This window comes from Leuresthes tenuis, unplaced genomic scaffold, assembly GCF_036924035.1.
Source record: "Leuresthes tenuis unplaced genomic scaffold, fLeuTen1.0.hap1 SCAF_35, whole genome shotgun sequence".
NCBI lineage: Eukaryota > Metazoa > Chordata > Actinopteri > Atheriniformes > Atherinopsidae > Leuresthes > Leuresthes tenuis.
In genome coordinates, this window is record NW_027325389.1 from 180081 (window position 1) to 324259 (window position 144179).

Sequence of the window (144179 nt, forward strand, 5' to 3'; positions counted from 1 at the left end):
TCCACGATAATATTCTGTTTCGGTTTCACGGTAATGTTCTTTCTCTGGTCCACGATAATGTTCTGTTTCGGTTTCACGGTAATGTTCTGTCTCTGGTCCACGATAATGTTCCGTTTCTGGTCCACGATAATGTTCTGTTTAGGTTTCACGGTAATGTTCTGTTTTGGTTTCAAGGTAATGTTCTGTCTCTGGTCCACGGTAATGTTCCGTTTCTTTTTCACGATAATGTTCTGTTTCCGTTTCACGGTAATGTTCTGTCTCTGGTCCACGGTAATGTTGTGTTTCTGTTTCACGGTAATGTTCCGTCTCTGGTCCACGATAATGTTCGGTTTCACGATAATGTTCCGTTTCTGGTCCACGATAATGTTCTGTTTAGGTTTCACGGTAATGTTCTGTCTCTGGTCCACGATAATGTTCCGTCTCTGGTCCACGATAATGTTGTGTTTCTGTTTCACGGTAATGTTCCGTTTCTGGTCCATGATAATGTTCTGTTTCATGGTAATGTTCTGTCTCTGGTCCATGGTAATATTCTGTCTCTGGTCCACGGTAATGTTCGGTTTCAAGGTAAAGTTCGGTCTCTGGTCCACGGTAATGTTTTGTCTCTGGTCCACGGAAATGTTCTGTCTCTGGTCCATGGTAATGTTCTGTCTCTGGTCCACGGTAATGTTGTGTTTCTGTTTCACGGTAATGTTTCGTTTCTGGTCCACAATAATGTTCTGTTTCGGTTTCATAGTAATGTTCCGTTTCTGGTCCATGATAATATTCTGTTTCTGTTTCAAAGTAATGTTCTGTTTCTGTTTCACGGTAATGTTCCGTTTCTGGTCCACGATAATGTTCCGTCTCTGGTCCACGATAATGTTCTGTCTCTGGTCCACGATAATGTTCTGTCTCTGGTCCACGATAATGTTCTGTATCTGGTCCACGATAATGTTCTGTCTCTGGTCCACGATAATGTTCTGTATCTGGTCCACGATAATGTTCTGTCTCTGGTCCACGGTAATGTTCCGTTTCTGGTCCACGATAATGTTCGGTTTCACGGTAATGTTCTGTCTGTGGTCCACGGTAATGTTCTGTCTCTGGTCCGAGATAATGTTCCGTCTTTGGTCCACGATAATGTTCTGTCTCTGGTACATGATAATGTTCCGTTTCTGGTCCACGATATTGTTCTGTTTCGGTTTCACGGTAATGTTGTGTTTCTGTTTCACGGTAATGTTCTGTCTCTGGTTCACGGTATTGTTCTGTCTCTGGTCCACGCTAATGTTCTGTTTCTGTTTCACGGTAATGTTCCGTTTCAGGTCCACAATAATGTTGTGTTTCTGTTCCACGATAATGTTCGGTTTCACGATAATGTTCCGTTTCTGGTCCACGATAATGTTCTGTTTCGGTTTCACGGTAATGTTCTTTCTCTGGTCCACGATAATGTTCTGTTTCGGTTTCACGGTAATGTTCTGTCTCTGGTCCACGATAATGTTCCGTTTCTGGTCCACGATAATGTTCTGCTTAGGTTTCACGGTAATTTTCTGTTTTGGTTTCAAGGTAATGTTCCGTCTCTGGTCCACGATAATGTTCGGTTTCACGATAATGTTCCGTTTCTGGTCCACGATAATGTTCTGTTTAGGTTTCACGGTAATGTTCTGTCTCTGGTCCGAGATAATGTTCCGTCTTTGGTCCACGATAATGTTCTGTCTCTGGTACATGATAATGTTCCGTTTCTGGTCCACGATATTGTTCTGTTTCGGTTTCACGGTAATGTTGTGTTTCTGTTTCACGGTAATGTTCTGTCTCTGGTTCACGGTATTGTTCTGTCTCTGGTCCACGCTAATGTTCTGTTTCTGTTTCACGGTAATGTTCCGTTTCAGGTCCACAATAATGTTGTGTTTCTGTTCCACGATAATGTTCGGTTTCACGATAATGTTCCGTTTCTGGTCCACGATAATGTTCTGTTTCGGTTTCACGGTAATGTTCTTTCTCTGGTCCACGATAATGTTCTGTTTCGGTTTCACGGTAATGTTCTGTCTCTGGTCCACGATAATGTTCCGTTTCTGGTCCACGATAATGTTCTGCTTAGGTTTCACGGTAATTTTCTGTTTTGGTTTCAAGGTAATGTTCCGTCTCTGGTCCACGATAATGTTCTGTTTCGGTTTCACGGTAATGTTCTGTCTCTGGTCCACGGTAATTTTCTGTTTTGGTTTCACGGTAATGTTGGGTTTCACGGTAATGTTCGGTCTCTGGTCCATGATAATGTTCGGTTTCACGATAATGTTCGGTTTCACGGTAATGTTCTGGTCCACGGTAATGTTCTGGTCCACGGTAATGTTCTGGTCCACGGCAATGTTCCGTCTCTGGTCCACAGTAATGTTCCGTATCTGGTCCATGGTAATGTTCGGTTTCACGGTAATGTTCCATTTCTGGTCCACGGTAATGTTCTGTCTCTGGTCCACGATAATGTTCGATCTCTGGTCCACAATAATGTTCGGTTTCACGGTAATGTTCTGTCTGTGGTCCACGGTAATGTTCTGTCTCTGGTCCGAGATAATGTTCCGTCTTTGGTGCACGATAATGTTCTGTCTCTGGTCCATGATAATGTTCCGTTTCTGGTCCACGATAATGTTCTGTTTCGGTTTCACGGTAATGTTGTGTTTCTGTTTCACGGTAATGTTCTGTCTCTGGTTCACGGTAATGTTCTGTCTCTGGTCCACGCTAATGTTCTGTTTCTGTTTCACGGTAATGTTCCGTTTCTGGTCCACGATAATGTTGTGTTTCTGTTTCACGGTAATGTTCCGTTTCAGGTCCACAATAATGTTGTGTTTCTGTTCCACGATAATGTTCGGTTTCACGATAATGTTCCGTTTCTGGTCCACGATAATGTTCTGTTTCGGTTTCACGGTAATGTTCTGTTTTGGTTTCAAGGTAATGTTCTGTCTCTGGTCCACGGTAATGTTCCGTTTCTTTTTCACGGTAATGTTCTGTTTCCGTTTCACGGTAATGTTCTGTCTCTGGTCCACGGTAATGTTGTGTTTCTGTTTCACGGTAATGTTCCGTCTCTGGTCCACGATAATGTTCGGTTTCACGATAATGTTCCGTTTCTGGTCCACGATAATGTTCTGTTTAGGTTTCACGGTAATGTTCTGTCTCTGGTTCACGATAATGTTCCGTCTCTGGTCCACGATAATGTTGTGTTTCTGTTTCACGGTAATGTTCCGTTTCTGGTCCATGATAATGTTCTGTTTCATGGTAATGTTCTGTCTCTGGTCCATGGTAATATTCTGTCTCTGGTCCACGGTAATGTTCGGTTTCAAGGTAAAGTTCGGTCTCTGGTCCACGGTAATGTTCCGTCTCTGGTCCATGGTAATGTTCTTTCTCTGGTCCACGGTAATGTTCGATCTCTGGTCCACAATAATGTTCGGTTTCATGGTAATGTTCCGTCTCTGGTCCACGATTATTTTGTGTTTCTTTTTCACGGTAATGTTCCGTTTCTGGTACACGATAATGTTCTGTTTCGGTTTCCCGGTAATGTTCTGTCTCTGGTCCACGGTAATGTTCTGTGTCTGGTCCATGATAATGTTCGGTTTCACAGTAATGTTCCGTTTCTGGTCCACGATAATGTTCTGTTTCGGTTTCACGGTAATGTTCTTTCTCTGGTCCACGATAATATTCCGTTTTTGGTGCACGATAATGTTCTGTTTTAGTTTCACGGTATTGTTCTGTCTCTGGTGCACGGTAATGTTCTGTTTCTGGTCCACGATAATGTTCTGTTTTGGTTTCACGGTAATGTTCTGTCTCTGGTCCACGGTAATGTTCTGTGTCTGGTCCACGATAATGTTCGGTTTCACGGTAATGTTCCGTCTCTGGTCCACGATAATGTTCCATCTTAGGTCCACGATAATGTTCTGTCTCTGGTCCATGATAATGTTCCGTTTCTGGTCCACGATAATGTTCCGTTTCTGGTCCACGATAATGTTCTGTTTCGGTTTCACGGTAATGTTCTGTCTCTGGTCCACGGTAATTTTCTGTTTTGGTTTCATGGTAATGTTGGGTTTCACGGTAATGTTCGGTCTCTGGTCCATGATAATGTTCGGTTTCACGATAATGTTCGGTTTCACGGTAATGTTCTGTTCCACGGTAATGTTCTGGTCCACGGTAATGTTCTGGTCCACGGCAATGTTCCGTCTCTGGTCCACAGTAATGTTCCGTATCTGGTCCATGGTAATGTTCGGTTTCACGGTAATGTTCCATTTCTGGTCCACGGTAATGTTCTGTCTCTGGTCCACGAGAATGTTCGATTTCTGGTCGAAGATAATGTTCGGTTTTGGTTTCACGGTAATGTTCTGTCTCTGGTCCACGGTAATGTTCTGTTTCCGTTTCACGGTAATGTTCTGTCTCTGGTCCACGATAATGTTCTGTCTCTGATCCACGATAATGTTCTGTCTCTGGTCCACGATAATGTTCCGTTTCTGGTCCACGATAATGTTCTGTTTCGGTTTCACGGTAATGTTCTGTCTCTCGTCCACGATAATGTTCCGTTTCTGGTCCACGGTAATGTTGTGTTTCTGTTTCACGGTAATGTTCCGTCTCTGGTCCACGATAATGTTCGGTTTCACGATAATGTTCCGTTTCTGGTCCACGATAATGTTCTGTTTAGGTTTCACGGTAATGTTCCGTCTCTGGTCCACGATAATGTTGTGTTTCTGTTACACGGTAATGTTCCGTTTCTGGTCCATGATAATGTTCGGTTTCAAGGTAAAGTTCGGTCTCTGGTCCACGGTAATGTTCTGTCTCTGGTCCACGGAAATGTTCTCTCTCTGGTCCACGGTAATGTTCTGTCTCTGGTACACGATAATGTTCTGTTTCGGTTTCCCGGTAATGTTCTGTCTCTGGTCCACGGTAATGTTCTGTGTCTGGTCCACGATAATGTTCGGTTTCACGGTAATGTTCCATTTTTGGTCCACGATAATGTTCTGTTTCGGTTTCACGGTAATGTTCTTTCTCTGGTCCACGATAATGTTCCGTTTCTGGTCCACGATAATGTTCTGTTTTAGTTTCACGGTATTGTTCTGTCTCTGGTCCACGGTAATGTTCCGTTTCTGGTCCATGATAATTTTCTGTTTCACGGTAATGTTCTATCTCTGGTCCACGCTAATGTTCTGTTTCTGTTTCATGGTAATGTTCCGTTTCTGGTCCACGTTAATGTTGTGTTTCTGTTTCACTGTAATGTTCTGTTTCACGGTAATTTTCTGTCTCTGGTCCACGCTAATGTTCTGTTTCTGTTTCACGGTAATGTTCCGTTTCTGGTCCACGATAATGTTGTGTCTCTGGTCCATGATAATGTTCCGTTTCTGGTCCACGATAATGTTCTGTTTCGGTTTCAAGGTAATGTTGTGTTTCTGTTTCACGGTAATGTTCTGTCTCTGGTTCACGGTAATGTTCTGTCTCTGGTCCACGCTAATGTTCTGTTTCTGTTTCACGGTAATGTTCCGTTTCTGGTCCACGATAATGTTGTGTTTCTGTTTCACGGTAATGTTCCGTTTCAGGTCCACAATAATGTTGTGTTTCTGTTCCACGATAATGTTCCGTTTCACGATAATGTTCCGTTTCTTGTCCACGATAATGTTCTGTTTCGGTTTCACGGTAATGTTCTTTCTCTGGTCCACGATAATGTTCTGTTTCGGTTTCACGGTAATGTTCTGTCTCTGGTCCACGATAATGTTCCGTTTCTGGTCCACGATAATGTTCTGTTTAGGTTTCACGGTAATGTTCTGTTTTGGTTTCAAGGTAATGTTCTGTCTCTGGTCCACGGTAATGTTCCGTTTCTTTTTCACGGTAATGTTCTGTGTCCGTTTCACGGTAATGTACTGTCTCTGGTCCACGGTAATGTTGTGTTTCTGTTTCACGGTAATGTTCCATCTCTGGTCCACGATAATGTTCGGTTTCACGATAATGTTCCGTTTCTGGTCCACGATAATGTTCTGTTTAGGTTTCACGGTAATGTTCTGTCTCTGGTCCACGATAATGTTCCGTCTCTGGTCCACGATAATGTTGTGTTTCTGTTTCACGGTAATGTTCCGTTTCTGGTCCATGATAATGTTCTGTTTCATGGTAATGTTCTGTCTCTGGTCCATGGTAATATTCTGTCTCTGGTCCACGGTAATGTTCGGTTTCAAGGTAAAGTTCGGTCTCTGGTCCACGGTAATGTTCTGTCTCTGGTCCACGGAAATGTTCTGTCTCTGGTCCATGGTAATGTTCTGTGTCTGGTCCACGGTAATGTTGTGTTTCTGTTTCACGGTAATGTTTCGTTTCTGGTCCACAATAATGTTCTGTTTCGGTTTCATAGTAATGTTCCGTTTCTGGTCCATGATAATATTCTGTTTCTGTTTCACGGTAATGTTCTGTTTCTGTTTCACGGTAATGTTCCGTTTCTGGTCCACGATAATGTTCCGTCTCTGGTCCACGATAATGTTCTCTCTCTGGTCCAAGATAATGTTCTGTCTCTGGTCCACGATAATGTTCTGTCTCTGGTCCACGATAATGTTCTGTCTCTGGTCCACGGTAATGTTCTGTTTCTGGTCCACGATATAGTTGTGTTTCTGTTTCACGGTAATGTTCCGTTTCTGGTCCACGATAATGTTCGGTTTCACGGTAATGTTCTGTCTCTGGTCCACGGTAATGTTCCGTTTCTGGTCCACGATAATGTTCGGTTTCACGGTAATGTTCTGTCTGTGGTCCACGGTAATGTTCTGTCTCTGGTCCGAGATAATGTTCCGTCTTTGGTCCACGATAATGTTCTGTCTCTGGTCCATGATAATGTTCCGTTTCTGGTCCACGATAATGTTCTGTTTCGGTTTCACGGTAATGTTGTGTTTCTGTTTCACGGTAATGTTCTGTCTCTGGTTCACGGTAATGTTCTGTCTCTGGTCCACGCTAATGTTCTGTTTCTGTTTCACGGTAATGTTCCGTTTCTGGTCCACGATAATGTTGTGTTTCTGTTTCACGGTAATGTTCCGTTTCAGGTCCACAATAATGTTGTGTTTCTGTTCCACGATAATGTTCGGTTTCACGATAATGTTCCGTTTCTGGTCCACGATAATGTTCTGTTTCGGTTTCACGGTAATGTTCTTTCTCTGGTCCACGATAATGTTCTGTTTCGGTTTAACGGTAATGTTCTGTTTTGGTTTCAAAGTAATGTTCTGTCTCTGGTCCACGGTAATGTTCCGTTTCTTTTTCACGGTAATGTTCTGTTTCCGTTTCACGGTAATGTTCTGTCTCTGGTCCACGGTAATGTTGTGTTTCTGTTTCACGGTAATGTTCCGTCTCTGGTCCACGATAATGTTCGGTTTCACGATAATGTTCCATTTCTGGTCCACGATAATGTTCTGTTTAGGTTTCACGGTAATGTTCTGTCTCTGGTCCCCGATAATGTTCCGTCTCTGGTCCACGATAATGTTGTGTTTCTGTTTCACGGTAATGTTCCGTTTCTGGTCCATGATAATGTTCTGTTTCATGGTAATGTTCTGTCTCTGGTCCATGGTAATATTCTGTCTCTGGTCCACGGTAATGTTCGGTTTCAAGGTAAAGTTCGGTCTCTGGTCCACGGTAATGTTCCGTCTCTGGTCCATGGTAATGTTCTGTCTCTGGTCCACGGTAATGTTCGATCTCTGGTCCACAATAATGTTCGTTTCATGGTAATGTTCCGTCTCTGGTCCACGATAATTTTGTGTTTCTTTTTCACGGTAATGTTCCGTTTCTGGTACACGATAATGTTCTGTTTCGGTTTCCCGGTAATGTTCTGTCTCTGGTCCACGGTAATGTTCTGTGTCTGGTCCATGATAATGTTCGGTTTCACAGTAATGTTCCGTTTCTGGTCCACGATAATGTTCTGTTTCGGTTTCACGGTAATGTTCTTTCTCTGGTCCACGATAATATTCCGTTTCTGGTGCACGATACTGTTCTGTTTTAGTTTCACGGTATTGTTCTGTCTCTGGTGCACGGTAATGTTCTGTTTCTGGTCCACGATAATGTTCTGTTTTGGTTTCACGGTAATGTTCTGTCTCTGGTCCACGGTAATGTTCTGTGTCTGGTCCACGATAATGTTCAGTTTCACGGTAATGTTCCGTCTCTGGTCCACGATAATGTTCCATCTTAGGTCCACGATAATGTTCTGTCTCTGGTCCATGATAATGTTCCGTTTCTGGTCCACGATAATGTTCCGTTTCTGGTCCACGATAATGTTCTGTTTCGGTTTCACGGTAATGTTCTGTCTCTGGTCCACGGTAATTTTCTGTTTTGGTTTCACGGTAATGTTGGGTTTCACGGTAATGTTCGGTCTCTGGTCCATGATAATGTTCGGTTTCACGATAATGTTCGGTTTCACGGTAATGTTCTGGTCCACGGTAATGTTCTGGTCCACGGTAATGTTCTGGTCCACGGCAATGTTCCGTCTCTGGTCCACAGTAATGTTCCGTATCTGGTCCATGGTAATGTTCGGTTTCACGGTAATGTTCCATTTCTGGTCCACGGTAATGTTCTGTCTCTGGTCCACGAGAATGTTCGATTTCTGGTCGAAGATAATGTTCGGTTTTGGTTTCACGGTAATGTTCTGTCTCTGGTCCACGGTAATGTTCTGTTTCCGTTTCACGGTAATGTTCTGTCTCTGGTCAACGCTAATGTTCTGTTTCTGTTTCACGGTAATGTTCCGTTTCTGGTCAACGATAATGTTGTGTTTCTATTTCACGGTAATGTTCCGTTTCTGGTCAACGATAATGTTGTGTTTCGGTTTCACGGTAATGTTCTGTCTCTGGTCCACGGTAATTTTCTGTTTTGGTTTCACGGTAATGTTGGGTTTCACGGTAATGTTCGGTCTCTGGTCCACGATAATGTTCGGTTTCACGGTAATGTTCTGTCTGTGGTCCACGGTAATGTTCTGTCTCTGATCCACGATAATGTTCCGTCTTTGGTCCACGATAATGTTCTGTCTCTGGTCCATGATAATGTTCCGTTTCTGGTCCACGATAATGTTCTATTTCGGTTTCACGGTAATGTTGTGTTTCTGTTTCACGGTAATGTTCTGTCTCTGGTTCACGGTAATGTTCTGTCTCTGGTCCACGATAATGTTCTGTTTCGGTTTCACGGTAATGTTCTGTCTCTGGTCCACGGTAATTTTCTGTTTTGGTTTCACGGTAATGTTGGGTTTCACGGTAATGTTCGGTCTCTGGTCCATGATAATGTTCGGTTTCACGATAATGTTCGGTTTCACGGTAATGTTCAGGTCCACGGTAATGTTCTGGTCCACGGCAATGTTCCGTCTCTGGTCCACAGTAATGTTCCGTATCTGGTCCATGGTAATGTTCGGTTTCACGGTAATGTTCCATTTCTGGTCCACGGTAATGTTCTGTCTCTGGTCCACGATAATGTTCGATTTCTGGTCGACGATAATGTTCGGTTTCACGGTAAAATTCCGTCTCTGGTCCACGATAATGTTCGGTTTCACGGTAATGTTCCATTTCTGGTCCACGGTAATGTTCTCTCTCTGGTCCACGATAATGTTCGATCTCTCGTCCACGATAATATTCGGTTTCACGGTAATGTTCCGTCTCTGGTCCACGATAATGTTGTGTTTCTGTTTCACGGTAATGTTCCGTCTCTGGTCCACGGTAATGTTCCGTCTCTGGTCCACGATAATGTTGTGTTTCTGTTTCACGGTAATGTTCCGTCTCTGGTCCACGGTAATGTTCCGTCTCTGGTCCACGATAATGTTCTGTTTCTGTTTCACGGTAATGTTCCGTTTCTGGTCCATGATAATTTTCTGTTTCACGGTAATGTTCTGTCTCTGGTCCACGCTAATGTTCTGTTTCTGTTTCATGGTAATGTTCCGTTTCTGGTCCACGTTAATGTTGTGTTTCTGTTTCACGGTAATGTTCTGTTTCACGGTAATTTTCTGTCTCTGGTCCACGCTAATGTTCTGTTTCTGTTTCACGGTAATGTTCCGTTTCTGGTCCACGATAATGTTGTGTTTCTGTTTCACGGTAATGTTTCGTTTCTGGTCCACAATAATGTTCTGTTTCGGTTTCATAGTAATGTTCCGTTTCTGGTCCATGATAATATTCTGTTTCTGTTTCACGGTAATGTTCTGTTTCTGTTTCACGGTAATGTTCCATTTGTGGTCCACGATAATGTTCCGTCTCTGGTCCACGATAATGTTCTGTCTCTGGTCCACGATAATGTTCTGTCTCTGGTCCACGATAATGTTCTGTCTCTGGTCCACGATAATGTTCTGTCTCTGGTCCACGGTAATGTTCTGTTTCTGGTCCACGATATAGTTGTGTTTCTGGTTCACGGTAATGTTCCGTTTCTGGTCCACGATAATGTTCGGTTTCACGGTAATGTTCTGTCTCTGGTCCACGGTAATGTTCCGTTTCTGGTCCACGATAATGTTCGGTTTCACGGTAATGTTCTGTCTGTGGTCCACGGTAATGTTCTGTCTCTGGTCCGAGATAATGTTCCGTCTTTGGTCCACGATAATGTTTTGTCTCTGGTCCATGATAATGTTCCGTTTCTGGTCCACGATAATGTTCTGTTTCGGTTTCAAGGTAATGTTGTGTTTCTGTTTCACGGTAATGTTCTGTCTCTGGTTCACGGTAATGTTCTGTCTCTGGTCCACGCTAATGTTCTGTTTCTGTTTCACGGTAATGTTCCGTTTCTGGTCCACGATAATGTTGTGTTTCTGTTTCACCGTAATGTTCCGTTTCAGGTCCACAATAATGTTGTGTTTCTGTTCCACGATAATGTTCGGTTTCACGATAATGTTCCGTTTCTGATCCACGATAATATTCTGTTTCGGTTTCACGGTAATGTTCTTTCTCTGGTCCACGATAATGTTCTGTTTCGGTTTCACGGTAATGTTCTGTCTCTGGTCCACGATAATGTTCCGTTTCTGGTCCACGATAATGTTCTGTTTAGGTTTCACGGTAATGTTCTGTTTTGGTTTCAAGGTAATGTTCTGTCTCTGGTCCACGGTAATGTTCCGTTTCTTTTTCACGATAATGTTCTGTTTCCGTTTCACGGTAATGTTCTGTCTCTGGTCCACGGTAATGTTGTGTTTCTGTTTCACGGTAATGTTCCGTCTCTGGTCCACGATAATGTTCGGTTTCACGATAATGTTCCGTTTCTGGTCCACGATAATGTTCTGTTTAGGTTTCACGGTAATGTTCTGTCTCTGGTCCACGATAATGTTCCGTCTCTGGTCCACGATAATGTTGTGTTTCTGTTTCACGGTAATGTTCCGTTTCTGGTCCATGATAATGTTCTGTTTCATGGTAATGTTCTGTCTCTGGTCCATGGTAATATTCTGTCTCTGGTCCACGGTAATGTTCGGTTTCAAGGTAAAGTTCGGTCTCTGGTCCACGGTAATGTTTTGTCTCTGGTCCACGGAAATGTTCTGTCTCTGGTCCATGGTAATGTTCTGTCTCTGGTCCACGGTAATGTTGTGTTTCTGTTTCACGGTAATGTTTCGTTTCTGGTCCACAATAATGTTCTGTTTCGGTTTCATAGTAATGTTCCGTTTCTGGTCCATGATAATATTCTGTTTCTGTTTCAAAGTAATGTTCTGTTTCTGTTTCACGGTAATGTTCCGTTTCTGGTCCACGATAATGTTCCGTCTCTGGTCCACGATAATGTTCTGTCTCTGGTCCACGATAATGTTCTGTCTCTGGTCCACGATAATGTTCTGTATCTGGTCCACGATAATGTTCTGTCTCTGGTCCACGATAATGTTCTGTATCTGGTCCACGATAATGTTCTGTCTCTGGTCCACGGTAATGTTCCGTTTCTGGTCCACGATAATGTTCGGTTTCACGGTAATGTTCTGTCTGTGGTCCACGGTAATGTTCTGTCTCTGGTCCGAGATAATGTTCCGTCTTTGGTCCACGATAATGTTCTGTCTCTGGTACATGATAATGTTCCGTTTCTGGTCCACGATATTGTTCTGTTTCGGTTTCACGGTAATGTTGTGTTTCTGTTTCACGGTAATGTTCTGTCTCTGGTTCACGGTATTGTTCTGTCTCTGGTCCACGCTAATGTTCTGTTTCTGTTTCACGGTAATGTTCCGTTTCAGGTCCACAATAATGTTGTGTTTCTGTTCCACGATAATGTTCGGTTTCACGATAATGTTCCGTTTCTGGTCCACGATAATGTTCTGTTTCGGTTTCACGGTAATGTTCTTTCTCTGGTCCACGATAATGTTCTGTTTCGGTTTCACGGTAATGTTCTGTCTCTGGTCCACGATAATGTTCCGTTTCTGGTCCACGATAATGTTCTGCTTAGGTTTCACGGTAATTTTCTGTTTTGGTTTCAAGGTAATGTTCCGTCTCTGGTCCACGATAATGTTCGGTTTCACGATAATGTTCCGTTTCTGGTCCACGATAATGTTCTGTTTAGGTTTCACGGTAATGTTCTGTCTCTGGTCCACGATAATGTTCTGTCTCTGGTCCATGGTAATGTTCTGTCTCTGGTCCACGGTAATGTTCGATCTCTGGTCCACAATAATGTTCGGTTTCACGGTAATGTTCCGTCTCTGGTCCACGATAATTTTGTGTTTCTTTTTCCCGGTAATGTTCTGTCTCTGGTCCACGGTAATGTTCTGTGTCTGGTCCATGATAATGTTCGGTTTCACGGTAATGTTCCGTTTCTGGTCCACGATAATGTTCTGTTTCGGTTTCACGGTAATGTTCTTTCTCTGGTCCACGATAATATTCCGTTTCTGGTGCACGATAATGTTCTGTTTTAGATTCACGGTATTGTTCTGTCTCTGGTCCACGGTAATGTTCTGTGTCTGGTCCACGATAATGTTCGGTTTCACGGTAATGTTCCGTCTCTGGTCCACGATAATGTTCCATCTTAGGTCCACGATAATGTTCTGTCTCTGGTCCATGATAATGTTCCGTTTCTGGTCCACGATAATGTTCTGTATCGGTTTCACGGTAATGTTCTGTCTCTGGTCCACGATAATGTTCCGTTTCTGGTCCACGATAATGTTCTGTTTAGGTTTCACGGTAAGGTTCTGTTTTGGTTTCAAGGTAAGGTTCTGTCTCTGGTCCACGGTAATGTTCCGTTTCTGTTTCACGGTAATGTTCTGTTTCCGTTTCACGGTAATGTTCTGTCTCTGGTCCACGGTAATGTTGTGTTTCTGTTTCACGGTAATGTTCCGTCTCTGGTACACGATAATGTTCGGTTTCACGATAATGTTCCGTTTCTGGTCCACGATAATGTTCTGTTTAGGTTTCACGGTAATGTTCTGTCTCTGGTCCATGATAATGTTCCGTCTCTGGTCCACGATAATGTTCTGTTTAGGTTTCACGGTAATGTTCTGTCTCTGGTCCATGATAATGTTCCGTCTCTGGTCCACGATAATGTTGTGTTTCTGTTTCACGGTAATGTTCCGTTTCTGGTCCATAATAATGTTCTGTTTCATGGTAATGTTCTGTCTCTGGTCCATGGTAATATTCAGTCTCTGGTCCACGGTAATGTTCGGTTTCAAGGTAAAGTTCGGTCTCTGGTCCACGGTAATGTTCTGTCTCTGGTCCACGGAAATGTTCTGTCTCTGGTCCACGGTAATGTTCTGTCTCTGGTCCACGGTAATGTTCGATCTCTGGTCCACGATAATGTTCGGTTTCACGGTAATGTTCCGTCTCTGGTCCACGATAATTTTGTGTTTCTTTTTCACGGTAATGTTCCGTTTCTGGTACACGATAATGTTCTGTTTCGGTTTCCCGGTAATGTTCTGTCTCTGGTCCACGGTAATGTTCTGTGTCTGGTCCACGATAATGTTCGGTTTCACGGTAATGTTCCGTTTCTGGTCCACGATAATGTTCTGTTTCGGTTTCACGGTAATGTTCTTTCTCTGGTCCACGATAATGTTCTGTTTCGGTTTCACGGTAATGTTCTGTCTCTGGTCCACGATAATGTTCCGTTTCTGGTCCACGATAATGTTCTGCTTAGGTTTCACGGTAATTTTCTGTTTTGGTTTCAAGGTAATGTTCCGTCTCTGGTCCACGATAATGTTCGGTTTCACGATAATGTTCCGTTTCTGGTCCACGATAATGTTCTGTTTAGGTTTCACGGTAATGTTCTGTCTCTGGTCCACGATAATGTTCTGTCTCTGGTCCATGGTAATGTTCTGTCTCTGGTCCACGGTAATGTTCGATCTCTGGTCCACAATAATGTTCGGTTTCACGGTAATGTTCCGTCTCTGGTCCACGATAATTTTGTGTTTCTTTTTCCCGGTAATGTTCTGTCTCTGGTCCACGGTAATGTTCTGTGTCTGGTCCATGATAATGTTCGGTTTCACGGTAATGTTCCGTTTCTGGTCCACGATAATGTTCTGTTTCGGTTTCACGGTAATGTTCTTTCTCTGGTCCACGATAATATTCCGTTTCTGGTGCACGATAATGTTCTGTTTTAGATTCACGGTATTGTTCTGTCTCTGGTCCACGGTAATGTTCTGTGTCTGGTCCACGATAATGTTCGGTTTCACGGTAATGTTCTTTCTCTGGTCCACGATAATGTTCTGTTTCGGTTTCACGGTAATGTTCTGTCTCTGGTCCACGATAATGTTCCGTTTCTGGTCCACGATAATGTTCTGCTTAGGTTTCACGGTAATTTTCTGTTTTGGTTTCAAGGTAATGTTCCGTCTCTGGTCCACGATAATGTTCGGTTTCACGATAATGTTCCGTTTCTGGTCCACGATAATGTTCTGTTTAGGTTTCACGGTAATGTTCTGTCTCTGGTCCACGATAATGTTCTGTCTCTGGTCCATGGTAATGTTCTGTCTCTGGTCCACGGTAATGTTCGATCTCTGGTCCACAATAATGTTCGGTTTCACGGTAATGTTCCGTCTCTGGTCCACGATAATTTTGTGTTTCTTTTTCCCGGTAATGTTCTGTCTCTGGTCCACGGTAATGTTCTGTGTCTGGTCCATGATAATGTTCGGTTTCACGGTAATGTTCCGTTTCTGGTCCACGATAATGTTCTGTTTCGGTTTCACGGTAATGTTCTTTCTCTGGTCCACGATAATATTCCGTTTCTGGTGCACGATAATGTTCTGTTTTAGATTCACGGTATTGTTCTGTCTCTGGTCCACGGTAATGTTCTGTGTCTGGTCCACGATAATGTTCGGTTTCTGGTCCACGATAATGTTCTGTATCGGTTTCACGGTAATGTTCTGTCTCTGGTCCACGATAATGTTCCGTTTCTGGTCCACGATAATGTTCTGTTTAGGTTTCACGGTAAGGTTCTGTTTTGGTTTCAAGGTAAGGTTCTGTCTCTGGTCCACGGTAATGTTCCGTTTCTGTTTCACGGTAATGTTCTGTTTCCGTTTCACGGTAATGTTCTGTCTCTGGTCCACGGTAATGTTGTGTTTCTGTTTCATGGTAATGTTCCGTCTCTGGTCCACGATAATGTTCGGTTTCACGATAATGTTCCGTTTCTGGTCCACGATAATGTTCTGTTTAGGTTTCACGGTAATGTTCTGTCTCTGGTCCATGATAATGTTCCGTCTCTGGTCCACGATAATGTTCTGTTTAGGTTTCACGGTAATGTTCTGTCTCTGGTCCATGATAATGTTCCGTCTCTGGTCCACGATAATGTTGTGTTTCTGTTTCACGGTAATGTTCCGTTTCTGGTCCATAATAATGTTCTGTTTCATGGTAATGTTCTGTCTCTGGTCCATGGTAATATTCAGTCTCTGGTCCACGGTAATGTTCGGTTTCAAGGTAAAGTTCGGTCTCTGGTCCACGGTAATGTTCTGTCTCTGGTCCACGGAAATGTTCTGTCTCTGGTCCACGGTAATGTTCTGTCTCTGGTCCACGGTAATGTTCGATCTCTGGTCCACGATAATGTTCGGTTTCACGGTAATGTTCCGTCTCTGGTCCACGATAATTTTGTGTTTCTTTTTCACGGTAATGTTCCGTTTCTGGTACACGATAATGTTCTGTTTCGGTTTCCCGGTAATGTTCTGTCTCTGGTCCACGGTAATGTTCTGTGTCTGGTCCACGATAATGTTCGGTTTCACGGTAATGTTCCGTTTCTGGTCCACGATAATGTTCTGTTTCGGTTTCACGGTAATGTTCTTTCTCTGGTCCACGATAATGTTCTGTTTCGGTTTCACGGTAATGTTCTGTCTCTGGTCCACGATAATGTTCCGTTTCTGGTCCACGATAATGTTCTGCTTAGGTTTCACGGTAATTTTCTGTTTTGGTTTCAAGGTAATGTTCCGTCTCTGGTCCACGATAATGTTCGGTTTCACGATAATGTTCCGTTTCTGGTCCACGATAATGTTCTGTTTAGGTTTCACGGTAATGTTCTGTCTCTGGTCCACGATAATGTTCTGTCTCTGGTCCATGGTAATGTTCTGTCTCTGGTCCACGGTAATGTTCGATCTCTGGTCCACAATAATGTTCGGTTTCACGGTAATGTTCCGTCTCTGGTCCACGATAATTTTGTGTTTCTTTTTCCCGGTAATGTTCTGTCTCTGGTCCACGGTAATGTTCTGTGTCTGGTCCATGATAATGTTCGGTTTCACGGTAATGTTCCGTTTCTGGTCCACGATAATGTTCTGTTTCGGTTTCACGGTAATGTTCTTTCTCTGGTCCACGATAATATTCCGTTTCTGGTGCACGATAATGTTCTGTTTTAGATTCACGGTATTGTTCTGTCTCTGGTCCACGGTAATGTTCTGTGTCTGGTCCACGATAATGTTCGGTTTCACGGTAATGTTCCGTCTCTGGTCCACGATAATGTTCCATCTTAGGTCCACGATAATGTTCTGTCTCTGGTCCATGATAATGTTCCGTTTCTGGTCCACGATAATGTTCTGTATCGGTTTCACGGTAATGTTCTGTCTCTGGTCCACGATAATGTTCCGTTTCTGGTCCACGATAATGTTCTGTTTAGGTTTCACGGTAAGGTTCTGTTTTGGTTTCAAGGTAAGGTTCTGTCTCTGGTCCACGGTAATGTTCCGTTTCTGTTTCACGGTAATGTTCTGTTTCCGTTTCACGGTAATGTTCTGTCTCTGGTCCACGGTAATGTTGTGTTTCTGTTTCACGGTAATGTTCCGTCTCTGGTCCACGATAATGTTCGGTTTCACGATAATGTTCCGTTTCTGGTCCACGATAATGTTCTGTTTAGGTTTCACGGTAATGTTCTGTCTCTGGTCCATGATAATGTTCCGTCTCTGGTCCACGATAATGTTCTGTTTAGGTTTCACGGTAATGTTCTGTCTCTGGTCCATGATAATGTTCCGTCTCTGGTCCACGATAATGTTGTGTTTCTGTTTCACGGTAATGTTCCGTTTCTGGTCCATAATAATGTTCTGTTTCATGGTAATGTTCTGTCTCTGGTCCATGGTAATATTCAGTCTCTGGTCCACGGTAATGTTCGGTTTCAAGGTAAAGTTCGGTCTCTGGTCCACGGTAATGTTCTGTCTCTGGTCCACGGAAATGTTCTGTCTCTGGTCCACGGTAATGTTCTGTCTCTGGTCCACGGTAATGTTCGATCTCTGGTCCACGATAATGTTCGGTTTCACGGTAATGTTCCGTCTCTGGTCCACGATAATTTTGTGTTTCTTTTTCACGGTAATGTTCCGTTTATGGTACACGATAATGTTCTGTTTCGGTTTCCCGGTAATGTTCTGTCTCTGGTCCACGGTAATGTTCTGTGTCTGGTCCACGATAATGTTCGGTTTCACGGTAATGTTCCGTTTTTGGTCCACGATAATGTTCTGTTTCGGTTTCACGGTAATGTTCTTTCTCTGGTCCACGATAATGTTCCGTTTCTGGTCCACGATAATGTTCTGTTTTAGTTTCACGGTATTGTTCTGTCTCTGGTCCACGGTAAGGTTCTGTTTCTGGTCCACGATAATGTTCTGTTTTGGTTTCACGGTAATGTTCTGTCTCTGGTCCACGGTAATGTTCTGTCTCTGGTCCACGGTAATGTTCTGTTTCCGTTTCACGGTAATGTTCTGTCTCTGGTCCACGGTAATGTTCTGTTTCTGTTTCACGGTAATGTTCTGACTCTGGTTCACGGTAATGTTCTGTCTCTGGTCAACGCTAATGTTCTGTTTCTGTTTCACGGTAATGTTCCGTTTCTGGTCAACGATAATGTTGTGTTTCTGTTTCACGGTAATGTTCCGTTTCTGGTCAACGATAATGTTGTGTTTCGGTTTCACGGTAATGTTCTGTCTCTGGTCCACGGTAATTTTCTGTTTTGGTTTCACGGTAATGTTGGGTTTCACGGTAATGTTCGGTCTCTGGTCCACGATAATGTTCGGTTTCACGGTAATGTTCTGTCTGTGGTCCACGGTAATGTTCTGTCTCTGGTCCACGATAATGTTCCGTCTTTGGTCCACGATAATGTTCTGTCTCTGGTCCACGATAATGTTCTGTTTCGGTTTCACGGTAATGTTGTGTTTCTGTTTCACGGTAATGTTCTGTCTCTGGTTCACCGTAATGTTCTGTCTCTGGTCCACGCTAATGTTCTGTTTCTGTTTCACGAAAATGTTCCGTTTCTGGTCCACGATAATGTTCTGTTTCGGTTTCACGGTAATGTTCTGTCTCTGGTCCACGGTAATTTTCTGTTTTGGTTTCACGGTAATGTTGGGTTTCACGGTAATGTTCGGTCTCTGGTCCATGATAATGTTCGGTTTCACGATAATGTTCGGTTTCACGGTAATGTTCTGGTCCACGGTAATGTTCTGGTCCACGGCAATGTTCCGTCTCTGGTCCACAGTAATGTTCCGTATCTGGTCCATGGTAATGTTCGGTTTCACGGTAATGTTCCATTTCTGGTCCACGGTAATGTTCTGTCTCTGGTCCACGATAATGTTCGATTTCTGGTCGAAGATAATGTTCGGTTTCACGGTAATGTTCCGTCTCTGGTCCACGATAATGTTCGGTTTCACGGTAATCTTCCATTTCTGGTCCACGGTAATGTTCTCTCTCTGGTCCACGATAATGTTCGATCTCTCGTCCACGATAATGTTCGGTTTCACGGTAATGTTCCGTCTCTGGTCCACGATAATGTTGTGTTTCTGTTTCACGGTAATGTTCCGTCTCTGGTCCACGGTAATGTTCCGTCTCTGGTCCACGATAATGTTCTGTTTCTGTTTCACGGTAATGTTCCGTTTCTGGTCCATGATAATTTTCTGTTTCAGGTAATGTTCTGTCTCTGGTCCACGCTAATGTTCTGTTTCTGTTTCATGGTAATGTTCCGTTTCTGGTCCACGTTAATGTTGTGTTTCTGTTTCACGGTAATGTTCTGTTTCACGGTAATGGTCTGTCTCTGGTCCACGCTAATGTTCTGTTTCTGTTTCACGGTAATGTTCCGTTTCTGGTCCACGATAATGTTGTGTTTCTGTTTCACGGTAATGTTTCGTTTCTGGTCCACAATAATGTTCTGTTTCGGTTTCATAGTAATGTTCCGTTTCTGGTCCATGATAATATTCTGTTCGTGTTTCACGGTAATGTTCTGTTTCTGTTTCACGGTAATGTTCCGTTTCTGGTCCACGATAATGTTCCGTCTCTGGTCCACGATAATGTTCTGTCTCTGGTCCACGATAATGTTCTGTCTCTGGTCCACGATAATGTTCTGTCTCTGGTCCACGATAATGTTCTGTCTCTGGTCCACGGTAATGTTCTGTTTCTGGTCCACGATATAGTTGTGTTTCTGTTTCACGGTAATGTTCCGTTTCTGGTCCACGATAATGTTCCGTTTCTGGTCCACGATAATGTTCGGTTTCACGGTAATGTTCTGTCTGTGGTCCGAGATAATGTTCCGTCTTTGGTCCACGATAATGTTCTGTCTCTGGTCCATGATAATGTTCCGTTTCTGGTCCACGATAATGTTCTGTTTCTGGTCCACGATAATGTTGTGTTTCTGTTTCACGGTAATGTGCCCGTTCTGGTCCACGATAATGTTCTGTTTCGGTTTCACGGTAATTTTCTGTCTCTGGTCCACGGTAATGTTCTGTCTCTGGTCGAGGGTAATGTTCGGTTTCACTGTAATGTTCCGTCTCTGGTCCACGGTAATGTTGTGTTTCTGTTTCACGGAAATGTTCCGTTTCAGGTCCACAATAATTTTTTGTTTCTGTTCCACGATAATGTTCGGTTTCACGATAATGTTCCGTTTCTGGTCAACGATAATGTTCTGTTTAGGTTTCACGGTAATGTTCTGTCTCTGGTCCACGATAATGTTCCGTCTCTGGTCCACGATAATGTTCTGTCTCTGATCCACGATAAAGTTCCGTTTCTGGTCCACGATAATGTTCTGTTTCGGTTTCATGGTAATGTTCTGTCTCTGGTCCACGATAATGTTCCGTTTCTGGTCCACGATAAAGTTCTGTTTAGGTTTCACGGTAATGTTCTGTTTTGGTTTCACGGTAATGTTCTGTTTCCGTTTCACGGTAATGTTCTGTCTCTGGTCCACGGTATTGTTGTGTTTCTGTTTCACGGTAATGTTCCGTCTCTGGTCCACGATAATGTTCGATTTCACGGTAATCTTCCTTTTCATGTCCACGATAATGTTCTGTTTCGGTTTCACGGTAATGTTCTGTCTCTGGTCCACGGTAATGTTCTGTCTCTGGTCCACGGTAATGTTCGGTTTCACAGTAATGTTCCATCTCTGGTCCACGATAATGTTGTGTTTCTGTTTCACGGTAATATTCCGTTTCTGGTCCACGATAATGTTGTGTTTCTGGTCCACGAAAATGTTAGGTTTCACGATAATGTTCCGTTTCTGGTCAACGATAATGTTCTGTTTAGGTTTCACGGTAATGTTCTGTCTCTGGTCCACGATAATGTTCTGTCTCTGATCCACGATAATGTTCTGTCTCTTGTCCACGATAATGTTCCGTTTCTGGTCCACGATAATGTTCTCTTTCGGTTTCACGGTAATGTTCTGTCTCTGGTCCACGATAATGTTCCGTTTCTGGTCCATGATAATGTTCTGTTTTGGTTTCAAGGTAATGTTCCATTTCTGGTCCACGATAATGTTCTGTTTCTGTTTCACGGTAATGTTCCGTTTCTGGTCCATGATAATGTTCTGTTTCACGGTAATGTTCTGTCTCTGGTCCATGGTAATGTTCTGTCTCTGGTCCACGGTAATGTTCGGTTTCAAGGTAAAGTTCGGTCTCTGGTCCACAGTAATGTTCTGTCTCTGGTCCACGGTAATGTTCTGTCTCTGGTCCACGGTAATGTTCTGTCTCTGGTCCACGGTAATGTTCTGTCTCTGGTCCACGGTAATGTTCTGTCTCTGGTCCACGGTAATGTTCGATCTCTGGTCCACGATAATGTTCGGTTTCACGGTAATGTTCCGTCTCTGGTCCACGATAATGTTCTGTTTCGGTTTCACGGTAATGTTCCGTTTCTGGTCCACGATAATGTTCTGTTTCGGTTTCACGGTAATGTTCCGTCTCTGGTCCATGGTAATGTTCCGTCTCTGGTCCACGATAATGTTCGATCTCTCGTCCACAATAATGTTCGGTTTCACGGTAATGTTCCGTCTCTGGTCCACGATAATGTTGTGTTTCTGTTTCACGGTAATGTTCCGTCTCTGGTCCACGGTAATGTTCCGTCTCTGGTCCACGATAATGTTCTGTTTCTGTTTCACGGTAATGTTCCGTTTCTGGTCCATGATAATTTTCTGTTTCAGGTAATGTTCTGTCTCTGGTCCACGCTAATGTTCTGTTTCTGTTTCATGGTAATGTTCCGTTTCTGGTCCACGTTAATGTTGTGTTTCTGTTTCACGGTAATGTTCTGTCTCTGGTCCACGCTAATGTTCTGTTTCTGTTTCACAGTAATGTTCCGTTTCTGGTCCACGATAATGTTGTGTTTCTGTTTCACGGTAATGTTTCGTTTCTGGTCCACAATAATGTTCTGTTTCGGTTTCATAGTAATGTTCCGTTTCTGGTCCATGATAATATTCTGTTCGTGTTTCACGGTAATGTTCTGTTTCTGTTTCACGGTAATGTTCCGTTTCTGGTCCACGATAATTTTCCGTCTCTGGTCCACGATAATGTTCTGTCTCTGGTCCACGATAATGTTCTGTCTCTGGTCCACGATAATGTTCTGTCTCTGGTCCACGATAATGTTCTGTCTCTGGTCCACGGTAATGTTCTGTTTCTGGTCCACGATATAGTTGTGTTTCTGTTTCATGGTAATGTTCCGTTTCTGGTCCACGATAATGTTCCGTTTCTGGTCCACGATAATGTTCGGTTTCACGGTAATGTTCTGTCTGTGGTCCGAGATAATGTTCCGTCTTTGGTCCACGATAATGTTCTGTCTCTGGTCCATGATAATGTTCCGTTTCTGGTCCACGATAATGTTCTGTTTCTGGTCCACGATAATGTTGTGTTTCTGTTTCACGGTAATGTGCCCGTTCTGGTCCACGATAATGTTCTGTTTCGGTTTCACGGTAATGTTCTGTCTCTGGTCGAGGGTAATGTTCGGTTTCACTGTAATGTTCCGTCTCTGGTCCACGGTAATGTTGTGTTTCTGTTTCACGGAAATGTTCCGTTTCAGGTCCACAATAATTTTTTGTTTCTGTTCCACGATAATGTTCGGTTTCACGATAATGTTCCGTTTCTGGTCAACGATAATGTTCTGTTTAGGTTTCACGGTAATGTTCTGTCTCTGGTCCACGATAATGTTCCGTCTCTGGTCCACGATAATGTTCTGTCTCTGATCCACGATAAAGTTCCGTTTCTGGTCCACGATAATGTTCTGTTTCGGTTTCATGGTAATGTTCTGTCTCTGGTCCACGATAATGTTCCGTTTCTGGTCCACGATAAAGTTCTGTTTAGGTTTCACGGTAATGTTCTGTTTTGGTTTCAAGGTAATGTTCTGTCTCTGGTCCACGGTAATGTTCCGTTTCTGTTTCACGGTAATGTTCTGTTTCCGTTTCACGGTAATGTTCTGTCTCTGGTCCACGGTATTGTTGTGTTTCTGTTTCACGGTAATGTTCCGTCTCTGGTCCACGATAATGTTCGATTTCACGGTAATCTTCCGTTTCATGTCCACGATAATGTTCTGTTTCGGTTTCACGGTAATGTTCTGTCTCTGGTCCACGGTAATGTTCTGTCTCTGGTCCACGGTAATGTTCGGTTTCACGGTAATGTTCCGTCTCTGGTCCACGATAATGTTGTGTTTCTGTTTCACGGTAATATTCCGTTTCTGGTCCACGATAATGTTGTGTTTCTGGTCCACGAAAATGTTAGGTTTCACGATAATGTTCCGTTTCTGGTCAACGATAATGTTCTGTTTAGGTTTCACGGTAATGTTCTGTCTCTGGTCCACGATAATGTTCTGTCTCTGATCCACGATAATGTTCTGTCTCTTGTCCACGATAATGTTCCGTTTCTGGTCCACGATAATGTTCTCTTTCGGTTTCACGGTAATGTTCTGTCTCTGGTCCACGATAATGTTCCGTTTCTGGTCCATGATAATGTTCTGTTTTGGTTTCAAGGTAATGTTCCATTTCTGGTCCACGATAATGTTCTGTTTCTGTTTCACGGTAATGTTCCGTTTCTGGTCCATGATAATGTTCTGTTTCACGGTAATGTTCTGTCTCTGGTCCATGGTAATGTTCTGTCTCTGGTCCACGGTAATGTTCGGTTTCAAGGTAAAGTTCGGTCTCTGGTCCACGGTAATGTTCTGTCTCTGGTCCACGGTAATGTTCTGTCTCTGGTCCACGGTAATGTTCTGTCTCTGGTCCACGGTAATGTTCTGTCTCTGGTCCACGGTAATGTTCTGTTTCTGGTCCACGGTAATGTTCGATCTCTGGTCCACGATAATGTTCGGTTTCACGGTAATGTTCCGTCTCTGGTCCACGATAATGTTCTGTTTCGGTTTCACGGTAATGTTCCGTTTCTGGTCCACGATAATGTTCTGTTTCGGTTTCACGGTAATGTTCCGTCTCTGGTCCATGGTAATGTTCCGTCTCTGGTCCACGATAATGTTGTGTTTCTGTTTCACGGTAATGTTCCGTTTCTGGTCCATGATAATGTTCTGTTTCACGGTAATGTTCTGTCTCTGGTCCATGGTAATGTTCTGTCTCTGGTCCACGGTAATGTTCGGTTTCAAGGTAAATTTCGGTCTCTGGTCCACAGTAATGTTCTGTCTGTGGTCCACGGTAATGTTCTGTCTCTGGTCCATGGTAATGTTCCGTTTCTGGTCCACGATAATGTTCTGTTTCGGTTTCACGGTAATGTTGTGTTTCTGTTTCACGGTAATGTTCTGTCTCTGGTTCACGGTATTGTTCTGTCTCTGGTCCACGCTAATGTTCTGTTTCTGTTTCACGGTAATGTTCCGTTTCTGGTCCACGATAATGTTGTGTTTCTGTTTCACGGTAATGTTCCGTTTCAGGTCCACAATAATGTTGTGTTTCTGTTCCACGATAATGTTCGGTTTCACGATAATGTTCCGTTTCTGGTCCACGATAATGTTCTGTTTCGGTTTCACGGTAATGTTCTTTCTCTGGTCCACGATAATGTTCTGCTTCGGTTTCACGGTAATGTTCTGTCTCTGGTCCACGATAATGTTCCGTTTCTGGTCCACGATAATGTTCTGCTTAGGTTTCACGGTAATTTTCTGTTTTGGTTTCAAGGTAATGTTCCGTCTCTGGTCCACGATAATGTTCGGTTTCACGATAATGTTCCGTTTCTGGTCCACGATAATGTTCTGTTTAGGTTTCACGGTAATGTTCTGTCTCTGGTCCACGATAATGTTCTGTCTCTGGTCCATGGTAATGTTCTGTCTCTGGTCCACGGTAATGTTCGATCTCTGGTCCACAATAATGTTCGGTTTCACGGTAATGTTCCGTTTCTGGTGCACGATAATGTTCTGTTTCGGTTTCCCGGTAATGTTCTGTCTCTGGTCCACGGTAATGTTCTGTGTCTGGTCCATGATAATGTTCGGTTTCACGGTAATGTTCCGTTTCTGGTCCACGATAATGTTCTGTTTCGGTTTCACGGTAATGTTCTTTCTCTGGTCCACGATAATATTCCGTTTCTGGTGCACGATAATGTTCTGTTTTAGATTCACGGTATTGTTCTGTCTCTGGTCCACGGTAATGTTCTGTGTCTGGTCCACGATAATGTTCGGTTTCACGGTAATGTTCCGTCTCTGGTCCACGATAATGTTCCATCTTAGGTCCACGATAATGTTCTGTCTCTGGTCCATGATAATGTTCCGTTTCTGGTCCACGATAATGTTCTGTATCGGTTTCACGGTAATGTTCTGTCTCTGGTCCACGATAATGTTCCGTTTCTGGTCCACGATAATGTTCTGTTTAGGTTTCACGGTAAGGTTCTGTTTTGGTTTCAAGGTAAGGTTCTGTCTCTGGTCCACGGTAATGTTCTGTTTCTGTTTCACGGTAATGTTCTGTTTCCGTTTCACGGTAATGTTCTGTCTCTGGTCCACGGTAATGTTGTGTTTCTGTTTCACGGTAATGTTCCGTCTCTGGTCCACGATAATGTTCGGTTTCACGATAATGTTCCGTTTCTGGTCCACGATAATGTTCTGTTTAGGTTTCACGGTAATGTTCTGTCTCTGGTCCATGATAATGTTCCGTCTCTGGTCCACGATAATGTTCTGTTTAGGTTTCACGGTAATGTTCTGTCTCTGGTCCATGATAATGTTCCGTCTCTGGTCCACGATAATGTTGTGTTTCTGTTTCACGGTAATGTTCCGTTTCTGGACCATTATAATGTTCTGTTTCATGGTAATGTTCTGTCTCTGGTCCATGGTAATATTCAGTCTCTGGTCCACGGTAATGTTCGGTTTCAAGGTAAAGTTCGGTCTCTGGTCCACGGTAATGTTCTGTCTCTGGTCCACGGAAATGTTCTGTCTCTGGTCCACGGTAATGTTCTGTCTCTGGTCCACGGTAATGTTCGATCTCTGGTCCACGATAATGTTCGGTTTCACGGTAATGTTCCGTCTCTGGTCCACGATAATTTTGTGTTTCTTTTTCACGGTAATGTTCCGTTTCTGGTACACGATAATGTTCTGTTTCGGTTTCCCGGTAATGTTCTGTCTCTGGTCCACGGTAATGTTCTGTCTCTGATCCACGATAATGTTCTGTCTCTTGTCCACGATAATGTTCCGTTTCTGGTCCACGATAATGTTCTCTTTCGGTTTCACGGTAATGTTCTGTCTCTGGTCCACGATAATGTTCCGTTTCTGGTCCATGATAATGTTCTGTTTTGGTTTCAAGGTAATGTTCCATTTCTGGTCCACGATAATGTTCTGTTTCTGTTTCACGGTAATGTTCCGTTTCTGGTCCATGATAATGTTCTGTTTCACGGTAATGTTCTGTCTCTGGTCCATGGTAATGTTCTGTCTCTGGTCCACGGTAATGTTCGGTTTCAAGGTAAAGTTCGGTCTCTGGTCCACAGTAATGTTCTGTCTCTGGTCCACGGTAATGTTCTGTCTCTGGTCCACGGTAATGTTCTGTCTCTGGTCCACGGTAATGTTCTGTCTCTGGTCCACGGTAATGTTCTGTCTCTGGTCCACGGTAATGTTCGATCTCTGGTACACGATAATGTTCGGTTTCACGGTAATGTTCCGTCTCTGGTCCACGATAATGTTCTGTTTCGGTTTCACGGTAATGTTCCGTTTCTGGTCCACGATAATGCTCTGTTTCGGTTTCACGGTAATGTTCCGTCTCTGGTCCATGGTAATGTTCCGTCTCTGGTCCACGATAATGTTGTGTTTCTGTTTCACGGTAATGTTCCGTTTCTGGTCCATGATAATGTTCTGTTTCACGGTAATGTTCTGTCTCTGGTCCATGGTAATGTTCTGTCTCTGGTCCACGGTAATGTTCGGTTTCAAGGTAAATTTCGGTCTCTGGTCCACAGTAATGTTCTGTCTGTGGTCCACGGTAATGTTCCGTCTCTGGTCCATGGTAATGTTCCGTTTCTGGTCCACGATAATGTTCTGTTTCGGTTTCACGGTAATGTTGTGTTTCTGTTTCACGGTAATGTTCTGTCTCTGGTTCACGGTATTGTTCTGTCTCTGGTCCACGCTAATGTTCTGTTTCTGTTTCACGGTAATGTTCCGTTTCTGGTCCACGATAATGTTGTGTTTCTGTTTCACGGTAATGTTCCGTTTCAGGTCCACAATAATGTTGTGTTTCTGTTCCACGATAATGTTCGGTTTCACGATAATGTTCCGTTTCTGGTGCACGATAATGTTCTGTTTCGGTTTCCCGGTAATGTTCTGTCTCTGGTCCACGGTAATGTTCTGTGTCTGGTCCATGATAATGTTCGGTTTCACGGTAATGTTCCGTTTCTGGTCCACGATAATGTTCTGTTTCGGTTTCACGGTAATGTTCTTTCTCTGGTCCACGATAATATTCCGTTTCTGGTGCACGATAATGTTCTGTTTTAGATTCACGGTATTGTTCTGTCTCTGGTCCACGGTAATGTTCTGTGTCTGGTCCACGATAATGTTCGGTTTCACGGTAATGTTCCGTCTCTGGTCCATGGTAATGTTCCGTTTCTGGTCCACGATAATGTTCTGTTTCGGTTTCACGGTAATGTTGTGTTTCTGTTTCACGGTAATGTTCTGTCTCTGGTTCACGGTATTGTTCTGTCTCTGGTCCACGCTAATGTTCTGTTTCTGTTTCACGGTAATGTTCCGTTTCTGGTCCACGATAATGTTGTGTTTCTGTTTCACGGTAATGTTCCGTTTCAGGTCCACAATAATGTTGTGTTTCTGTTCCACGATAATGTTCGGTTTCACGATAATGTTCCGTTTCTGGTCCACGATAATGTTCTGTTTCGGTTTCACGGTAATGTTGTGTTTCTGTTTCACGGTAATGTTCTGTCTCTGGTTCACGGTATTGTTCTGTCTCTGGTCCACGCTAATGTTCTGTTTCTGTTTCACGGTAATGTTCCGTTTCTGGTCCACGATAATGTTGTGTTTCTGTTTCACGGTAATGTTCCGTTTCAGGTCCACAATAATGTTGTGTTTCTGTTCCACGATAATGTTCGGTTTCACGATAATGTTCCGTTTCTGGTCCACGATAATGTTCTGTTTCGGTTTCACGGTAATGTTCTTTCTCTGGTCCACGATAATGTTCTGTTTCGGTTTCACGGTAATGTTCTGTCTCTGATCCACGATAATGTTCTGTCTCTTGTCCACGATAATGTTCCGTTTCTGGTCCACGATAATGTTCTCTTTCGGTTTCACGGTAATGTTCTGTCTCTGGTCCACGATAATGTTCCGTTTCTGGTCCATGATAATGTTCTGTTTTGGTTTCAAGGTAATGTTCCATTTCTGGTCCACGATAATGTTCTGTTTCTGTTTCACGGTAATGTTCCGTTTCTGGTCCATGATAATGTTCTGTTTCACGGTAATGTTCTGTCTCTGGTCCATGGTAATGTTCTGTCTCTGGTCCACGGTAATGTTCGGTTTCAAGGTAAAGTTCGGTCTCTGGTCCACAGTAATGTTCTGTCTCTGGTCCACGGTAATGTTCTGTCTCTGGTCCACGGTAATGTTCTGTCTCTGGTCCACGGTAATGTTCTGTCTCTGGTCCACGGTAATGTTCTGTCTCTGGTCCACGGTAATGTTCGATCTCTGGTACACGATAATGTTCGGTTTCACGGTAATGTTCCGTCTCTGGTCCACGATAATGTTCTGTTTCGGTTTCACGGTAATGTTCCGTTTCTGGTCCACGATAATGCTCTGTTTCGGTTTCACGGTAATGTTCCGTCTCTGGTCCATGGTAATGTTCCGTCTCTGGTCCACGATAATGTTGTGTTTCTGTTTCACGGTAATGTTCCGTTTCTGGTCCATGATAATGTTCTGTTTCACGGTAATGTTCTGTCTCTGGTCCATGGTAATGTTCTGTCTCTGGTCCACGGTAATGTTCGGTTTCAAGGTAAATTTCGGTCTCTGGTCCACAGTAATGTTCTGTCTGTGGTCCACGGTAATGTTCTGTCTCTGGTCCATGGTAATGTTCCGTTTCTGGTCCACGATAATGTTCTGTTTCGGTTTCACGGTAATGTTGTGTTTCTGTTTCACGGTAATGTTCTGTCTCTGGTTCACGGTATTGTTCTGTCTCTGGTCCACGCTAATGTTCTGTTTCTGTTTCACGGTAATGTTCCGTTTCTGGTCCACGATAATGTTGTGTTTCTGTTTCACGGTAATGTTCCGTTTCAGGTCCACAATAATGTTGTGTTTCTGTTCCACGATAATGTTCGGTTTCACGATAATGTTCCGTTTCTGGTCCACGATAATGTTCTGTTTCGGTTTCACGGTAATGTTCTTTCTCTGGTCCACGATAATGTTCTGTTTCGGTTTCACGGTAATGTTCTGTCTCTGGTCCACGATAATGTTCCGTTTCTGGTCCACGATAATGTTCTGCTTAGGTTTCACGGTAATTTTCTGTTTTGGTTTCAAGGTAATGTTCCGTCTCTGGTCCACGATAATGTTCGGTTTCACGATAATGTTCCGTTTCTGGTCCACGATAATGTTCTGTTTAGGTTTCACGGTAATGTTCTGTCTCTGGTCCACGATAATGTTCTGTCTCTGGTCCATGGTAATGTTTTGTCTCTGGTCCACGGTAATGTTCGATCTCTGGTCCACAATAATGTTCGGTTTCACGGTAATGTTCCGTCTCTGGTCCACGATAATTTTGTGTTTCTTTTTCACGGTAATGTTCCGTTTCTGGTGCACGATAATGTTCTGTTTCGGTTTCCCGGTAATGTTCTGTCTCTGGTCCACGGTAATGTTCTGTGTCTGGTCCATGATAATGTTCGGTTTCACGGTAATGTTCCGTTTCTGGTCCACGATAATGTTCTGTTTCGGTTTCACGGTAATGTTCTTTCTCTGGTCCACGATAATATTCCGTTTCTGGTGCACGATAATGTTCTGTTTTAGATTCACGGTATTGTTCTGTCTCTGGTCCACGGTAATGTTCTGTGTCTGGTCCACGATAATGTTCGGTTTCACGGTAATGTTCCGTCTCTGGTCCATGGTAATGTTCCGTTTCTGGTCCACGATAATGTTCTGTTTCGGTTTCACGGTAATGTTGTGTTTCTGTTTCACGGTAATGTTCTGTCTCTGGTTCACGGTATTGTTCTGTCTCTGGTCCACGCTAATGTTCTGTTTCTGTTTCACGGTAATGTTCCGTTTCTGGTCCACGATAATGTTGTGTTTCTGTTTCACGGTAATGTTCCGTTTCAGGTCCACAATAATGTTGTGTTTCTGTTCCACGATAATGTTCGGTTTCACGATAATGTTCCGTTTCTGGTCCACGATAATGTTCTGTTTCGGTTTCACGGTAATGTTCTTTCTCTGGTCCACGATAATGTTCTGTTTCGGTTTCACGGTAATGTTCTGTCTCTGGTCCACGATAATGTTCCGTTTCTGGTCCACGATAATGTTCTGCTTAGGTTTCACGGTAATTTTCTGTTTTGGTTTCAAGGTAATGTTCCGTCTCTGGTCCACGATAATGTTCGGTTTCACGATAATGTTCCGTTTCTGGTCCACGATAATGTTCTGTTTAGGTTTCACGGTAATGTTCTGTCTCTGGTCCACGATAATGTTCTGTCTCTGGTCCATGGTAATGTTTTGTCTCTGGTCCACGGTAATGTTCGATCTCTGGTCCACAATAATGTTCGGTTTCACGGTAATGTTCCGTCTCTGGTCCACGATAATTTTGTGTTTCTTTTTCACGGTAATGTTCCGTTTCTGGTGCACGATAATGTTCTGTTTCGGTTTCCCGGTAATGTTCTGTCTCTGGTCCACGGTAATGTTCTGTGTCTGGTCCATGATAATGTTCGGTTTCACGGTAATGTTCCGTTTCTGGTCCACGATAATGTTCTGTTTCGGTTTCACGGTAATGTTCTTTCTCTGGTCCACGATAATATTCCGTTTCTGGTGCACGATAATGTTCTGTTTTAGATTCACGGTATTGTTCTGTCTCTGGTCCACGGTAATGTTCTGTGTCTGGTCCACGATAATGTTCGGTTTCACGGTAATGTTCCGTCTCTGGTCCACGATAATGTTCCATCTTAGGTCCACGATAATGTTCTGTCTCTGGTCCATGATAATGTTCCGTTTCTGGTCCACGATAATGTTCTGTATCGGTTTCACGGTAATGTTCTGTCTCTGGTCCACGATAATGTTCCGTTTCTGGTCCACGATAATGTTCTGTTTAGGTTTCACGGTAAGGTTCTGTTTTGGTTTCAAGGTAAGGTTCTGTCTCTGGTCCACGGTAATGTTCCGTTTCTGTTTCACGGTAATGTTCTGTTTCCGTTTCACGGTAATGTTCTGTCTCTGGTCCACGGTAATTATGTGTTTCTGTTTCACGGTAATGTTCCGTCTCTGGTCCACGATAATGTTCGGTTTCACGATAATGTTCCGTTTCTGGTCCACGATAATGTTCTGTTTAGGTTTCACGGTAATGTTCTGTCTCTGGTCCATGATAATGTTCCGTCTCTGGTCCACGATAATGTTCTGTTTAGGTTTCACGGTAATGTTCTGTCTCTGGTCCATGATAATGTTCCGTCTCTGGTCCACGATAATGTTGTGTTTCTGTTTCACGGTAATGTTCCGTTTCTGGTCCATAATAATGTTCTGTTTCATGGTAATGTTCTGTCTCTGGTCCATGGTAATATTCAGTCTCTGGTCCACGGTAATGTTCGGTTTCAAGGTAAAGTTCGGTCTCTGGTCCACGGTAATGTTCTGTCTCTGGTCCACGGAAATGTTCTGTCTCTGGTCCACGGTAATGTTCTGTCTCTGGTCCACGGTAATGTTCGATCTCTGGTCCACGATAATGTTCGGTTTCACGGTAATGTTCCGTCTCTGGTCCACGATAATTTTGTGTTTCTTTTTCACGGTAATGTTCCGTTTCTGGTACACGATAATGTTCTGTTTCGGTTTCCCGGTAATGTTCTGTCTCTGGTCCACGGTAATGTTCTGTGTCTGGTCCACGATAATGTTCGGTTTCACGGTAATGTTCCGTTTTTGGTCCACGATAATGTTCTGTTTCGGTTTCACGGTAATGTTCTTTCTCTGGTCAACGATAATGTTCCGTTTCTGGTCCACGATAATGTTCTGTTTTAGTTTCACGGTATTGTTCTGTCTCTGGTCCACGGTAAGGTTCTGTTTCTGGTCCACGATAATGTTCTGTTTTGGTTTCACGTCAATGTTCTGTCTCTGGTCCACGGTAATGTTCTGTTTCCGTTTCACGGTAATGTTCTGTCTCTGGTCCACGGTAATGTTCTGTTTCTGTTTCACGGTAATGTTCTGACTCTGGTTCACGGTAATGTTCTGTCTCTGGTCAACGCTAATGTTCTGTTTCTGTTTCACGGTAATGTTCCGTTTCTGGTCAACGATAATGTTGTGTTTCTGTTTCACGGTAATGTTCCGTTTCTGGTCAACGATAATGTTGTGTTTCGGTTTCACGGTAATGTTCTGTCTCTGGTCCACGGTAATTTTCTGTTTTGGTTTCACGGTAATGTTGGGTTTCACGGTAATGTTCGGTCTCTGGTCCACGATAATGTTCGGTTTCACGGTAATGTTCTGTCTGTGGTCCACGGTAATGTTCTGTCTCTGGTCAACGATAATGTTCCGTCTTTGGTCCACGATAATGTTCTGTCTCTGGTCCACGATAATGTTCTGTTTCGGTTTCACGGTAATGTTGTGTTTCTGTTTCACGGTAATGTTCTGTCTCTGGTTCACCGTAATGTTCTGTCTCTGGTCCACGCTAATGTTCTGTTTCTGTTTCACGGTAATGTTCCGTTTCTGGTCCACGATAATGTTCTGTTTCGGTTTCACGGTAATGTTCTGTCTCTGGTCCACGGTAATTTTCTGTTTTGGTTTCACGGTAATGTTGGGTTTCACGGTAATGTTCGGTCTCTGGTCCATGATAATGTTCGGTTTCACGATAATGTTCGGTTTCACGGTAATGTTCTGGTCCACGGTAATGTTCTGGTCCACGGCAATGTTCCGTCTCTGGTCCACAGTAATGTTCCGTATCTGGTCCATGGTAATGTTCGGTTTCACGGTAATGTTCCATTTCTGGTCCACGGTAATGTTCTGTCTCTGGTTCACGATAATGTTCGATTTCTGGTCGAAGATAATGTTCGGTTTCACGGTAATGTTCCGTCTCTGGTCCACGATAATGTTCGGTTTCACGGTAATCTTCCATTTCTGGTCCACGGTAATGTTCTCTCTCTGGTCCACGATAATGTTCGATCTCTCGTCCACGATAATGTTCGGTTTCACGGTAATGTTCCGTCTCTGGTCCACGATAATGTTGTGTTTCTGTTTCACGGTAATGTTCCGTCTCTGGTCCACGGTAATGTTCCGTCTCTGGTCCACGATAATGTTCTGTTTCTGTTTCACGGTAATGTTCCGTTTCTGGTCCATGATAATTTTCTGTTTCAGGTAATGTTCTGTCTCTGGTCCACGCTAATGTTCTGTTTCTGTTTCATGGTAATGTTCCGTTTCTGGTCCACGTTAATGTTGTGTTTCTGTTTCACGGTAATGTTCTGTTTCACGGTAATGTTCTGTCTCTGGTCCACGCTAATGTTCTGTTTCTGTTTCACGGTAATGTTCCGTTTCTGGTCCACGATAATGTTGTGTTTCTGTTTCACGGTAGTGTTTCGTTTCTGGTCCACAATAATGTTCTGTTTCGGTTTCATAGTAATGTTCCGTTTCTGGTCCATGATAATATTCTGTTCGTGTTTCACGGTAATGTTCTGTTTCTGTTTCACGGTAATGTTCCGTTTCTGGTCCACGATAATGTTCCGTCTCTGGTCCACGATAATGTTCTGTCTCTGGTCCACGATAATGTTCTGTCTCTGGTCCACGATAATGTTCTGTCTCTGGTCCACGATAATGTTCTGTCTCTGGTCCACGGTAATGTTCTGTTTCTGGTCCACGATATAGTTGTGTTTCTGTTTCACGGTAATGTTCCGTTTCTGGTCCACGATAATGTTCCGTTTCTGGTCCACGATAATGTTCGGTTTCACGGTAATGTTCTGTCTGTGGTCCGAGATAATGTTCCGTCTTTGGTCCACGATAATGTTCTGTCTCTGGTCCATGATAATGTTCCGTTTCTGGTCCACGATAATGTTCTGTTTCTGGTCCACGATAATGTTGTGTTTCTGTTTCACGGTAATGTGCCCGTTCTGGTCCACGATAATGTTCTGTTTCGGTTTCACGGTAATGTTCTGTCTCTGGTCCACGGTAATGTTCTGTCTCTGGTCGAGGGTAATGTTCGGTTTCACTGTAATGTTCCGTCTCTGGTCCACGGTAATGTTGTGTTTCTGTTTCACGGAAATGTTCCGTTTCAGGTCCACAATAATGTTTTGTTTCTGTTCCACGATAATGTTCGGTTTCACGATAATGTTCCGTTTCTGGTCAACGATAATGTTCTGTTTAGGTTTCACGGTAATGTTCTTTCTCTGGTCCACGATAATGTTCCGTCTCTGGTCCACGATAATGTTCTGTCTCTGATCCACGATAAAGTTCCGTTTCTGGTCCACGATAATGTTCTGTTTCGGTTTCATGGTAATGTTCTGTCTCTGGTCCACGATAATGTTCCGTTTCTGGTCCACGATAAAGTTCTGTTTAGGTTTCACGGTAATGTTCTGTTTTGGTTTCAAGGTAATGTTCTGTCTCTGGTCCACGGTAATGTTCCGTTTCTGTTTCACGGTAATGTTCTGTTTCCGTTTCACGGTAATGTTGTGTCTCTGGTCCACGGTATTGTTGTGTTTCTGTTTCACGGTAATGTTCCGTCTCTGGTCCACGATAATGTTCGATTTCACGGTAATCTTCCGTTTCATGTCCACGATAATGTTCTGTTTCGGTTTCACGGTAATGTTCTGTCTCTGGTCCACGGTAATGTTCTGTCTCTGGTCCACGGTAATGTTCGGTTTCACGGTAATGTTCCGTCTCTGGTCCACGATAATGTTGTGTTTCTGTTTCACGGTAATATTCCGTTTCTGGTCCACGATAATGTTGTGTTTCTGGTCCACGAAAATGTTAGGTTTCACGATAATGTTCCGTTTCTGGTCAACGATAATGTTCTGTTTAGGTTTCACGGTAATGTTCTGTCTCTGGTCCACGATAATGTTCTGTCTCTGATCCACGATAATGTTCTGTCTCTTGTCCACGATAATGTTCCGTTTCTGGTCCACGATAATGTTCTCTTTCGGTTTCACGGTAATGTTCTGTCTCTGGTCCACGATAATGTTCCGTTTCTGGTCCATGATAATGTTCTGTTTTGGTTTCAAGGTAATGTTCCATTTCTGGTCCACGATAATGTTCTGTTTCTGTTTCACGGTAATGTTCCGTTTCTGGTCCATGATAATGTTCTGTTTCACGGTAATGTTCTGTCTCTGGTCCATGGTAATGTTCTGTCTCTGGTCCACGGTAATGTTCGGTTTCAAGGTAAAGTTCGGTCTCTGGTCCACAGTAATGTTCTGTCTCTGGTCCACGGTAATGTTCTGTCTCTGGTCCATGGTAATGTTCTGTCTCTGGTCCACGGTAATGTTCTGTCTCTGGTCCACGGTAATGTTCTGTCTCTGGTCCACGGTAATGTTCGATCTCTGGTCCACGATAATGTTCGGTTTCACGGTAATGTTCCGTCTCTGGTCCACGATAATGTTCTGTTTCGGTTTCACGGTAATGTTCCGTTTCTGGTCCACGATAATGTTCTGTTTCGGTTTCACGGTAATGTTCCGTCTCTGGTCCATGGTAATGTTCCGTCTCTGGTCCACGATAATGTTGTGTTTCTGTTTCACGGTAATCTTCCATTTCTGGTCCACGGTAATGTTCTCTCTCTGGTCCACGATAATGTTCGATCTCTCGTCCACGATAATGTTCGGTTTCACGGTAATGTTCCGTCTCTGGTCCACGATAATGTTGTGTTTCTGTTTCACGGTAATGTTCCGTCTCTGGTCCACGGTAATGTTCCGTCTCTGGTCCACGATAATGTTCTGTTTCTGTTTCACGGTAATGTTCCGTTTCTGGTCCATGATAATTTTCTGTTTCAGGTAATGTTCTGTCTCTGGTCCACGCTAATGTTCTGTTTCTGTTTCATGGTAATGTTCCGTTTCTGGTCCACGTTAATGTTGTGTTTCTGTTTCACGGTAATGTTCTGTTTCACGGTAATGTTCTGTCTCTGGTCCACGCTAATGTTCTGTTTCTGTTTCACGGTAATGTTCCGTTTCTGGTCCACGATAATGTTGTGTTTCTGTTTCACGGTAATGTTTCGTTTCTGGTCCACAATAATGTTCTGTTTCGGTTTCATAGTAATGTTCCGTTTCTGGTCCATGATAATATTCTGTTCGTGTTTCACGGTAATGTTCTGTTTCTGTTTCACGGTAATGTTCCGTTTCTGGTCCACGATAATGTTCCGTCTCTGGTCCACGATAATGTTCTGTCTCTGGTCCACGATAATGTTCTGTTTCTGTTTCACGGTAATGTTCCGTTTCTGGTCCACGATAATGTTCCGTCTCTGGTCCACGATAATGTTCTGTCTCTGGTCCACGATAATGTTCTGTCTCTGGTCCACGATAATGTTCTGTCTCTGGTCCACGATAATGTTCTGTCTCTGGTCCACGGTAATGTTCTGTTTCTGGTCCACGATAATGTTCCGTTTCTGGTCCACGATAATGTTCGGTTTCACGGTAATGTTCTGTCTGTGGTCCGAGATAATGTTCCGTCTTTGGTCCACGATAATGTTCTGTCTCTGGTCCATGATAATGTTCCGTTTCTGGTCCACGATAATGTTCTGTTTCTGGTCCACGATAATGTTGTGTTTCTGTTTCACGGTAATGTGCCCGTTCTGGTCCACGATAATGTTCTGTTTCGGTTTCACGGTAATGTTCTGTCTCTGGTCCACGGTAATGTTCTGTCTCTGGTCGAGGGTAATGTTCGGTTTCACTGTAATGTTCCGTCTCTGGTCCACGGTAATGTTGTGTTTCTGTTTCACGGAAATGTTCCGTTTCAGGTCCACAATAATGTTTTGTTTCTGTTCCACGATAATGTTCGGTTTCACGATAATGTTCCGTTTCTGGTCAACGATAATGTTCTGTTTAGGTTTCACGGTAATGTTCTGTCTCTGGTCCACGATAATGTTCCGTCTCTGGTCCACGATAATGTTCTGTCTCTGATCCACGATAAAGTTCCGTTTCTGGTCCACGATAATGTTCTGTTTCGGTTTCATGGTAATGTTCTGTCTCTGGTCCACGATAATGTTCCGTTTCTGGTCCACGATAAAGTTCTGTTTAGGTTTCACGGTAATGTTCTGTTTTGGTTTCAAGGTAATGTTCTGTCTCTGGTCCACGGTAATGTTCCGTTTCTGTTTCACGGTAATGTTCTGTTTCCGTTTCACGGTAATGTTCTGTCTCTGGTCCACGGTATTGTTGTGTTTCTGTTTCACGGTAATGTTCCGTCTCTGGTCCACGATAATGTTCGATTTCACGGTAATCTTCCGTTTCATGTCCACGATAATGTTCTGTTTCGGTTTCACGGTAATGTTCTGTCTCTGGTCCACGGTAATGTTCTGTCTCTGGTCCACGGTAATGTTCGGTTTCACGGTAATGTTCCGTCTCTGGTCCACGATAATGTTGTGTTTCTGTTTCACGGTAATATTCCGTTTCTGGTCCACGATAATGTTGTGTTTCTGGTCCACGAAAATGTTAGGTTTCACGATAATGTTCCGTTTCTGGTCAACGATAATGTTCTGTTTAGGTTTCACGGTAATGTTCTGTCTCTGGTCCACGATAATGTTCTGTCTCTGATCCACAATAATGTTCTGTCTCTTGTCCACGATAATGTTCCGTTTCTGGTCCACGATAATGTTCTCTTTCGGTTTCACGGTAATGTTCTGTCTCTGGTCCACGATAATGTTCCGTTTCTGGTCCATGATAATGTTCTGTTTTGGTTTCAAGGTAATGTTCCATTTCTGGTCCACGATAATGTTCTGTTTCTGTTTCACGGTAATGTTCCGTTTCTGGTCCATGATAATGTTCTGTTTCACGGTAATGTTCTGTCTCTGGTCCATGGTAATGTTCTGTCTCTGGTCCACGGTAATGTTCGGTTTCAAGGCAAAGTTCGGTCTCTGGTCCACAGTAATGTTCTGTCTCTGGTCCACGGTAATGTTCTATCTCTGGTCCACGGTAATGTTCTGTCTCTGGTCCACGGTAATGTTCTGTCTCTGGTCCACGGTAATGTTCTGTCTCTGGTCCACGGTAATGTTCGATCTCTGGTCCACGATAATGTTCGGTTTCACGGTAATGTTCCGTCTCTGGTCCACGATAATGTTCTGTTTCGGTTTCACGGTAATGTTCCGTTTCTGGTCCACGATAATGTTCTGTTTCGGTTTCACGGTAATGTTCCGTCTCTGGTCCATGGTAATGTTCCGTCTCTGGTCCACGATAATGTTGTGTTTCTGTTTCACGGTAATGTTCCGTTTCTGGTCCATGATAATGTTCTGTTTCACGGTAATGTTCTGTCTCTGGTCCATGGTAATGTTCTGTCTCTGGTCCACGGTAATGTTCGGTTTCAAGGTAAATTTCGGTCTCTTTCCACAGTAATGTTCGGTCTGTGGTCCACGGTAATGTTCTGTCTCTGGTCCATGGTAATGTTCCGTCTCTGGTCCACGATAATGTTGTGTTTCTGTTTCACGGTAATGTTCCGTTTCTGGTCCATGATAATGTTCTGTTTCACGGTAATGTTCTGTCTCTGGTCCATGGTAATGTTCTGTCTCTGGTCCACGGTAATGTTCGGTTTCAAGGTAAATTTCGGTCTCTGGTCCACAGTAATGTTCTGTCTGTGGTCCACGGTAATGTTCTGTCTCTGGTCCACGGTAATGTTCTGTCTCTGGTCCACGGTAATGTTCTGTCTCTGGTGCACGGTAATGTTCTGTCTCTGGTCCACGGTAATGTTGTGTGTCTGGTCCACGGTAATGTTCGATCTCTGGTCCACGATAATGTTCTGTTTCTGGTCCACGATAATGTTCCGTCTCTGGTCCACGATAATGTTCTGTCTCTGATCCACGATAAAGTTCCGTTTCTGGTCCACGATAATGTTCTGTTTCGGTTTCATGGTAATGTTCTGTCTCTGGTCCACGATAATGTTCCGTTTCTGGTCCACGATAAAGTTCTGTTTAGGTTTCACGGTAATGTTCTGTTTTGGTTTCAAGGTAATGTTCTGTCTCTGGTCCACGGTAATGTTCCGTTTCTGTTTCACGGTAATGTTCTGTTTCCGTTTCACGGTAATGTTCTGTCTCTGGTCCACGGTATTGTTGTGTTTCTGTTTCACGGTAATGTTCCGTCTCTGGTCCACGATAATGTTAGATTTCACGGTAATCTTCCGTTTCATGTCCACGATAATGTTCTGTTTCGGTTTCACGGTAATGTTCTGTCTCTGGTCCACGGTAATGTTCTGTCTCTGGTCCACGGTAATGTTCGGTTTCACAGTAATGTTCCGTCTCTGGTCCACGATAATGTTGTGTTTCTGTTTCACGGTAATGTTCTGTCTCTGGTCCACGATAATGTTCCGTTTCTGGTCCATGATAATGTTCTGTTTTGGTTTCAAGGTAATGTTCCATTTCTGGTCCACGATAATGTTCTGTTTCTGTTTCACGGTAATGTTCCGTTTCTGGTCCATGATAATGTTCTGTTTCACGGTAATGTTCTGTCTCTGGTCCATGGTAATTTTCTGTCTCTGGTCCACGGTAATGTTCGGTTTCAAGGTAAAGTTCGGTCTCTGGTCCACAGTAATGTTCTGTCTCTGGTCCACGGTAATGTTCTGTCTCTGGTCCACGGTAATGTTCTGTCTCTGGTCCACGGTAATGTTCTGTCTCTGGTCCACGGTAATGTTCTGTCTCTGGTCCACGGTAATGTTCGATCTCTGGTCCACGATAATGTTCGGTTTCACGGTAATGTTCCGTCTCTGGTCCACGATAATGTTCTGTTTCGGTTTCACGGTAATGTTCCGTTTCTGGTCCACGATAATGTTCGGTTTCACGGTAATGTTCTGTCTCTGGTCCATGGTAATGTTCTGTCTCTGGTCCACGGTAATGTTCGGTTTCAAGGTAAATTTCGGTCTCTGGTCCACAGTAATGTTCTGTCTGTGGTCCACGGTAATGTTCTGTCTCTGGTCCACGGTAATGTTCTGTCTCTGGTCCACGGTAATGTTCTGTCTCTGGTGCACGGTAATGTTCTGTCTCTGGTCCACGGTAATGTTGTGTGTCTGGTCCACGGTAATGTTCGATCTCTGGTCCACGATAATGTTCTGTTTCTGTATCACGGTAATGTTCCGTTTCTGGTCCACCATAATTTTGTGTTTCTGTTTCACGGTAATGTTCCGTTTCTAGTCCACGATAATGTTCGGTTTCACGGTAATGTTCTGTCTCTGGTCCACGGTAATGTTCTGTGTCTTGTCCACGATAATGTTCGGTTTCACGATAATGTTCCGTTTCTGGTCCACGATAATGTTCTGTTTAGGTTTCACGGTAATGTTCTGTCTCTGGTCCACGATAATGTTCCGTCTCTGGTCCACGATAATGTTGTGTTTCTGTTTCACGGTAATGTTCCGTTTCTGGTCCATGATAATGTTCTGTTTCATGGTAATGTTCTGTCTCTGGTCCATGGTAATATTCTGTCTCTGGTCCACGGTAATGTTCTGTTTCAAGGTAAAGTTCGGTCTCTGGTCCACGGTAATGTTCTGTCTCTGGTCCACGAAAATGTTCTGTCTCTGGTCCATGGTAATGTTCTGTCTCTGGTCCACGGTAATGTTCGATCTCTGGTCCACGATAATGTTCGGTTTCACGGTAATGCTCCGTCTCTGGTCCACGATAATTTTGTGTTTCTTTTTCACGGTAATGTTCCGTTTCTGGTACACGATAATGTTCTGTTTCGGTTTCCCGGTAATGTTCTGTCTCTGGTCCACGGTAATGTTCTGTGTCTGGTCCATGATAATGTTCGGTTTCACGGTAATGTTCCGTTTCTGGTCCACGATAATGTTCTGTTTCGGTTTCACGGTAATGTTCTTTCTCTGGTCCACGATAATGTTCCGTTTCTGGTACACGATAATGTTCTGTTTCGGTTTCCCGGTAATGTTCTGTCTCTGGTCCACGGTAATGTTCTGTGTCTGGTCCACGATAATGTTCGGTTTCACGGTAATGTTCTGTCTCTGGTCCACGATAATGTTCCATCTTAGGTCCACGATAATGTTCTGTCTCTGGTCCATGATAATGTTCCGTTTCTGGTCCACGATAATGTTCTGTTTCGGTTTCACGGTAATGTTCTGTTTCCGTTTCACGGTAATGTTCTGTCTCTGGTCCACGGTAATGTTGTGTTTCTGTTTCACGGTAATGTTCTGACTCTGGTTCACGGTAATGTTCTGTCTCTGGTCCACGCTAATGTTCTGTTTCTGTTTCACGGTAATGTTCCGTTTCTGGTCAACGATAATGTTGGGTTTCTGTTTCACGGTAATGTTCCGTTTCTGGTCCACGGTAATTTTCCGTCTCTGGTCCACGATAATGTTCTGTCTCTGATCCACGATAAAGTTCCGTTTCTGGTCCACGATAATGTTCTGTTTCGGTTTCATGGTAATGTTCTGTCTCTGGTCCACGATAATGTTCCGTTTCTGGTCCACGATAAAGTTCTGTTTAGGTTTCACGGTAATGTTCTGTTTTGGTTTCAAGGTAATGTTCTGTCTCTGGTCCACGGTAATGTTCCGTTTCTGTTTCACGGTAATGTTCTGTTTCCGTTTCACGGTAATGTTCTGTCTCTGGTCCACGGTATTGTTGTGTTTCTGTTTCACGGTAATGTTCCGTCTCTGGTCCACGATAATGTTCGATTTCACGGTAATCTTCCGTTTCATGTCCACGATAATGTTCTGTTTCGGTTTCACGGTAATGTTCTGTCTCTGGTCCACGGTAATGTTCTGTCTCTGGTCCACGGTAATGTTCGGTTTCACGGTAATGTTCCGTCTCTGGTCCACGATAATGTTGTGTTTCTGTTTCACGGTAATATTCCGTTTCTGGTCCACGATAATGTTGTGTTTCTGGTCCACGAAAATGTTAGGTTTCACGATAATGTTCCGTTTCTGGTCAACGATAATGTTCTGTTTAGGTTTCACGGTAATGTTCTGTCTCTGGTCCACGATAATGTTCTGTCTCTGATCCACGATAATGTTCTGTCTCTTGTCCACGATAATGTTCCGTTTCTGGTCCACGATAATGTTCTCTTTCGGTTTCACGGTAATGTTCTGTCTCTGGTCCACGATAATGTTCCGTTTCTGGTCCATGATAATGTTCTGTTTTGGTTTCAAGGTAATGTTCCATTTCTGGTCCACGATAATGTTCTGTTTCTGTTTCACGGTAATGTTCCGTTTCTGGTCCATGATAATGTTCTGTTTCACGGTAATGTTCTGTCTCTGGTCCATGGTAATGTTCTGTCTCTGGTCCACGGTAATGTTCGGTTTCAAGGCAAAGTTCGGTCTCTGGTCCACAGTAATGTTCTGTCTCTGGTCCACGGTAATGTTCTATCTCTGGTCCACGGTAATGTTCTGTCTCTGGTCCACGGTAATGTTCTGTCTCTGGTCCACGGTAATGTTCTGTCTCTGGTCCACGGTAATGTTCGATCTCTGGTCCACGATAATGTTCGGTTTCACGGTAATGTTCCGTCTCTGGTCCACGATAATGTTCTGTTTCGGTTTCACGGTAATGTTCCGTTTCTGGTCCACGATAATGTTCTGTTTCGGTTTCACGGTAATGTTCCGTCTCTGGTCCACGATAATGTTGTGTTTCTGTTTCACGGTAATGTTCCGTTTCTGGTCCACGATAATGTTGTGTTTCTGTTTCACGGTAATGTTTCGTTTCTGGTCCACAATAATGTTCTGTTTCGGTTTCATAGTAATGTTCCGTTTCTGGTCCATGATAATATTCTGTTCGTGTTTCACGGTAATGTTCTGTTTCTGTTTCACGGTAATGTTCCGTTTCTGGTCCACGATAATGTTCCGTCTCTGGTCCACGATAATGTTCTGTCTCTGGTCCACGATAATGTTCTGTTTCTGTTTCACGGTAATGTTCCGTTTCTGGTCCACGATAATGTTCCGTCTCTGGTCCACGATAATGTTCTGTCTCTGGTCCACGATAATGTTCTGTCTCTGGTCCACGATAATGTTCTGTCTCTGGTCCACGATAATGTTCTGTCTCTGGTCCACGGTAATGTTCTGTTTCTGGTCCACGATAATGTTCCGTTTCTGGTCCACGATAATGTTCGGTTTCACGGTAATGTTCTGTCTGTGGTCCGAGATAATGTTCCGTCTTTGGTCCACGATAATGTTCTGTCTCTGGTCCATGATAATGTTCCGTTTCTGGTCCACGATAATGTTCTGTTTCTGGTCCACGATAATGTTGTGTTTCTGTTTCACGGTAATGTGCCCGTTCTGGTCCACGATAATGTTCTGTTTCGGTTTCACGGTAATGTTCTGTCTCTGGTCTACGGTAATGTTCTGTCTCTGGTCGAGGGTAATGTTCGGTTTCACTGTAATGTTCCGTCTCTGGTCCACGGTAATGTTGTGTTTCTGTTTCACGGAAATGTTCCGTTTCAGGTCCACAATAATGTTTTGTTTCTGTTCCACGATAATGTTCGGTTTCACGATAATGTTCCGTTTCTGGTCAACGATAATGTTCTGTTTAGTTTTCACGGTAATGTTCTGTCTCTGGTCCATGATAATGTTCCGTCTCTGGTCCACGATAATGTTCTGTTTTGGTTTCAAGGTAATGTTCCGTTTCTGGTCCACGATAATGTTCTGTTTCGGTTTCACGGTAATGTTCCGTCTCTGGTCCATGGTAATGTTCCGTCTCTGGTCCACGATAATGTTGTGTTTCTGTTTCACGGTAATGTTCCGTTTCTGGTCCATGATAATGTTCTGTTTCACGGTAATGTTCTGTCTCTGGTCCATGGTAATGTTCTGTCTCTGGTCCACGGTAATGTTCGGTTTCAAGGTAAATTTCGGTCTCTTTCCACAGTAATGTTCTGTCTGTGGTCCACGGTAATGTTCTGTCTCTGGTCCATGGTAATGTTCCGTCTCTGGTCCACGATAATGTTGTGTTTCTGTTTCACGGTAATGTTCCGTTTCTGGTCCATGATAATGTTCTGTTTCACGGTAATGTTCTGTCTCTGGTCCATGGTAATGTTCTGTCTCTGGTCCACGGTAATGTTCGGTTTCAAGGTAAATTTCGGTCTCTGGTCCACAGTAATGTTCTGTCTGTGGTCCACGGTAATGTTCTGTCTCTGGTCCACGGTAATGTTCTGTCTCTGGTGCACGGTAATGTTCTGTCTCTGGTCCACGGTAATGTTGTGTGTCTGGTCCACGGTAATGTTCGATCTCTGGTCCACGATAATGTTCTGTTTCTGGTCCACGATAATGTTCCGTCTCTGGTCCACGATAATGTTCTGTCTCTGATCCACGATAAAGTTCCGTTTCTGGTCCACGATAATGTTCTGTTTCGGTTTCATGGTAATGTTCTGTCTCTGGTCCACGATAATGTTCCGTTTCTGGTCCACGATAAAGTTCTGTTTAGGTTTCACGGTAATGTTCTGTTTTGGTTTCAAGGTAATGTTCTGTCTCTGGTCCACGGTAATGTTCCGTTTCTGTTTCACGGTAATGTTCTGTTTCCGTTTCACGGTAATGTTCTGTCTCTGGTCCACGGTATTGTTGTGTTTCTGTTTCACGGTAATGTTCCGTCTCTGGTCCACGATAATGTTCGATTTCACGGTAATCTTCCGTTTCATGTCCACGATAATGTTCTGTTTCGGTTTCACGGTAATGTTCTGTCTCTGGTCCACGGTAATGTTCTGTCTCTGGTCCACGGTAATGTTCGGTTTCACAGTAATGTTCCGTCTCTGGTCCACGATAATGTTGTGTTTCTGTTTCACGGTAATGTTCTGTCTCTGGTCCACGATAATGTTCCGTTTCTGGTCCATGATAATGTTCTGTTTTGGTTTCAAGGTAATGTTCCATTTCTGGTCCACGATAATGTTCTGTTTCTGTTTCACGGTAATGTTCCGTTTCTGGTCCATGATAATGTTCTGTTTCACGGTAATGTTCTGTCTCTGGTCCATGGTAATGTTCTGTCTCTGGTCCACGGTAATGTTCGGTTTCAAGGTAAAGTTCGGTCTCTGGTCCACAGTAATGTTCTGTCTCTGGTCCACGGTAATGTTCTGTCTCTGGTCCACGGTAATGTTCTGTCTCTGGTCCACGGTAATGTTCTGTCTCTGGTCCACGGTAATGTTCTGTCTCTGGTCCACGGTAATGTTCGATCTCTGGTCCACGATAATGTTCGGTTTCACGGTAATGTTCCGTCTCTGGTCCACGATAATGTTCTGTTTCGGTTTCACGGTAATGTTCCGTTTCTGGTCCACGATAATGTTCGGTTTCACGGTAATGTTCTGTCTCTGGTCCATGGTAATGTTCTGTCTCTGGTCCACGGTAATGTTCGGTATCAAGGTAAATTTCGGTCTCTGGTCCACAGTAATGTTCTGTCTGTGGTCCACGGTAATGTTCTGTCTCTGGTCCACGGTAATGTTCTGTCTCTGGTCCACGGTAATGTTCTGTCTCTGGTGCACGGTAATGTTCTGTCTCTGGTCCACGGTAATGTTGTGTGTCTGGTCCACGGTAATGTTCGATCTCTGGTCCACGATAATGTTCTGTTTCTGTATCACGGTAATGTTCCGTTTCTGGTCCACCATAATTTTGTGTTTCTGTTTCACGGTAATGTTCCGTTTCTGGTCCACGATAATGTTCGGTTTCACGGTAATGTTCTGTCTCTGGTCCACGGTAATGTTCTGTGTCTTGTCCACGATAATGTTCGGTTTCACGATAATGTTCCGTTTCTGGTCCACGATAATGTTCTGTTTAGGTTTCACGGTAATGTTCTGTCTCTGGTCCACGATAATGTTCCGTCTCTGGTCCACGATAATGTTGTGTTTCTGTTTCACGGTAATGTTCCGTTTCTGGTCCATGATAATGTTCTGTTTCATGGTAATGTTCTGTCTCTGGTCCATGGTAATATTCTGTCTCTGGTCCACGGTAATGTTCTGTTTCAAGGTAAAGTTCGGTCTCTGGTCCACGGTAATGTTCTGTCTCTGGTCCACGAAAATGTTCTGTCTCTGGTCCATGGTAATGTTCTGTCTCTGGTCCACGGTAATGTTCGATCTCTGGTCCACGATAATGTTCGGTTTCACGGTAATGCTCCGTCTCTGGTCCACGATAATTTTGTGTTTCTTTTTCACGGTAATGTTCCGTTTCTGGTACACGATAATGTTCTGTCTCTGGTCCACGGTAATGTTCTGTGTCTGGTCCATGATAATGTTCGGTTTCACGGTAATGTTCCGTTTCTGGTCCACGATAATGTTCTGTTTCGGTTTCACGGTAATGTTCTTTCTCTGGTCCACGATAATGTTCCGTTTCTGGTACACGATAATGTTCTGTTTCGGTTTCCCGGTAATGTTCTGTCTCTGGTCCACGGTAATGTTCTGTGTCTGGTCCACGATAATGTTCGGTTTCACGGTAATGTTCTGTCTCTGGTCCACGATAATGTTCCATCTTAGGTCCACGATAATGTTCTGTCTCTGGTCCATGATAATGTTCCGTTTCTGGTCCACGATAATGTTCTGTTTCGGTTTCACGGTAATGTTCTGTTTCCGTTTCACGGTAATGTTCTGTCTCTGGTCCACGGTAATGTTGTGTTTCTGTTTCACGGTAATGTTCTGACTCTGGTTCACGGTAATGTTCTGTCTCTGGTCCACGCTAATGTTCTGTTTCTGTTTCACGGTAATGTTCCGTTTCTGGTCAACGATAATGTTGGGTTTCTGTTTCACGGTAATGTTCCGTTTCTGGTCAACGATAATGTTGTGTTTCGGTTTCACGGTAATGTTCTGTCTCTGGTCCACGGTAATTTTCTGTTTTGGTTTCACGGTAATGTTGGGTTTCACGGTAATGTTCGGTCTCTGGTCCACGATAATGTTCGGTTTCACGGTAATGTTCGGTCTCTGGTCCACGATAATGTTCTGTCTCTGGTCCACGATAATGTTCGATCTCTGGTCCATGGTAATGTTCGGTTTCACGGTAATGTTCCATTTCTAGTACACGGTAATGTTCTGTCTCTAGTCCACGATAATGTTCAATTTCTGGTCGACGATAATGTTCGGTTTCACGGTAATGTTCCGTCTCTGGTCCACGATAATGTTCTGTCTCTGGTCCACGATAATGTTCGATCTCTGGTCCACGATAATGTTGTGTTTCTGTTTAACGGTAATTTTCCGTTTCTGGTCCACGATAATGTTCTGTTTCGGTTTCACGGTAATGTTCTGTCTCTGGTCCACGGTAATGTTCTGTCTCTGGTCCACGGTAATGATCGGTTTCATGGTAATGTTCCGTCTCTGGTCCACGGTAATGTTGTGTTTCTGTTTCACGGTAATGTTCCGTTTCTGGTCCACGATAATGTTGTGTTTCTGGTCCACGATAATGTTCGGTTTCACGATAATGTTACGTTTCTGGTCAACGATAATGTTCTGTTTAGGTTTCACGGTAATGTTCTGTCTCTGGTCCACGATAATGTTCCGTCTCTGGTCCACGATAATGTTCTGTCTCTGATCCACGATAATGTTCTTTCTCTGGTCCACGATAATGTTCCGTTTCTGGTCCACGATAATGTTCTGTTTCGGTTTCACGGTAATGTTCTGTCTCTGGTCCACGATAATGTTCCGTTTCTGGTCCACGATAATGTTCTGTTTTGGTTTCAAGGTAATGTTCTGTCTCTGGTCCACGGTAATGTTCCGTTTCTGGTCCACGATAATGTTCTGTTTCGGTTTCACGGTAATGGACCGTTTCTAGTCCACTATGATGTTCTGTGTCTGGTCCATGATAATGTTCGGTTTCACAGTAATGTTCTGTCCCTGGTCCATGGTAATGTTCTGTCTCTGGTCCACGGTAATGTTCGGTTTCAAGGTAAAGTTCGGTCTCTGGTCCACGGTAATGTTCTGTCTCTGGTCCACGGTAATGTTTTGTCTCTGGTCCACGGTACTGTTCTGTCTCTGGTCCACGGTAATGTTTTGTTTCTGTTTCACGCTAATGTTCCGTCTCTGGTCCACGATAATGTTTGATTTCAGGGTAATGTTCCGTCTCTGGTTAACGATAATGTTCCGTCTTTGGTCCACGATAATGTTATGTTTCGGTTTCACGGTAATGTTCCGTTTCTGGTCCACGATAATGTTCCGTTTCAAGGTAAAGTTCGGTCTCTGGTCCACAGTAAATTTCTGTCTCTGGTCGACGGTAATGTTCTGTCTCTGGTCCGCGGTAATGTTCTGTTTCTGGTCCACGGTAATTTTCTGTCTCTGGTCCACGGTAATGTTCTGTCTCTGGTCCACGGTAATGTTCGATCTCTGGTCCACGATAATGTTCGGTTTCACGGTAATGTTCCGTCTCTGGTCCACAATAATGTTTTGTTTCTGTATCACGGTAATGTTCCGTTTCTGGTCCACGATAATTTTGTGTTTCTGTTTCACGGTAATGTTCCGTTTCTGGTCCACGATAATGTTCGGTTTCACGGTAATGTTCTGTCTCTGGTCCACGGTAATGTTCTGTGTCTGGTCCAAGATAATGTTCTGTTTTGGTTTCAAGGTAATGTTCTGTCTCTGGTCCACGGTAATGTTCCGTTTCTGGTCCACGATAATGTTCTGTTTCGGTTTCACGGTAATGTTCCGTTTCTGGTCCATGATAATGTTCTGTTTCACGGTAATGGTCTGTCTCTGGTCCATGGTAATGTTCTGTCTCTGGTCCACGGTAATGTTCGGTTTCAAGGTAAAGTTCCATTTCTGGTCCACGGTAATGTTCTGTCTCTGGTCCATGGTAATGTTCTGTCTCTGGTCCACGGTAATGTTCGATCTCTGGTCCACGATAATGTTCGGTTTCACGGTAATGCTCCGTCTCTGGTCCACGATAATTTTGTGTTTCTTTTTCACGGTAATGTTCCGTTTCTGGTACACGATAATGTTCTGTTTCGGTTTCCCGGTAATGTTCTGTCTCTGGTCCACGGTAATGTTCTGTGTCTGGTCCATGATAATGTTCGGTTTCACGGTAATGTTCCGTTTCTGGTCCACGATAATGTTCTGTTTCGGTTTCACGGTAATGTTCTTTCTCTGGTCCACGATAATGTTCCGTTTCTGGTCCACGATAATGTTCTGTTTTAGTTTCACTGTATTGTTCTGTCTCTGGTCCACGGTAATGTTCTGTTTCTGGTCCACGATAATGTTCTGTTTTGGTTTCACGGTAATGTTCTGTCTCTGGTCCACGGTAATGTTCTGTGTCTGGTCCACGATAATGTTCGGTTTCACGGTAATGTTCTGTCTCTGGTCCACGATAATGTTCCATCTTAGGTCCACGATAATGTTCTGTCTCTGGTCCATGATAATGTTCCGTTTCTGGTCCACGATAATGTTCTGTTTCGGTTTCACGGTAATGTTCTGTTTCTGGTCAACGATAATGTTGTGTTTCTGTTTCACGGTAATGTTCTGACTCTGGTTCACGGTAATGTTCTGTCTCTGGTCCACGCTAATGTTTTGTTTCTGTTTCACGGTAATGTTCCGTTTCTGGTCAACGATAATGTTGTGTTTCGGTTTCACGGTAATGTTCTGTCTCTGGTCCACGGTAATTTTCTGTTTTGGTTTCACGGTAATGTTGGGTTTCACGGTAATGTTCGGTCTCTGGTCCACGATAATGTTCGGTTTCACGGTAATGTTCGGTCTCTGGTCCACGATAATGTTCTGTCTATGGTCCACGATAATGTTCGATCTCTGGTCCATGGTAATGTTCGGTTTCACGGTAATGTTCCATTTCTGGTACACGGTAATGTTCTGTCTCTAGTCCACGATAATGTTCAATTTCTGGTCGACGATAATGTTCGGTTTCACGGTAATGTTCCGTCTCTGGTCCACGATAATGTTCTGTCTCTGGTCCACGATAATGTTCGATCTCTGGTCCACGATAATGTTGTGTTTCTGTTTAACGGTAATTTTCCGTTTCTGGTCCACGATAATGTTCTGTTTCGGTTTCACGGTAATGTTCTGTCTCTGGTCCACGGTAATGTTCTGTCTCTGGTCCACGGTAATGATCGGTTTCACGGTAATGTTCCGTCTCTGGTCCACGGTAATGTTGTGTTTCTGTTTCACGGTAATGTTCCGTTTCTGGTCCACGATAATGTTGTGTTTCTGGTCCACGATAATGTTCGGTTTCACGATAATGTTCCGTTTCTGGTCAACGATAATGTTCTGTTTAGGTTTCAAGGTAATGTTCTGTCTCTGGTCCACGATAATTTTCCGTCTCTGGTCCACGATAATGTTCTGTCTATGATCCACGATAATGTTCTGTCTCTGGTCCACGATAATGTTCCGTTTCTGGTCCACGATAATGTTCTGTTTCGGTTTCACGGTAGTGTTCTGTCTCTGGTCCACGATAATGTTCCGTTTCTGGTCCACGATAATGTTCTGTTTTGGTTTCAAGGTAATGATCTGTCTCTGGTCCACGGTAATGTTCCGTTTCTGGTCCACGATAATGTTCTGTTTCGGTTTCACGGTAATGGACCGTTTCTAGTCCACTATGATGTTCTGTGTCTGGTCCATGATAATGTTCTGTTTCACAGTAATGTTCTGTCCCTGGTCCACGGTAATGTTCGGTTTCAAGGTAAAGTTCGGTCTCTGGTCCACGGTAATGTTCTGTCTCTGGTCCACGGTAATGTTCTGTCTCTGGTCCACGGTACTGTTCTGTCTCTGGTCCACGGTAATGTTCGGTCTCTGGTCCACGATAATGTTCGGTTTCACGGTAATGTTCCGTCTCTGGTCCACGATAATGTTCTGTTTCGGTTTCACGGTAATGTTCCGTCTCTGGTCCACGATAATGTTCTGTTTCGGTTTCACGGTAATGTTCCGTTTCTGGTCCACGATAATGTTCTGTTTCGGTTTCACGGTAATGTTCCGTCTCTGGTCCATGGTAATGTTCCGTCTCTGGTCCACGATAATGTTGTGTTTCTGTTTCACGGTAATGTTCCGTTTCTGGTCCATGATAATGTTCTGTTTCACGGTAATGTTCTGTCTCTGGTCCATGGTAATGTTCTGTCTCTGGTCCACGGTAATGTTCGGTTTCAAGGTAAATTTCGGTCTCTGGTCCACAGTAATGTTCTGTCTGTGGTCCACGGTAATGTTCTGTCTCTGGTCCACGGTAATGTTCTGTCTCTTGTCCACGGTAATGTTCTGTCTCTGGTCCACGGTAATGTTCTGTCTCTGGTCCACGGTAATGTTGTGTCTCTGGTCCACGGTAATGTTCGATCTCTGGTCCACGATAATGTTCGGTTTCACGGTAATGTTCCGTCTCTGGTCCACGATAATGTTCTGTTTCTGTATCACGGTAATGTTCCGTTTCTGGTCCACGATAATTTTGTGTTTCTGTTTCACGGTAATGTTCCGTTTCTGGTCCACGATAATGTTCGGTTTCACGGTAATGTTCTGTCTCTGGTCCACGGTAATGTTCTGTATCTGGTCCACGATAATGTTCGGTTTCACGGTAATGTTCCGTCTCTGGTCCACGATAATGTTCCGTCTTTTGTCCACGATAATGTTCTGTGTCTGTTTGACGGTAATGTTCCGTTTCTGGTCCACGATAATTTTGTGTTTCTGTTTCACGGTAATGTTCCGTTTCTGGTCCACGATAATGTTCTGTTTCGGTTTCACGGTAATGTTCTGTCTCTGGTCCATGATAATGTTCCGTTTCTGGTCCACGATAATGTTCTGTTTCAGTTTCACGGTAATGTTCTGTTTCCGTTTCACGGTAATGTTCTGTCTCTGGTCCACGGTAATGTTTTGTTTCTGTTTCACGGTAATGTTCCGTCTCTGGTCCACGATAATGTTTGATTTCAGGGTAATGTTCCGTCTCTGGTTAACGATAATGTTCCGTCTTTGGTCCACGATAATGTTATGTTTCGGTTTCACGGTAATGTTCCGTTTCTGGTCCACGATAATGTTGTGTTTCTGTTTCAGGGTAATGTTCTGTTTCTGGTCCATGATAATGTTCGGTTTCAAGGTAAAGTTCGGTCTCTGGTTCACAGTAAATTTCTGTCTCTGGTCTACGGTAATGTTTTGTCTCTGGTCCGCGGTAATGTTCTGTTTCTGGTCCACGGTAATGTTCTGTCTCTGGTCCACGGTAATGTTCTGTCTCTGGTCCACGGTAATGTTCAATCTCTGGTCCACGATAATGTTCGGTTTCACGGTAATGTTCCGTCTCTGGTCCACAATAATGTTTTGTTTCTGTATCACGGTAATGTTCCGTTTCTGGTCCACGATAATTTTGTGTTTCTGTTTCACGGTAATGTTCCGTTTCTGGTCCACGATAATGTTCGGTTTCACGGTAATGTTCTGTCTCTGGTCCACGGTAATGTTCTGTGTCTGGTCCATGATAATGTTCTGTTTTGGTTTCAAGGTAATGTTCTGTCTCTGGTCCACGGTAATGTTCTGTGTCTGGTCCATGATAATGTTCTGTTTTGGTTTCAAGGTAATGTTCTGTCTCTGGTCCACGGTAATGTTCCGTTTCTGGTCCACGATAATGTTCTGTTTCGGTTTCACGGTAATGTTCCGTTTCTGGTCCATGATAATGTTCGGTTTCACGGTAATGGTCTGTCTCTGGTCCATGGTAATGTTCTGTCTCTGGTCCACGGTAATGTTCGGTTTCAAGGTAAAGTTCCATTTCTGGTCCACGGTAATGTTCTGTCTCTGGTCAACGATAATGTTCTATTTCTGGTCGACGATAATGTTCGGTTTCACGGTAATGTTCCGTCTCTGGTCCACGATAATGTTCGGTTTCACGGTAATGTTCTGGTCCACGGTAATGTTCTGGTCCACGGTAATGTTCTGGTCCACGGTAATGTTCCGTCTCTGGTCCACAGTAATGTTCCGTATCTGGTCCATGGTAATGTTCTGGTCCACGGTAATGTTCTGGTCCACGGTAATGTTCTGGTCCACGGTAATGTTCCGTCTCTGGTCCACAGTAATGTTCAGTATCTGGTCCATGGTAATTTTTGATCTCTGGTCCAGGATAATGTTCGGTTTCACGGTAATGTGCCGTCTCTGGTCCACGATAATGCGTTGTTTCTGTTTCACGGTAATGTTCCGTTTCATGTCAACGATAATGTTCTGTTTCGGTTTCACGGTAATGTTCTGTCTCTGGTCCACGGTAATGTTCTGTCTCTGGTCCACGGTAATGTTCGGTTTCACGGTAATGTTCCGTCTCTGGTCCACGATAATGTTGTGTTTCTGGTCCACGAAAATGTTAGGTTTCACGATAATGTTCCGTTTCTGGTCAACGATAATGTTCTGTTTAGGTTTCACGGTAATGTTCCGTCTCTGGTCCACGATAATGTTCTGTCTCTGATCCACGATAATGTTCTGTCTCTTGTCCACGATAATGTTCCGTTTCTGGTCCACGATAATGTTCTGTTTCGGTTTCACGGTAATGTTCTGTCTCTGGTCCACGATAATGTTCCGTTTCTGGTCCATGATAATGTTCTGTTTTGGTTTCAAGGTAATGTTCCATTTCTGGTCCACGATAATGTTCTGTTTCTGTTTCACGGTAATGTTCCGTTTCTGGTCCATGATAATGTTCTGTTTCACGGTAATGTTCTGTCTCTGGTCCATGGTAATGTTCTGTCTCTGGTCCACGGTAATGTTCGGTTTCAAGGTAAAGTTCGGTCTCTGGTCCACAGTAATGTTCTGTCTCTGGTCCACGGTAATGTTCTGTCTCTGGTCCACGGTAATGTTCTGTCTCTGGTCCACGGTAATGTTCTGTCTCTGGTCCACGGTAATGTTCTGTCTCTGGTCCACGGTAATGTTCGATCTCTGGTCCACGATAATGTTCGGTTTCACGGTAATGTTCCGTCTCTGGTCCACGATAATGTTCTGTTTCGGTTTCACGGTAATGTTCCGTCTCTGGTCCATGGTAATGTTCCGTCTCTGGTCCACGATAATGTAGTGTTTCTGTTTCATGGTAATGTTCCGTTTCTGGTCCATGATAATGTTCTGTTTCACGGTAATGTTCTGTCTCTGGTCCATGGTAATGTTCTGTCTCTGGTCCACGGTAATGTTCGGTTTCAAGGTAAATTTCGGTCTCTGGTCCACAGTAATGTTCTGTCTGTGGTCCACGGTAATGTTCTGTCTCTGGTCCACGGTAATGTTCTGTCTCTGGTCCACGGTAATGTTCTGTCTCTGGTGCACGGTAATGTTCTGTCTCTGGTCCACGGTAATGTTGTGTGTCTGGTCCACGGTAATGTTCGATCTCTGGTCCAAGATAATGTTCGGTTTCACGGTAATGTTCCGTCTCTGGTCCACGATAATGTTCTGTTTCTGTATCACGGTAATGTTCCGTTTCTGGTCCACGATAATTTTGTGTTTCTGTTTCACGGTAATGTTCCGTTTCTGGTCCACGATAATGTTCGGTTTCACGGTAATGTTCTGTCTCTGGTCCACGGTAATGTTCTGTGTCTGGTCCACGATAATGTTCGGTTTCACGGTAATGTTCCGTCTCTGGTCCACGATAATGTTCCGTCTTTTGTCCACGATAATGTTCTGTGTCTGTTTGACGGTAATGTTCCGTTTCTGGTCCACGATAATGTTCTGTTTCGGTTTCACGGTAATGTTCTGTCTCTGGTCCATGATAATTTTCCGTTTCTGGTCCACGATGATGTTCTGTTTCAGTTTCACGGTAATGTTCTGTTTCCGTTTCACGGTAATGTTCTGTCTCTGGTCCACGGTAATGTTTTGTTTCTGTTTCACGGTAATGTTCCGTCTCTGGTCCACGATAATGTTTTATTTCAGGGTAATTTTCCGTCTCTGGTTAACGATAATGTTCCGTCTTTGGTCCACGATAATGTTATGTTTCGGTTTCACGGTAATGTTCCGTTTCTGGTCCACGATAATGTTGTGTTTCTGTTTCAGGGTAATGTTCCGTTTCTGGTCCATGATAATGTTCGGTTTCAAGGTAAAGTTCGGTCTCTGGTCCACAGTAAATTTCTGTCTCTGGTCGACGGTAATGTTCTGTCTCTGGTCCGCGGTAATGTTCTGTTTCTGGTCCACGGTAATGTTCTGTCTCTGGTCCACGGTAATGTTCTGTCTCTGGTCCACGGTAATGTTCGATCTCTGGTCCACGATAATGTTCGGTTTCACGGTAATGTTCCGTCTCTGGTCCACAATAATGTTTTGTTTCTGTATCACGGTAATGTTCCGTTTCTGGTCCACGATAATTTTGTGTTTCTGTTTCACGGTAATGTTCCGTTTCTGGTCCACGATAATGTTCGGTTTCACGGTAATGTTCTGTTTCTGGTCCACGGTAATGTTCTGTGTCTGGTCCATGATAATGTTCTGTTTTGGTTTCAAGGTAATGTTCTGTCTCTGGTCCACGGTAATGTTCCGTTTCTGGTCCACGATAATTTTCTGTTTCGGTTTCACGGTAATGTTCCGTTTCTGGTCCATGATAATGTTCTGTTTCACGGTAATGTTCCGTCTCTGGTCCATGGTAATGTTCCGTCTCTGGTCCACGATAATGTAGTGTTTCTGTTTCACGGTAATGTTCCGTTTCTGGTCCATGATAATGTTCTGTTTCACGGTAATGTTCTGTCTCTGGTCCATGGTAATGTTCTGTCTCTGGTCCACGGTAATGTTCGGTTTCAAGGTAAATTTCGGTCTCTGGTCCACAGTAATGTTCTGTCTGTGGTCCACGGTAATGTTCTGTCTCTGGTCCACGGTAATGTTCTGTCTCTGGTCCACGGTAATGTTCTGTCTCTGGTGCACGGTAATGTTCTGTCTCTGGTCCACGGTAATGTTGTGTGTCTGGTCCACGGTAATGTTCGATCTCTGGTCCAAGATAATGTTCGGTTTCACGGTAATGTTCCGTCTCTGGTCCACGATAATGTTCTGTTTCTGTATCACGGTAATGTTCCGTTTCTGGTCCACGATAATTTTGTGTTTCTGTTTCACTGTAATGTTCCGTTTCTGGTCCACGATAATGTTCGGTTTCACGGTAATGTTCTGTCTCTGGTCCACGGTAATGTTCTGTGTCTGGTCCACGATAATGTTCGGTTTCACGGTAATGTTCCGTCTCTGGTCCACGATAATGTTCCGTCTTTTGTCCACGATAATGTTCTGTGTCTGTTTGACGGTAATGTTCCGTTTCTGGTCCACGATAATGTTCTGTTTCGGTTTCACGGTAATGTTCTGTCTCTGGTCCATGATAATTTTCCGTTTCTGGTCCACGATGATGTTCTGTTTCAGTTTCACGGTAATGTTCTGTTTCCGTTTCACGGTAATGTTCTGTCTCTGGTCCACGGTAATGTTTTGTTTCTGTTTCACGGTAATGTTCCGTCTCTGGTCCACGATAATGTTTTATTTCAGGGTAATTTTCCGTCTCTGGTTAACGATAATGTTCCGTCTTTGGTCCACGATAATGTTATGTTTCGGTTTCACGGTAATGTTCCGTTTCTGGTCCACGATAATGTTGTGTTTCTGTTTCAGGGTAATGTTCCGTTTCTGGTCCATGATAATGTTCGGTTTCAAGGTAAAGTTCGGTCTCTGGTCCACAGTAAATTTCTGTCTCTGGTCGACGGTAATGTTCTGTCTCTGGTCCGCGGTAATGTTCTGTTTCTGGTCCACGGTAATGTTCTGTCTCTGGTCCACGGTAATGTTCTGTCTCTGGTCCACGGTAATGTTCGATCTCTGGTCCACGATAATGTTCGGTTTCACGGTAATGTTCCGTCTCTGGTCCACAATAATGTTTTGTTTCTGTATCACGGTAATGTTCCGTTTCTGGTCCACGATAATTTTGTGTTTCTGTTTCACGGTAATGTTCCGTTTCTGGTCCACGATAATGTTCGGTTTCACGGTAATGTTCTGTTTCTGGTCCACGGTAATGTTCTGTGTCTGGTCCATGATAATGTTCTGTTTTGGTTTCAAGGTAATGTTCTGTCTCTGGTCCACGGTAATGTTCCGTTTCTGGTCCACGATAATTTTCTGTTTCGGTTTCACGGTAATGTTCCGTTTCTGGTCCATGATAATGTTCTGTTTCACGGTAATGGTCTGTCTCTGGTCCATGGTAATGTTCTGTCTCTGGTCCACGGTAATGTTCGGTTTCAAGGTAAAGTTCCATTTCTGGTCCACGGTAATGTTCTGTCTCTGGTCCACGATAATGTTCTATTTCTGGTCGACGATAATGTTCGGTTTCACGGTAATGTTCCGTCTCTGGTCCACGATAATGTTTGGTTTCACGGTAATGTTCTGGTCCACGGTAATGTTCTGGTCCACGGTAATGTTCTGGTCCACGGTAATGTTCCGTCTCTGGTCCACAGTAATGTTCCGTATCTGGTCCATGGTAATGTTTGATCTCTGGTCCACGATAATGTTCGGTTTCACGGTAATGTTCCGTCTCTGGTCCACGATAATGCGTTGTTTCTGTTTCACGGTAATGTTCCGTTTCATGTCCACGATAATGTTCTGTTTCGGTTTCACGGTAATGTTCTGTCTCTGGTCCACGGTAATGTTCTGTCTCTGGTCCACGGTAATGTTCGGTTTCACGGTAATGTTCCGTCTCTGGTCCACGATAATGTTGTGTTTCTGTTTCACGGTAATATTCCGTTTCTGGTCCACGATAATGTTGTGTTTCTGGTCCACGAAAATGTTAGGTTTCACGATAATGTTCCGTTTCTGGTCAACGATAATGTTCTGTTTAGGTTTCACGGTAATGTTCTGTCTCTGGTCCACGATAATGTTTTGTCTCTGATCCACGATAATGTTCTGTCTCTTGTCCACGATAATGTTCCGTTTCTGGTCCACGATAATGTTCTGTGTCTGTTTGACGGTAATGTTCCGTTTCTGGTCCACGATAATTTTGTGTTTCTGTTTCACGGTAATGTTCCGTTTCTGGTCCACGATAATGTTCTGTTTCGGTTTCACGGTAATGTTCTGTCTCTGGTCCATGATAATGTTCCGTTTCTGGTCCACGATGATGTTCTGTTTCAGTTTCACGGTAATGTTCTGTTTCCGTTTCACGATAATATTCTGTCTCTGGTCCACGGTAATGTTTTGTTTCTGTTTCACGGTAATGTTCCGTCTCTGGTCCACGATAATGTTTTATTTCAGGGTAATTTTCTGTCTCTGGTTAACGATAATGTTCCGTCTTTGGTCCACTATAATGTTATGTTTCGGTTTCACGGTAATGTTCCGTTTCTGGTCCACGATAATGTTGTGTTTCTGTTTCAGGGTAATGTTCCGTTTCTGGTCCATGATAATGTTCGGTTTCAAGGTAAAGTTCGGTCTCTGGTCCACAGTAAATTTCTGTCTCTGGTCGACGGTAATGTTCTGTCTCTGGTCCGCGGTAATGTTCTGTTTCTGGTCCACGGTAATGTTCTGTCTCTGGTCCACGGTAATGTTCTGTCTCTGGTCCACGGTAATGTTCGATCTCTGGTCCACGATAATGTTCGGTTTCACGGTAATGTTCCGTCTCTGGTCCACAATAATGTTTTGTTTCTGTATCACGGTAATGTTCCGTTTCTGGTCCACGATAATTTTGTATTTCTGTTTCACGGTAATGTTCCGTTTCTGGTCCAAGATAATGTTCGGTTTCACGGTAATGTTCTGTTTCTGGTCCACGGTAATGTTCTGTGTCTGGTCCATGATAATGTTCTGTTTTGGTTTCAAGGTAATGTTCTGTCTCTGGTCCACGGTAATGTTCCGTTTCTGGTCCACGATAATTTTCTGTTTCGGTTTCACGGTAATGTTCCGTTTCTGGTCCATGATAATGTTCTGTTTCACGGTAATGGTCTGTCTCTGGTCCATGGTAATGTTCTGTCTCTGGTCCACGGTAATGTTCGGTTTCAAGGTAAAGTTCCATTTCTGGTCCACGGTAATGTTCTGTCTCTGGTCCACGATAATGTTCTATTTCTGGTCGACGATAATGTTCGGTTTCACGGTAATGTTCCGTCTCTGGTCCACGATAATGTTTGGTTTCACGGTAATGTTCTGGTCCACGGTAATGTTCTGGTCCACGGTAATGTTCTGGTCCACGGTAATGTTCCGTCTCTGGTCCACAGTAATGTTCCGTATCTGGTCCATGGTAATGTTTGATCTCTGGTCCACGATAATGTTCGGTTTCACGGTAATGTTCCGTCTCTGGTCCACGATAATGCGTTGTTTCTGTTTCACGGTAATGTTCCGTTTCATGTCCACGATAATGTTCTGTTTCGGTTTCACGGTAATGTTCTGTCTCTGGTCCACGGTAATGTTCTGTCTCTGGTCCACGGTAATGTTCGGTTTCACGGTAATGTTCCGTCTCTGGTCCACGATAATGTTGTGTTTCTGTTTCACGGTAATATTCCGTTTCTGGTCCACGATAATGTTGTGTTTCTGGTCCACGAAAATGTTAGGTTTCACGATAATGTTCCGTTTCTGGTCAACGATAATGTTATGTTTAGGTTTCACGGTAATGTTCTGTCTCTGGTCCACGATAATGTTCTGTCTCTGATCCACGATAATGTTCTGTCTCTTGTCCACGATAATGTTCCGTTTCTGGTCCACGATAATGTTCTGTTTCGGTTTCACGGTAATGTTCTGTCTCTGGTCCACGATAATGTTCCGTTTCTGGTCCACGATAATGTTCTGTTTTGGTTTCAAGGTAATGTTCCATTTCTGGTCCACGATAATGTTCTGTTTCTGTTTCACGGTAATGTTCCGTTTCTGGTCCATGATAATGTTCTGTTTCACGGTAATGTTCTGTCTCTGGTCCATGGTAATGTTCTGTCTCTGGTCCACGGTAATGTTCGGTTTCAAGGTAAAGTTCGGTCTCTGGTCCACAGTAATGTTCTGTCTCTGGTCCACGGTAATGTTCTGTCTCTGGTCCACGGTAATGTTCTGTCTCTGGTCCACGGTAATGTTCTGTCTCTGGTCCACGGTAATGTTCTGTCTCTGGTCCACGGTAATGTTCGATCTCTGGTCCACGATAATGTTCGGTTTCACGGTAATGTTCCGTCTCTGGTCCACGATAATGTTCTGTTTCGGTTTCACGGTAATGTTCCGTTTCTGGTCCACGATAATGTTCGGTTTCAAGGTAAAGTTCGGTCTCTGGTCCACAGTAAATTTCTGTCTCTGGTCGACGGTAATGTTCGGTCTCTGGTCCGCGGTAATGTTCTGTTTCTGGTCCACGGTAATGTTCTGTCTCTGGTCCACGGTAATGTTCTGTCTCTGGTCCACGGTAATGTTCGATCTCTGGTCCACGATAATGTTCGGTTTCACGGTAATGTTCCGTCTCTGGTCCACAATAATGTTTTGTTTCTGTATCACGGTAATGTTCCGTTTCTGGTCCACGATAATTTTGTATTTCTGTTTCACGGTAATGTTCCGTTTCTGGTCCACGATAATGTTCGGTTTCACGGTAATGTTCTGTTTCTGGTCCACGGTAATGTTCTGTGTCTGGTCCATGATAATGTTCTGTTTTGGTTTCAAGGTAATGTTCTGTCTCTGGTCCACGGTAATGTTCCGTTTCTGGTCCACGATAATTTTCTGTTTCGGTTTCACGGTAATGTTCCGTTTCTGGTCCATGATAATGTTCTGTTTCACGGTAATGGTCTGTCTCTGGTCCATGGTAATGTTCTGTCTCTGGTCCACGGTAATGTTCGGTTTCAAGGTAATGTTCCATTTCTGGTCCACGGTAATGTTCTGTCTCTGGTCCACGATAATGTTCTATTTCTGGTCGACGATAATGTTCGGTTTCACGGTAATGTTCCGTCTCTGGTCCACGATAATGTTTGGTTTCACGGTAATGTTCTGGTCCACGGTAATGTTCTGGTCCACGGTAATGTTCTGGTCCACGGTAATGTTCCGTCTCTGGTCCACAGTAATGTTCCGTATCTGGTCCATGGTAATGTTTGATCTCTGGTCCACGATAATGTTCGGTTTCACGGTAATGTTCCGTCTCTGGTCCACGATAATGCGTTGTTTCTGTTTCACGGTAATGTTCCGTTTCATGTCCACGATAATGTTCTGTTTCGGTTTCAAGGTAATGTTCTGTCTCTGGTCCACGGTAATGTTCTGTCTCTGGTCCACGGTAATGTTCGGTTTCACGGTAATGTTCCGTCTCTGGTCCACGATAATGTTGTGTTTCTGTTTCACGGTAATATTCCGTTTCTGGTCCACGATAATGTTGTGTTTCTGGTCCACGAAAATGTTAGGTTTCACGATAATGTTCCGTTTCTGGTCAACGATAATGTTATGTTTAGGTTTCACGGTAATGTTCTGTCTCTGGTCCACGATAATGTTCTGTCTCTGATCCACGATAATGTTCTGTCTCTTGTCCACGATAATGTTCCGTTTCTGGTCCACGATAATGTTCTGTTTCGGTTTCACGGTAATGTTCTGTCTCTGGTCCACGATAATGTTCCGTTTCTGGTCCACGATAATGTTCTGTTTTGGTTTCAAGGTAATGTTCCATTTCTGGTCCACGATAATGTTCTGTTTCTGTTTCACGGTAATGTTCCGTTTCTGGTCCATGATAATGTTCTGTTTCACGGTAATGTTCTGTCTCTGGTCCATGGTAATGTTCTGTCTCTGGTCCACGGTAATGTTCGGTTTCAAGGTAAAGTTCGGTCTCTGGTCCACAGTAATGTTCTGTCTCTGGTCCACGGTAATGTTCTGTCTCTGGTCCACGGTAATGTTCTGTCTCTGGTCCACGGTAATGTTCTGTCTCTGGTCCACGGTAATGTTCTGTCTCTGGTCCACGGTAATGTTCGATCTCTGGTCCACGATAATGTTCGGTTTCACGGTAATGTTCCGTCTCTGGTCCACGATAATGTTCTGTTTCGGTTTCACGGTAATGTTCCGTTTCTGGTCCACGATAATGTTCTGTTTCGGTTTCACGGTAATGTTCCGTCTCTGGTCCATGGTAATGTTCCGTCTCTGGTCCACGATAATGTTGTGTTTCTGTTTCACGGTAATGTTCCGTTTCTGGTCCATGATAATGTTCTGTTTCACGGTAATGTTCTGTCTCTGGTCCATGGTAATGTTCTGTCTCTGGTCCACGGTAATGTTCGGTTTCAAGGTAAATTTCGGTCTCTGGTCCACAGTAATGTTCTGTCTGTGGTCCACGGTAATGTTCTGTCTCTGGTCCACGGTAATGTTCTGTCTCTGGTCCACGGTAATGTTCTGTCTCTGGTGCACGGTAATGTTCTGTCTCTGGTCCACGGTAATGTTGTGTGTCTGGTCCACGGTAATGTTCGATCTCTGGTCCACGATAATGTTCTGTTTCTGTATCACGGTAATGTTCCGTTTCTGGTCCACCATAATTTTGTGTTTCTTTTTCACGGTAATGTTCCGTTTCTGGTCCACGATAATGTTCGGTTTCACGGTAATGTTCTGTCTCTTGTCCACGGTAATGTTCTGTGTCTGGTCCACGATAATGTTCGGTTTCACGGTAATGTTCCGTTTCTGGTCCACGATAATGTTCTGTTTCGGTTTCACTGTAATGTTCTGTCTCTGGTCCATGATAATGTTCCGTTTCTGGTCCACGATAATGTTCTGTTTCCGTTTCACGGTAATGTTCTGTCTCTGGTCCACGGTAATGTTTTGTTTCTGTTTCACGGTAATGTTCCGTCTCTGGTCCACGATAATGTTTGATTTCAGGGTAATGTTCCGTCTCTGGTCCACGATAATGTTCCGTCTTTGGTCCACGATAATGTTATGTTTCGGTTTCACGGTAATTTTCCGTTTCTGGTCCATGATAATGTTGTGTTTCTGTTGCAGGGTAATGTTCCGTTTCTTGTCCATGATAATGTTCTGTTTCACGGTAATGTTCTGTCTCTGGTCCACGGTAATGTTCTGTCTCTGGTCCACGGTAATGTTCTGTCTCTGGTCCACGGTAAGGTTCTGTCTCTGGTCCACGGTAATGTTCCGTCTCTGGTCCACGATAATGTTCTGTTTCGGTTTCACGGTAATGTTCCGTTTCTGGTCCACGATAATGTTCTGTTTCGGTTTCACGGTAATGTTCCGTCTCTGGTCCACGGTAATGTTCCGTCTCTGGTCCACGATAATGTTGTGTTTCTCTTTCACGGTAATGTTCCGTTTCTGGTCCATGATAATGTTCTGTTTCCCGGTAAAGTTCTGTCTCTGGTCCATGGTAATGTTCTGTCTCTGGTCCACGGTAATGTTCAGTTTCAAGGTAAATTTCGGTCTCTGGTCCACAGTAATATTCTGTCTCTGGTCCACGGTAATGTTCTGTCTCTGGTCCACGGTAATGTTCTGTCTCTGGTCCACGGTAATGTTCTGTCTCTGGTCCACGGTAATGTTGTGTCTCTGGTCCATGGTAATGTTCAATCTCTGGTCCACGATAATGTTCGGTTTCACGGTAATGTTCCGTCTCTGGTCCACGATAATGTTCTGTTTCTGTATCACGGTAATGTTCCGTTTCTGGTCCACGATAATTTTGTGTTTCTGTTTCACGGTAATGTTCCGTTTCTGGTCCACAATAATGTTCGGTTTCACTGTAATGTTCTGTCTCTGGTCCACGGTAATGTTCTGTGTCTGGTCCACGATAATGTTCGGTTTCACGGTAATGTTCCGTCTCTGGTCCACGATAATGTTCCGTCTTTGGTCCACGATAATGTTCTGTGTCTGTTTGACGGTAATGTTCCGTTTCTGGTCCATGATAATTTTGTGTTTCTGTTTCACGGTAATGTTCCGTTTCTGGTCCACGATAATGTTCTCTTTCAGTTTCACGGTAATGTTCTGTTTCCGTTTCACGGTAATGTTCTGTCTCTGGTCCACGGTAATGTTTTGTTTCTGTTTCACGGTAATGTTCCGTCTCTGGTCCACGATAATGTTCGATTTCACGGTAATCTTCCGTTTCATGTCCACGATAATGTTCTGTTTCGGTTTCACGGTAATGTTCTGTCTCTGGTCCACGGTAATGTTCTGTCTCTGGTCCACGGTAATGTTCGGTTTCACGGTAATGTTCCGTCTCTGGTCCACGATAATGTTGTGTTTCTGTTTCACGGTAATATTCCGTTTCTGGTCCACGATAATGTTGTGTTTCTGGTCCACGAAAATGTTAGGTTTCACGATAATGTTCCGTTTCTGGTCAACGATAATGTTCTGTTTAGGTTTCACGGTAATGTTCTGTCTCTGGTCCACGATAATGTTCTGTCTCTGATCCACGATAATGTTCTGTCTCTTGTCCACGATAATGTTCCGTTTCTGGTCCACGATAATGTTCTCTTTCGGTTTCACGGTAATGTTCTGTCTCTGGTCCACGATAATGTTCCGTTTCTGGTCCATGATAATGTTCTGTTTTGGTTTCAAGGTAATGTTCCATTTCTGGTCCACGATAATGTTCTGTTTCTGTTTCACGGTAATGTTCCGTTTCTGGTCCATGATAATGTTCTGTTTCACGGTAATGTTCTGTCTCTGGTCCATGGTAATGTTCTGTCTCTGGTCCACGGTAATGTTCGGTTTCAAGGTAAAGTTCGGTCTCTGGTCCACAGTAATGTTCTGTCTCTGGTCCACGGTAATGTTCTGTCTCTGGTCCACGGTAATGTTCTGTCTCTGGTCCACGGTAATGTTCTGTCTCTGGTCCACGGTAATGTTCTGTCTCTGGTCCACGGTAATGTTCAATCTCTGGTCCACGATAATGTTCGGTTTCACGGTAATGTTCCGTCTCTGGTCCACGCTAATGTTCTGTTTCGGTTTCACGGTAATGTTCCGTTTCTGGTCCACGATAATGTTCTGTTTCGGTTTCACGGTAATGTTCCGTCTCTGGTCCATGGTAATGTTCCGTCTCTGGTCCACGATAATGTTGTGTTTCTGTTTCACGGTAATGTTCCGTTTCTGGTCCATGATAATGTTCTGTTTCACGGTAATGTTCTGTCTCTGGTCCACGGTAATGTTCGGTTTCAAGGTAAATTTCGGTCTCTGGTCCACAGTAATGTTCTGTCTGTGGTCCACGGTAATGTTCTGTCTCTGGTCCACGGTAATGTTGTGTGTCTGGTCCACGGTAATGTTCGATCTCTGGTCCACGATAATGTTCGGTTTCACGGTAATGTTCCGTTTCGGTTTCACTGTAATGTTCCGTTTCTGGTCCACCATAATTTTGTGTTTCTGTTTCACGGTAATGTTCCGTTTCTGGTCCACGATAATGTTCGGTTTCACGGTAATGTTCTGTCTCTGGTCCACGGTAATGTTCTGTGTCTGGTCCACGATAATGTTCGGTTTCACGGTAATGTTCCGTCTCTGGTCCACGATAATGTTCCGTCTTTTGTCCACGATAATGTTCTGTGTCTGTTTGACGGTAATGTTCCGTTTCTGGTCCACGATAATTTTGTGTTTCTGTTTCACGGTAATGTTCCGTTTCTGGTCCACGATAATGTTCTGTTTCGGTTTCACTGTAATGTTCTGTCTCTGGTCCATGATAATGTTCCGTTTCTGGTCCACGATAATGTTCTGTTTCAGTTTCACGGTAATGTTCCGTCTCTGGTCCACGATAATGTTTGATTTCAGGGTAATGTTCCGTCTCTGGTCCACGATAATGTTCCGTCTTTGGTCCACGATAATGTTATGTTTCGGTTTCACGGTAATTTTCCGTTTCTGGTCCATGATAATGTTGTGTTTCTGTTTCAGGGTAATGTTCCGTTTCTTGTCCTTGATAATGTTCTGTTTCACGGTAATGTTCTGTCTCTGGTCCATGGTAATGTTCTGTCTCTGGTCCACGGTAATGTTCGGTTTCAAGGTAAAGTTCGGTCTCTGGTCCACAGTAATGTTCTGTCTCTGGTCCACGGTAATGTTCTGTCTCTGGTCCACGGTAATGTTCTGTCTCTGGTCCACGGTAAGGTTCTGTCTCTGGTCCACGGTAATGTTCCGTCTCTGGTCCACGATAATGTTCTGTTTCGGTTTCACGGTAATGTTCCGTTTCTGGTCCACGATAATGTTCTGTTTCGGTTTCACGGTAATGTTCCGTCTCTGGTCCACGGTAATGTTCCGTCTCTGGTCCACGATAATGTTGTGTTTCTCTTTCACGGTAATGTTCCGTTTCTGGTCCATGATAATGTTATGTTTCCCGGTAATGTTCTGTCTCTGGTCCATGGTAATGTTCTGTCTCTGGTCCACGGTAATGTTCGGTTTCAAGGTAAATTTCGGTCTCTGGTCCAGAGTAATATTCTGTCTCTGGTCCACGGTAATGTTTTGTCTCTGGTCCACGGTAATGTTCTGTCTCTGGTCCACGGTAATGTTCTGTCTCTGGTCCACGGTAATGTTGTGTCTCTGGTCCATGGTAATGTTCGATCTCTGGTCCACGATAATGTTCGGTTTCACGGTAATGTTCCGTCTCTGGTCCACGATAATGTTCTGTTTCTGTATCACGGTAATGTTCCGTTTCTGGTCCACGATAATTTTGTGTTTCTCTTTCACGGTAATGTTCCGTTTCTGGTCCATGATAATGTTCTGTTTCCCGGTAATGTTCTGTCTCTGGTCCATGGTAATGTTCTGTCTCTGGTCCACGGTAATGTTCGGTTTCAAGGTAAATTTCGGTCTCTGGTCCACAGTAATATTCTGTCTCTGGTCCACGGTAATGTTCTGTCTCTGGTCCACGGTAATGTTCTGTCTCTGGTCCACGGTAATGTTCTGTCTCTGGTCCACGGTAATGTTGTGTCTCTGGTCCATGGTAATGTTCAATCTCTGGTCCACGATAATGTTCGGTTTCACGGTAATGTTCCGTCTCTGGTCCACGATAATGTTCTGTTTCTGTATCACGGTAATGTTCCGTTTCTGGTCCACGATAATTTTGTGTTTCTGTTTCACGGTAATGTTCCGTTTCTGGTCCACAATAATGTTCGGTTTCACTGTAATGTTCTGTCTCTGGTCCACGGTAATGTTCTGTGTCTGGTCCACGATAATGTTCGGTTTCACGGTAATGTTCCGTCTCTGGTCCACGATAATGTTCCGTCTTTGGTCAACGATAATGTTCTGTGTCTGTTTGACGGTAATGTTCCGTTTCTGGTCCATGATAATTTTGTGTTTCTGTTTCACGGTAATGTTCCGTTTCTGGTCCACGATAATGTTCTCTTTCAGTTTCACGGTAATGTTCTGTTTCCGTTTCACGGTAATGTTCTGTCTCTGGTCCACGGTAATGTTTTGTTTCTGTTTCACGGTAATGTTCCGTCTCTGGTCCACGATAATGTTCGATTTCACGGTAATCTTCCGTTTCATGTCCACGATAATGTTCTGTTTCGGTTTCACGGTAATGTTCTGTCTCTGGTCCACGGTAATGTTCTGTCTCTGGTCCACGGTAATGTTCGGTTTCACGGTAATGTTCCGTCTCTGGTCCACGATAATGTTGTGTTTCTGTTTCACGGTAATATTCCGTTTCTGGTCCACGATAATGTTGTGTTTCTGGTCCACGAAAATGTTAGGTTTCACGATAATGTTCCGTTTCTGGTCAACGATAATGTTCTGTTTAGGTTTCACGGTAATGTTCTGTCTCTGGTCCACGATAATGTTCTGTCTCTGATCCACGATAATGTTCTGTCTCTTGTCCACGATAATGTTCCGTTTCTGGTCCACGATAATGTTCTCTTTTGGTTTCACGGTAATGTTCTGTCTCTGGTCCACGATAATGTTCCGTTTCTGGTCCATGATAATGTTCTGTTTTGGTTTCAAGGTAATGTTCCATTTCTGGTCCACGATAATGTTCTGTTTCTGTTTCACGGTAATGTTCCGTTTCTGGTCCATGATAATGTTCTGTTTCACGGTAATGTTCTGTCTCTGGTCCATGGTAATGTTCTGTCTCTGGTCCACGGTAATGTTCGGTTTCAAGGTAAAGTTCGGTCTCTGGTCCACAGTAATGTTCTGTCTCTGGTCCACGGTAATGTTCTGTCTCTGGTCCACGGTAATGTTCTGTCTCTGGTCCACGGTAATGTTCTGTCTCTGGTCCACGGTAATGTTCCATCTCTGGTCCACGATAATGTTCGGTTTCACGTTAATGTTCCGTCTCTGGTCCACGATAATGTTCTGTTTCGGTTTCACGGTAATGTTCCGTTTCTGGTCCACGATAATGTTCTGTTTCGGTTTCACGGTAATGTTCCGTCTCTGGTCCATGGTAATGTTCCGTCTCTGGTCCACGATAATGTTGTGTTTCTGTTTCACGGTAATGTTCCGTTTCTGGTCCATGATAATGTTCTGTTTCACGGTAATGTTCTGTCTCTGGTCCATGGTAATGTTCTGTCTCTGGTCCACGGTAATGTTCGGTTTCAAGGTAAATTTCGGTCTCTGGTCCACAGTAATGTTCTGTCTGTGGTCCACGGTAATGTTCTGTCTCTGGTCCACGGTAATGTTGTGTGTCTGGTCCACGGTAATGTTCGATCTCTGGTCCACGATAATGTTCGGTTTCACGGTAATGTTCCGTTTCGGTTTCACGGTAATGTTCCGTTTCTGGTCCACCATAATTTTGTGTTTCTGTTTCACGGTAATGTTCCGTTTCTGGTCCACGATAATGTTCGGTTTCACGGTAATGTTCTGTCTCTGGTCCACGGTAATGTTCTGTGTCTGGTCCACGATAATGTTCGGTTTCACGGTAATGTTCCGTCTCTGGTCCACGATAATGTTCCGTCTTTTGTCCACGATAATGTTCCGTCTTTTGTCCACGATAATGTTCTGTGTCTGTTTGACGGTAATGTTCCGTTTCTGGTCCACGATAATTTTGTGTTTCTGTTTCACGGTAATGTTCCGTTTCTGGTCCACGATAATGTTCTGTTTCGGTTTCACTGTAATGTTCTGTCTCTGGTCCATGATAATGTTCCGTTTCTGGTCCACGATAATGTTCTGTTTCAGTTTCACGGTAATGTTCTGTTTCCGTTTCACGGTAATGTTCTGTCTCTGGTCCACGGTAATGTTTTGTTTCTGTTTCACGGTAATGTTCCGTCTCTGGTCCACGATAATGTTTGATTTCAGGGTAATGTTCCGTCTCTGGTCCACGATAATGTTCCGTCTTTGGTCCACGATAATGTTATGTTTCGGTTTCACGGTAATTTTCCGTTTCTGGTCCATGATAATGTTGTGTTTCTGTTTCAGGGTAATGTTCCGTTTCTTGTCCATGATAATGTTCTGTTTCACGGTAATGTTCTGTCTCTGGTCCATGGTAATGTTCTGTCTCTGGTCCACGGTAATGTTCGGTTTCAAGGTAAAGTTCGGTCTCTGGTCCACAGTAATGTTCTGTCTCTGGTCCACGGTAATGTTCTGTCTCTGGTCCACGGTAATGTTCCGTCTCTGGTCCACGATAATGTTCTGTTTCGGTTTCACGGTAATGTTCCGTTTCTGGTCCACGATAATGTTCTGTTTCGGTTTCACGGTAATGTTCCGTCTCTGGTCCACGGTAATGTTCCGTCTCTGGTCCACGATAATGTTGTGTTTCTCTTTCACGGTAATGTTCCGTTTCTGGTCCATGATAATGTTATATTTCCCGGTAATGTTCTGTCTCTGGTCCATGGTAATGTTCTGTCTCTGGTCCACGGTAATGTTCGGTTTCAAGGTAAATTTCGGTCTCTGGTCCAGAGTAATATTCTGTCTCTGGTCCACGGTAATGTTCTGTCTCTGGTCCACGGTAATGTTCTGTCTCTGGTCCACGGTAATGTTCTGTCTCTGGTCCACGGTAATGTTGTGTCTCTGGTCCATGGTAATGTTCGATCTCTGGTCCACGATAATGTTCGGTTTCACGGTAATGTTCCGTCTCTGGTCCACGATAATGTTCTGTTTCTGTATCACGGTAATGTTCCGTTTCTGGTCCACGATAATTTTGTGTTTCTGTTTCACGGTAATGTTCCGTTTCTGGTCCACAATAATGTTCGGTTTCACTGTAATGTTCTGTCTCTGGTCCACGGTAATGTTCTGTGTCTGGTCCACGATAATGTTCGGTTTCACGGTAATGTTCCGTCTCTGGTCCACGATAATGTTCCGTCTTTGGTCCACGATAATGTTCTGTGTCTGTTTGACGGTAATGTTCCGTTTCTGGTCCATGATAATTTTGTGTTTCTGTTTCACCGTAATGTTCCGTTTCTGGTCCACGATAATGTTCTGTTTCGGTTTCACGGTAATGTTCTGTCTCTGGTCCATGATAATGTTCCGTTTCTGGTCCACGATAATGTTCTCTTTCAGTTTCACGGTAATGTTCTGTTTCCGTTTCACGTAATGTTCTGTCTCTGGTCCACGGTAATGTTTTGTTTCTGTTTCACGGTAATGTTCCATCTCTGGTCCACGATAATGTTCGATTTCACGGTAATCTTCCGTCTCTGGTCCACGATAATGTTCCGTCTTTGGTCCAAGATAATGTTCTTTTTCTGTTTCACGGTAATGTTCCGTTTCTGGTCCAAGATAATTTTGTGTTTCTGTTTCACAGTAATGTTCCGTTTCTGGTACACGATAATGTTATGTTTCTGTTTCACGGTAATGTTCCGTTTCTGGTACACGATAATGTTATGTTTCTGTTTCACGGTAATGTTCCGTTTCTGGTCCACGATAATGTTCTGTTTAGGTTTCACGGTAATGTTCTGTCTCTGGTCCACGATAATGTTCCGTTTCTGGTCCATGATAATATTCTGTTTTGGTTTCAAGGTAATGTTCTGTCTCTGGTCCACGGTAATGTTCGATCTCTGGTCCACGATAATGTTCGGTTTCACGGTAATGTTCCGTCTCTGGTCCACGATAATGTTCTGTTTCGGTTTCACGGTTATGTTCCATTTCTGGTCCACGATAATTTTTTGTTTCTGTTTCACGGTAATGTTCCGTTTCTGGTCCACGATAATGTTCTGTTTCGGTTTCAAGGTAATGTTCTGTCTCTGGTCCACGGTAATGTTCCGTCTCTGGTCCACGATAATATTCTGTTTCTGTTTCACGGTAATGTTCCGTTTCTGGTCAACGATAATGTTGTGTTTCTGTTTCACGGTAATGTTCCGTCTCTGGTCCACGATAATGTTCGGTTTCACGATAATGTTCCGTCTCTGGTCCACGATAATGTTCTTTTTAGGTTTCACGGTAATGTTCTGTCTCTGGTCCACGATAATGTTCCGTCTCTGGTCCACGATAATGTTCCGTCTCTGGTCCACGATAATGTTCTGTCTCTGGTCCACGATAATGTTCCGTTTCTGGTCCACGATAATGTTTTGTTTCGGTTTCACGGTAATGTTCTGTCTGTGGTCCAAGATAATGTTCTGTCTCTGGTCCACGGTAATGTTCTGTTTCTGTTTCACGGTAATGTTCAGTTTCTGGTCCACGATAATGTTGTGTTTCTGTTTCACGGTAATGTTCCGTTTCTGGTCCACGATAATGTTCTATTTCGATTTCACGGTAATGTTCCGTTTCTGGTCCACGATAATGTTCTGTTTCGGTTTCACGGTAATGTTCCGTCTCTGGTCCACGGTAATGTTCCGTTTCTGGTCCACGATAATGTTGTGTTTCTGTTTCACGATAATGTTCCGTTTCTGGTCCACGATAATGTTCCGTTTCGGTTTCACGGTAATGTTCCGTTTCTGGTCCACGATAAAGTTCTGTTTCTGGTCCACAATAATGTTGTGTTTCTGTTTCACGGTAATGTGCCCGTTCTGGTCCACGATAATGTTCTGTCTCGGTTTCACGGTAATGTTCTGTCTCTGGTCCACGGTAATGTTCTGTCTCTGGTCGAGGGTAATGTTCGGTTTCACGGTAATGTTCCGTCTCTGGTCCATGGTAATGTTGTGTTTCTGTTTCACGGTAATGTTCCGTTTCTGGTCCACAATAATGTTGTGTTTCTGTTCCACGATAATGTTCGGTTTCACGATAATGTTCCGTCTCTGGTCCACGATAATGTTCTGTCTCTGATCCACAATAATGTTCTGTCTCTGGTCCACGATAATGTTCCGTTTCTGGTCCACGATAATGTTCTGTTTCGGGTTTCACGGTAATGTTCTGTCTCTGGTCCACGATAATGTTCCGTTTCTGGTCCACGATAATGTTCTGTTTAGGTTTCACGGTAATGTTCTGTTTCTGTTTCAAGGTAATGTTCTGTCTCTGGTCCACGGTAATGTTCCGTTTCTGTTTCACGGTAATGTTCTTTTTCCGTTTCACGGTAATGTTCTGTCTCTGGTCCACGGTAATGTTGTGTTTCTGTTTCACGGTAATGTTCCGTCTCTGGTCCACGATAATGTTCGGTTTCACGATAATGTTCCGTTTCTGGTACACGAAAATGTTCAATTTAGGTTTCACGGTAATGTTCTGTCTCTGGTCCACGATAATGTTCCGTCTCTGGTCCACGATAATGTTGTGTTTCTGTTTCACGGTAATGTTCCGTTTCTGGTCCATGATAATGTTCTGGTCCACGGTAATGTTCTGTCTCTTGTCCATGGTAATATTCTGTCTCTGGTCCACGGTAATGTTCTGTCTCTGGTCCACGGAAATGTTCTGTCTCTGGTCCACGGTAATGTTCTGTCTCTGGTCCACGGTAATGTTCGATCTCTGGTCCACGATAATGCTCGTTTTCACGGTAATGTTCCGTCTCTGGTCCACGATAATTTTGTGTTTCTTTTTCACGGTAATGTTCCGTTTCTGGTCCACGATAATGTTCTGTTTCGGTTTCCCGCTAATGTTCTGTCTCTGGTCCACTGTAATGTTCTGTGTCTGGTCCACGATAATGTTCGGTTTCACGGTAATGTTCCGTTTCTGGTCCACGATAATGTTCTGTTTCGGTTTCACGGTAATGTTCCGTCTCTGGTCCACGGTAATGTTCCGTTTCTGGTCCACGATAATGTTGTGTTTCTGTTTCACGATAATGTTCCGTTTCTGGTCCACGATAATGTTCCGTTTCGGTTTCACGGTAATGTTCCGTTTCTGGTCCACGATAATGTTCTGTTTCGGTTTCCCGGTAATGTTCTGTCTCTGGTCCATGGTAATGTTCTGTCTCTGGTCCACGGTAATGTTCTGTCTCTGGTCCACGGTAATGTTCTGTTTCTGTTTCACGGTAATGTTCTGTTTCTGGTCCATGATAATGTTCTGTCTCTGCTCCACGGTAATGTTCTGTTTCGGTTTCACGGTAATGTTCCATTTCTGGTCCATGATAATGTTCTGTTTCACGGTAATGTTCTGTCTCTGGTCCATGGTAATGTTCTGTCTCTGGTCCACGGTAATGTTCGGTTTCAAGGTAATGTTCCGTTTCTGGTCCACGATAATGTTGTGTTTCTGTTTCACGATAATGTTCCGTTTCTGGTCCACGATAATGTTCCGTTTCGGTTTCACGGTAATGTTCCGTTTCTGGTCCACGATAATGTTCTGTTTCGGTTTCACGGTAATGTTCCGTCTCTGGTCCACGGTAATGTTCCGTCTCTGGTCCACGATAATGTTCTGTTTCTGTTTCACGGTAATGTTCCGTTTCTGGTCCATGATAATTTTCTGTTTCACGGTAATGTTCTGTCTCTGGTCCATGCTAATGTTCTGTTTCTGTTTCACGGTAATGTTCCGTTTCTGGTCCACGTTAATGTTGTGTTTCTGTTTCACGGTAATGTTCTGTTTCACGGTAATGTTCTGTCTCTGGTCCACGCTAATGTTCTGTTTCTGTTTCACGGTAATGTTCCGTTTCTGGTCCACGATAATGTTGTGTTTCTGTTTCACGGTAATGTTCCGTCTCTGGTCCACGATAATGTTGTGTTTCTGTTTCACGGTAATATTCCGTTTCTGGTCCAAGATAATGTTCTGTTTCACGGTAATGTTCTGTCTCTGGTCCATGGCAATGTTCTGTCTCTGGTCCACGGTAATGTTCTGTCTCTGGTCCACGGTAATGTTCTGTCTCTGGTCCACGGTAATGTTCTTTTTCCGTTTCACGGTAATGTTCTGTCTCTGGTCCACGGTAATGTTGTGTTTCTGTTTCACGGTAATGTTCCGTCTCTGGTCCACGATAATGTTCGGTTTCACGATAATGTTCCGTTTCTGGTCCACGATAATGTTCTGTTTAGGTTTCACGGTAATGTTCTGTCTCTGGTCCACGATAATGTTCCGTCTCTGGTCCACGATAATGTTGTGTTTCTGTTTCACGGTAATGTTCCGTTTCTGGTCCATGATAATGTTCTGGTCCACGGTAATGTTCTGTCTCTTGTCCATGGTAATATTCTGTCTCTGGTCCACGGTAATGTTCTGTCTCTGGTCCACGGAAATGTTCTGTCTCTGGTCCACGGTAATGTTCTGTCTCTGGTCCACGGTAATGTTCGATCTCTGGTCCACGATAATGTTCGGTTTCACGGTAATGTTCCGTCTCTGGTCCACGATAATTTTGTGTTTCTTTTTCACGGTAATGTTCCGTTTCTGGTCCACAATAATGTTGTGTTTCTGTTTCACGGTAATGTGCCCGTTCTGGTCCACGATAATGTTCTGTCTCGGTTTCACGGTAATGTTCTGTCTCTGGTCCACGGTAATGTTCTGTCTCTGGTCGAGGGTAATGTTCGGTTTCACGGTAATGTTCCGTTTCTGGTCCACGATAATGTTCTGTTTCGGTTTCAAGGTAATGTTCTTTCTCTGGTCCACGATAATGTTCCGTTTCTGGTCCACGATAATGTTCTGTTTCTGTTTCACGGTAATGTTCCGTTTCTGGTCCACGATAATGTTGTGTTTCTGTTTCACGGTAATGTTCCGTCTCTGGTCCACGATAATTTTGTGTTTCTTTTTCACGGTAATGTTCCGTTTCTGGTCCACGATAATGTTCTGTTTCGGTTTCCCGGTAATGTTCTGTCTCTGGTCCATGGTAATGTTCTGTCTCTGGTCCACGGTAATGTTCTGTCTCTGGTCCACGGTAATGTTCTGTTTCTGTTTCACGGTAATGTTCCGTTTCTGGTCCACGATAATGTTCTGTCTCTGCTCCACGGTAATGTTCTGTTTCGGTTTCACGGTAATGTTCCATTTCTGGTCCATGATAATGTTCTGTTTCACGGTAATGTTCTGTCTCTGGTCCATGGTAATGTTCTGTCTCTGGTCCACGGTAATGTTCGGTTTCAAGGTAATGTTCCGTTTCTGGTCCACGATAATGTTGTGTTTCTGTTTCACGATAATGTTCCGTTTCTGGTCGACGATAATGTTCCGTTTCGGTTTCACGGTAATGTTCCGTTTCTGGTCCACGATAATGTTCTGTTTCGGTTTCACAGTAATGTTCCGTCTCTGGTCCACGGTAATGTTCCGTCTCTGGTCCACGATAATGTTCTATTTCTGTTTCACGGTAATGTTCCGTTTCTGGTCCATGATAATTTTCTGTTTCACGGTAATGTTCTGTCTCTGGTCCATGCTAATGTTCTGTTTCTGTTTCACGGTAATGTTCCGTTTCTGGTCCACGTTAATGTTGTGTTTCTGTTTCACGGTAATGTTCTGTTTCACGGTAATGTTCTGTCTCTGGTCCACGCTAATGTTCTGTTTCTGTTTCACGGTAATGTTCCGTTTCTGGTCCACGATAATGTTGTGTTTCTGTTTCACGGTAATGTTCCGTCTCTGGTCCACGGTAATGTTCCAACTCTGGTCCACGATAATGTTGTGTTTCTGTTTCACGGTAATATTCCGTTTCTGGTCCAAGATAATGTTCTGTTTCACGGTAATGTTCTGTCTCTGGTCCATGGCAATGTTCTGTCTCTGGTCCACGGTAATGTTCTGTCTCTGGTCCACGGTAATGTTTTGTCTCCGGTCCACGGTAATGTTCTTTTTCCGTTTCACGGTAATGTTCTGTCTCTAGTCCACGGTAATGTTGTGTTTCTGTTTCACGGTAATGTTCCGTTTCTGGTCCACGATAATGTTCTGTTTAGGTTTCACGGTAATGTTCTGTCTCCGGTCCACGATAATGTTCCGTCTCTGGTCCACGATAATGTTGTGTTTCTGTTTCACGGTAATGTTCCGTTTCTGGTCCATGATAATGTTCTGGTCCACGGTAATGTTCTGTCTCTTGTCCATGGTAATATTCTGTCTCTGGTCCACGGTAATGTTCTGTCTCTGGTCCACGGAAATGTTCTGTCTCTGGTCCACGGTAATGTTCTGTCTCTGGTCCACGGTAATGTTCGATCTCTGGTCCACGATAATGTTCGGTTTCACGGTAATGTTCCGTCTCTGGTCCACGATAATTTTGTGTTTCTTTTTCACGGTAATGTTCCGTTTCTGGTCCACGATAATGTTCTGTTTCGGTTTCCCGCTAATGTTCTGTCTCTGGTCCACGGTAATGTTCTGTGTCTGGTCCACGATAATGTTCGGTTTCACGGTAATGTTCCGTTTCTGGTCCACGATAATGTTCTGTTTCGGTTTCAAGGTAATGTTCTTTCTCTGGTCCACGATAATGTTCCGTTTCTGGTCCACGATAATGTTCTGTTTCTGTTTCACGGTAATGTTCCGTTTCTGGTCCACGATAATGTTGTGTTTCTGTTTCACGGTAATGTTCCGTCTCTGGTCCACGATAATTTTGTGTTTCTTTTTCACGGTAATGTTCCGTTTCTGGTCCACGATAATGTTCTGTTTCGGTTTCCCGGTAATGTTCCGTCTCTGGTCCATGGTAATGTTCTGTCTCTGGTCCACGGTAATGTTCTGTCTCTGGTCCACGGTAATGTTCTGTTTCTGTTTCACGGTAATGTTCCGTTTCTGGTCCACGATAATGTTCTGTCGCTGCTCCACGGTAATGTTCTGTTTCGGTTTCACGGTAATGTTCCATTTCTGGTCCATGATAATGTTCTGTTTCACGGTAATGTTCTGTCTCTGGTCCATGGTAATGTTCTGTCTCTGGTCCACGATAATGTTCGGTTTCAAGGTAATGTTCCGTTTCTGGTCCACGATAATGTTGTGTTTCTGTTTCACGATAATGTTCCGTTTCTGGTCCACGATAATGTTCCGTTTCGGTTTCACGGTAATGTTCCGATTCTGGTCCACGATAATGTTCTGTTTCGGTTTCACGGTAATGTTCCGTCACTGGTCCACGGTAATGTTCCGTCTCTGGTCCACGATAATGTTCTGTTTCTGTTTCACGGTAATGTTCCGTTTCTGGTCCATGATAATTTTCTGTTTCACGGTAATGTTCTGTCTCTGGTCCATGCTAATGTTCTGTTTCTGTTTCACGGTAATGTTCCGTTTCTGGTCCACGTTAATGTTGTGTTTCTGTTTCACGGTAATGTTCTGTTTCACGGTAATGTTCTGTCTCTGGTCCACGCTAATGTTCTGTTTCTGTTTCACGGTAATGTTCCGTTTCTGGTCCACGATAATGTTGTGTTTCTGTTTCACGGTAATGTTCCGTCTCTGGTCCACGGTAATGTTCCGACTCTGGTCCACGATAATGTTGTGTTTCTGTTTCACGGTAATATTCCGTTTCTGGTCCAAGATAATGTTCTGTTTCACGGTAATGTTCTGTCTCTGGTCCATGGCAATGTTCTGTCTCTGGTCCACGGTAATGTTCCGTCTCTGGTCCACGGTAATGTTCTGTCTCTGGTCCACGGTAATGTTCTGTCTCTGGTCCACGGTAATGTTCGATCTCTGGTCCACGATAATGTTCGGTTTCACGGTAATGTTCCGTCTCTGGTCCACGATAATGTTCTATTTCTGTTTCACGGTAATGTTCCGTTTCACGGTAATGTTCCGTCTCTGGTCCACGATAATGTTCTGTTTCGGTTTCACGGTTATGTTCCATTTCTGGTCCACGATAATTTTGTGTTTCTGTTTCACGGTAATGTTCCGTTTCTGGTCCACGATAATGTTCTGTTTCGGTTTCAAGGTGATGTTCTGTCTCTGGTCCACGGTAATGTTCCGTCTCTGGTCCACGATAATATTCTGTTTCTGTTTCACGGTAATGTTCCGTTTCTGGTCAACGATAATGTTGTGTTTCTGTTTCACGGTAATGTTCCGTCTCTGGTCCACGATAATGTTCGGTTTCACGATAATGTTCCGTCTCTGGTCCACGATAATGTTCTTTTTAGGTTTCACGGTAATGTTCTGTCTCTGGTCCACGATAATGTTCCGTCTCTGGTCCACGATAATGTTCCGTCTCTGGTCCACGATAATGTTCCGTCTCTGGTCCATGGTAATGTTGTGTTTCTGTTTCACGGTAATGTTCCGTTTCTGGTCCACAATAATGTTGTGTTTCTGTTCCACGATAATGTTCGGTTTCACGATAATGTTCCGTCTCTGGTCCACGATAATGTTCTGTCTCTGATCCACGATAATGTTCTGTCTCTGGTCCACGATAATGTTCCGTTTCTGGTCCACGATAATGTTCTGTTTCGGGTTTCACGGTAATGTTCTGTCTCTGGTCCACGATAATGTTCCGTTTCTGGTCCACGGTAATGTTCCGTTTCTGTTTCACGGTAATGTTCTTTTTCCGTTTCACGGTAATGTTCTGTCTCTGGTCCACGGTAATGTTGTGTTTCTGTTTCACGGTAATGTTCCGTCTCTTGTCCACGATAATGTTCGGTTTCACGATAATGTTCCGTTTCTGGTCCACGATAATGTTCTGTTTAGGTTTCACGGTAATGTTCTGTCTCTGGTACACGATAATGTTCCGTCTCTGGTCCACGATAATGTTGTGTTTCTGTTTCACGGTAATGTTCCGTTTCTGGTCCATGATAATGTTCTGGTCCACGGTAATGTTCTGTCTCTTGTCCATGGTAATATTCTGTCTCTGGTCCACGGTAATGTTCTGTCTCTGGTCCACGGAAATGTTCTGTCTCTGGTCCACGGTAATGTTCTGTCTCTGGTCCACGGTAATGTTCGATCTCTGGTCCACGATAATGTTCGGTTTCACGGTAATGTTCCGTCTCTGGTCCACGATAATTTTGTGTTTCTTTTTCACGGTAATGTTCCGTTTCTGGTCCACGATAATGTTCTGTTTCGGTTTCCCGGTAATGTTCTGTCTCTGGTCCACGGTAATGTTCTGTGTCTGGTCCACGATAATGTTCGGTTTCACGGTAATGTTCCGTTTCTGGTCCACGATAATGTTCTGTTTCGGTTTCAAGGTAATGTTCTTTCTCTGGTCCACGATAATGTTCCGTTTCTGGTCCACGATAATGTTCTGTTTCTGTTTCACGGTAATGTTCCGTTTCTGGTCCACGATAATGTTGTGTTTCTGTTTCACGGTAATGTTCCGTCTCTGGTCCACGATAATTTTGTGTTTCTTTTTCACGGTAATGTTCCGTTTCTGGTCCACGATAATGTTCTGTTTCGGTTTCCCGGTAATGTTCTGTCTCTGGTCCATGGTAATGTTCTGTCTCTGGTCCACGGTAATGTTCTGTCTCTGGTCCACGGTAATGTTCTGTTTCTGTTTCACGGTAATGTTCCGTTTCTGGTCCACGATAATGTTCTGTCTCTGCTCCACGGTAATGTTCTGTTTCGTTTTCACGGTAATGTTCCATTTCTGGTCCATGATAATGTTCTGTTTCACGGTAATGTTCTGTCTCTGGTCCATGGTAATGTTCTGTCTCTGGTCCACGGTAATGTTCGGTTTCAAGGTAATGTTCCGTTTCTGGTCCACGATAATGTTGTGTTTCTGTTTCACGATAATGTTCCGTTTCTGGTCCACGATAATGTTCCGTTTCGGTTTCACGGTAATGTTCCGTTTCTGGTCCACGATAATGTTCTGTTTCGGTTTCACGGTAATGTTCCGTCTCTGGTCCACGGTAATGTTCCGTCTCTGGTCCACGATAATGTTCTGTTTCTGTTTCACGGTAATGTTCCGTTTCTGGTCCATGATAATTTTCTGTTTCACGGTAATGTTCTGTCTCTGGTCCATGCTAATGTTCTGTTTCTGTTTCACGGTAATGTTCCGTTTCTGGTCCACTTTAATGTTGTGTTTCTGTTTCACGGTAATGTTCTGTTTCAAGGTAATGTTCTGTCTCTGGTCCACGCTAATGTTCTGTTTCTGTTTCAAGGTAATGTTCCGTTTCTGGTCCACGATAATGTTGTGTTTCTGTTTCACGGTAATGTTCCGTCTCTGGTCCACGGTAATGTTCCGACTCTGGTCCACGATAATGTTGTGTTTCTGTTTCACGGTAATGTTCCGTTTCTGGTCCAAGATAATGTTCTGTTTCACGGTAATGTTCTGTCTTTCGGTCCATGGCAATGTTCTGTCTGGTCCACGGTAATGTTCTGTCTCTGGTCCACGGTAATGTTCTGTCTCTGGTCCACGGTAATGTTCGATCTCTGGTCCACGATAATGTTCGGTTTCACGGTAATGTTCCGTCTCTGGTCCACGATAATGTTCTATTTCTGTTTCACGGTAATGTTCCGTTTCTGGTCCACGATAATGTTCTTTTTCGGTTTCACGGTAATGTTCTGTCTCTGGTCCACGGTAATGTTCTGTCTCTGGTCCACGATAATGTTCGGTTTCACGGTAATATTCCGTCTTTGGTCCACGATAATGTTCTGTCTCTGGTCCATGATAATGTTCCGTTTCTGGTCCACGATAATATTCTGTTTCGGTTTCACGTTAATGTTCTGTCTCTGGTCCACGGTAATGTTCTATCTCTGGTCCACGGTAATGTTCTGTTTCTGTTTCACGGTAATGTTCCGTTTCTGGTCCACGATAATGTTCTGTTTAGGTTTCACGGTAATGTTCTGTCTCTGGTCCACGATAATATTCGATTTCATGGTAAATTTCGGTCTCTGGTCCACGATAATGTTCGGTTTCACGGTAATGTTCCGTCTCTGGTCCACGATAATGTTCTATTTCTGTTTCACGGTAATGTTCCGTTTCTGGTCCACGATAATGTTCTTTTTCGGTTTCACGGTAATGTTCTGTCTCTGGTCCACGGTAATGTTCTGTCTCTGGTCCACGATAATGTTCGGTTTCACGGTAATATTCCGTCTTTGGTCCACGATAATGTTCTGTCTCTGGTCCATGATAATGTTCCGTTTCTGGTCCACGATAATATTCTGTTTCGGTTTCACGTTAATGTTCTGTCTCTGGTCCACGGTAATGTTCTATCTCTGGTCCACGGTAATGTTCTGTTTCTGTTTCACGGTAATGTTCCGTTTCTGGTCCACGATAATGTTCTGTTTAGGTTTCACGGTAATGTTCTGTCTCTGGTCCACGGTAATATTCGATTTCATGGTAAATTTCGGTCTCTGGTCCACAGTAATGTTCTGTCTCTGGTCCACGGTAATGTTCTGTCTCTGGTCCACGGTAATGTTCTGTCTCTGGTCCACGGTAATGTTCTGTCTCTGGTCCATGGTAATGTTCTGTCTCTGGTCCACGGTAATGTTGTGTCTCTGGTCCACGGTAATGTTCGATCTCTGGTCCACGATAATGTTCGGTTTCACGGTAATGTTCCGTCTCTGGTCCACGATAATGTTCTGTTTCTGTATCACGGTAATGTTCCGTTTCTGGTCCACGATAATTTTGTGTTTCTGTTTCACGGTAATGTTCCGTTTCTGGTCCACGATAATGTTCTGTTTCGGTTTCACGGTAATGTTCTGTCTCTGGTCCACGGTAATGTTCTGTCTCTGGTCCACGATAATGTTCGGTTTCACGGTAATATTCCGTCTTTGGTCCACGATAATGTTCCGTCTCTAGTCCATGATAATGTTCCGTTTCTGGTCCACGATAATATTCTGTTTCGGTTTCACGGTAATGTTCTGTCTCTGGTCCACGGTAATGTTCTGTCTCTGGTCCACGGTAATGTTCTGTTTCTGTTTCACGGTAATGTTCCGTTTCTGGTCCACGATAATGTTGTGTTTCTGTTTCACGGTAATGTTCCGTCTCTGGTCCACGATAATGTTCGGTTTCACGATAATGTTCCGTGTCTGGTCCACGATAATGTTCTGTTTAGGTTTCACGGTAATGTTCTGTCTCTGGTCCACGATAATGTTCTGTCTCTGGTCCACGGTAATGTTCGATTTCAAGGTAAATTTCGGTCTCTGGTCCACAGTAATGTTCTTTCTCTGGTCCACGGTAATGTTCTGTCTCTGGTCCACGGTAATGTTCTGTCTCTGGTCCACGGTAATGTTCTGTCTCTGGTCCACGGTAATGTTCTGTCTCTGGTCCACGGTAATGTTGTGTCTCTGGTCGACGGTAATGTTCGATCTCTGGTCCACGATAATGTTCGGTTTCACGGTAATGTTCCGTCTCTGGTCCACGATAATGTTCTGTTTCTGTATCACGGTAATGTTCCGTTTCTGGTCCACGATAATTTTGTGTTTCTGTTTCACGGTAATGTTCCGTTTCTGGTCCACGATAATGTTCGGTTTCACGGTAATGTTCTGTCTCTGGTCCACGGTAATGTTCTGTGTCTGGTCCACGATAATGTTCGGTTTCACGGTAATGTTCCGTCTCTGGTCCACGATAATGTTCCGTCTTTTGTCCACGATAATCTTCTGTGTCTGTTTGACGGTAATGTTCCGTTTCTGGTCCACGATAATTTTGTGTTTCTGTTTCACGGTAATGTTCCGTTTCTGGTCCACGATAATGTTCTGTTTCGGTTTCACGGTAATGTTCTGTCTCTGGTCCATGATAATGTTCTGTTTCGGTTTCACGGTAATGTTCCGTCTCTGGTCCACGGTAATGTTCCGTCTCTGGTCCACGATAATGTTGTGTTTCTGTTTCACGGTAATATTCCGTTTCTGGTCCATGATAATGTTCTGTTTCACGGTAATGTTCTGTCTCTGGTCCATGGTAATGTTCTGTCTCTGGTCCACGGTAATGTTCTGTCTCTGGTCCACGGTAATGTTCTGTTTCTGTTTCACGGTAATGTTCCGTTTCTGGTCCACGATAATGTTCTGTCTCTGCTCCACGGTAATGTTCTGTTTCGGTTTCACGGTAATGTTCCATTTCTGGTCCATGATAATGTTCTGTTTCACGGTAATGATCTGTCTCTGGTCCATGGTAATGTTCTGTCTCTGGTCCACGGTAATGTTCGGTTTCAAGGTAAAGTTCGGTCTCTGGTCCACAGTAATGTTCTGTCTCTGGTCCACGGTAATGTTCTGTCTCTGGTCCACGATAATGTTCCGTCTTTTGTCCACGATAATCTTCTGTGTCTGTTTGACGGTAATGTTCCGTTTCTGGTCCACGATAATTTTGTTTTTCTGTTTCACGGTAATGTTCCGTTTCTGGTCCACGATAATGTTCTGTTTCGGTTTCACGGTAATGTTCTGTCTCTGGTCCATGATAATGTTCCGTTTCTGGTCCACGATAATGTTCTGTTTCAGTTTCACGGTAATGTTCTGTTTCCGTTTCACGGTAATGTTCTGTCTCTGGTCAACGGTAATGTTTTGTTTCTGTTTCACGGTAATGTTCTGTCTCTGGTCCACGATAATGTTTGATTTCACGGTAATGTTCCGTCTCTGGTCCATGACAATGTTCCCTCTTTGGTCCACAATAATGTTATGTTTCGGTTTCACGGTAATGTTCCGTTTCTTGTCCACAATAATGTTCTGTTTCTGTTTCACGAAAATGTTCCGTTTCTGGTCCATGATAATGTTCTCTTTCACGGTAATGTTCTGTCTCTGGTCCATGGTAATGTTCTGTCTCTGGTCCACGGTAATGTTCGGTTTCAAGGTAAAGTTCGGTCTCTGGTCCACAGTAATGTTCTGTCTCTGGTCCACGGTAATGTTCTGTCTCTGGTCCACGGTAATGTTCTGTCTCTGGTCCACGGTAATGTTCTGTCTCTGGTCCACGGTAATGTTCGATCTCTGGTCCACGATAATGTTCGGTTTCACGTTAATGTTCCGTCTCTGGTCGACGATAATGTTCTGTTTTGGTTTCACGGTAATGTTCCGTTTCTGGTCCACGATAATGTTCTGTTTCGGTTTCACGGTAATGTTCCGTCTCTGGTCCACGGTAATGTTCCGTGTCTGGTCCACGATAATGTTGTGTTTCTGTTTCACGGTAATGTTCCGTTTCTGGTCCATGATAATGTTCTGTTTCACGGTAATGTTCTGTCTCTGGTCCATGGTAATGTTCTGTCTCTGGTCCACGGTAATGTTCGGTTTCAAGGTAAATTTCGGTCTCTGGTCCACAGTAATGTTCTGTCTCTGGTCCACGGTAATGTTCTGTCTCTGGTCCACGGTAATGTTCTGTCTCTGGTCCACGGTAATGTTCTGTCTCTGGTCCACGGTAATGTTGTGTCTCTGGTCCATGGTAATGTTCGATCTCTGGTCCACGATAATGTTCGGTTTCACGGTAATGTTCCGTCTCTGATCCACGATAATGTTCTGTTTCTGTATCACGGTAATGTTCCGTTTCTGGTCCACGATAATTTTGTGTTTCTGTTTCACGGTAATGTTCCGTTTCTGGTCCACAATAATGTTCGGTTTCACTGTAATGTTCTGTCTCTGGTCCACGGTAATGTTCTGTGTCTGGTCCACGATAATGTTCGGTTTCACGGTAATGTTCCGTCTTTGGTCCAAGATAATGTTCTGTGTCTGTTTGACGGTAATGTTACGTTTCTGGTCCACGATAATGTTCTGTTTCCGTTTCACGGTAATGTTCTGTCTCTGGTCCATGATAATGTTCCGTTTCTGGTCCACGATAATGTTCTCTTTTCAGTTTCACGGTAATGTTCTGTTTCCGTTTCACGGTAATGTTCTGTCTCTGGTCCACGGTAATGTTTTGTTTCTGTTTCACGGTAATGTTCTGTCTCTGGTCCACGATAATGTTCGATTTCACGGTAATGTTCCGTCTCTGGTCCACGATAATGTTCCGTCTTTGGTCCACGATAATGTTCTGTTTCTGTTTCACGGTAATGTTCCGTTTCTGGTCCATGATAATTTTGTGTTTCTGTTTCACAGTAATGATCCGTTTCTGGTATACGATAATGTTATGTTTCTGTTTCACGGTAATGTTCCGTTTCTGGTACACGATAATGTTATGTTTCTGTTTCACGGTAATGTTCCGTTTCTGGTCCACGATAATGTTCTGTTTAGGTTTCACGGTAATGTTCTGTCTCTGGTCCACGATAATGTTCCGTTTCTGGTCCATGATAATGTTCTGTTTTGGTTTCAAGGTAATGTTCTGTCTCTGGTCCACGGTAATGTTCGATCTCTGGTCCACGATAATGTTCGGTTTCACGGTAATGTTCCGTCTCTGGTCCACGATAATGTTCTTTTTCGGTTTCACGGTTATGTTCCATTTCTGGTCCACGATAATTTTGTGTTTCTGTTTCACGGTAATGTTCCGTTTCTGGTCCACGATAATGTTCTGTTTCGGTTTCACGGTAATGTTCTGTCTCTGGTCCACGGTAATTTTCCGTCACTGGTCCACGATAATGTTCTGTTTCTGTTTCACGGTAATGTTCCGTTTCTGGTCAACGATAATGTTGTGTTTCTGTTTCACGGTAATGTTCCGTCTCTGGTGCACGATAATGTTCGGTTTCACGATAATGTTCCGTCTCTGGTCCACGATAATGTTCTGTTTAGGTTTCACGGTAATGTTCTGTCTCTGGTCCACGATAATGTTCCGTCTCTGGTCCACGATAATGTTCCGTCTCTGGTCCACGATAATGTTCTGTCTCTGGTCCACGATAATGTTCCGTTTCTGGTCCACGATAATGTTCTGTTTCGGTTTCACGGTAATGTTCTGTCTCTGGTCCAAGATAACGTTCTGTCTCTGGTCCACGGTAATGTTCTGTTTCTGTTTCACGGTAATGTTCCGTTTCTGGTCCAAGATAATGTTGTGTTTCTGTTTCACGGTAATGTTCTGTTTCTGGTCCACGATAATGTTCTGTTTCTGTTTCACGGTAATGTTCTGTCTCTGGTCCACGGTAATGTTCTGTTTCTGTTTCACGGTAATGTTCCGTTTCTGGTCCACGATAATGTTCTGTTTCTGTTTCACGGTAATGTTCCGTTTCTGGTCCACGATAATGTTTTGTTTCTGTTTCACGGTAATGTTCCGTCTCTGGTCCAAGATAATGTTCGGTTTCACAATAATGTTCAGTTTCTGGTCCACGATAATGTTCTGTTTAGGTTTCACGGTAATGTTCTGTCTCTGGTCCACGATAATGTTCTGTCTCTGGTCCACGGTAATGTTCTGTCTCTGGTCCACGGTAATGTTCTGTCTCTGGTCCACGGTAATGTTGTGTCTCTGGTCCACGGTAATGTTCGATCTCTGGTCCACGATAATGTTCGGTTTCACGGTAATATTCCGTCTCTGGTCCACGATAATGTTCTGTTTCTGTATCACGGTATTGTTCCGTTTCTGGTCCACGATAATTTTGTGTTTCTGTTTCACGGTGATGTTCCGTTTCTGGTCCACGATAATGTTCGGTTTCACGGTAATGTTCTGTCTCTGGTCCACGGTAATGTTCTGTCTCTGGTCCACGGTAATGTTCTGTCTCTGGTCCACGGTAATGTTCTGTCTCTGGTCCACGGTAATGTTCTGTCTCTGGTCCACGGTAATGTTGTGTCTCTGGTCCATGGTAATGTTCGATCTCTGGTCCACGATAATGTTCGGTTTCACGGTAATGTTCCGTCTCTGATCCACGATAATGTTCTGTTTCTGTATCACGGTAATGTTCCGTTTCTGGTCCACGATAATTTTGTGTTTCTGTTTCACGGTAATGTTCCGTTTCTGGTCCACAATAATGTTCGGTTTCACGGTAATGTTCTGTCTCTGGTCCACGGTAATGTTCTGTGTCTGGTCCACGATAATGTTCGGTTTCACGGTAATGTTCCGTCTCTAGTCCACGATAATGTTCCGTCTTTGGTCCAAGATAATGTTCTGTGTCTGTTTGACGGTAATGTTCCGTTTCTGGTCCACGATAATGTTCTGTTTCCGTTTCACGGTAATGTTCTGTCTCTGGTCCATGATAATGTTCCGTTTCTGGTCCACGATAATGTTCTCTTTTCAGTTTCACCGTAATGTTCTGTTTCCGTTTCACGGTAATGTTCTGTCTCTGGTCCACGGTAATGTTTTGTTTCTGTTTCACGGTAATGTTCCGTCTCTGGTCCACGATAATGTTCCGTCTTTGGTCCACGATAATGTTCTGTTTCTGTTTCACGGTAATGTTCCGTTTCTGGTCCATGATAATTTTGTGTTTCTGTCTCACAGTAATGATCCGTTTCTGGTATACGATAATGTTATGTTTCTGTTTCACGGTAATGTTCCGTTTCTGGTACACGATAATGTTATGTTTCTGTTTCACGGTAATGTTCCGTTTCTGGTCCACGATAATGTTCTGTTTAGGTTTCACGGTAATGTTCTGTCTCTGGTCTACGATAATGTTCCGTTTCTGGTCCATGATAATGTTCTGTTTTGGTTTCAAGGTAATGTTCTGTCTCTGGTCCACGGTAATGTTCGATCTCTGGTCCACGATAATGTTCGGTTTCACGGTAATGTTCCGTCTCTGGTCCACGATAATGTTCTTTTTCGGTTTCACGGTTATGTTCCATTTCTGGTCCACGATAATTTTGTGTTTCTGTTCCACGGTAATGTTCGATCTCTGGTCCACGATAATGTTCGGTTTCACGGTAATGTTCCGTCTCTGGTCCACGATAATGTTCTGTTTCGTTTTCACGGTAATGTTCTGTCTCTGGTCCACGGTAATTTTCCGTCTCTGGTCCACGATAATGTTCTGTTTCTGTTTCACGGTAATGTTCCGTTTCTGGTCAACGATAATGTTGTGTTTCTGTTTCACGGTAATGTTCCGTCTCTGGTGCACGATAATGTTCGGTTTCACGATAATGTTCCGTCTCTGGTCCACGATAATGTTCTGTTTAGGTTTCACGGTAATGTTCTGTCTCTGGTCCACGATAATGTTCCGTCTCTGGTCCACGATAATGTTCCGTCTCTGGTCCACGATAATGTTCTGTCTCTGGTCCACGATAATGTTCCGTTTCTGGTCCACGATAATGTTCTGTTTCGGTTTCACGGTAATGTTCTGTCTCTGGTCCAAGATAACGTTCTGTCTCTGGTCCACGGTAATGTTCTGTCTCTGGTCCACGGTAATGTTCTGTCTCTGGTCCACGGTAATGTTCTGTCTCTGGTCCACGGTAATGTTGTGTCTCTGGTCCATGGTAATGTTCGATCTCTGGTCCACGATAATGTTCGGTTTCACGGTAATGTTCCGTCTCTGATCCACGATAATGTTCTGTTTCTGTATCACGGTAATGTTCCGTTTCTGGTCCACGATGATTTTGTGTTTCTGTTTCACGGTAATGTTCCGTTTCTGGTCCACAATAATGTTCGGTTTCACGGTAATGTTCTGTCTCTGGTCCACGGTAATGTTCTGTGTCTGGTCCACGATAATGTTCGGTTTCACGGTAATGTTCCGTCTCTGGTCCACGATAATGTTCCGTCTTTGGTCCAAGATAATGTTCTGTGTCTGTTTGACGGTAATGTTCCGTTTCTGGTCCACGATAATGTTCTGTTTCCGTTTCACGGTAATGTTCTGTCTCTGGTCCATGATAATGTTCCGTTTCTGGTCCACGATAATGTTCTCTTTTCAGTTTCACGGTAATGTTCTGTTTCCGTTTCACGGTAATGTTCTGTCTCTGGTCCACGGTAATGTTTTGTTTCTGTTTCACGGTAATGTTCCGTCTCTGGTCCACGATAATGTTCCGTCTTTGGTCCACGATAATGTTCTGTTTCTGTTTCACGGTAATGTTCCGTTTCTGGTCCATGATAATTTTGTGTTTCTGTTTCACAGTAATGATCCGTTTCTGGTATACGATAATGTTATGTTTCTGTTTCACGGTAATGTTCCGTTTCTGGTACACGATAATGTTATGTTTCTGTTTCACGGTAATGTTCCGTTTCTGGTCCACGATAATGTTCTGTTTAGGTTTCACGGTAATGTTCTGTCTCTGGTCCACGATAATGTTCCGTTTCTGGTCCATGATAATGTTCTGTTTTGGTTTCAAGGTAATGTTCTGTCTCTGGTCCACGGTAATGTTCGATCTCTGGTCCACGATAATGTTCGGTTTCACGGTAATGTTCCGTCTCTGGTCCACGATAATGTTCTTTTTCGGTTTCACGGTTATGTTCCATTTCTGGTCCACGATAATTTTGTGTTTCTGTTTCACGGTAATGTTCCGTTTCTGGTCCACGATAATGTTCTGTTTCGTTTTCACGGTAATGTTCTGTCTCTGGTCCACGGTAATTTTCCGTCTCTGGTCCACGATAATGTTCTGTTTCTGTTTCACGGTAATGTTCCGTTTCTGGTCAACGATAATGTTGTGTTTCTGTTTCACGGTAATGTTCCGTCTCTGGTGCACGATAATGTTCGGTTTCACGATAATGTTCCGTCTCTGGTCCACGATAATGTTCTGTTTAGGTTTCACGGTAATGTTCTGTCTCTGGTCCACGATAATGTTCCGTCTCTGGTCCACGATAATGTTCCGTCTCTGGTCCACGATAATGTTCTGTCTCTGGTCCACGATAATGTTCCGTTTCTGGTCCACGATAATGTTCTGTTTCGGTTTCACGGTAATGTTCTGTCTCTGGTCCAAGATAACGTTCTGTCTCTGGTCCACGGTAATGTTCTGTTTCTGTTTCACGGTAATGTTCCGTTTCTGGTCCAAGATAATGTTGTGTTTCTGTTTCACGGTAATGTTCCGTTTCTGGTCCACGATAATGTTCTGTTTCGGTTTCACGGTAATGTTCTGTCTCTGGTCCACGGTAATGTTCTGTTTCTGTTTCACGGTAATGTTCCGTTTCTGGTCCACGATAATGTTCTGTTTCTGTTTCACGGTAATGTTCCGTTTCTGGTCCACGATAATGTTGTGTTTCTGTTTCACGGTAATGTTCCGTCTCTGGTCCACGATAATGTTCGGTTTCACGATAATGTTCAGTTTCTGGTCCACGATAATGTTCTGTTTAGGTTTCACGGTAATGTTCTGTCTCTGGTCCACGATAATGTTCTGTCTCTGGTCCACGGTAATGTTCGATTTCAAGGTAAATTTCGGTCTCTGGTCCACGGTAATGTTCTGTCTCTGGTCCACGGTAATGTTCTGTCTCTGGTCCACGGTAATGTTGTGTCTCTGGTCCACGGTAATGTTCGATCTCTGGTCCACGATAATGTTCGGTTTCACGGTAATATTCCGTCTCTGGTCCACGATAATGTTCTGTTTCTGTATCAATGTATTGTTCCGTTTCTGGTCCACGATAATTTTGTGTTTCTGTTTCACGGTGATGTTCCGTTTCTGGTCCACGATAATGTTCGGTTTCACGGTAATGTTCTGTCTCTGGTCCACGGTAATGTTCTGTGTCTGTTCCACGATAATGTTCGGTTTCACGGTAATGTTCCGTCTCTGGTCCACGATAATGTTCAGTCTTTTGTCCACGATAATGTTCTGTGTCTGTTTGACGGTAATGTTCCGTTTCTGGTCCACGATAATTTTGTGTTTCTGTTTCACGGTAATGTTCCGTTTCTGGTACACGATAATGTTCTGTTTCGGTTTCACGGTGATGTTCTGTCTCTGGTCCATGATAATGTTCCGTTTCTGGTCCACGATAATGTTCTGTTTCAGTTTCACGGTAATGTTCTGTTTCCGTTTCACGGTAATGTTCTGTCTCTGGTCCACGGTAATGTTTTGTTTCTGTTTCACGGTAATGTTCCGTCTCTGGTCCACGATAATGTTTGATTTCACGGTAATGTTCCGTCTTTGGTCCACGATAATGTTATGTTTCGGTTTCACGGTAATGTTCCGTTTCTGGTCCACGATAATGTTCTGTTTCTGTTTCACGGTAATGTTCCGTTTCTGGTCCATGATAATGTTCTGTTTCACGGTAATGTTCTGTCTCTGGTCCATGGTAATGTTCTGTCTCTGGTCCACGGTAATGTTCGGTTTCAAGGTAAAGTTCGGTCTCTGGTCCACAGTAATGTTCTGTCTCTGGTCCACGGTAATGTTCAGTTTCTGGTCCACGATAATGTTCTGTTTCTGTTTCACGGTAATGTTCCGTTTCTGGTCCATGATAATGTTCTGTCTCTGGTCCACGGTAATGTTCGGTTTCAAGGTAAAGTTCGGTCTCTGGTCCACAGTAATGTTCTGTCTCTGGTCCACGGTAATGTTCTGTCTCTGGTCCACGGTAATGTTCGATCTCTGGTCCACGATAATGTTCGGTTTCACGGTAATGTTCCGTCTCTGGTCCACGATAATGTTCTGTTTCGGTTTCACGGTAATGTTCCGTCTCTGGTCCACGGTAATGTTCCGTCTCTGGTCCACGATAATGTTTTGTTTCTGTTTCACGGTAATGTTCCGTTTCTGGTCCATGATAATGTTCTGTTTCACGGTAATGTTCTGTCTCTGGTCCACGATAATGTTCTGTCTCTGGTCCAGGGTAATGTTCGGTTTCAAGGTAAATTTCGGTCTCTGGTCCACAGTAATGTTCTGTCTCTGGTCCACGGTAATGTTCTGTCTCTGGTCCACGGTAATGTTCTGTCTCTGGTCCACGATAATGTTTGATTTCACGGTAATGTTCCGTCTCTGGTCCACGATAATGTTCCGTCTTTGGTCCACGATAATGTTATGTTTCGGTTTCACGGTAATGTTCCGTTTCTGGTCCACGATAATGTTCTGTTTCTGTTTCACGGTAATGTTCCGTTTCTGGTCCATGATAATGTTCTGTTTCACGGTAATGTTCTGTCTCTGGTCCATGGTAATGTTCTGTCTCTGGTCCACGGTAATGTTCGGTTTCAAGGTAAAGTTCGGTCTCTGGTCCACAGTAATGTTCTGTCTCTGGTCCACGGTAATGTTCAGTTTCTGGTCCACGATAATGTTCTGTTTCTGTTTCACAGTAATGTTCCGTTTCTGGTCCATGATAATGTTCTGTTTCACGGTAATGTTCTGTCTCTGGTCCATGGTAATGTTCTGTCTCTGGTCCACGGTAATGTTCGGTTTCAAGGTAAAGTTCGGTCTCTGGTCCACAGTAATGTTCTGTCTCTGGTCCACGGTAATGTTCTGTCTCTGGTCCACGGTAATGTTCTGTCTCTGGTCCACGGTAATGTTCTGTCTCTGGTCCACGGTAATGTTCGATCTCTGGTCCACGATAATGTTCGGTTTCACGGTAATGTTCCGTCTCTGGTCCACGATAATGTTCTGTTTTGGTTTCACAGTAATGTTCCGTCTCTGGTCCACGGTAATGTTCCGTCTCTGGTCCACGATAATGTTTTGTTTCTGTTTCACGGTAATGTTCCGTTTCTGGTCCATGATAATGTTCTGTTTCACGGTAATGTTCTGTCTCTGGTCCACGATAATGTTCTGTCTCTGGTCCAGGGTAATGTTCGGTTTCAAGGTAAATTTCGGTCTCTGGTCCACAGTAATGTTCTGTCTCTGGTCCACGGTAATGTTCTGTCTCTGGTCCACGGTAATGTTCTGTCTCTGGTCCACGGTAATGTTCTGTCTCTTGTCCACGGTAATGTTGTGTCTCTGGTTCATGGTAATGTTCGATCTCTGGTCCACGATAATGTTCGGTTTCAAGGTAATGTTCCGTCTCTGGTCCACGATAATGTTCTGTTTCTGTATCACGGTAATGTTCCGTTTCTGGTCCACGATAATTTTGTGTTTCTGTTTCACGGTAATGTTCCGTTTCTGGTCCACAATAATGTTCGGTTTCACGGTAATGTTCTGTCTCTGGTCCACGGTAATGTTCTGTGTCTGGTCCACGATAATGTTCGGTTTCACGGTAATGTTCCGTCTCTGGTCAACGATAATGTTCCGTCTTTGGTCCACGATAATGTTCTGTGTCTGTTTGACGGTAATGTTCCGTTTCTGGTCCACGATAATTTTGTGTTTCTGTTTCACGGTAATATTCCGTTTCTGGTCCACGGTAATGTTCTGTTTCCGTTTCACGGTAATGTTCTGTCTCTGGTCCATGATAATGTTCCGTTTCTGGTCCACGATAATGTTCTCTTTCACTTTCACGGTAATGTTCTGTCTCTGGTCCACGGTAATGTTTTGTTTCTGTTTCACGGTAATGTTCCGTCTCTGGTCCACGATAATGTTCGATTTCACGGTAATGTTCCGTCTCTGGTCCACGATAATGTTCTATTTCTGTTTCACGGTAATGTTCCGTTTCTGGTCCACGATAATGTTCTGTTTCGGTTTCACGGTAATGTTCTGTCTCTGGTCCACGGTAATGTTCTGTCTCTGGTCCACGATAATGTTCGGTTTCACGGTAATATTCCGTCTTTGGTCCACGATAATGTTCTGTCTCTGGTCCATGATAATGTTCCGTTTCTGGTCCACGATAATATTCTGTTTCGGTTTCACGGTAATGTTCTGTCTCTGGTCCACGGTAATGTTCTATCTCTGGTCCACGGTAATGTTCTGTTTCTGTTTCACGGTAATGTTCCGTTTGTGGTCCACGATAATGTTGTGTTTCTGTTTCACGGTAATGTTCCGTCTCTGGTCCACGATAATGTTCGGTTTCACGATAATGTTCCGTTTCTGGTCCACGATAATGTTCTGTTTAGGTTTCACGGTAATGTTCTGTCTCTGGTCCACGATAATGTTCTGTCTCTGGTCCACGGTAATGTTCGATTTCAAGGTAAATTTCGGTCTCTGGTCCACAGTAATGTTCTGTCTCTGGTCCACGGTAATGTTCTGTCTGTGGTCCACGGTAATGTTCTGTCTCTGGTCCACGGTAATGTTCTGTCTCTGGTCCACGGTAATGTTCTCTTTTCAGTTTCACGGTAATGTTCTGTTTCCGTTTCACGGTAATGTTCTGTCTCTGGTCCACGGTAATGTTTTGTTTCTGTTTCACGGTAATGTTCCGTCTCTGGTCCACGATAATGTTCCGTCTTTGGTCCACGATAATGTTCTGTTTCTGTTTCACGGTAATGTTCCGTTTCTGGTCCATGATAATTTTGTGTTTCTGTTTCACAGTAATGATCCGTTTCTGGTATACGATAATGTTATGTTTCTGTTTCACGGTAATGTTCCGTTTCTGGTACACGATAATGTTCTGTTTCGGTTTCACGGTAATGTTCTGTCTCTGGTCCATGATAATGTTCCGTTTCTGGTCCACGATAATGTTCTGTTTCAGTTTCACGGTAATGTTCTGTTTCCGTTTCACGGTAATGTTCTGTCTCTTTTCCACGGTAATGTTTTGTTTCTGTTTCACGGTAATGTTCCGTCTCTGGTCCACGATAATGTTTGATTTCACGGTAATGTTCCGTCTCTGGTCCACGATAATGTTCCGTCTTTGGTCCACGATAATGTTATGTTTCGGTTTCACGGTAATGTTCCGTTTCTGGTCCACGATAATGTTCTGTTTCTGTTTCACGGTAATGTTCCGTTTCTGGTCCATGATAATGTTCTGTTTCACGGTAATGTTCTGTCTCTGGTCCATGGTAATGTTCTGTCTCTGGTCCACGGTAATGTTCGGTTTCAAGGTAAAGTTCGGTCTCTGGTCCACAGTAATGTTCTTTCTCTGGTCCACGGTAATGTTCAGTTTCTGGTCCACGATAATGTTCTGTTTCTGTTTCACGGTAATGTTCCGTTTCTGGTCCATGATAATGTTCTGTTTCACGGTAATGTTCTGTCTCTGGTCCATGGTAATGTTCTGTCTCTGGTCCACGGTAATGTTCTGTCTCTGGTCCACGGTAATGTTCTGTCTCTGGTCCACGGTAATGTTCGATCTCTGGTCCACGATAATGTTCGGTTTCACGGTAATGTTCCGTCTCTGGTCCACGATAATGTTCTGTTTCGGTTTCACGGTAATGTTCCGTTTCTGGTCCACGATAATGTTCTGTTTCGGTTTCACGGTAATGTTCCGTCTCTGGTCCACGGTAATGTTCCGTCTCTGGTCCACGATAATGTTTTGTTTCTGTTTCACGGTAATGTTCCGTTTCTGGTCCATGATAATGTTCTGTTTCACGGTAATGTTCTGTCTCTGGTCCATGGTAATGTTCTGTCTCTGGTCCAGGGTAATGTTCGGTTTCAAGGTAAATTTCGGTCTCTGGTCCACAGTAATGTTCTGTCTCTGGTCCACGGTAATGTTCTGTCTCTGGTCCACGGTAATGTTCTGTCTCTGGTCCACGGTAATGTTCTGTCTCTTGTCCACGGTAATGTTGTGTCTCTGGTTCATGGTAATGTTCGATCTCTGGTCCACGATAATGTTCGGTTTCAAGGTAATGTTCCGTCTCTGGTCCACGATAATGTTCTGTTTCTGTATCACGGTAATGTTCCGTTTCTGGTCCACGATAATTTTGTGTTTCTGTTTCACGGTAATGTTCCGTTTCTGGTCCACAATAATGTTCGGTTTCACGGTAATGTTCTGTCTCTGGTCCACGGTAATGTTCTGTGTCTGGTCCACGATAATGTTCGGTTTCACGGTAATGTTCCGTCTCTGGTCAACGATAATGTTCCGTCTTTGGTCCACGATAATGTTCTGTGTCTGTTTGACGGTAATGTTCCGTTTCTGGTCCACGATGATTTTGTGTTTCTGTTTCACGGTAATATTCCGTTTCTGGTCCACGATAATGTTCTGTTTCCGTTTCACGGTAATATTCTGTCTCTGGTCCATGATAATGTTCCGTTTCTGGTCCACGATAATGTTCTCTTTCACGGTAATGTTCTGTCTCTGGTCCACGGTAATGTTTTGTTTCTGTTTCACGGTAATGTTCCGTCTCTGGTCCACGATAATGTTCGATTTCACGGTAATGTTCCGTCTCTGGTCCACGATAATGTTCTATTTCTGTTTCACGGTAATGTTCCGTTTCTGGTCCACGATAATGTTCTGTTTCGGTTTCACGGTAATGTTCTGTCTCTGGTCCACGGTAATGTTCTGTCTCTGGTCCACGATAATGTTCGGTTTCAAGGTAAAGTTCGGTCTCTGGTCCACAGTAATGTTCTGTCTCTGGTCCACGGTAATGTTCAGTTTCTGGTCCACGATAATGTTCTGTTTCTGTTTCACGGTAATGTTCCGTTTCTGGTCCATGATAATGTTCTGTTTCACGGTAATGTTCTGTCTCTGGTCCATGGTAATGTTCTGTCTCTGGTCCACGGTAATGTTCGGTTTCAAGGTAAAGTTCGGTCTCTGGTCCACAGTAATGTTCTGTCTCTGGTCCACGGTAATGTTCTGTCTCTGGTCCACGGTAATGTTCTGTCTCTGGTCCACGGTAATGTTCTGTCTCTGGTCCACGGTAATGTTCGATCTCTGGTCCACGATAATGTTCGGTTTCACGGTAATGTTCCGTCTCTGGTCCACGATAATGTTCTGTTTCGGTTTCACGGTAATGTTCCGTTTCTGGTCCACGATAATGTTCTGTTTCGGTTTCACGGTAATGTTCCGTCTCTGGTCCACGGTAATGTTCCGTCTCTGGTCCACGATAATGTTTTGTTTCTGTTTCACGGTAATGTTCCGTTTCTGGTCCATGATAATGTTCTGTTTCACGGTAATGTTCTGTCTCTGGTCCATGGTAATGTTCTGTCTCTGGTCCAGGGTAATGTTCGGTTTCAAGGTAAATTTCGGTCTCTGGTCCACAGTAATGTTCTGTCTCTGGTCCACGGTAATGTTCTGTCTCTGGTCCACGGTAATGTTCTGTCTCTGGTCCACGGTAATGTTCTGTCTCTTGTCCACGGTAATGTTGTGTCTCTGGTTCATGGTAATGTTCGATCTCTGGTCCACGATAATGTTCGGTTTCAAGGTAATGTTCCGTCTCTGGTCCACGATAATGTTCTGTTTCTGTATCACGGTAATGTTCCGTTTCTGGTCCACGATAATTTTGTGTTTCTGTTTCACGGTAATGTTCCGTTTCTGGTCCACAATAATGTTCGGTTTCACGGTAATGTTCTGTCTCTGGTCCACGGTAATGTTCTGTGTCTGGTCCACGATAATGTTCGGTTTCACGGTAATGTTCCGTCTCTGGTCAACGATAATGTTCCGTCTTTGGTCCACGATAATGTTCTGTGTCTGTTTGACGGTAATGTTCCGTTTCTGGTCCACGATAATTTTGTGTTTCTGTTTCACGGTAATATTCCGTTTCTGGTCCACGATAATGTTCTGTTTCCGTTTCACGGTAATGTTCTGTCTCTGGTCCATGATAATGTTCCGTTTCTGGTCCACGATAATGTTCTCTTTCACTTTCACGGTAATGTTCTGTCTCTGGTCCACGTTAATGTTTTGTTTCTGTTTCACGGTAATGTTCCGTCTCTGGTCCACGATAATGTTCGATTTCACGGTAATGTTCCGTCTCTGGTCCACGATAATGTTCTATTTCTGTTTCACGGTAATGTTCCGTTTCTGGTCCACGATAATGTTCTGTTTCGGTTTCACGGTAATGTTCTGTCTCTGGTCCACGGTAATGTTCTGTCTCTGGTCCACGATAATGTTCGGTTTCACGGTAATATTCCGTCTTTGGTCCACGATAATGTTCTGTCTCTGGTCCATGATAATGTTCCGTTTCTGGTCCACGATAATATTCTGTTTCGGTTTCACGGTAATGTTCTGTCTCTGGTCCACGGTAATGTTCTATCTCTGGTCCACGGTAATGTTCTGTTTCTGTTTCACGGTAATGTTCCGTTTCTGGTCCACGATAATGTTGTGTTTCTGTTTCACGGTAATGTTCCGTCTCTGGTCCACGATAATGTTCGGTTTCACGATAATGTTCCGTTTCTGGTCCACGATAATGTTCTGTTTAGGTTTCACGGTAATGTTCTGTCTCTGGTCCACGATAATGTTCTGTCTCTGGTCCACGGTAATGTTCGATTTCAAGGTAAATTTCGGTCTCTGGTCCACAGTAATGTTCTGTCTCTGGTCCACGGTAATGTTCTGTCTCTGGTCCACGGTAATGTTCTGTCTCTGGTCCACGGTAATGTTCTGTCTCTGGTCCACGGTAATGTTCTGTCTCTGGTCCACGGTAATGTTGTGTCTCTGGTCCACGGTAATGTTCGATCTCTGGTCCACGATAATGTTCGGTTTCACGGTAATGTTCCGTCTCTGGTCCACGATAATGTTCTGTTTCTGTATCACGGTAATGTTCCGTTTCTGGTCCACGATAATTTTGTGTTTCTGTTTCACGGTAATGTTCCGTTTCTGGTCCACGATAATGTTCTGTTTCGGTTTAACGGTAATGTTCTGTCTCTGGTCCACGGTAATGTTCTGTCTCTGGTCCACGATAATGTTCGGTTTCACGGTAATATTCCATCTTTGGTCCACGATAATGTTCTGTCTCTTGTCCATGATAATGTTCCGTTTCTGGTCCACGATAATATTCTGTTTCGGTTTCACGGTAATGTTCTGTCTCTGGTCCACGGTAATGTTCTGTCTCTGGTCCACGGTAATGTTCTGTCTCTGGTCCACGGTAATGTTCTGTTTCTGTTTCACGGTAATGTTCCGTTTCTGGTCCACGATAATGTTGTGTTTCTGTTTCACGGTAATGTTCCGTCTCTGGTCCACGATAATGTTCGGTTTCACGATAATGTTCCGTGTCTGGTCCACGATAATGTTCTGTTTAGGTTTCACGGTAATGTTCTGTCTCTGGTCCACGATAATGTTCTGTCTCTGGTCCACGGTAATGTTCGATTTCAAGGTAAATTTCGGTCTCTGGTCCACAGTAATGTTCTGTCTCTGGTCCACGGTAATGTTCTGTCTCTGGTCCACGGTAATGTTCTGTCTCTGGTCCACGGTAATGTTCTGTCTCTTGTCCACGGTAATGTTCTGTCTCTGGTCCACGGTAATGTTGTGTCTCTGGTCCACGGTAATGTTCGATCTCTGGTCCACGATAATGTGCGGTTTCACGGTAATGTTCCGTCTCTGGTCCACGATAATGTTCTGTTTCTGTATCACGGTAATGTTCCGTTTCTGGTCCACGATAATTTTGTGTTTCTGTTTCACGGTAATGTTCCGTTTCTGGTCCACGATAATGTTCGGTTTCACGGTAATGTTCTGTCTCTGGTCCACGGTAATGTTCTGTGTCTGGTCCACGATAATGTTCGGTTTCACGGTAATGTTCCGTCTCTGGTCCACGATAATGTTCCGTCTTTTGTCCACGATAATATTCTGTGTCTGTTTGACGGTAATGTTCCGTTTCTGGTCCACGATAATTTTGTGTTTCTGTTTCACGGTAATGTTCCGTTTCTGGTCCACGATAATGTTCTGTTTCGGTTTCACGGTAATGTTCTGTCTCTGGTCCATGATAATGTTCCGTTTCTGGTCCACGATAATGTTCTGTTTCAGTTTCACGGTAATGTTCTGTTTCCGTTTCACGGTAATGTTCTGTCTCTGGTCCACGGTAATGTTTTGTTTCTGTTTCACGGTAATGTTCCGTCTCTGGTCCACGATAATGTTTGATTTCACGTTAATGTTCCGTCTCTGGTCCACGATAATGTTCTGTCTCTTTTCCATGATAATGTTCCGTTTCTGGTCCACGATAATATTCTGTTTCGGTTTCACGGTAATGTTCTGTCTCTGGTCCACGGTAATGTTCTGTCTCTGGTCCACGGTAATGTTCTGTCTCTGGTCCACGGTAATGTTCTGTTTCTGTTTCACGGTAATGTTCCGTTTCTGGTCCACGATAATGTTGTGTTTCTGTTTCACGGTAGTGTTCCGTCTCTGGTCCACGATAATGTTCGGTTTCACGATAATGTTCCGTGTCTGGTCCACGATAATGTTCTGTTTAGGTTTCACGGTAATGTTCTGTCTCTGGTCCACGATAATGTTCTGTCTCTGGTGCACGGTAATGTTCGATTTCAAGGTAAATTTCGGTCTCTGGTCCACAGTAATGTTCTGTCTCTGGTCCACGGTAATGTTCTGTCTCTGGTCCACGGTAATGTTCTGTCTCTGGTCCACGGTAATGTTCTGTCTCTGGTCCACGGTAATGTTCTGTCTCTGGTCCACGGTAATGTTGTGTCTCTGGTCCACGGTAATGTTCGATCTCTGGTCCACGATAATGTTCGGTTTCACGGTAATGTTCCGTCTCTGGTCCACGATAATGTTCTGTTTCTGTATCACGGTAATGTTCCGTTTCTGGTCCACGATAATTTTGTGTTTCTGTTTCACGGTAATGTTCCGTTTCTGGTCCACGATAATGTTCGGTTTCACGGTAATGTTCTGTCTCTGGTCCACGGTAATGTTCTGTGTCTGGTCCACGATAATGTTCGGTTTCACGGTAATGTTCCGTTTCTGGTCCACAATAATGTTCGGTTTCACGGTAATGTTCTGTCTCTGGTCCACGGTAATGTTCTGTGTCTGGTCCACGATAATGTTCGGTTTCACGGTAATGTTCCGTCTCTGGTCAACGATAATGTTCCGTCTTTGGTCCACGATAATGTTCTGTGTCTGTTTGACGGTAATGTTCCGTTTCTGGTCCACGATAATTTTGTGTTTCTGTTTCACGGTAATATTCCGTTTCTGGTCCACGATAATGTTCTGTTTCCGTTTCACGGTAATGTTCTGTCTCTGGTCCATGATAATGTTCCGTTTCTGGTCCACGATAATGTTCTCTTTCACTTTCACGGTAATGTTCTGTCTCTGGTCCACGGTAATGTTTTGTTTCTGTTTCACGGTAATGTTCCGTCTCTGGTCCACGATAATGTTCGATTTCACGGTAATGTTCCGTCTCTGGTCCACGATAATGTTCTATTTCTGTTTCACGGTAATGTTCGATCTCTGGTCCACGATAATGTTCGGTTTCACGGTAATGTTCCGTCTCTGGTCCACGATAATGTTCTGTTTCTGTATCACGGTAATGTTCCGTTTCTGGTCCACGATAATTTTGTGTTTCTGTTTCACGGTAATGTTCCGTTTCTGGTCCACGATAATGTTCTGTTTCGGTTTAACGGTAATGTTCTGTCTCTGGTCCACGGTAATGTTCTGTCTCTGGTCCACGATAATGTTCGGTTTCACGGTAATATTCCGTCTTTGGTCCACGATAATGTTCTGTCTCTTGTCCATGATAATGTTCCGTTTCTGGTCCACGATAATATTCTGTTTCGGTTTCACGGTAATGTTCTGTCTCTGGTCCACGGTAATGTTCTGTCTCTGGTCCACGGTAATGTTCTGTTTCTGTTTCACGGTAATGTTCCGTTTCTGGTCCACGATAATGTTGTGTTTCTGTTTCACGGTAATGTTCCGTCTCTGGTCCACGATAATGTTCGGTTTCACGATAATGTTCCGTGTCTGGTCCACGATAATGTTCTGTTTAGGTTTCACGGTAATGTTCTGTCTCTGGTCCACGATAATTTTCTGTCTCTGGTCCACGGTAATGTTCGATTTCAAGGTAAATTTCGGTCTCTGGTCCACAGTAATGTTCTGTCTCTGGTCCACGGTAATGTTCTGTCTCTGGTCCACGGTAATGTTGTGTCTCTGGTCCACGGTAATGTTCGATCTCTGGTCCACGATAATGTGCGGTTTCACGGTAATGTTCCGTCTCTGGTCCACGATAATGTTCTGTTTCTGTATCACGGTAATGTTCCGTTTCTGGTCCACGATAATTTTGTGTTTCTGTTTCACGGTAATGTTCCGTTTCTGGTCCACGATAATGTTCGGTTTCACGGTAATGTTCTGTCTCTGGTCCACGGTAATGTTCTGTGTCTGGTCCACGATAATGTTCGGTTTCACGGTAATGTTCCGTCTCTGGTCCACGATAATGTTCCGTCTTTTGTCCACGATAATATTCTGTGTCTGTTTTACGGTAATGTTCCGTTTCTGGTCCACGATAATTTTGTGTTTCTGTTTCACGGTAATGTTCCGTTTCTGGTCCACGATAATGTTCTGTTTCGGTTTCACGGTAATGTTCTGTCTCTGGTCCATGATAATGTTCCGTTTCTGGTCCACGATAATGTTCTGTTTCAGTTTCACGGTAATGTTCTGTTTCCGTTTCACGGTAATGTTCTGTCTCTGGTCCACGGTAATGTTTTGTTTCTGTTTCACGGTAATGTTCCGTCTCTGGTCCACGATAATGTTTGATTTCACGTTAATGTTCCGTCTCTGGTCCACGATAATGTTCTGTCTCTTGTCCATGATAATGTTCCGTTTCTGGTCCACGATAATATTCTGTTTCGGTTTCACGGTAATGTTCTGTCTCTGGTCCACGGTAATGTTCTGTCTCTGGTCCACGGTAATGTTCTGTCTCTGGTCCACGGTAATGTTCTGTTTCTGTTTCACGGTAATGTTCCGTTTCTGGTCCACGATAATGTTGTGTTTCTGTTTCACGGTAGTGTTCCGTCTCTGGTCCACGATAATGTTCGGTTTCACGATAATGTTCCGTGTCTGGTCCACGATAATGTTCTGTTTAGGTTTCACGGTAATGTTCTGTCTCTGGTCCACGATAATGTTCTGTCTCTGGTGCACGGTAATGTTCGATTTCAAGGTAAATTTCGGTCTCTGGTCCACAGTAATGTTCTGTCTCTGGTCCACGGTAATGTTCTGTCTCTGGTCCACGGTAATGTTCTGTCTCTGGTCCACGGTAATGTTCTGTCTCTGGTCCACGGTAATGTTCTGTCTCTGGTCCACGGTAATGTTGTGTCTCTGGTCCACGGTAATGTTCGATCTCTGGTCCACGATAATGTTCGGTTTCACGGTAATGTTCCGTCTCTGGTCCACGATAATGTTCTGTTTCTGTATCACGGTAATGTTCCGTTTCTGGTCCACGATAATTTTGTGTTTCTGTTTCACGGTAATGTTCCGTTTCTGGTCCACGATAATGTTCGGTTTCACGGTAATGTTCTGTCTCTGGTCCACGGTAATGTTCTGTGTCTGGTCCACGATAATGTTCGGTTTCACGGTAATGTTCCGTTTCGGGTCCACAATAATGTTCGGTTTCACGGTAATGTTCTGTCTCTGGTCCACGGTAATGTTCTGTGTCTGGTCCACGATAATGTTCGGTTTCACGGTAATGTTCCGTCTCTGGTCAACGATAATGTTCCGTCTTTGGTCCACGATAATGTTCTGTGTCTGTTTGACGGTAATGTTCCGTTTCTGGTCCACGATAATTTTGTGTTTCTGTTTCACGGTAATATTCCGTTTCTGGTCCACGATAATGTTCTGTTTCCGTTTCACGGTAATGTTCTGTCTCTGGTCCATGATAATGTTCCGTTTCTGGTCCACGATAATGTTCTCTTTCACTTTCACGGTAATGTTCTGTCTCTGGTCCACGGTAATGTTTTGTTTCTGTTTCACGGTAATGTTCCGTCTCTGGTCCACGATAATGTTCGATTTCACGGTAATGTTCCGTCTCTGGTCCACGATAATGTTCTATTTCTGTTTCACGGTAATGTTCGATCTCTGGTCCACGATAATGTTCGGTTTCACGGTAATGTTCCGTCTCTGGTCCACGATAATGTTCTGTTTCTGTATCACGGTAATGTTCCGTTTCTGGTCCACGATAATTTTGTGTTTCTGTTTCACGGTAATGTTCCGTTTCTGGTCCACGATAATGTTCTGTTTCGGTTTAACGGTAATGTTCTGTCTCTGGTCCACGGTAATGTTCTGTCTCTGGTCCACGATAATGTTCGGTTTCACGGTAATATTCCGTCTTTGGTCCACGATAATGTTCTGTCTCTTGTCCATGATAATGTTCCGTTTCTGGTCCACGATAATATTCTGTTTCGGTTTCACGGTAATGTTCTGTCTCTGGTCCACGGTAATGTTCTGTCTCTGGTCCACGGTAATGTTCTGTTTCTGTTTCACGGTAATGTTCCGTTTCTGGTCCACGATAATGTTGTGTTTCTGTTTCACGGTAATGTTCCGTCTCTGGTCCACGATAATGTTCGGTTTCACGATAATGTTCCGTGTCTGGTCCACGATAATGTTCTGTTTAGGTTTCACGGTAATGTTCTGTCTCTGGTCCACGATAATGTTCTGTCTCTGGTCCACGGTAATGTTCGATTTCAAGGTAAATTTCGGTCTCTGGTCCACAGTAATGTTCTGTCTCTGGTCCACGGTAATGTTCTGTCTCTGGTCCACGGTAATGTTGTGTCTCTGGTCCACGGTAATGTTCGATCTCTGGTCCACGATAATGTGCGGTTTCACGGTAATGTTCCGTCTCTGGTCCACGATAATGTTCTGTTTCTGTATCACGGTAATGTTCCGTTTCTGGTCCACGATAATTTTGTGTTTCTGTTTCACGGTAATGTTCCGTTTCTGGTCCACGATAATGTTCGGTTTCACGGTAATGTTCTGTCTCTGGTCCACGGTAATGTTCTGTGTCTGGTCCACGATAATGTTCGGTTTCACGGTAATGTTCCGTCTCTGGTCCACGATAATGTTCCGTCTTTTGTCCACGATAATATTCTGTGTCTGTTTGACGGTAATGTTCCGTTTCTGGTCCACGATAATTTTGTGTTTCTGTTTCACGGTAATGTTCCGTTTCTGGTCCACGATAATGTTCTGTTTCGGTTTCACGGTAATGTTCTGTCTCTGGTCCATGATAATGTTCCGTTTCTGGTCCACGATAATGTTCTGTTTCAGTTTCACGGTAATGTTCTGTTTCCGTTTCACGGTAATGTTCTGTCTCTGGTCCACGGTAATGTTTTGTTTCTGTTTCACGGTAATGTTCCGTCTCTGGTCCACGATAATGTTTGATTTCACGTTAATGTTCCGTCTCTGGTCCACGATAATGTTCTGTCTCTTGTCCATGATAATGTTCCGTTTCTGGTCCACGATAATATTCTGTTTCGGTTTCACGGTAATGTTCTGTCTCTGGTCCACGGTAATGTTCTGTCTCTGGTCCACGGTAATGTTCTGTCTCTGGTCCACGGTAATGTTCTGTTTCTGTTTCACGGTAATGTTCCGTTTCTGGTCCACGATAATGTTGTGTTTCTGTTTCACGGTAGTGTTCCGTCTCTGGTCCACGATAATGTTCGGTTTCACGATAATGTTCCGTGTCTGGTCCACGATAATGTTCTGTTTAGGTTTCACGGTAATGTTCTGTCTCTGGTCCACGATAATGTTCTGTCTCTGGTGCACGGTAATGTTCGATTTCAAGGTAAATTTCGGTCTCTGGTCCACAGTAATGTTCTGTCTCTGGTCCACGGTAATGTTCTGTCTCTGGTCCACGGTAATGTTCTGTGTCTGGTCCACGGTAATGTTCTGTCTCTGGTCCACGGTAATGTTCTGTCTCTGGTCCACGGTAATGTTGTGTCTCTGGTCCACGGTAATGTTCGATCTCTGGTCCACGATAATGTTCGGTTTCACGGTAATGTTCCGTCTCTGGTCCACGATAATGTTCTGTTTCTGTATCACGGTAATGTTCCGTTTCTGGTCCACGATAATTTTGTGTTTCTGTTTCACGGTAATGTTCCGTTTCTGGTCCACGATAATGTTCGGTTTCACGGTAATGTTCTGTCTCTGGTCCACGGTAATGTTCTGTGTCTGGTCCACGATAATGTTCGGTTTCACGGTAATGTTCCGTTTCTGGTCCACAATAATGTTCGGTTTCACGGTAATGTTCTGTCTCTGGTCCACGGTAATGTTCTGTGTCTGGTCCACGATAATGTTCGGTTTCACGGTAATGTTCCGTCTCTGGTCAACGATAATGTTCCGTCTTTGGTCCACGATAATGTTCTGTGTCTGTTTGACGGTAATGTTCCGTTTCTGGTCCACGATAATTTTGTGTTTCTGTTTCACGGTAATATTCCGTTTCTGGTCCACGATAATGTTCTGTTTCCGTTTCACGGTAATGTTCTGTCTCTGGTCCATGATAATGTTCCGTTTCTGGTCCACGATAATGTTCTCTTTCACTTTCACGGTAATGTTCTGTCTCTGGTCCACGGTAATGTTTTGTTTCTGTTTCACGGTAATGTTCCGTCTCTGGTCCACGATAATGTTCGATTTCACGGTAATGTTCCGTCTCTGGTCCACGATAATGTTCTATTTCTGTTTCACGGTAATGTTCCGTTTCTGGTCCACGATAATGTTCTGTTTCGGTTTCACGGTAATGTTCTGTCTCTGGTCCACGGTAATGTTCTGTCTCTGGTCCACGATAATGTTCGGTTTCACGGTAATATTCCGTCTTTGGTCCACGATAATGTTCTGTCTCTGGTCCATGATCATGTTCCGTTTCTGGTCCACGATAATATTCTGTTTCGGTTTCACGGTAATGTTCTGTCTCTGGTCCACGGTAATGTTCTATCTCTGGTCCACGGTAATGTTCTGTTTCTGTTTCACGGTAATGTTCCGTTTCTGGTCCACGATAATTTTGTGTTTCTGTTTCACGGTAATGTTCCGTCTCTGGTCCACGATAATGTTCGGTTTCACGATAATGTTCCGTTTCTGGTCCACGATAATGTTCTGTTTAGGTTTCACGGTAATGTTCTGTCTCTGGTCCACGATAATGTTCTGTCTCTGGTCCACGGTAATGTTCGATTTCAAGGTAAATTTCGGTCTCTGGTCCACAGTAATGTTCTGTCTCTGGTCCACGGTAATGTTCTGTCTCTGGTCCACGGTAATGTTCTGTCTCTGGTCCACGGTAATGTTCTGTCTCTGGTCCACGGTAATGTTCTGTCTCTGGTCCACGGTAATGTTGTGTCTCTGGTCCACGGTAATGTTCGATCTCTGGTCCACGATAATGTTCGGTTTCACGGTAATGTTCCGTCTCTGGTCCACGATAATGTTCTGTTTCTGTATCACGGTAATGTTCCGTTTCTGGTCCACGATAATTTTGTGTTTCTGTTTCACGGTAATGTTCCGTTTCTGGTCCACGATAATGTTCTGTTTCGGTTTAACGGTAATGTTCTGTCTCTGGTCCACGGTAATGTTCTGTCTCTGGTCCACGATAATGTTCGGTTTCACGGTAATATTCCGTCTTTGGTCCACGATAATGTTCTGTCTCTTGTCCATGATAATGTTCCGTTTCTGGTCCACGATAATATTCTGTTTCGGTTTCACGGTAATGTTCTGTCTCTGGTCCACGGTAATGTTCTGTCTCTGGTCCACGGTAATGTTCTGTTTCTGTTTCACGGTAATGTTCCGTTTCTGGTCCACGATAATGTTGTGTTTCTGTTTCACGGTAATGTTCCGTCTCTGGTCCACGATAATGTTCGGTTTCACGATAATGTTCCGTGTCTGGTCCACGATAATGTTCTGTTTAGGTTTCACGGTAATGTTCTGTCTCTGGTCCACGATAATGTTCTGTCTCTGGTCCACGGTAATGTTCGATTTCAAGGTAAATTTCGGTCTCTGGTCCACAGTAATGTTCTGTCTCTGGTCCACGGTAATGTTCTGTCTCTGGTCCACGGTAATGTTCTGTCTCTGGTCCACGGTAATGTTCTGTCTCTTGTCCACGGTAATGTTCTGTCTCTGGTCCACGGTAATGTTGTGTCTCTGGTCCACGGTAATGTTCGATCTCTGGTCCACGATAATGTGCGGTTTCACGGTAATGTTCCGTCTCTGGTCCACGATAATGTTCTGTTTCTGTATCACGGTAATGTTCCGTTTCTGGTCCACGATAATTTTGTGTTTCTGTTTCACGGTAATGTTCCGTTTCTGGTCCACGATAATGTTCGGTTTCACGGTAATGTTCTGTCTCTGGTCCACGGTAATGTTCTGTGTCTGGTCCACGATAATGTTCGGTTTCACGGTAATGTTCCGTCTCTGGTCCACGATAATGTTCCGTCTTTTGTCCACGATAATATTCTGTGTCTGTTTGACGGTAATGTTCCGTTTCTGGTCCACGATAATTTTGTGTTTCTGTTTCACGGTAATGTTCCGTTTCTGGTCCACGATAATGTTCTGTTTCGGTTTCACGGTAATGTTCTGTCTCTGGTCCATGATAATGTTCCGTTTCTGGTCCACGATAATGTTCTGTTTCAGTTTCACGGTAATGTTCTGTTTCCGTTTCACGGTAATGTTCTGTCTCTGGTCCACGGTAATGTTTTGTTTCTGTTTCACGGTAATGTTCCGTCTCTGGTCCACGATAATGTTTGATTTCACGTTAATGTTCCGTCTCTGGTCCACGATAATGTTCCGTCTTTGGTCCACGATAATGTTATGTTTCGGTTTCACGGTAATGTTCCGTTTCTGGTCCATGATAATGTTCTGTTTCTGTTTCACGGTAATGTTCCGTTTCTGGTCCATGATAATATTCTGTTTCACGGTAATGTTCTGTCTCTGGTCCATGGTAATGTTCTGTCTCTGGTACACAGTAATGTTCTCTCTCTGGTCCACGGTAATGTTCTGTCTCTGGTCCACGGTAATGTTCCGTCTCTGGTCCACGGTAATGTTCTGTCTCTGGTCCACGGTAATGTTCGATCTCTGGTCCACGATAATGTTCGGTTTCACGGTAATGTTCCGTCTCTGGTCCACGATAATGTTCTGTTTCGGTTTCACGGTAATGTTCCGTTTCTGGTCCACGATAATGTTCTGTTTCGGTTTCACGGTAATGTTCCGTCTCTGGTCAACGGTAATGTTCCGTCTCTGGTCCACGATAATGTTGTGTTTCTGTTTCACGGTAATGTTCCGTTTCTGGTCCATGATAATGTTCTGTTTCACGGTAATGTTCTGTCTCTGGTCCATGGTAATGTTCTGTCTCTGGTTCACGGTAATGTTCGGTTTCAAGGTAAATTTCGGTCTCTGGTCCACAGTAATGTTCTGTCTCTGGTCCACGGTAATGTTCTGTCTCTGGTCCACGGTAATGTTCTGTCTCTGGTCCACGGTAATGTTCTGTCTCTGGTCCACGGTAATGTTGTGTCTCTGGTCCATGGTAATGTTCGATCTCTGGTCCACGATAATGTTCGGTTTCACGGTAATGTTCCGTCTCTGATCCACGATAATGTTCTGTTTCTGTATCACAGTAATGTTCCGTTTCTGGTCCACGATAATTTTGTATTTCTGTTTCACGGTAATGTTCCGTTTCTAGTCCACAATAATGTTCGGTTTCACGGTAATGTTCTGTCTCTGGTCCACGGTAATGTTCTGTGTCTGGTCCACAATAATGTTCGGTTTCACGGTAATGTTCCGTCTCTGGTCCACGATAATGTTCCGTCTTTGGTCCACGATAATGTTCTGTGTCTGTTTGACGGTAATGTTCCGTTTCTGGTCCACGATAATTTTGTGTTTCTGTTTCACGGTAATGTTCCGTTTCTGGTCCACGATAATGTTCTGTTTCCGTTTCACGGTAATGTTGTGTCTCTGGTACATGATAATGTTCCGTTTCTGGTCCACGATAATGTTCTCTTTTCAGTTTCACGGTAATGTTCTGTTTCCGTTTCACGGTAATGTTCTGTCTCTGGTCCACGGTAATGTTTTGTTTCTGTTTCACGGTAATGTTCCGTCTCTGGTCCACGATAATGTTCGATTTCACGGTAATGTTCCGTCTCTGGTCCACGATAATGTTCCGTGTTTGGTCCACGATAATGTTCTGTTTCAGTTTCACGGTAATGTTCTGTTTCCGTTTCACGGTAATGTTCTGTCTCTGGTCCACGGTAATGTTCGGTTTCAAGGTAAAGTTCGGTCTCTGGTCCACAGTAAAGTTCTGTCTCTGGTCCACGGTAATGTTCTGTCTCTGGTCCACGGTAATGTTCTGTCTCTGGTCCACGGTAATGTTCTGTCTCTGGTCCACGGTAATGTTCGATCTCTGGTCCACGATAATGTTCGGTTTCACGGTAATGTTCCGTCTCTGGTCCACGATAATGTTCTGTTTCGGTTTCACGGTAATGTTCCGTTTCTGGTCCACGATAATGTTCTGTTTCGGTTTCACGGTAATGTTCCGTCTCTGGTCCACGGTAATGTTCCGTCTCTTGTCCACGATAATGTTTTGTTTCTGTTTCACGGTAATGTTCTGTTTCTGGTCCATGATAATGTTCTGTTTCACGGTAATGTTCTGTCTCTGTTCCATGGTAATGTTCTGTCTCTGGTCCAGGGTAATGTTTGGTTTCAAGGTAAATTTCGGTCTCTGGTCGACAGTAATGTTCTTTCTCTGGTCCACGGTAATGTTCTGTCTCTGGTCCACGGTAATGTTCTGTCTCTGGTCCACGGTAATGTTTCTTTCTCTTGTCCACGGTAATGTTGTGTCTCTGGTTCATGGTAATGTTCGATCTCTGGTCCATGATAATGTTCGGTTTCAAGGTAATGTTCCGTCTCTGGTCCACGATAATGTTTTGTTTCTGTATCACGGTAATGTTCCGTTTCTGGTCCACGATAATTTTGTGTTTCTGTTTCACGTTAATGTTCCGTTTCTGGTCCACAATAATGTTCGGTTTCACGGTAATGTTCTGTCTCTGGTCCACGGTAATGTTCTGTGTCTGGTCCACGATAATGTTCGGTTTCACGGTAATGTTCCGTCTCTGGTCCACGATAATGTTCCGTCTTTGGTCCACGATAATGTTCTGTGTCTGTTTGACGGTAATGTTCCGTTTCTGGTCCACTATAATTTTGTGTTTCTGTTTCACGGTAATGTTCCGTTTCTGGTCCACGATAATATTCTGTTTCCGTTTCACGGTAATGTTCTGTCTCTGGTCCATGATAATGTTCCGTTTCTGGTCCACGATAATGTTCTCTTTCACTTTCACGGTAATGTTCTGTTTCCGTTTCACGGTAATGTTCTGTCTCTGGTCCACGGTAATGTTTTGTTTCTGTTTCACGGTAATGTTCCGTCTCTGGTCCACGATAATGTTCGATTTCACGGTAATGTTCCTTCTCTGGTCCACGATAATGTTCCGTCTTTGGTCCACGATAATGTTCTGTTTCTGTTTCACGGTAATGTTCCGTTTCTGGTCCACGATAATTTTGTGTTTCTGTTTCACAGTAATGATCCGTTTCTGGTACACGATAATGTTATGTTTCTGTTTCACGGTAATGTTCCGTTTCTGGTACACGATAATGTTATGTTTCTGTTTCACGGTAATGTTCTGTTTAGGTTTCACGGTAATGTTCTGTCTCTGGTCCACGATAATGTTCCGTTTCTGGTCCATGATAATGTTCTGTTATGGTTTCAAGGTAATGTTCTTTCTCTGGTCCACGATAATGTTCTGTTTCGGTTTCACGGTAATGTTCTTTCCCTGGTCCACGATAATGTTCCGTTTCTGGTCCACGATAATGTTCTGTTTCTGGTCCACGGTAATGTTCTGTCTCTGGTCCACGGTAATGTTGTGTCTCTGGTCCATGGTAATGTTAGATCTCTGGTCCACGATAATGTTCGGTTTCACGGTAATGTTCCGTCTCTGATCCACGATAATGTTCTGTTTCTGTATCACAGTAATGTTCCGTCTTTGGTCCACGATAATGTTCTGTGTCTGTTTGACGGTAATGTTCCATTTCTGGTCCACGATAATTTTGTGTTTCTGTTTCACGGTAATGTTCCGTTTCTGGTCCAAGATAATATTCTGTTTCCGTTTCACGGTAATGTTCTGTCTCTGGTCCATGATAATGTTCCGTTTCTGGTCCACGATAATGTTCTCTTTCACTTTCACGGTAATGTTCTGTTTCCGTTTCACGGTAATGTTCTGTCTCTGGTCCACGGTAATGTTTTGTTTCTGTTTCACGGTAATGTTCCGTCTCTGGTCCACGATAATGTTCGATTTCACGGTAATGTTCCTTCTCTGGTCCACGATAATGTTCCGTCTTTGGTCCACGATAATGTTCTGTTTCTGTTTCACGGTAATGTTCCGTTTCTGGTCCACGATAATTTTGTGTTTCTTTTTCACAGTAATGATCCGTTTCTGGTACACGATAATGTTATGTTTCTGTTTCACGGTAATGTTCCGTTTCTGGTACACGGTAATGTTATGTTAAGGTTTCACGGTAATGTTCTGTCTCTGGTCCACGATAATGTTCCGTTTCTGGTCCATGATAATGTTCTGTTTTGGTTTCAAGGTAATGTTCTTTCTCTGGTCCACGATAATGTTCCGTTTCTGGTCCACGATAATGTTCTGTTTCTGTTTCACGGTAATGTTCGATCTCTGGTCCACGATAATGTTCGGTTTCACGGTAATGTTCCGTCTCTGGTCCACGATAATGTTCTGTTTCGGTTTCACGGTAATGTTCTTTCTCTGGTCCACGATAATGTTCCGTTTCTGGTCCACGATAATGTTCTGTTTCTGTTTCACGGTAATGTTCCGTTTCTGGTCCACGATAATGTTGTGTTTCTGTTTCACGGTAATGTTCCGTTTCTGGTCCACGATAATGTTCTATTTCGGTTTCACAGTAATGATCCGTTTCTGGTACACGATAATGTTATGTTTCTGTTTCACGGTAATGTTCCGTTTCTGGTACACGATAATGTTATGTTTCTGTTTCACGGTAATGTTCTGTTTAGGTTTCACGGTAATGTTCTGTCTCTGGTCCACGATAATGTTCCGTTTCTGGTCCATGATAATGTTCTGTTTTGGTTTCAAGGTAATGTTCTTTCTCTGGTCCACGATAATGTTCCGTTTCTGGTCCACGATAATGTTCTGTTTCTGTTTCACGGTAATGTTCGATCTCTGGTCCACGATAATGTTCGGTTTCACGGTAATGTTCCGTCTCTGGTCCACGATAATGTTCTGTTTCGGTTTCACGGTAATGTTCTTTCTCTGGTCCACGATAATGTTCCGTTTCTGGTCCACGATAATGTTCTGTTTCCGTTTCACGGTAATGTTCCGTTTCTGGTCCACGATAATGTTGTGTTTCTGTTTCACGGTAATGTTCCGTTTCTGGTCCACGATAATGTTCTATTTCGGTTTCACGGTAATGTTCCGTTTCTGGTCCACGATAATGTTCTGTTTTGGTTTCACGGTAATGTTCCGTCTCTGGTCCACGGTAATGTTCCGTCTCTGGTCCACGATAATGTTCTGTTTCTGTTTCACGGTAATGTTCCGTTTCTGGTCCACGATAATGTTGTGTTTCTGTTTCACAATAATGTTCCGTTTCTGGTCCACGATAATGTTCCGTTTCGGTTTCACGGTAATGTTCCGTTTCTGGTCCACGATAATGTTCTGTTTCGGTTTCACGATAAGGTTCCGTTTCTGGTCCACGATAATTTTGTGTTTCTGTTTCACGGTAATGTTCCGTTTCTGGTCCACGATAATGTTCGGTTTCACGGTAATGTTCTGTCTCTGGTCCACGGTAATGTTCTGTGTCTGGTCCACGATAATGTACGGTTTCACGGTAATGTTCCGTCTCTGGTCCACGATAATGTTCCATCTTTTGTCCACGATAATGTTCTGTGTCTGTTTGACGGTAATGTTCCGTTTCTGGTCCACGATAATTTTGTGTTTCTGTTTCACGGTAATGTTCCGTTTCTGGTCCACGATAATGTTCTGTTTCGGTTTCACGGTAATGTTCTGTCTCTGGTCCATGATAATGTTCCGTTTCTGGTCCACGATAATGTTCTGTTTCAGTTTCACGGTAATGTTCTGTTTCCGTTTCACGGTAATGTTCTGTCTCTGGTCCACGGTAATGTTTTGTTTCTGTTTCACGGTAATGTTCCGTCTCTGGTCCACGATAATGTTTGATTTCACGTTAATGTTCCGTCTCTGGTCCACGATAATGTTCCGTCTTTGGTCCACGATAATGTTATCTTTCGGTTTCACGGTAATGTTCCGTTTCTGGTCCATGATAATGTTCTGTTTCTGTTTCACGGTAATGTTCCGTTTCTGGTCCATGATAATATTCTGTTTCACGGTAATGTTCTGTCTCTGGTCCATGGTAATGTTCTGTCTCTGGTCCACGGTAATGTTCGGTTTCAAGGTAAAGTTCGGTCTCTGGTACACAGTAATGTTCTGTCTCTGGTCCACGGTAATGTTCTGTCTCTGGTCCACGGTAATGTTCTGTCTCTGGTCCACGGTAATGTTCGATCTCTGGTCCACGATAATGTTCGGTTTCACGGTAATGTTCCGTCTCTGGTCCACGATAATGTTCTGTTTCGGTTTCACGGTAATGTTCCGTTTCTGGTCCACGATAATGTTCTGTTTCGGTTTCACGGTAATGTTCCGTCTCTGGTCCACGGTAATGTTCCGTCTCTGGTCCAGGATAATGTTGTGTTTCTGTTTCACGGTAATGTTCCGTTTCTGGTCCATGATAATGTTCTGTTTCACGGTAATGTTCTGTCTCTGGTCCATGGTAATGTTCTGTCTCTGGTTCACGGTAATGTTCGGTTTCAAGGTAAATTTCGGTCTCTGGTCCACAGTAATGTTCTGTCTCTGGTCCACGGTAATGTTCTGTCTCTGGTCCACGGTAATGTTCTGTCTCTGGTCCACGGTAATGTTCTGTCTCTGGTCCACGGTAATGTTGTGTCTCTGGTCCATGGTAATGTTCGATCTCTGGTCCACGATAATGTTCGGTTTCACGGTAATGTTCCGTCTCTGATCCAAAATAATGTTCTGTTTCTGTATCACGGTAATGTTCCGTTTCTGGTCCACGATAATTTTGTGTTTCTGTTTCACGGTAATGTTCCGTTTCTAGTCCACAATAATGTTCGGTTTCACGGTAATGTTCTGTCTCTGGTCCACGGTAATGTTCTGTGTCTGGTCCACAATAATGTTCGGTTTCACGGTAATGTTCCGTCTCTGGTCCACGATAATGTTCCGTCTTTGGTCCACGATAATGTTCTGTGTCTGTTTGATGGTAATGTTCCGTTTCTGGTCCACGATAATTTTGTGTTTCTGTTTCACGGTAATGTTCCGTTTCTGGTCCACGATAATGTTCTGTTTCCGTTTCACGGTAATGTTCTGTCTCTGGTACATGATAATGTTCCGTTTCTGGTCCACGATAATGTTCTCTTTTCAGTTTCACGGTAATGTTCTGTTTCCGTTTCACGGTAATGTTCTGTCTCTGGTCCACGGTAATGTTTTGTTTCTGTTTCACGGTAATGTTCCGTTTCTGGTCCACGATAATGTTCTTTTTCGGTTTCACGGTAATGTTCTGTCTCTGGTCCACGGTAATGTTCTGTCTCTGATCCACGATAATGTTCGGTTTCACGGTAATATTCCGTCTTTGGTCCACGATAATGTTCTGTCTCTGGTCCATGATAATGTTCCGTTTCTGGTCCACGATAATATTCTGTTTCGGTTTCACGGTAATGTTCTGTCTCTGGTCCACGGTAATGTTCTATCTCTGGTCCACCGTAATGTTCTGTTTCTGTTTCACGGTAATGTTCCGTTTCTGGTCCACGATAATGTTGTGTTTCTGTTTCACGGTAATGTTCCGTCTCTGGTCCACGATAATGTTCGGTTTCACGATAATGTTCCGTTTCTGGTCCACGATAATGTTCTGTTTAGGTTTCACGGTAATATTCTGTCTCTGGTCCACGATAATGTTCTGTCTCTGGTCCACGGTAATGTTCGATTTCAAGGTAAATTTCGGTCTCTGGTCCACAGTAATGTTCTGTCTCTGGTCCACGGTAATGTTCTGTCTCTGGTCCACGGTAATGTTCTGTCTCTGGTCCACGGTAATGTTCTGTCTCTGGTCCACGGTAATGTTCTGTCTCTGGTCCACGGTAATGTTGTGTCTCTGGTCCACGGTAATGTTCGATCTCTGGTCCACGATAATGTTCGGTTTCACGGTAATGTTCCGTCTCTGGTCCACGATAATGTTCTGTTTCTGTATCACGGTAATGTTCCGTTTCTGGTCCACGATAATTTTGTGTTTCTGTTTCACGGTAATGTTCCGTTTCTGGTCCACGATAATGTTCTGTTTCGGTTTAACGGTAATGTTCTGTCTCTGGTCCACGGTAATGTTCTGTCTCTGGTCCACGATAATGTTCGGTTTCACGGTAATATTCCGTCTTTGGTCCACGATAATGTTCTGTCTCTTGTCCATGATAATGTTCCGTTTCTGGTCCACGATAATATTCTGTTTCGGTTTCACGGTAATGTTCTGTCTCTGGTCCACGGTAATGTTCTGTCTCTAGTCCACGGTAATGTTCTGTTTCTGTTTCACGGTAATGTTCCGTTTCTGGTCCACGATAATGTTGTGTTTCTGTTTCACGGTAATGTTCCGTCTCTGGTCCACGATAATGTTCGGTTTCACGATAATGTTCCGTGTCTGGTCCACGATAATTTTCTGTTTAGGTTTCACGGTAATGTTCTGTCTCTGGTCCACGATAATGTTCTGTCTCTGGTCCACGGTAATGTTCGATTTCAAGGTAAATTTCGGTCTCTGGTCCACAGTAATGTTCTGTCTCTGGTCCACGGTAATGTTCTGTCTCTGGTCCACGGTAATGTTCTGTCTCTGGTCCACGGTAATGTTCTGTCTCTGGTCCATGGTAATGTTCTGTCTCTGGTCCACGGTAATGTTGTGTCTCTGGTCCACGGTAATGTTCGATCTCTGGTCCACGATAATGTTCGGTTTCACGGTAATGTTCCGTCTCTGGTCCACGATAATGTTCTGTTTCTGTATCACGGTAATGTTCCGTTTCTGGTCCACGATAATTTTGTGTTTCTGTTTCACGGTAATGTTCCGTTTCTGGTCCACGATAATGTTCTGTTTCGGTTTAACGGTAATGTTCTGTCTCTGGTCCACGGTAATGTTCTGTGTCTGGTCCACGATAATGTTCGGTTTCACGGTAATGTTCCGTTTCTGGTCCACAATAATGTTCGGTTTCACGGTAATGTTCTGTCTCTGGTCCACGGTAATGTTCTGTGTCTGGTCCACGATAATGTTCGGTTTCACGGTAATGTTTCGTCTCTGGTCAACGATAATGTTCCGTCTTTGGTCCACGATAATGTTCTGTGTCTGTTTGACGGTAATGTTCCGTTTCTGGTCCACGATAATTTTGTGTTTCTGTTTCACGGTAATATTCCGTTTCTGGTCCACGATAATGTTCTGTTTCCGTTTCACGGTAATGTTCTGTCTCTGGTCCATGATAATGTTCCGTTTCTGGTCCACGATAATGTTCTCTTTCACTTTCACGGTAATGTTCTGTCTCTGGTCCACGGTAATGTTTTGTTTCTGTTTCACGGTAATGTTCCGTCTCTGGTCCACGATAATGTTCGATTTCACGGTAATGTTCCGTCTCTGGTCCACGATAAAGTTCTATTTCTGTTTCACGGTAATGTTCCGTTTCTGGTCCACGATAATGTTCTGTTTCGGTTTCACGGTAATGTTCTGTCTCTGGTCCACGGTAATGTTCTGTCTCTGGTCCACGATAATGTTCGGTTTCACGGTAATATTCCGTCTTTGGTCCACGATAATGTTCTGTCTCTGGTCCATGATAATGTTCCGTTTCTGGTCCACGATAATATTCTGTTTCGGTTTCACGGTAATGTTCTGTCTCTGGTCCACGGTAATGTTCTATCTCTGGTCCACGGTAATGTTCTGTTTCTGTTTCACGATAATGTTCCGTTTCTGGTCCACGATAATGTTGTGTTTCTGTTTCACGGTAATGTTCCGTCTCTGGTCCACGATAATGTTCGGTTTCACGATAATGTTCCGTTTCTGGTCCACGATAATGTTCTGTTTAGGTTTCACGGTAATGTTCTGTCTCTGGTCCACGATAATGTTCTGTCTCTGGTCCACGGTAATGTTCGATTTCAAGGTAAATTTCGGTCTCTGGTCCACAGTAATGTTCTGTCTCTGGTCCACGGTAATGTTCTGTCTCTGGTCCACGGTAATGTTCTGTCTCTGGTCCACGGTAATGTTCTGTCTCTGGTCCACGGTAATGTTGTGTCTCTGGTCCACGGTAATGTTTGATCTCTGGTCCACGATAATGTTCGGTTTCACGGTAATGTTCCGTCTCTGGTCCACGATAATGTTCTGTTTCTGTATCACGGTAATGTTCCGTTTCTGGTCCACGATAATTTTGTGTTTCTGTTTCACGGTAATGTTCCGTTTCTGGTCCACGATAATGTTCGGTTTCACGGTAATGTTCTGTCTCTGGTCCACGGTAATTTTCTGTGTCTGGTCCACGATAATGTTCGGTTTCACGGTAATGTTCCGTCTCTGGTCCACGATAATGTTCCGTCTTTTGTCCACGATAATATTCTGTGTCTGTTTGACGGTAATGTTCCGTTTCTGGTCCACGATAATTTTGTGTTTCTGTTTCACGGTAATGTTCCGTTTCTGGTCCACGATAATGTTCTGTTTCGGTTTCACGGTAATGTTCTGTCTCTGGTCCATGATAATGTTCCGTTTCTGGTCCACGATAATGTTCTGTTTCAGTTTCACGGTAATGTTCTGTTTCCGTTTCACGGTAATGTTCTGTCTCTGGTCCACGGTAATGTTTTGTTTCTGTTTCACGGTAATGTTCCGTCTCTGGTCCACGATAATGTTTGATTTCACGTTAATGTTCCGTCTCTGGTCCACGATAATGTTCCGTCTTTGGTCCACGATAATGTTATGTTTCGGTTTCACGGTAATGTTCCGTTTCTGGTCCACAATAATATTCTGTTTCCGTTTCACGGTAATGTTCTGTCTCTGGTCCATGATAATGTTCCGTTTCTGGTCCACGATAATGTTCTCTTTCACTTTCACGGTAATGTTCTGTTTCCGTTTCACGGTAATGTTCTGTCTCTGGTCCACGGTAATGTTTTGTTTCTGTTTCACGGTAATGTTCCGTCTCTGGTCCACGATAATGTTCGATTTCACGGTAATGTTCCTTCTCTGGTCCACGATAATGTTCCGTCTTTGGTCCACGATAATGTTCTGTTTCTGTTTCACGGTAATGTTCCGTTTCTGGTCCACGATAATTTTGTGTTTCTGTTTCACAGTAATGATCCGTTTCTGGTACACGATAATGTTATGTTTCTGTTTCACGGTAATGTTCCGTTTCTGGTACACGATAATGTTATGTTTCTGTTTCACGGTAATGTTCTGTTTAGGTTTCACGGTAATGTTCTGTCTCTGGTCCACGATAATGTTCCGTTTCTGGTCCATGATAATGTTCTGTTTTGGTTTCAAGGTAATGTTCTTTCTCTGGTCCACGATAATGTTCCGTTTCTGGTCCACGATAATGTTCTGTTTCTGTTTCACGGTAATGTTCGATCTCTGGTCCACGATAATGTTCGGTTTCACGGTAATGTTCCGTCTCTGGTCCACGATAATGTTCTGTTTCGGTTTCACGGTAATGTTCTTTCTCTGGTCCACGATAATGTTCCGTTTCTGGTCCACGATAATGTTCTGTTTCTGTTTCACGGTAATGTTCCGTTTCTGGTCCACGATAATGTTGTGTTTCTGTTTCACGGTAATGTTCCGTTTCTGGTCCACGATAATGTTCTATTTCGGTTTCACGGTAATGTTCCGTTTCTGGTCCACGATAATGTTCTGTTTTGGTTTCACGGTAATGTTCCGTCTCTGGTCCACGGTAATGTTCCGTCTCTGGTCCACGATAATGTTCTGTTTCTGTTTCACGGTAATGTTCCGTTTCTGGTCCACGATAATGTTGTGTTTCTGTTTCACAATAATGTTCCGTTTCTGGTCCACGATAATGTTCCGTTTCGGTTTCACGGTAATGTTCCGTTTCTGGTCCACGATAATGTTCTGTTTCGGTTTCACGATAAGGTTCCGTTTCTGGTCCACGATAATTTTGTGTTTCTGTTTCACGGTAATGTTCCGTTTCTGGTCCACGATAATGTTCGGTTTCACGGTAATGTTCTGTCTCTGGTCCACGGTAATGTTCTGTGTCTGGTCCACGATAATGTACGGTTTCACGGTAATGTTCCGTCTCTGGTCCACGATAATGTTCCATCTTTTGTCCACGATAATGTTCTGTGTCTGTTTGACGGTAATGTTCCGTTTCTGGTCCACGATAATTTTGTGTTTCTGTTTCACGGTAATGTTCCGTTTCTGGTCCACGATAATGTTCTGTTTCGGTTTCACGGTAATGTTCTGTCTCTGGTCCATGATAATGTTCCGTTTCTGGTCCACGATAATGTTCTGTTTCAGTTTCACGGTAATGTTCTGTTTCCGTTTCACGGTAATGTTCTGTCTCTGGTCCACGGTAATGTTTTGTTTCTGTTTCACGGTAATGTTCCGTCTCTGGTCCACGATAATGTTTGATTTCACGTTAATGTTCCGTCTCTGGTCCACGATAATGTTCCGTCTTTGGTCCACGATAATGTTATGTTTCGGTTTCACGGTAATGTTCCGTTTCTGGTCCATGATAATGTTCTGTTTCTGTTTCACGGTAATGTTCCGTTTCTGGTCCATGATAATATTCTGTTTCACGGTAATGTTCTGTCTCTGGTCCATGGTAATGTTCTGTCTCTGGTCCACGGTAATGTTCGGTTTCAAGGTAAAGTTCGGTCTCTGGTACACAGTAATGTTCTGTCTCTGGTCCACGGTAATGTTCTGTCTCTGGTCCACGGTAATGTTCTGTCTCTGGTCCACGGTAATGTTCGATCTCTGGTCCACGATAATGTTCGGTTTCACGGTAATGTTCCGTCTCTGGTCCACGATAATGTTCTGTTTCGGTTTCACGGTAATGTTCCATTTCTGGTCCACGATAATGTTCTGTTTCGGTTTCACGGTAATGTTCCGTCTCTGGTCCACGGTAATGTTCCGTCTCTGGTCCACGATAATGTTGTGTTTCTGTTTCACGGTAATGTTCCGTTTCTGGTCCATGATAATGTTCTGTTTCACGGTAATGTTCTGTCTCTGGTCCATGGTAATGTTCTGTCTCTGGTTCACGGTAATGTTCGGTTTCAAGGTAAATTTCGGTCTCTGGTCCACAGTAATGTTCTGTCTCTGGTCCACGGTAATGTTCTGTCTCTGGTCCACGGTAATGTTCTGTCTCTGGTCCACGGTAATGTTCTGTCTCTGGTCCACGGTAATGTTGTGTCTCTGGTCCATGGTAATGTTCGATCTCTGGTCCACGATAATGTTCGGTTTCACGGTAATGTTCCGTCTCTGATCCAAAATAATGTTCTGTTTCTGTATCACGGTAATGTTCCGTTTCTGGTCCACGATAATTTTGTGTTTCTGTTTCACGGTAATGTTCCGTTTCTAGTCCACAATAATGTTCGGTTTCACGGTAATGTTCTGTCTCTGGTCCACGGTAATGTTCTGTGTCTGGTCCACAATAATGTTCGGTTTCACGGTAATGTTCCGTCTCTGGTCCACGATAATGTTCCGTCTTTGGTCCACGATAATGTTCTGTGTCTGTTTGATGGTAATGTTCCGTTTCTGGTCCACGATAATTTTGTGTTTCTGTTTCACGGTAATGTTCCGTTTCTGGTCCACGATAATGTTCTGTTTCCGTTTCACGGTAATGTTCTGTCTCTGGTACATGATAATGTGCCGTTTCTGGTCCACGATAATGTTCTCTTTTCAGTTTCACGGTAATGTTCTGTTTCTGTTTCACGGTAATGTTCCGTCTCTGGTCCACGATAATGTTCGATTTCACGGTAATGTTCCGTCTCTGGTCCACGATAATGTTCCGTCTTTGGTCCACGATAATGTTCTGTTTCTGTTTCACGGTAATGTTCCGTTTCTGGTCCATGATAATTTTGTGTTTCTGTTTCACAGTAATGATCCGTTTCTGGTATACGATAATGTTATGTTTCTGTTTCACGGTAATGTTCCGTTTCTGGTACACGATAATGTTATGTTTCTGTTTCACGGTAATGTTCCGTTTCTGGTCCACGATAATGTTCCGTTTCTGGTCCATGATAATGTTCTGTTTTGGTTTCAAGGTAATGTTCTGTCTCTGGTCCACGGTAATGTTCGATCTCTGGTCCACGATAATGTTCGGTTTCACGGTAATGTTCCGTCTCTGGTCCACGATAATGTTCTTTTTCGGTTTCACGGTTATGTTCCATTTCTGGTCCACGATAATTTTGTGTTTCTGTTTCACGGTAATGTTGCGTTTCTGGTCCACGATAATGTTCTGTTTCGGTTTCACGGTAATGTTCTGTCTCTGGTCCACGGTAATTTTCCGTCTCTGGTCCACGATAATGTTCTGTTTCTGTTTCACGGTAATGTTCCGTTTCTGGTCAACGATAATGTTGTGTTTCTGTTTCACGGTAATGTTCCGTCTCTGGTGCACGATAATGTTCGGTTTCACGATAATGTTCCGTCTCTGGTCCACGATAATGTTCTGTTTAGGTTTCACGGTAATGTTCTGTCTCTGGTCCACGATAATGTTCCGTCTCTGGTTCACGATAATGTTCCGTCTCTGGTCCACGATAATGTTCTGTCTCTGGTCCACGATAATGTTCCGTTTCTGGTCCACGATAATGTTCTGTTTCGGTTTCACGGTAATGTTCTGTCTCTGGTCCAAGATAACGTTCTGTCTCTGGTCCACGGTAATGTTCTGTTTCTGTTTCACGGTAATGTTCCGTTTCTGGTCCAAGATAATGTTGTGTTTCTGTTTCACGGTAATGTTCCGTTTCTGGTCCACGATAATGTTCTATTTCGGTTTCACGGTAATGTTCCGTCTCTGGTCCACGGTAATGTTCCGTCTCTGGTCCACGATAATGTTCCGTTTCGGTTTCACGGTAATGTTCCGTTTCTGGTCCACGATAATGTTCTGTTTCGGTTTCACGGTAATGTTCCGTCTCTGGTCCACTGTAATGTTCCGTCTCTGGTCCACGATAATGTTCTGTTTCTGTTTCACGGTAATGTTCCGTTTCTGGTCCATGATAATTTTCTGTTTCACGGTAATGTTCTATCTCTGGTCCACGCTAATGTTCTGTTTCTGTTTCACGGTAATGTTCCGTTTCTGGTCTACGTTAATGTTTTGTTTCTGTTTCACGGTAATGTTCTGTTTCACGGTAATGTTCTGTCTCTGGTCCACGCTAATGTTCTGTTTCTGTTTCATGGTAATGTTCCGTTTCTGGTCCACGATAATGTTGTGTTTCTGTTTCACGGTAATGTTTCGTTTCTGGTCCACAATAATGTTCTGTTTCGGTTTCACAGTAATGTTCCGTTTCTGGTCCATGATAATATTCTGTTTCTGTTTCACGGTAATGTTCTGTTTCTGTTTCACGGTAATGTTCCGTTTCTGGTCCACGATAATGTTCCGTCTCTTGTCCACGATAATGTTCTGTCTCTGGTCCACGATAATGTTCTGTCTCTGGTCCACGATAATGTTCTGTCTCTGGTCCACGATAATGTTCTGTCTCTGGTCCACGGTATTGTTCTGTTTCTGGTCCACGATAATGTTCTGTCTCTGGTCCACGATAATGTTCTGTCTCTGGTCCACGGTAATGTTCTGTCTCTGGTCCATGATAATGTTCCGTTTCTGGTCCACGATAATGTTCCGTTTCTGGTCCACGATAATGTTGTGTTTCTGTTTCATGGTAATGTTTCGTTTCTGGTCCACAATAATGTTCTGTTTCGGTTTCACAGTAATGTTCTGTTTCTGGTCCACGATAATATTCTGTTTCGGTTTCACGGTAATGTTCTGTCTCTGGTCCACGGTAATGTTCTGTCTCTGGTCCACGGTAATGTTCGGTTTCACGATAATGTTCCGTTTCTGGTCCACGATAATGTTGTGTTTCTGTTTCACGGTAATGTTCCGTCTCTGGTCCACGATAATGTTCGGTTTCACGATAATGTTCCGTTTCTGGTCCACGATAATGTTCTGTTTAGGTTTCACGGTAATGTTCTGTCTCTGGTCCACGGTAATGTTCTGTCTCTGGTCCACGGTAATGTTCTGTCTCTGGTCCACGGTAATGTTCTGTCTCTGGTCCACGGTAATGTTGTGTCTCTGGTCCACGGTAATGTTCGATCTCTGGTCCACGATAATGTTCGGTTTCACGGTAATATTCCGTCTCTGGTCCACGATAATGTTCTGTTTCTGTATCACGGTAATGTTCCGTTTCTGGTCCACGATAATTTTGTGTTTCTGTTTCACGGTGATGTTCCGTTTCTGGTCCACGATAATGTTCGGTTTCACGGTAATGTTCTGTCTCTGGTCCACGGTAATGTTCTGTGTCTGGTCCACGATAATGTTCGGTTTCACGGTAATGTTCCGTCTCTGGTCCACGATAATGTTCCGTCTTTTGTCCACGATAATGTTCTGTGTCTGTTTGACGGTAATGTTCCGTTTCTGGTCCACGATAATGTTCTGTCTCTTGTCCACGGTAATGTTGTGTCTCTGGTTCATGGTAATGTTCTGTTTCACGGTAATGTTCTGTCTCTGGTCCATGGTAATGTTCTGTCTCTGTTCCAGGGTAATGTTCGGTTTCAAGGTAAATTTCGGTCTCTGGTCCACAGTGATGTTCTGTCTCTGGTCCACGGTAATGTTCTGTCTCTGGTCCACGGTAATGTTCTGTCTCTGGTCCACGGTAATGTTCTGTCTCTTGTCCACGGTAATGTTGTGTCTCTGGTTCATGGTAATGTTCGATCTCTGGTCCACGATAATGTTCGGTTTCAAGGTAATGTTCCGTCTCTGGTCCACGATAATGTTTTGTTTCTGTATCACGGTAATGTTCCGTTTCTGGTCCACGATAATTTTGTGTTTCTGTTTCACGGTAATGTTCCGTTTCTGGTCCACAATAATGTTCAGTTTCACGGTAATGTTCTGTCTCTGGTCCACGGTAATGTTCTGTGTCTGGTCCACGATAATGTTCGGTTTCAGGGTAATGTTCCGTCTCTGGTCCACGATAATGTTCCGTCTTTGGTCCACGATAATGTTCTGTGTCTGTTTGACGGTAATGTTCCGTTTCTGGTCCACGATAATTTTGTGTTTCTGTTTCACGGTAATGTTCCGTTTCTGGTCCACGATAATATTCTGTTTGCGTTTCACGGTAATGTTCTGTCTCTGGTCCATGATAATGTTCCGTTTCTGGTCCACGATAATGTTCTCTTTCACTTTCACGGTAATGTTCTGTTTCCGTTTCACGGTAATGTTCTGTCTCTGGTCCACGGTAATGTTTTGTTTCTGTTTCACGGTAATGTTCCGTCTCTGGTCCACGATAATGTTCGATTTCACGGTAATGTTCCTTCTCTGGTCCACGATAATATTCCGTCTTTGGTCCACGATAATGTTCTGTTTCTGTTTCACGGTAATGTTCCGTTTCTGGTCCACGATAATTTTGTGTTTGTGTTTCACAGTAATAATCCGTTTCTGGTACACGATAATGTTATGTTTCTGTTTCACGGTAATGTTCTGTTTAGGTTTCACGGTAATGTTCTGTCTCTGGTCCACGATAATGTTCCGTTTCTGGTCCATGATAATGTTCTGTTTTGGTTTCAAGGTAATGTTCTGTCTCTGGTCCACGGTAATGTTCGATCTCTGGTCCACGATAATGTTCGGTTTCACATTAATGTTCCGTCTCTGGTCCACGATAATGTTCTGTTTCGGTTTCACGGTAATGTTCTTTCTCTGGTCCACGATAATGTTCCGTTTCTGGTCCACGATAATGTTCTGTTTCTGTTTCACGGTAATGTTCCGTTTCTGGTCCACGATAATGTTGTGTTACTGTTTCACGGTAATGTTCCGTTTCTGGTCCACGATAATGTTCTATTTCGGTTTCACGGTAATGTTCCGTTTCTGGTCCACGATAATGTTCTGTTTTGGTTTCACGGTAATGTTCCGTCTCTGGTCCACGGTAATGTTCCGTCTCTGGTCCACGATAATGTTCTGTTTCTGTTTCACGGTAATGTTCCGTTTCTGGTCCACGATAATGTTGTGTTTCTGTTTCACGATAATGTTCCGTTTCTGGTCCACGATAATGTTCCGTTTCGGTTTCACGGTAATGTTCCGTTTCTGGTCCACGATAATGTTCTGTTTCGGTTTCACGGTAATGTTCCGTCTCTGGTCCACGGTAATGTTCCGTCTCTGGTCCACGCTAATGTTCTGTTTCTGTTTCACGGTAATGTTCTGTTTCTGGTCCACGTTAATGTGGTGTTTCTGTTTCACGGTAATGTTCTGTTTCACGGTAATGTTCTGTCTCTGGTCCACGCTAATGTTCTGTTTGTGTTTCACGGTAATGTTCCGTTTCTGGTCCACGATAATGTTGTGTTTCTGTTTCACGGTAATGTTTCGTTTCTGGTCCACAATAATGTTCTGTTTCGGTTTCACAGTAATGTTCCGTTTCTGGTCCATGATAATATTCTGTTTCTGTTTCACGGTAATGTTCTGTTTCTGTTTCACGGTAATGTTCCGTTTCTGGTCCACGATAATGTTCAGTCTCTGGTACACGATAATGTTCTGTCTCTGTTCCATGATAATGTTCGGTCTCTGGTTCACGATAATGTTCTTTTTCTGTTTCACGGTAATGTTCTGTTTCGGTTTAACGGTAATGTTCGGTCTCTGGTCCACAGTAATGTTCTGTCTCTGTTCCATGATAATGTTCGGTTTCACGATAATGTTCCGTTTCTCGTCCACGATAATGTTCTGTTTCGGTTTCACGGTAATGTTCCGTCTCTGGTCCACGGTAATGTTCCGTCTCTGGTCCACGATAATGTTGTGTTTCTGTTTCACGGTAATGTTCTGTCTCTGGTCCACGGTAATGTTCTGTCTCTGGTCCACGGTAATGTTCGATCTCTGGTCCACGATAATGTTCGGTTTCACGGTAATGTTCTGTCTCTGGTCCATGGTAATGTTCTGTCTCTGGTCCACGGTAATGTTCTGTCTCTGGTCCACGGTAATGTTCTGTCTCTGGTCCACGGTAATGTTCGATCTCTGGTCCACGATAATGTTCGGTTTCACGGTAATGTTCTGTCTCTGGTCCATGGTAATGTTCTGTCTCTGGTCCACGGTAATGTTCTGTCTCTGGTCCACGGTAATGTTCTGTCTCTGGTCCACGGTAATGTTCGATCTCTGGTCCACGATAATGTTCGGTTTCACGGTAATGTTCCGTCTCTGGTCCACGATAATGTTCTATTTCTGTTTCACGGTAATGTTCCGTTTCTGGTCCACGATAATGTTCTGTTTCGGTTTCACGGTAATGTTCTGTCTCTGGTCCACGGTAATGTTCTGTCTCTGGTCCACGATAATGTTCGGTTTCACGGTAATATTCCGTCTTTGGTCCACGATAATGTTCTGTCTCTTGTCCATGATAATGTTCCGTTTCTGGTCCACGATAATATTCTGTTTCGGTTTCACGGTAATGTTCTGTCTCTGGTCCACGGTAATGTTCTGTCTCTGTTTCACGGTAATGTTCCGTTTCTGGTCCACGATAATGTTCTGTTTCTGTTTCACGGTAATGTTTCCGTTTCTGGTCCACGATAATGTTGTGTTTCTGTTTCACGGTAATGTTCCGTCTCTGGTCCACGACAATGTTCGGTTTCACGATAATGTTCCGTTTCTGGTCCACGGTAATGTTCCGTCTCTGGTCCACGATAATGTTGTGTTTCTGTTTCACGGTAATGTTCCGTTTCTGGTCCATGATAATGTTCTGTTTCACGGTAATGTTCTGTCTCTGGTCCATGGTAATGTTCTGTCTCTGGTTCACGGTAATGTTCGGTTTCAAGGTAAATTTCGGTCTCTGGTCCACAGTAATGTTCTGTCTCTGGTCCACGGTAATGTTCTGTCTCTGGTCCACGGTAATGTTCTGTCTCTGGTCCACGGTAATGTTCTGTCTCTGGTCCACGGTAATGTTGTGTCTCTGGTCCATGGTAATGTTCGATCTCTGGTCCACGATAATGTTCGGTTTCACGGTAATGTTCCGTCTCTGATCCACGATAATGTTCTGTTTCTGTATCACGGTAATGTTCCGTTTCTGGTCCACGATAATTTTGTGTTTCTGTTTCACGGTAATGTTCCGTTTCTAGTCCACAATAATGTTCTGTTTCGGTTTCACGGTAATGTTCCGTCTCTGGTCCACGGTAATGTTCCGTCTCTGGTCCACGATAATGTTGTGTTTCTGTTTCACGGTAATGTTCTGTCTCTGGTCCACGGTAATGTTCTGTCTCTGGTCCACGGTAATGTTCGATCTCTGGTCCACGATAATGTTCGGTTTCACGGTAATGTTCTGTCTCTGGTCCATGGTAATGTTCTGTCTCTGGTCCACGGTAATGTTCTGTCTCTGGTCCACGGTAATGTTCTGTCTCTGGTCCACGGTAATGTTCGATCTCTGGTCCACGATAATGTTCGGTTTCACGGTAATGTTCTGTCTCTGGTCCATGGTAATGTTCTGTCTCTGGTCCACGGTAATGTTCTGTCTCTGGTCCACGGTAATGTTCTGTCTCTGGTCCACGGTAATGTTCGATCTCTGGTCCACGATAATGTTCGGTTTCACGGTAATGTTCCGTCTCTGGTCCACGATAATGTTCTATTTCTGTTTCACGGTAATGTTCCGTTTCTGGTCCACGATAATGTTCTGTTTCGGTTTCACGGTAATGTTCTGTCTCTGGTCCACGGTAATGTTCTGTCTCTGGTCCACGATAATGTTCGGTTTCACGGTAATATTCCGTCTTTGGTCCACGATAATGTTCTGTCTCTTGTCCATGATAATGTTCCGTTTCTGGTCCACGATAATATTCTGTTTCGGTTTCACGGTAATGTTCTGTCTCTGGTCCACGGTAATGTTCTGTCTCTGTTTCACGGTAATGTTCCGTTTCTGGTCCACGATAATGTTCTGTTTCTGTTTCACGGTAATGTTTCCGTTTCTGGTCCACGATAATGTTGTGTTTCTGTTTCACGGTAATGTTCCGTCTCTGGTCCACGACAATGTTCGGTTTCACGATAATGTTCCGTTTCTGGTCCACGGTAATGTTCCGTCTCTGGTCCACGATAATGTTGTGTTTCTGTTTCACGGTAATGTTCCGTTTCTGGTCCATGATAATGTTCTGTTTCACGGTAATGTTCTGTCTCTGGTCCATGGTAATGTTCTGTCTCTGGTTCACGGTAATGTTCGGTTTCAAGGTAAATTTCGGTCTCTGGTCCACAGTAATGTTCTGTCTCTGGTCCACGGTAATGTTCTGTCTCTGGTCCACGGTAATGTTCTGTCTCTGGTCCACGGTAATGTTCTGTCTCTGGTCCACGGTAATGTTGTGTCTCTGGTCCATGGTAATGTTCGATCTCTGGTCCACGATAATGTTCGGTTTCACGGTAATGTTCCGTCTCTGATCCACGATAATGTTCTGTTTCTGTATCACGGTAATGTTCCGTTTCTGGTCCACGATAATTTTGTGTTTCTGTTTCACGGTAATGTTCCGTTTCTAGTCCACAATAATGTTCGGTTTCACGGTAATGTTCTGTCTCTGGTCCACGGTAATGTTCCGTCTCTGGTCCACGATAATGTTCGATCTCTGGTCCACGATAATGTTCGGTTTCACGGTAATGTTCCGTCTCTGGTCCACGATAATGTTCTATTTCTGTTTCACGGTAATGTTCCGTTTCTGGTCCACGATAATGTTCTGTTTCGGTTTCACGGTAATGTTCTGTCTCTGGTCCACGGTAATGTTCTGTCTCTGGTGCACGGTAATGTTCTGTCTCTGGTCCACGGTAATGTTCTGTCTCTTGTCCACGGTAATGTTCGATCTCTGGTCCACGATAATGTTCGGTTTCACGGTAATGTTCCGTCTCTGGTCCATGGTAATGTTCTGTCTCTGGTCCACGGTAATGTTCTGTCTCTGGTCCACGGTAATGTTCTGTCTCTTGTCCACGGTAATGTTCGATCTCTGGTCCACGATAATGTTCGGTTTCACGGTAATGTTCCGTCTCTGGTCCACGATAATGTTCTATTTCTGTTTCACGGTAATGTTCTGTCTCTGGTCCACGGTAATGTTCTGTCTCTGGTCCACGATAATGTTCGGTTTCACGGTAATATTCCGTCTTAGGTCCACGATAATGTTCTGTCTCTGGTCCATGATAATGTTCCGTTTCTGGTCCACGATAATATTCTGTTTCGGTTTCACGGTAATGTTCTGTCTCTGGTCCACGGTAATGTTCTGTCTCCGGTCCACGGTAATGTTCTGTTTCTGTTTCACGGTAATGTTCCGTTTCTGGTCCACGATAATGTTCTGTTTCTGTTTCACGGTAATGTTCCGTTTCTGGTCCACGATAATGTTGTGTTTCTGTTTCACGGTAATGTTCCGTCTCTGGTCCACGATAATGTTCGGTTTCACGATAATGTTCCGTTTCTGGTCCACGGTAATGTTCCGTCTCTGGTCCACGATAATGTTGTGTTTCTGTTTCACGGTAATGTTCCGTTTCTGGTCCATGATAATGTTCTGTTTCACGGTAATGTTCTGTCTCTGGTCCATGGTAATGTTCTGTCTCTGGTTCACGGTAATGTTCGGTTTCAAGGTAAATTTCGGTCTCTGGTCCACAGTAATGTTCTGTCTCTGGTCCACGGTAATGTTCTGTCTCTGGTCCACGGTAATGTTCTGTCTCTGGTCCACGGTAATGTTCTGTCTCTGGTCCACGGTAATGTTGTGTCTCTGGTCCATGGTAATGTTCGATCTCTGGTCCACGATAATGTTCGGTTTCACGGTAATGTTCCGTCTCTGATCCACGATAATGTTCTGTTTCTGTATCACGGTAATGTTCCGTTTCTAGTCCACAATAATGTTCGGTTTCACGGTAATGTTCTGTCTCTGGTCCACGGTAATGTTCTGTGTCTGGTCCACAATAATGTTCGGTTTCACGGTAATGTTCCGTCTCTGGTCCACGATAATGTTCCGTCTTTGGTCCACGATAATGTTCTGTGTCTGGTCCACGGTATTGTTCTGTTTCTGGTCCACGATAATGTTCCGTTTCTGGTCCACGATAATGTTGTGTTTCTGTTTCATGGTAATGTTTCGTTTCTGGTCCACAATAATGTTCTGTTTCGGTTTCACAGTAATGTTCTGTTTCTGGTCTACGATAATATTCTGTTTCGGTTTCACGGTAATGTTCTGTCTCTGGTCCACGGTAATGTTCTGTCTCTGGTCCACGGTAATGTTCGGTTTCACGATAATGTTCCGTTTCTGGTCCACGATAATGTTGTTTTTCTGTTTCACGGTAATGTTCCGTCTCTGGTCCACGATAATGTTCGGTTTCACGATAATGTTCCGTTTCTGGTCCACGATAATGTTCTGTTTAGGTTTCACGGTAATGTTCTGTCTCTGGTCCACGGTAATGTTCTGTCTCTGGTCCACGGTAATGTTCTGTCTCTGGTCCACGGTAATGTTCTGTCTCTGGTCCACGGTAATGTTGTGTCTCTGGTCCACGGTAATGTTCGATCTCTGGTCCACGATAATGTTCGGTTTCACGGTAATATTCCGTCTCTGGTCCACGATAATGTTCTGTTTCTGTATCACGGTAATGTTCCGTTTCTGGTCCACGATAATTTTGTGTTTCTGTTTCACGGTGATGTTCCGTTTCTGGTCCACGATAATGTTCGGTTTCACGGTAATGTTCTGTCTCTGGTCCACGGTAATGTTCTGTGTCTGGTCCACGATAATGTTCGGTTTCACGGTAATGTTCCGTCTCTGGTCCACGATAATGTTCCGTCTTTTGTCCACGATAATGTTCTGTGTCTGTTTGACGGTAATGTTCCGTTTCTGGTCCACGATAATGTTCTGTCTCTTGTCCACGGTAATGTTGTGTCTCTGGTTCATGGTAATGTTCTGTTTCACGGTAATGTTCTGTCTCTGGTCCATGGTAATGTTCTGTCTCTGTTCCAGGGTAATGTTCGGTTTCAAGGTAAATTTCGGTCTCTGGTCCACAGTGATGTTCTGTCTCTGGTCCACGGTAATGTTCTGTCTCTGGTCCACGGTAATGTTCTGTCTCTGGTCCACGGTAATGTTCTGTCTCTTGTCCACGGTAATGTTGTGTCTCTGGTTCATGGTAATGTTCGATCTCTGGTCCACGATAATGTTCGGTTTCAAGGTAATGTTCCGTCTCTGGTCCACGATAATGTTTTGTTTCTGTATCACGGTAATGTTCCGTTTCTGGTCCACGATAATTTTGTGTTTCTGTTTCACGGTAATGTTCCGTTTCTGGTCCACAATAATGTTCAGTTTCACGGTAATGTTCTGTCTCTGGTCCACGGTAATGTTCTGTGTCTGGTCCACGATAATGTTCGGTTTCAGGGTAATGTTCCGTCTCTGGTCCACGATAATGTTCCGTCTTTGGTCCACGATAATGTTCTGTGTCTGTTTGACGGTAATGTTCCGTTTCTGGTCCACGATAATTTTGTGTTTCTGTTTCACGGTAATGTTCCGTTTCTGGTCCACGATAATATTCTGTTTGCGTTTCACGGTAATGTTCTGTCTCTGGTCCATGATAATGTTCCGTTTCTGGTCCACGATAATGTTCTCTTTCACTTTCACGGTAATGTTCTGTTTCCGTTTCACGGTAATGTTCTGTCTCTGGTCCACGGTAATGTTTTGTTTCTGTTTCACGGTAATGTTCCGTCTCTGGTCCACGATAATGTTCGATTTCACGGTAATGTTCCTTCTCTGGTCCACGATAATATTCCGTCTTTGGTCCACGATAATGTTCTGTTTCTGTTTCACGGTAATGTTCCGTTTCTGGTCCACGATAATTTTGTGTTTCTGTTTCACAGTAATAATCCGTTTCTGGTACACGATAATGTTATGTTTCTGTTTCACGGTAATGTTCTGTTTAGGTTTCACGGTAATGTTCTGTCTCTGGTCCACGATAATGTTCCGTTTCTGGTCCATGATAATGTTCTGTTTTGGTTTCAAGGTAATGTTCTGTCTCTGGTCCACGGTAATGTTCGATCTCTGGTCCACGATAATGTTCGGTTTCACGGTAATGTTCCGTCTCTGGTCCACGATAATGTTCTGTTTCGGTTTCACGGTAATGTTCTTTCTCTGGTCCACGATAATGTTCCGTTTCTGGTCCACGATAATGTTCTGTTTCTGTTTCACGGTAATGTTCCGTTTCTGGTCCACGATAATGTTGTGTTACTGTTTCACGGTAATGTTCCGTTTCTGGTCCACGATAATGTTCTATTTCGGTTTCACGGTAATGTTCCGTTTCTGGTCCACGATAATGTTCTGTTTTGGTTTCACGGTAATGTTCCGTCTCTGGTCCACGGTAATGTTCCGTCTCTGGTCCACGATAATGTTCTGTTTCTGTTTCACGGTAATGTTCCGTCTCTGGTCCACGATAATGTTCTGTTTCTGTTTCACGGTAATGTTCCGTTTCTGGTCCACGATAATGTTGTGTTTCTGTTTCACGATAATGTTCCGTTTCTGGTCCACGATAATGTTCCGTTTCGGTTTCACGGTAATGTTCCGTTTCTGGTCCACGATAATGTTCTGTTTCGGTTTCACGGTAATGTTCCGTCTCTGGTCCACGGTAATGTTCCGTCTCTGGTCCACGCTAATGTTCTGTTTCTGTTTCACGGTAATGTTCTGTTTCTGGTCCACGTTAATGTGGTGTTTCTGTTTCACGGTAATGTTCTGTTTCACGGTAATGTTCTGTCTCTGGTCCACGCTAATGTTCTGTTTGTGTTTCACGGTAATGTTCCGTTTCTGGTCCACGATAATGTTGTGTTTCTGTTTCACGGTAATGTTTCGTTTCTGGTCCACAATAATGTTCTGTTTCGGTTTCACAGTAATGTTCCGTTTCTGGTCCATGATAATATTCTGTTTCTGTTTCACGGTAATGTTCTGTTTCTGTTTCACGGTAATGTTCCGTTTCTGGTCCACGATAATGTTCAGTCTCTGGTACACGATAATGTTCTGTCTCTGTTCCATGATAATGTTCGGTCTCTGGTTCACGATAATGTTCTTTTTCTGTTTCACGGTAATGTTCTGTTTCGGTTTAACGGTAATGTTCGGTCTCTGGTCCACAGTAATGTTCTGTCTCTGTTCCATGATAATGTTCGGTTTCACGATAATGTTCCGTTTCTCGTCCACGATAATGTTCTGTTTCGGTTTCACGGTAATGTTCCGTCTCTGGTCCACGGTAATGTTCCGTCTCTGGTCCACGATAATGTTGTGTTTCTGTTTCACGGTAATGTTCTGTCTCTGGTCCACGGTAATGTTCTGTCTCTGGTCCACGGTAATGTTCGATCTCTGGTCCACGATAATGTTCGGTTTCACGGTAATGTTCTGTCTCTGGTCCATGGTAATGTTCTGTCTCTGGTCCACGGTAATGTTCTGTCTCTGGTCCACGGTAATGTTCTGTCTCTGGTCCACGGTAATGTTCGATCTCTGGTCCACGATAATGTTCGGTTTCACGGTAATGTTCTGTCTCTGGTCCATGGTAATGTTCTGTCTCTGGTCCACGGTAATGTTCTGTCTCTGGTCCACGGTAATGTTCTGTCTCTGGTCCACGGTAATGTTCGATCTCTGGTCCACGATAATGTTCGGTTTCACGGTAATGTTCCGTCTCTGGTCCACGATAATGTTCTATTTCTGTTTCACGGTAATGTTCCGTTTCTGGTCCACGATAATGTTCTGTTTCGGTTTCACGGTAATGTTCTGTCTCTGGTCCACGGTAATGTTCTGTCTCTGGTCCACGATAATGTTCGGTTTCACGGTAATATTCCGTCTTTGGTCCACGATAATGTTCTGTCTCTGGTCCATGATAATGTTCCGTTTCTGGTCCACGATAATATTCTGTTTCGGTTTCACGGTAATGTTCTGTCTCTGGTCCACGGTAATGTTCTGTCTCTGTTTCACGGTAATGTTCCGTTTCTGGTCCACGATAATGTTCTGTTTCTGTTTCACGGTAATGTTCCGTTTCTGGTCCACGATAATGTTGTGTTTCTGTTTCACGGTAATGTTCCGTCTCTGGTCCACGACAATGTTCGGTTTCACGATAATGTTCCGTTTCTGGTCCACGGTAATGTTCCGTCTCTGGTCCACGATAATGTTGTGTTTCTGTTTCACGGTAATGTTCCGTTTCTGGTCCATGATAATGTTCTGTTTCACGGTAATGTTCTGTCTCTGGTCCATGGTAATGTTCTGTCTCTGGTTCACGGTAATGTTCGGTTTCAAGGTAAATTTCGGTCTCTGGTCCACAGTAATGTTCTGTCTCTGGTCCACGGTAATGTTCTGTCTCTGGTCCACGGTAATGTTCTGTCTCTGGTCCACGGTAATGTTCTGTCTCTGGTCCACGGTAATGTTGTGTCTCTGGTCCATGGTAATGTTCGATCTCTGGTCCACGATAATGTTCGGTTTCACGGTAATGTTCCGTCTCTGATCCACGATAATGTTCTGTTTCTGTATCACGGTAATGTTCCGTTTCTGGTCCACGATAATTTTGTGTTTCTGTTTCACGGTAATGTTCCGTTTCTAGTCCACAATAATGTTCGGTTTCACGGTAATGTTCTGTCTCTGGTCCACGGTAATGTTCCGTCTCTGGTCCACGATAATGTTCGATCTCTGGTCCACGATAATGTTCGGTTTCACGGTAATGTTCCGTCTCTGGTCCACGATAATGTTCTATTTCTGTTTCACGGTAATGTTCCGTTTCTGGTCCACGATAATGTTCTGTTTCGGTTTCACGGTAATGTTCTGTCTCTGGTCCACGGTAATGTTCTGTCTCTGGTCCACGGTAATGTTCTGTCTCTGGTCCACGGTAATGTTCTGTCTCTTGTCCACGGTAATGTTCGATCTCTGGTCCACGATAATGTTCAGTTTCACGGTAATGTTCCGTCTCTGGTCCATGGTAATGTTCTGTCTCTGGTCCACGGTAATGTTCTGTCTCTGGTCCACGGTAATGTTCTGTCTCTTGTCCACGGTAATGTTCGATCTCTGGTCCACGATAATGTTCGGTTTCACGGTAATGTTCCGTCTCTGGTCCACGATAATGTTCTATTTCTGTTTCACGGTAATGTTCCGTTTCTGGTCCACGATAATGTTCTGTTTCGGTTTCACGGTAATGTTCTGTCTCTGGTCCACGGTAATGTTCTGTCTCTGGTCCACGATAATGTTCGGTTTCACGGTAATATTCCGTCTTAGGTCCACGATAATGTTCTGTCTCTGGTCCATGATAATGTTCCGTTTCTGGTCCACGATAATATTCTGTTTCGGTTTCACGGTAATGTTCTGTCTCTGGTCCACGGTAATGTTCTGTCTCCGGTCCACGGTAATGTTCTGTTTCTGTTTCACGGTAATGTTCCGTTTCTGGTCCACGATAATGTTCTGTTTCTGTTTCACGGTAATGTTCCGTTTCTGGTCCACGATAATGTTGTGTTTCTGTTTCACGGTAATGTTCCGTCTCTGGTCCACGATAATGTTCGGTTTCACGATAATGTTCCGTTTCTGGTCCACGGTAATGTTCCGTCTCTGGTCCACGATAATGTTGTGTTTCTGTTTCACGGTAATGTTCCGTTTCTGGTCCATGATAATGTTCTGTTTCACGGTAATGTTCTGTCTCTGGTCCATGGTAATGTTCTGTCTCTGGTTCACGGTAATGTTCGGTTTCAAGGTAAATTTCGGTCTCTGGTCCACAGTAATGTTCTGTCTCTGGTCCACGGTAATGTTCTGTCTCTGGTCCACGGTAATGTTCTGTCTCTGGTCCACGGTAATGTTCTGTCTCTGGTCCACGGTAATGTTGTGTCTCTGGTCCATGGTAATGTTCGATCTCTGGTCCACGATAATGTTCGGTTTCACGGTAATGTTCCGTCTCTGATCCACGATAATGTTCTGTTTCTGTATCACGGTAATGTTCCGTTTCTGGTCCACGATAATTTTGTGTTTCTGTTTCACGGTAATGTTCCGTTTCTAGTCCACAATAATGTTCGGTTTCACGGTAATGTTCTGTCTCTGGTCCACGGTAATGTTCTGTGTCTGGTCCACAATAATGTTCGGTTTCACGGTAATGTTCCGTCTCTGGTCCACGATAATGTTCCGTCTTTGGTCCACGATAATGTTCTGTGTCTGTTTGACGGTAATGTTCCGTTTCTGGTCCACGATAATTTTGTGTTTCTGTTTCACGGTAATGTTCCGTTTCTGGTCCACGATAATGTTCTGTTTCCGTTTCACGGTAATGTTCTGTCTCTGGTACATGATAATGTTCCGTTTCTGGTTCACGATAATGTTCTCTTTTCAGTTTCACGGTAATGTTCTGTTTCCGTTTCACGGTAATGTTTTGTCTCTGGTCCACGGTAATGTTTTGTTTCTGTTTCACGGTAATGTTCCGTCTCTGGTCCACGATAATGTTCGATTTCACGGTAATGTTCCGTCTCTGGTCCACGATAATGTTCCGTCTTTGGTCCACGATAATGTTCTGTTTCTGTTTCACGGTAATGTTCCGTTTCTGGTCCATGATAATTTTGTGTTTCTGTTTCACAGTAATGATCCGTTTCTGGTATACGATAATGTTATGTTTCTGTTTCACGGTAATGTTCCGTTTCTGGTACACGATAATGTTATGTTTCTGTTTCACGGTAATGTTCCGTTTCTGGTCCACGATAATGTTCTGTTTAGGTTTCACGGTAATGTTCTGTCTCTGGTCCACGATAATGTTCCGTTTCTGGTCCATGATAATGTTCTGTTTTGGTTTCAAGGTAATGTTCTGTCTCTGGTCCACGGTAATGTTCAATCTCTGGTCCACGATAATGTTCGGTTTCACGGTAATGTTCCGTCTCTGGTCCACGATAATGTTCTTTTTCGGTTTCACGGTTATGTTCCATTTCTGGTCCACGATAATTTTGTGTTTCTGTTTCACAGTAATGTTCCGTTTCTGGTCCACGATAATGTTCTGTTTCGGTTTCACGGTAATGTTCTGTCTCTGGTCCACGGTAATTTTCCGTCTCTGGTCCACGATAATGTTCTGTTTCTGTTTCACGGTAATGTTCCGTTTCTGGTCAACGATAATGTTGTGTTTCTGTTTCACGGTAATGTTCCGTCTCTGGTGCACGATAATGTTCGGTTTCACGATAATGTTCCGTCTCTGGTCCACGATAATGTTCTGTTTAGGTTTCACGGTAATGTTCTGCCTCTGGTCCACGATAATGTTCCGTCTCTGGTCCACGATAATGTTCCGTCTCTGGTCCACGATAATGTTCCGTTTCTGGTCCAAGATAATGTTGTGTTTCTGTTTCACGGTAATGTTCCGTTTCTGGTCCACGATAATGTTCTATTTCGGTTTCACGGTAATGTTCCGTTTCTGGTCCACGATAATGTTCTGTTTCGGTTTCACGGTAATGTTCCGTCTCTGGTCCACGGTAATGTTCCGTCTCTGGTCCACGATAATGTTCTGTTTCTGTTTCACGGTAATGTTCCGTTTCTGGTCCACGATAATGTTGTGTTTCTGTTTCACGATAATGTTCCGTTTCTGATCCACGATAATGTTCCGTTTTGGTTTCACGGTAATGTTCCGTTTCTGTTCCACGATAATGTTCTGTTTCGGTTTCACGGTAATGTTCCGTTTCTGGTCCATGATAATTTTCTGTTTCACGGTAATGTTCTATCTCTGGTCCACGCTAATGTTCTGTTTCTGTTTCACGGTAATGTTCCGTTTCTGGTCCACGTTAAAGTTGTGTTTCTGTTTCACGGTAATGTTCTGTTTCACGGTAATGTTCTGTCTCTGGTCCACGCTAATGTTCTGTTTCTGTTTCACGGTAATGTTCCGTTTCTGGTCCACGATAATGTTGTTTTTCTGTTTCACGGTAATGTTTCGTTTCTGGTCCACAATAATGTTCTGTTTCGGTTTCACAGTAATGTTCCGTTTCTGGTCCATGATAATATTCTGTTTCTGTTTCACGGTAATGTTCTGTTTCTGTTTCACGGTAATGTTCCGTTTCTGGTCCACGATAATGTTCCGTCTCTTGTCCACGATAATTTTCTGTCTCTGGTCCACGATAATGTTCTGTCTCTGGTCCACGATAATGTTCTGTCTCTGGTCCACGATAATGTTCTGTCTCTGGTCCACGGTAATGTTCTGTTTCTGGTCCACGATAATGTTCTGTCTCTGGTCCATGATAATGTTCCGTTTCTGGTCCACGATAATATTCTGTTTCGGTTTCACGGTAATGTTCTGTCTCTGGTCCACGGTAATGTTCTGTCTCTGGTCCACGGTAATGTTCTGTTTCTGTTTCACGGTAATGTTCCGTTTCTGGTCCACGATAATGTTGTGTTTCTGTTTCACGGTAATGTTCCGTCTCTGGTCCAAGATAATGTTCGGTTTCACGATAATGTTCCGTTTCTGGTCCACGATAATGTTCTGTTTAGGTTTCACGGTAATGTTCTGTCTCTGGTCCACGATAATGTTCTGTCTCTGGTCCACGGTAATGTTCGATTTCAAGGTAAATTTCGGTCTCTGGTCCACGGTAATGTTCTGTCTCTGGTCCACGGTAATGTTCTGTCTCTGGTCCACGGTAATGTTCTGTCTCTGGTCCACGGTAATGTTCTGTCTCTGGTCCACGGTAATGTTGTGTCTCTGGTCCACGGTAATGTTCGATCTCTGGTCCACGATAATGTTCGGTTTCACGGTAATATTCCGTCTCTGGTCCACAATAATGTTCTGTTTCTGTATCACGGTAATGTTCCGTTTCTGGTCCACGATAATTTTGTGTTTCTGTTTCACGGTGATGTTCCGTTTCTGGTCCACGATAATGTTCGGTTTCACTGTAATGTTCTGTCTCTGGTCCACTGTAATGTTCTGTGTCTGGTCCACGATAATGTTCGGTTTCACGGTAATGTTCCGTCTCTGGTCAACGATAATGTTCCGACTTTTGTCCACGATAATGTTCTGTGTCTGTTTGACGGTAATGTTCCGTTTCTGGTCCACGATAATTTTGTGTTTCTGTTTCACGGTAATGTTCCGTTTCTGGTACACGATAATGTTCTGTTTCGGTTTCACGGTAATGTTCTGTCTCTGGTCCATGATAATGTTCCGTTTCTGGTCCACGACAATGTTCTGTTTCAGTTTCAAGGTAATGTTCTTTTTCCGTTTCACGGTAATGTTCTGTCTCTGGTCCACGGTAATGTTTTGTTTCTGTTTCACGGTAATGTTCCGTCTCTGGTCCACGATAATGTTTGATTTCACGGTAATGTTCCGTCTCTGGTCCACGATAATGTTCCGTCTTTGGTCCACGATAATGTTATGTTTCGGTTTCACGGTAATGTTCCGTTTCTGGTCCACGATAATGTTCTGTTTCTGTTTCACGGTAATGTTCCGTTTCTGGTCCATGATAATGTTCTGTTTCACGGTAATGTTCTGTCTCTGGTCCATGGTAATGTTCTGTCTCTGGTCCACGGTAATGTTCGGTTTCAAGGTAAAGTTCGGTCTCTGGTCCACAGTAATGTTCTGTCTCTGGTCCACGGTAATGTTCTGTCTCTGATCCACGGTAATGTTCTGTCTCTGGTCCACGGTAATGTTCTGTCTCTGGTCCACGGTAATGTTCGATCTCTGGTCCACGATAATGTTCGGTTTCACGGTAATGTTCCGTCTCTGGTCCACGATAATGTTCTGTTTCGGTTTCACGGTAATGTTCCGTTTCTGGTCCACGATAATGTTCTGTTTCGGTTTCACGGTAATGTTCCGTCTCTGGTCCACGGTAATGTTCCGTCTCTGGTCCACGATAATGTTTTTTTTCTGTTTCACGGTAATGTTCCGTTTCTGGTCCATGATAATGTTCTGTTTCACGGTAATGTTCTGTCTCTGGTCCATGGTAATGTTCTGTCTCTGGTCCAGGGTAATGTTCGGTTTCAAGGTAAATTTCGGTCTCTGGTCCACAGTAATGTTCTGTCTCTGGTCCACGGTAATGTTCTGTCTCTGGTCCACGGTAATGTTCTGTCTCTGGTCAATGGTAATGTTCTGTCTCTTGTCCACGGTAATGTTGTGTCTCTGGTTCATGGTAATGTTCGATCTCTGGTCCGCGATAATGTTCGGTTTCAAGGCAATGTTCCGTCTCTGGTCCACGATAATGTTCTGTTTCTGTATCACGGTAATGTTCCGTTTCTGGTCCACGATAATTTTGTGTTTCTGTTTCACGGTAATGTTCCGTTTCTGGTCCACAATAATGTTCGGTTTCACGGTAATGTTCTGTCTCTGGTCCACGGTAATGTTCTGTGTCTGGTCCACGATAATGTTCTGTCTCTGGTCCACGGTAATGTTCGATTTCAAGGTAAATTTCGGTCTCTGGTCCACGGTAATGTTCTGTCTCTGGTCCACGGTAATGTTCTGTCTCTGGTCCACGGTAATGTTGTGTCTCTGGTCCACGGTAATGTTCGATCTCTGGTCCACGATAATGTTCGGTTTCACGGTAATATTCCGTCTCTGGTCCACGATAATGTTCTGTTTCTGTATCACGGTAATGTTCCTTTTCTGGTCCACGATAATTTTGTGTTTCTGTTTCACGGTGATGTTCCGTTTCTGGTCCACGATAATGTTCGGTTTCACGGTAATGTTCTGTCTCTGGTCCACGGTAATGTTCTGTGTCTGGTCCACGATAATGTTCGGTTTCACGGTAATGTTCCGTCTCTGGTCCACGATAATGTTCCGTCTTTTGTCCACGATAATGTTCTGTGTCTGTTTGACGGTAATGTTCCGTTTCTGGTCCACGATAATTTTGTGTTTCTGTTTCACGATAATGTTCCGTTTCGGTTTCACGGTAATGTTCCGTTTCTGGTACACGATAATGTTCTGTTTTGGTTTCACGGTAATGTTCCGTCTCTGGTCCACGGTAATGTTCCGTCTCTGGTCCACGATAATGTTCTGTTTCTGTTTGACGGTAATGTTCCGTTTCTGGTCCACGATAATGTTGTGTTTCTGTTTCACGATAATGTTCCGTTTCTGGTCCACGATAATGTTCCGTTTCGGTTTCACGGTAATGTTCCGTTTCTGGTCCACGTTAATGTGGTGTTTCTGTTTCACGGTAATGTTCTGTTTCACGGTAATGTTCTGTCTTTGGTCCACGCTAATGTTCTGTTTCTGTTTCACGGTAATGTTCCGTTTCTGGTCCACGATAATGTTTTGTTTCTGTTTCATGGTAATGTTTCGTTTCTGGTCCACAATAATGTTCTGTTTCGGTTTCACAGTAATGTTCCGTTTCTGGTCCATGATAATGTTCTGTCTCTGGTCCATGATAATGTTCCGTTTCTGGTCCACGATAATATTCTGTTTCGGTTTCACGGTAATGTTCTGTCTCTGGTCCACGGTAATGTTCTGTCTCTGTTTCACGGTAATGTTCCGTTTCTGGTCCACGATAATGTTCTGTTTCTGTTTCACGGTAATGTTCCGTTTCTGGTCCACGATAATGTTGTGTTTCTGTTTCACGGTAATGTTCCGTCTCTGGTCCACGACAATGTTCGGTTTCACGATAATGTTCCGTTTCTGGTCCACGGTAATGTTCCGTCTCTGGTCCACGATAATGTTGTGTTTCTGTTTCACGGTAATGTTCCGTTTCTGGTCCATGATAATGTTCTGTTTCACGGTAATGTTCTGTCTCTGGTCCATGGTAATGTTCTGTCTCTGGTTCACGGTAATGTTCGGTTTCAAGGTAAATTTCGGTCTCTGGTCCACAGTAATGTTCTGTCTCTGGTCCACGGTAATGTTCTGTCTCTGGTCCACGGTAATGTTCTGTCTCTGGTCCACGGTAATGTTCTGTCTCTGGTCCACGGTAATGTTGTGTCTCTGGTCCATGGTAATGTTCGATCTCTGGTCCACGATAATGTTCGGTTTCACGGTAATGTTCCGTCTCTGATCCACGATAATGTTCTGTTTCTGTATCACGGTAATGTTCCGTTTCTGGTCCACGATAATTTTGTGTTTCTGTTTCACGGTAATGTTCCGTTTCTAGTCCACAATAATGTTCGGTTTCACGGTAATGTTCTGTCTCTGGTCCACGGTAATGTTCCGTCTCTGGTCCACGATAATGTTCGATCTCTGGTCCACGATAATGTTCGGTTTCACGGTAATGTTCCGTCTCTGGTCCACGATAATGTTCTATTTCTGTTTCACGGTAATGTTCCGTTTCTGGTCCACGATAATGTTCTGTTTCGGTTTCACGGTAATGTTCTGTCTCTGGTCCACGGTAATGTTCTGTCTCTGGTCCACGGTAATGTTCTGTCTCTGGTCCACGGTAATGTTCTGTCTCTTGTCCACGGTAATGTTCGATCTCTGGTCCACGATAATGTTCGGTTTCACGGTAATGTTCCGTCTCTGGTCCATGGTAATGTTCTGTCTCTGGTCCACGGTAATGTTCTGTCTCTGGTCCACGGTAATGTTCTGTCTCTTGTCCACGGTAATGTTCGATCTCTGGTCCACGATAATGTTCGGTTTCACGGTAATGTTCCGTCTCTGGTCCACGATAATGTTCTATTTCTGTTTCACGGTAATGTTCCGTTTCTGGTCCACGATAATGTTCTGTTTCGGTTTCACGGTAATGTTCTGTCTCTGGTCCACGGTAATGTTCTGTCTCTGGTCCACGATAATGTTCGGTTTCACGGTAATATTCCGTCTTAGGTCCACGATAATGTTCTGTCTCTGGTCCATGATAATGTTCCGTTTCTGGTCCACGATAATATTCTGTTTCGGTTTCACGGTAATGTTCTGTCTCTGGTCCACGGTAATGTTCTGTCTCCGGTCCACGGTAATGTTCTGTTTCTGTTTCACGGTAATGTTCCGTTTCTGGTCCACGATAATGTTCTGTTTCTGTTTCACGGTAATGTTCCGTTTCTGGTCCACGATAATGTTGTGTTTCTGTTTCACGGTAATGTTCCGTCTCTGGTCCACGATAATGTTCGGTTTCACGATAATGTTCCGTTTCTGGTCCACGGTAATGTTCCGTCTCTGGTCCACGATAATGTTGTGTTTCTGTTTCACGGTAATGTTCCGTTTCTGGTCCATGATAATGTTCTGTTTCACGGTAATGTTCTGTCTCTGGTCCATGGTAATGTTCTGTCTCTGGTTCACGGTAATGTTCGGTTTCAAGGTAAATTTCGGTCTCTGGTCCACAGTAATGTTCTGTCTCTGGTCCACGGTAATGTTCTGTCTCTGGTCCACGGTAATGTTCTGTCTCTGGTCCACGGTAATGTTCTGTCTCTGGTCCACGGTAATGTTGTGTCTCTGGTCCATGGTAATGTTCGATCTCTGGTCCACGATAATGTTCGGTTTCACGGTAATGTTCCGTCTCTGATCCACGATAATGTTCTGTTTCTGTATCACGGTAATGTTCCGTTTCTGGTCCACGATAATTTTGTGTTTCTGTTTCACGGTAATGTTCCGTTTCTAGTCCACAATAATGTTCGGTTTCACGGTAATGTTCTGTCTCTGGTCCACGGTAATGTTCTGTGTCTGGTCCACAATAATGTTCGGTTTCACGGTAATGTTCCGTCTCTGGTCCACGATAATGTTCCGTCTTTGGTCCACGATAATGTTCTGTGTCTGTTTGACGGTAATGTTCCGTTTCTGGTCCACGATAATTTTGTGTTTCTGTTTCACGGTAATGTTCCGTTTCTGGTCCACGATAATGTTCTGTTTCCGTTTCACGGTAATGTTCTGTCTCTGGTACATGATAATGTTCCGTTTCTGGTCCACGA